General features: G+C 33.7%; 15 protein-coding genes and 1 long non-coding RNA gene across 17 annotated transcripts; 8 read left to right on the forward strand and 8 right to left on the reverse strand.

Annotated features, from left to right (window-relative positions):
- The first annotated feature begins 6265 nt into the window (after window positions 1-6265).
- On the forward strand, window positions 6266-9233 carry LOC122599692. Its single transcript, XM_043772243.1, has 4 exons — window positions 6266-6843; window positions 7324-7773; window positions 8156-8435; window positions 8842-9233. The coding sequence occupies exons 1-4, from the start codon at window positions 6334-6336 to the stop codon at window positions 8976-8978; spliced, it is 1377 nt and encodes a 458-aa protein (XP_043628178.1). The 5' UTR covers window positions 6266-6333; the 3' UTR covers window positions 8979-9233.
- A 3119-nt stretch (window positions 9234-12352) lies between these two features.
- On the forward strand, window positions 12353-20293 carry LOC122599490 (EH domain-containing protein 1). Of its 2 annotated transcripts, none has more exons than XM_043772013.1 (16): window positions 12353-12558; window positions 12654-12733; window positions 13404-13472; window positions 13553-13610; window positions 13714-13769; window positions 13881-13917; window positions 14023-14090; window positions 15349-15462; window positions 15897-15999; window positions 16652-16701; window positions 17496-17624; window positions 17735-17986; window positions 18080-18159; window positions 18532-18658; window positions 19707-19850; window positions 19931-20293. In XM_043772013.1, the coding sequence occupies exons 1-16, from the start codon at window positions 12474-12476 to the stop codon at window positions 20114-20116; spliced, it is 1638 nt and encodes a 545-aa protein (XP_043627948.1). In that variant the 5' UTR covers window positions 12353-12473; the 3' UTR covers window positions 20117-20293. The 2 variants fall into 2 exon arrangements, with proteins under 2 accessions (XP_043627948.1, XP_043627949.1); XM_043772014.1 differs by having other exon boundaries at window positions 13884-13917.
- A 1137-nt stretch (window positions 20294-21430) lies between these two features.
- Window positions 21431-23406, forward strand: LOC122601914 (upstream activation factor subunit UAF30). The gene is made up of 3 exons (XM_043774646.1): window positions 21431-21542; window positions 21780-21968; window positions 23127-23406. Exons 2-3 carry the CDS (start codon window positions 21795-21797, stop codon window positions 23253-23255), a joined length of 303 nt encoding a protein of 100 aa, XP_043630581.1. The 5' UTR covers window positions 21431-21542; window positions 21780-21794; the 3' UTR covers window positions 23256-23406.
- A 797-nt stretch (window positions 23407-24203) lies between these two features.
- LOC122601607 lies at window positions 24204-28320 on the reverse strand. The gene is made up of 7 exons (XM_043774355.1): window positions 27915-28320; window positions 26395-26994; window positions 26153-26275; window positions 25766-25921; window positions 25555-25671; window positions 24993-25436; window positions 24204-24917 (listed from the first exon to the last, which is right to left on the reverse strand). Exons 1-6 carry the CDS (start codon window positions 28318-28320, stop codon window positions 25123-25125), a joined length of 1716 nt encoding a protein of 571 aa, XP_043630290.1. The 3' UTR covers window positions 24204-24917; window positions 24993-25122.
- Window positions 24267-24902, reverse strand: LOC122601606 (ankyrin repeat-containing protein NPR4-like). Its single transcript, XM_043774354.1, has one exon. It carries the CDS (start codon window positions 24900-24902, stop codon window positions 24267-24269), a length of 636 nt encoding a protein of 211 aa, XP_043630289.1.
- Window positions 28321-33716: 5396 nt separating the features above from the next.
- LOC122599927 (zinc finger protein VAR3, chloroplastic-like) lies at window positions 33717-37769 on the reverse strand. The gene is made up of 5 exons (XM_043772544.1): window positions 37314-37769; window positions 35776-35878; window positions 35426-35667; window positions 35044-35142; window positions 33717-34962 (listed from the first exon to the last, which is right to left on the reverse strand). The coding sequence occupies exons 1-5, from the start codon at window positions 37748-37750 to the stop codon at window positions 33798-33800; spliced, it is 2046 nt and encodes a 681-aa protein (XP_043628479.1). The 5' UTR covers window positions 37751-37769; the 3' UTR covers window positions 33717-33797.
- A 1665-nt stretch (window positions 37770-39434) lies between these two features.
- On the reverse strand, window positions 39435-41709 carry LOC122599601 (GDSL esterase/lipase At4g26790). Its single transcript, XM_043772133.1, has 3 exons — window positions 41341-41709; window positions 40003-40492; window positions 39435-39628 (listed from the first exon to the last, which is right to left on the reverse strand). Exons 1-3 carry the CDS (start codon window positions 41707-41709, stop codon window positions 39435-39437), a joined length of 1053 nt encoding a protein of 350 aa, XP_043628068.1.
- A 4271-nt stretch (window positions 41710-45980) lies between these two features.
- LOC122599602 (grpE protein homolog 2, mitochondrial) lies at window positions 45981-50425 on the forward strand. The gene is made up of 6 exons (XM_043772134.1): window positions 45981-46276; window positions 48448-48628; window positions 49000-49184; window positions 49277-49444; window positions 49805-49933; window positions 50077-50425. Exons 1-6 carry the CDS (start codon window positions 46130-46132, stop codon window positions 50143-50145), a joined length of 879 nt encoding a protein of 292 aa, XP_043628069.1. The 5' UTR covers window positions 45981-46129; the 3' UTR covers window positions 50146-50425.
- A 534-nt stretch (window positions 50426-50959) lies between these two features.
- LOC122600328 lies at window positions 50960-54276 on the reverse strand. Its single transcript, XM_043773036.1, has 3 exons — window positions 53924-54276; window positions 52181-52315; window positions 50960-51426 (listed from the first exon to the last, which is right to left on the reverse strand). Exons 1-3 carry the CDS (start codon window positions 54191-54193, stop codon window positions 51274-51276), a joined length of 558 nt encoding a protein of 185 aa, XP_043628971.1. The 5' UTR covers window positions 54194-54276; the 3' UTR covers window positions 50960-51273.
- Window positions 54277-57131: 2855 nt separating this feature from the next.
- Window positions 57132-62299, forward strand: LOC122600138 (trigger factor-like protein TIG, Chloroplastic). The gene is made up of 13 exons (XM_043772802.1): window positions 57132-57477; window positions 58322-58405; window positions 58564-58692; window positions 58923-59011; window positions 59110-59293; window positions 59772-59862; window positions 59943-60097; window positions 60181-60273; window positions 60355-60447; window positions 60713-60793; window positions 61034-61183; window positions 61275-61370; window positions 61947-62299. The coding sequence occupies exons 1-13, from the start codon at window positions 57208-57210 to the stop codon at window positions 62022-62024; spliced, it is 1593 nt and encodes a 530-aa protein (XP_043628737.1). The 5' UTR covers window positions 57132-57207; the 3' UTR covers window positions 62025-62299.
- A 1748-nt stretch (window positions 62300-64047) lies between these two features.
- Window positions 64048-70238, forward strand: LOC122600057 (65-kDa microtubule-associated protein 1-like). Its single transcript, XM_043772707.1, has 10 exons — window positions 64048-64138; window positions 65329-65416; window positions 65529-65732; window positions 65835-66083; window positions 66440-66655; window positions 67159-67314; window positions 67757-68068; window positions 68694-68781; window positions 69482-69630; window positions 69709-70238. Exons 2-10 carry the CDS (start codon window positions 65345-65347, stop codon window positions 69967-69969), a joined length of 1707 nt encoding a protein of 568 aa, XP_043628642.1. The 5' UTR covers window positions 64048-64138; window positions 65329-65344; the 3' UTR covers window positions 69970-70238.
- A 3728-nt stretch (window positions 70239-73966) lies between these two features.
- LOC122602310 lies at window positions 73967-75535 on the reverse strand. The gene is made up of 3 exons (XR_006324209.1): window positions 75310-75535; window positions 74737-74793; window positions 73967-74269 (listed from the first exon to the last, which is right to left on the reverse strand). It is a non-coding gene; the product is annotated as an uncharacterized LOC122602310 (long non-coding RNA).
- Window positions 75536-76996: 1461 nt separating this feature from the next.
- Window positions 76997-81755, forward strand: LOC122599656 (protein HOMOLOG OF MAMMALIAN LYST-INTERACTING PROTEIN 5). Its single transcript, XM_043772201.1, has 6 exons — window positions 76997-77185; window positions 77314-77414; window positions 79048-79157; window positions 79796-79871; window positions 80025-80156; window positions 80772-81755. The coding sequence occupies exons 1-6, from the start codon at window positions 77092-77094 to the stop codon at window positions 81552-81554; spliced, it is 1296 nt and encodes a 431-aa protein (XP_043628136.1). The 5' UTR covers window positions 76997-77091; the 3' UTR covers window positions 81555-81755.
- Window positions 81756-82716: 961 nt separating this feature from the next.
- Window positions 82717-88826, reverse strand: LOC122602179. The gene is made up of 8 exons (XM_043774897.1): window positions 88686-88826; window positions 88144-88557; window positions 87117-87375; window positions 85671-86788; window positions 85466-85579; window positions 84620-84768; window positions 84007-84127; window positions 82717-82916 (listed from the first exon to the last, which is right to left on the reverse strand). The coding sequence occupies exons 2-7, from the start codon at window positions 88507-88509 to the stop codon at window positions 84079-84081; spliced, it is 2055 nt and encodes a 684-aa protein (XP_043630832.1). The 5' UTR covers window positions 88510-88557; window positions 88686-88826; the 3' UTR covers window positions 82717-82916; window positions 84007-84078.
- A 2300-nt stretch (window positions 88827-91126) lies between these two features.
- On the reverse strand, window positions 91127-95491 carry LOC122599625 (serine/threonine-protein phosphatase PP-X isozyme 2-like). Its single transcript, XM_043772162.1, has 8 exons — window positions 95216-95491; window positions 93877-94029; window positions 93387-93449; window positions 93220-93305; window positions 92518-92593; window positions 92168-92436; window positions 92001-92079; window positions 91127-91542 (listed from the first exon to the last, which is right to left on the reverse strand). The coding sequence occupies exons 1-8, from the start codon at window positions 95354-95356 to the stop codon at window positions 91492-91494; spliced, it is 918 nt and encodes a 305-aa protein (XP_043628097.1). The 5' UTR covers window positions 95357-95491; the 3' UTR covers window positions 91127-91491.
- A 1673-nt stretch (window positions 95492-97164) lies between these two features.
- LOC122600847 (syntaxin-52-like) lies at window positions 97165-99964 on the forward strand. The gene is made up of 6 exons (XM_043773622.1): window positions 97165-97328; window positions 97609-97828; window positions 98927-99132; window positions 99274-99374; window positions 99504-99548; window positions 99729-99964. Exons 2-6 carry the CDS (start codon window positions 97617-97619, stop codon window positions 99858-99860), a joined length of 696 nt encoding a protein of 231 aa, XP_043629557.1. The 5' UTR covers window positions 97165-97328; window positions 97609-97616; the 3' UTR covers window positions 99861-99964.
- Window positions 99965-103479: the final 3515 nt, after the last annotated feature.

Consider the following 103479-nt stretch of genomic DNA (forward strand, 5'->3'; position numbering starts at 1 on the left):
CAATTGTCACTCAAATCAAGAATTTTAATTATTATAAAAAAAATATGAAAACAATCTTAATTGTTATCTAATTATCATAGGACATGTAATTAAAAATAAACCTATTCGTGTTATGAGTCCGCATCATGATCAAATACATATACTTGAATGTCAAGTACAATATCACAAGTATGGTTTTTTTTATTCCTAATTATCTTTAATAATAATATTAAATTACGAGTACAACTGGTTTCAAAAATTCTATAATAAAGAAATTATTGTAGTATGTGCCTTTTGGAATGACTACGACAAACAATTCTTTCAATATATCTCAGCTAATAATGACAGTGACGAACTTGTGACTATTGTACTAAAACTTGCAAAGTATAATATTTAGAACCGTATACGTTCAGAATTATAAGCTTTTATAAATTAAATGTATGAACATCTAATATTGATAATATCGTAAACTCCGTATCTAGTGTTGGATAGTGGTCTAAAATCTAGTTGAATACTATTTATGTTCGTAAAATATCGATATTTAATACTAACAAGCATTGAGTTGGACAATGTTAAATTGTTAACAATACATTGTATCCATAAAAATAGTTATATGTATTGATATTAGGTAGATTAAAAACATTACATTAGGGCAGTTCATAAAATAACATCAAATAGGATTTAATATAAGGTTCTAAACAATAGTTGTAAGTGTATAAAAGAAAAGGAAAAAAAAAATTAAACTAATAGGTCAACAGTTTATTTCATAGGGGTGGGGTAATATATCATAGGGTTTTACTAAAAAAAGCTCTAAGGGTTTTCGTTAAGGTGCATTAAATAGTTGTATACTTACCATAAAAATCAGCGGATGAGCTTTTGATATGAAAATATACAACCTTTTTATGCACGTTAAATGTTTCATTTAACATTTTCCTATATAATATCATCCGGTCATGTTTATTTCATATGGAGGTTCACGGTATCCCCGATCCCAAATCGAGCAGCCATCCAACATTCGCCCGCTCCCTACAATCATTTCTTACATTTAACCTATTGTATGGGTTATATAATGGGCAGGTGCTAGTATACTAGTGATTGTATAATTCTTTCACTTTTATGGGAGTTGATATTTATACCACAGTAATCAATAAATATATAACAACTATGCATCACATACTTGGACAGTACGCTGTAAAGCTTGTATATTGTGATATATCAATCAATTTCTGTGATACATTTATCACTTCCCCCAAAATTTAACAATGACATGTCATTATCAATATACCTTATAAAGCAAATCCACTACTTTTTCTCTTTAAATTTTCTACTTTAAAAAGACAAAAATACTCTTATTTCTATAATTATCCTTATAACTCACACCATGAGATACCTACATTACCCTTTCATAACACCCACCTTTTTTTTTACGCTCTCTCCTCATCCCTCCCTCCTTCCACAATCAAAACAAAATCCAAACAGTGTGAAAAAGATACGCTCTCTTCTCTCCCTCCCTCCTTCCACAATCAAAACAAAATCCAAACAATGTGAAAAAGGTCTTGCCCCTTAAATCTATATATATATATCCATATACATACCCTTTTACATACGTTACCGCCTCTATCACTTGTCGTTGTATTGTGCGGGTACCCTTCTAGTAAGGAAATAATTTTAACATACATTCAATCATTTATGATTATTTTTCCTATTGAAGAAACAATTTGATAAAATATATAAATTGACTCACATAAAAACCGGCCAACTGCTTCAAAAAATTAAATAAATGAAGTGCAAATTGAAAACTATTTGGTAAAATTTCATTTAACTTAATAAGTAAGGATACTCAAAACTTCGCTTCTATTTAAAACTACTAAAACAACTCAAAGAAGTTTAACTAATGTTGAGCTAACCAGATACATCACATTGATTAGTGTGTTGGTACATTTTAGGCATTATGGATAATTTAAACATCTCCAAACGTTTCCATTGTTTTGATAATGAGTAACAATACATATAATGATTGTAAAATGATATAAAAGCTAATTTAGGCATGCATACTCTATTTTTGAACCTAAAACAATGAAAACGTCAAGTTTGAGTTTATGTAGCACTTTATCATAAAAACCTGACACGACACTTGTTGTGAAAGACGACCGTTGGGGACGGCCTCAGTGCCCTGTTGCGGTCGTGCCCTTCTATCCCAAATGGTTGTTTTTTCACTGAGCCTTCGTTGACTCCAAACTTGTTCCATAACCTTATATTGATGTTCTAAGATGATTACAAGTGACAACTTTCAAAAATAACAACTTTCGTTTTTCGTCAAATTTGAGGGTCGAAAATTTTCTAACTATAAAAAGAGCACGACTCTTGTTCAGGGGACGACTCTTGCAGGATTAAAGATCGTCCCTCCTCTGTCCAGATCGATGAGATTTACTGAGCGCTCGTTACATAAGTTCATGACCCGAAACTTGTTCCTAAGTGTTATATTATCATCCTAAAGTGTCTGCAATTGTCAAATTCCAAACCTAAATACTTTGATTTTTCACAAAAGTCTTAGGCTAAATTTTTTTTAAGTATTGAAGGTCAACAAAAGTCAAAACTAGTTAAGTTGTCAAAATTGGTCAACATATGGATAAATTCAGATTTATATTTGAAATGATAGTGGGTTATCTTCTGATCACTTCCATAACATATCTCGTGACTTTCTCAATCCCCAAACATCCTCACTCGGTAAGCATCTTCTTATCTTTTTTTCTCTATATTTTGTGTTAAAGTTGGTTTGGGAAAGTTATTGTTGTAGTGGAGACTTCATGGGAGATATACATGGCTTTTTGTGAAGTTCCAGGTAAGGCAGGGCTCTTGTTTATGGCAAGGCTCTTGTGCCCTGGAGGACGGCCTCTGTTAAGAGTCGTCCGGGTCAAGCGGTCACAAAACACTTTTTGACTATAAATTGAAGACTTGGTGACTTTGGTAACTCATCTCTTGCATCTACAACTCCTGAAAAAATACATACTTATTTTTCTCATCTCATATCATTGATAAATTTGGCAAGAGTGATAAGATTGTAGTGAGGAAAATATTTGTGTAATATTTGGGAGCCTACATCTTATATATTTCAATCATACTAGTGAGTGTGATTGTGGGTTGAAGTTTTAGTGGTTAGATTTTCAATTTTATAGATATCTCTAGTGGTTAGAGATTGTGTGTTCATCTCTTGAAGTGTCAAGAGCTTGGTGTATTCTAGTGGTTAGAATACTTGGTGTAATTTCAGATTTTCCACCGGGTTTGAAGAGACTAGTGCTACAAACTATCGATTCCTGAATTGGGGAGTGGATTATGGCGAATTTGTTAACATTCGTCCGAACCACTATATATCGTGGTGTCTCTTGATTTGGTGATATATTTCTTACTCTAGCTTTTCAATTTGATCATATTTATTACATAATTGTTATAGTGATTATAACTTGCACAAACAAAGGATTAAATTGTTATTTCACAAATAATCTTTCAAAAAGAAATTAAAAATTGGTATAATCTATTCACCCCACTAGATTACACGTACAGTGTGGACATGATTTAAAAGTCCTTGGATAGACACATATTCATTTTATATTGAACTAATAGATTACTTATATAATCCAACGGATGATGGTTTGTTGCGAAATATGATAGGTGAGTGATGATTGTCAGTGATGGTGGTAGTGGAGATATGTTGGAGGTAGGTAACGACTGGTATTGATGATGGTGGCGACGAGATGTGGGAGATGAATGACGACTGATAGTGGTGCTATTTTAAGGCTTTTTGTAGTTTTGATAAAGGTTTGTTCATTGAAAAGATATTATAGGTATTTAAGTAATGAAGTTAGATGGTGAATGTTAAAGGAGTCTTTCGGACATTTTAAACTTTTAATATATTTGAAAAAAAGTGAGTGGTTGAGAAAGAAGTAAAATGCTTTATAAGGTACCATAAGCAGACTTTTGTCAGGGTAAATATATCTAATACACTGTCAACTCAGCGCCACATCAGCAAAACTCCCTTCTAATACATTTTCCCTCGATTTACACGCAATACATTCAATAATATCAATACTGATCTAATTACCACTATTTAAAATGTAATGAATATTAAAGCATGTGAGAGAAAAAGAAAAAAATAGAAAACAAAACGAACATTTTTTCCGTATTCATTGTCATTATCTTTTAATACACTCTTCAATAGTAACATAATACATAACACTCTTAATGGTGTTCATCTGTATTGAAATTTAATCCTAACTCAATACATGACCACTGAGAATCCTCAAAATGTAATCATGCTATTTTTGCTAATATTTTACATCTTTTGATAGGATTAAGGAAAAGAAAGTTGTCATTTACTCAAAATAGAGAAATAACTTGAAACAATCCTCTCCTAAATGTGTAACCTATTTATCTATATACTTACTATTATATACATATAATTTACTTTTGTTAAGAAGTTAAAAAAAAAAAAAAGAGACAAACAAAATGATCATTTATCTTTTAATATATTTCCATTGCCCTTTATATCAATTATCTTTAAATCAGTTATCACCATCACTCGCCGCTACCGCCATCACCCCTTGCCGCCATCACCACTGGTCGCAGCCAGCACCATATCACCGCTCCATTGCGCGGGTATCTTTTTATCTTTTGAAATACTTTCACCACCTTCATATTAACGACCTACATCACTTGACCCCGCAACATCACCAATAGTCGCCACTATCACTATCTGTCGCCGACACCACCCAACGTTCGTTGCAGCCACCACCAGTGCATTGCACAGGTACCGTGTTATTAAACTTGATAAAACTATATGCATTACAAAAGTTATAGTACAAATTGTATGAAATAATAAAATGATGATCTCGTTAAACTTTAGAAAGTTGTATGCATTATTGTTGGTATTAACACTAAAAAAAAACACATGTTAAGAGATACATCAGCTTAAATTCGAATGAGGTCCCTCTTCGTTTTGTTGTGTAGCTAATATCTTAATTATGGGTCATAACTTATTATTGTGATGTGTGGTCTCTATGTTAATAAAAGTGTCGGCTTTATGATATTTATATATATAAAAGAAAGAGAAACCTTAAAACGCACATTCATATATAATTAATTAGCGTTCAATTTTAAAAATGTAAAGTACTAATCATACTGGGAGTGTCTTAGTATGTTTATCAATTATCATCAATTATCAACTTTGTAATTGAGTATATTATTGATTAATTGAGTATATTAATATCAAAATTGCATGATCATATATATATATGCAGAGATATAACATGCGAGAGGAAGGAGCTAAGCTGTCTATGAAAGTGACGCGAACGACGCAACCAAATCAGACAGTTGTTGTAGGCATAGGCGGACCTACATATAACCTAGGGGTAGCCCGGCCTATGAGTCCGCTAGATTCATGTAGTGTAATTTTTTTTGGAAAACGATATATTATTTATTGGTGTTACGTGTCAAACAAATATGGAATACCCGTCAATGCAACTAATTAAAAACTTTGAAAAGATTATCCTAATAATAAATTCATAAAGATGTACTTGTGCAATTAAATGATAAATGAAAACCACCCAAAGTGCCAAAAACTCTTAACAATCATAAAAAATTGTCAAAAATCCTAAAAAATTGTAACAATTTAGTCATTGTCGTTATTTTACGTCGATATAAGGCCAACAATAAAAAAATTGTGTTGTCCGTCTTTACAAATCTTGGGTCCTCCATTAGTTGTAGGTATAAATGAAATAATAATAATAATAATTTGTGATGTCTAACAAAGTGACTTGTACGTTTGGATATGAGATATATATACGATCTATATGCTAGTTAAATTTTTGCACGTAATTTCTTTACACTTGACTTATATGAAGATTTCGTACGTATGTGATAAATTAATCTTTTAAGTTTGTGTAACTTAAAATGTGTAATTTGTTCGTTTTTTGTTCTACAAATTAATAACATGTGTCTAGACTTTTTCTTATATAAAAGGGTTTTTGTAATTTTCATCCAAAGCATATTTACTTAACTTAAACTTTCTTTTGAAAATGGAAGTTGATCTTGGTTCAATAAGCAGTGTTCATTTATGTAGCAAAATTTCTATATGAAAAACATGAAAATTAAAGCTCATTAATTAATTTTATACCTTTAAAACATAGCTTGAGACTTAAATACACAAATTAAATACAAAATATCTAAGGGAAAAAATAGTTAAAGACCACACACAATATGAATGGTTCGACGTACACTCAACAAACTTAATCATGATCATGATCATAAATATCAATAATAGTACGTGATCAACTGTCAACAAAAAAACATGAACAAAGCATGAAAGAAATAATACTTTCTAACCTTACCATTTCACTACTTCAAATATATAGATACATCGATATAGATATTATTGATCAGTCTCCTCTTAACGTCTTCGCTGCCAATATGGAAGATGAAAGCGTAGCCTTGATATCGAAAAGGCAAATTTACTCGCGTAGTAAGTCACATGCCTACGATGAACTCCAGAATTTCCGATCATGGCTTTTATTAATGTGTGTTGATCAATCTAACGTTTGGACCGCATCTTTGTCATGGGCAGTGTTCGTTATATTTACTTTTATAGTTCCTAGCTTGTCTCATTTCTATCTAGCGTGTAGTAATTGTGACAATCAACACGCTAGACCTTTCGATATGCTGGTTCAGTTGTCTCTGAGTTGTGTTGCTACGCTTTCGTTTGTTTCTCTTTCGCAGTTTATGAGGATTTATGGACTTCGTAAGTTTTTGTTCTTTGATAGGCTTTGTGATGAAAGCCAAAACGTCCGTAAAGGGTATACTGAACAAGTCAACGTAAGCTCTCGATCGTCCTATATGTTTCACTTTTTTTTTTTAACTGATCATTTTCTGAAAGTTATCATTGAAACAGTAAATTTGATATTTTTCTAGTGTCTGGAAAAAGTAAATATGATAATATGAAGTTTTCAAACATATATAGGTATTAGATCTTGAACATTTTGAAGGATATATCAAACTCACTTGTTAAGAAACTAGTCTGCTAACAAATTATACAGATCTTAATTAATCAAACTAAATAAATATGAATTTGGGCTTATTTGTCTGCAAGTTACTGTTTTAACATCTGATTACATATTTAAGAATTAAAAGATAAGTATCCTGAAAACTTGAAAATTTTTAGTCCTATTGATTTCGTTTCCTGTAGTGTGATCCTTAATTAAATTGGCCCAAAACTGTGAACATTATTGTTTACTGAATGTAAAAATTTTAAACTTAAATGAATATTTGACAAGTACTATTCGTGTGTTAATGCAGAGATCGCTTAAAATTCTCTCCATTTTCGTGATCCCATGTTTCGTTCTCGAGTGTGCATACAAAATTTGGTGGTACAGTTCTGTTGCCACAGCCATAACTTTTCTCGGAAATGTTATGTTGAGCGACGCAGTAGCATGTACCCTGGAACTCTTCTCTTGGCTATACAGAATCGTGGTGTATTTTCTTGTGTGTGTCCTTTTCCGCCTAGTTTGTTCCCTGCAAATCCTGCGTCTACAAGATTTTGCCAAAGTTTTCCATATAGACTCTGATGTAAAAAGTGTAATGAGGGAACATCTCAGGATCAGAAGACACCTGAATACTATAAGCTATCGTTATCGTGTTTTCATGTTGTTGGTCCTTATAGTGGTCACGGTCAGTCAGCTTGTATCACTTCTTGTAACTACTCGCAGCACTGCAGACCTCAACATTTTCGAAACCGGTGAACTTGCAGTAAGTGTTTGTATCTATGGCTTTCTTGACAAAAGTTGGGTAAAAATGGGTTCGGGTCAAGTTGAGTTGCTTGAAACACTTTATGTCCATACTTTATATTTACGGTCAAAGTTGAAAGAAAAAAAATTAAAAAATCAAATTATGATATTTAAAATGGGACGGAGGGAGTACATTTTAACACTTGGGTCAACTTTCAACCCATTTGACCCGCTCTTTTTAGCTACCTTTTAGTAGTACGAGTATTTTTTTTATTATACCCGGCCAGATTGACCTATGCATAAAAGTAACTGGCTCAAAATTACCATTACTAATTTCTAATGATATTTTATATGGGAATTTGGATTTAATTTACAAGATGGTGTCTGTATGTCTTGTATTGTAGTTGGTTTCCGTAAGCCTGCTTGCTGGTTTAATGATTTTGATGAGGAGTGCGACTGGGATCACTCACAAGGCACAAGGCGTGACATGCCTGGCTGCCAAGTGGCATGTATGTGCAACAATTGATATCTTCGAGTCACCAGAAGGTGAACGAGAAGCCATCCCATCTGAAGAATCGACATCAGACTGTGATGTTGGCAATGAAGAAGATGAGTTGGTAAATACTAAGCTTATACCATCCTACGCTTACAGCACAATTTCATTCCAGAAAAGGCAAGCCTTATGTAAGTCAGCTAAACTTTCTTTATCATGATCATAGTAGCAAATAATTACCACCCTGAGATCCGTAAAAAAAGGACGGTTATGGAGTGGGATGGATAAGAGGTCAAAAGGGGGTTGGGGCAAAACAATACTAGCGCTAGGCGGGTTGACCTGCAAACACTTTTTGCTGACATTTTCTATGAATATTGAAAGCATTTAATATGAATTAAAAAATCATATTACGAATAATTACAACACTAATCTGAATAAGTTTCTAATAGTAAGCAAAATAACAAACTTTGGGCCACTTTTCGACCCATTTCATCTTTACCTAAAGTCTAAACAAAGGTTACTTGATCTGATTAAGATAATTGATACCAAAATCAGTCACTCATATAATTAACGATTTCGGTTTGAAATTTGTTGTAGTGTCTTATTTTGAGAACAACAGAGCTGGGATAGCGGTGTTTGGGTATGTCCTAGACAGAACTACACTACACACCATAGTGACAATAGAGTTGACGCTGGTCCTATGGTTGCTTGGAAAGACCATCGGCATTTCGTGATAAATACAATGTCAGACCAAGAAGATTCAATATACTTGTGTAAAAAGTACTACCACCATTTGGTTACATGAATTGTTACACCAAGACAGCCACCTACAGCAACGTATGTATGATACCGTGAATGCCCCGTGAGAGTGTGCAATGAAAAAGATTGAACAGGATTCGCAGAAATTTTGAACGAGTGTGCAAAAATGAGGACATGAATATTTTTGTGTGTTGTATGTCTGTTGATGGTTATATATGTTATTTGTTCAATTCGTTTATTATGTCGATTGTAACTTCAATTTATTTGTTTGAGTCGTTCACTCATTATACACGAATGTAAGTAGCGCATTTACAATTGGAATTATATATGTGTGCCAAAATATATAGCTCATGTGGTACTCATGAGTTTGTTTTTGAAGCCGATATCTATGCTCAGTCGATACCATCATCATATATGAAAAAGTAGTCAAATCGGAAAGATGTGAGTTAGGGGTTCAAAAGAGTTTTAGTTTGAAGTATTTATGGTTAGTCGATATTGTCATCAATTGTGAACTTCTTTGTAAACGAGGCGAATCAAGGTTCATTTGATAAATTGACTAATATAACCTTTTCTTGTGTGGATAGCTTTCATACCACTGGTTTAAGTGGGAGCGGACCGGGTTTTAAGTGCTAGCATGTCCAAGTCCAACAATGAACAAGTGGATCGTTGCTAAAGAACCATCAATATTTGTAGGGCAAATTAGTTTTAAAGGTATATTGCTTGTCATTTTTATCTATTAAAGGTATTAACCAAAAAAACCCTCTAATATAATATAAGGGTGTGTAAATTTCGTCTAAACTAGGTAATAAAACCACTATCTGGTTTTCCAAAACTAATGTAGGAGCTGTTTTGTGTGTGTTATCACCATGTCATTAGTTTGACCGTTTACTTTAGCTCCATGTCACTTCGCCACATAGACTCGTTGACCGTTTATATTTCTAGATCATGAATTTTTATGTAATGTGTACATACACTGCAAAATCAACCACCACCACATCTGTACACAGCACAAATACAAAAGTATCTGAGCCATAATAATACAAGTTTCTCATACTATTTGTCTATTTCCACAAAAATCACCACTGCGTGTGAATGTAAAGTAGAAAATGACCACCATTCAAATCTAAAACAACTGCAAAATCATATCTTTAAATTTCTAGCACCACAACCACATGCTCGTTTTTCCGGTGACGAAGGTATAGTCGTAGAAGAAAGTATCGCCGGCGAGTGGCGTGTGGTTAGGACGATGGATTATGTGGGGTTTGCTATCACTTTTTTCTTCTTTTGAATCATCGTCTCCTATTACAGTTATAATTTCAGATTGAAGGAAATTGATGATGATGCTAATGATTTATGGGTTTTGGTGACAAACCCTAACCCCCAAATCTCACACCTCAAAAAAAAAAAAAAGTAACATTGAGATTATAATTATGATTGTCATACGGTCACCCCATCACCTCCACCCTAGAGATCCGACCATCTGATCCCCACCACCATAGAGATCCGGCCATTTCATCCTCACCACCATCAAGATTTCGGTGACGGCAAAATCAGTGGCGGCGGAAGGAGCAGCGACGGTGGCAGATGGTAATGTGCTTTTTTTCATTCAAAAGTCTTTATCATCAAAATTAAGCATTATCCTCGCCACCCTATCCCATCGAGATTCCGGTGGATATCCAGCACTACCGCATCACCTCCAGGCTCCAAGTTACGATGATATATTGCTATTATTTATATATACTTGTTTGAGTGTATGTATGTTTTCCTAGTGTGTGTAACACATCTGGGTATAATGATGTTGATTATCCGAGTATTAGTTCCTTTCTCTTTTTACCTACAAATGATGATGTTGATTGTGATGGAGAATTTTTTTTCTCAAATTTCGTAAATATGAATCTGGGTGAATACATATTATATGTATCCATAAACTGATTTTTGGTCTATTCATGTGGCAAGCCACTTAGGACAAAACAGCTACACGTGGGGGTGGTATTTTTAATCACTAATTTAAGGTAAATTTACACCATTAGGTATTATAATAGGAGGTGTTTTTGGTTTATACTTATTTTAGTAAAAATAGACAACTTAAATACCTTTAAAACTAATTTGCCCATATTTGTATGAACCGCTTGACGTTTAGGTCTAACCGAAGCGGATTTAAACTGGTTTTGATTGTTTTTGACTATGTTTTTACTATCATGATTCACGTTTATTTTTCATGACCTCCTATCTTGACGTAACTTTTATTTTATTTTTTGAAGTAGCGAATGTAGACAAAACCTTTTTCTGAATTAAAGTTTTTCATAGAGTAGATACTAGCTTAAAGTTAGTAGATTAATGAGATGACAAAATAAAATATGTTTTAAAAAAATGTTTCCATTTAAAATGCTTTAATAAATAAATGTAACTAATAAAAATATGAAAATATCATGTCTCATGAAATTAAGGAGTAAGTATATAATATAAATACAAAGACAATACAAACTATTTTTTTTTAAGGTTCGAATGGTCCGAACCTGTTCATCCCACTTATCGGCACATACATCCTTCGAGCAGAATGTCATTCGAATTTTTTAAGAAATCAACCTCCTATTAATTTGTTAAACGACACGACTAGTAATATGAATAGCTGATGGTGCTTTAGACCATTGGCATAGGCATAGTCCTCCCATGAAGTAGACCCGGGTTCGAGTCTATGGAAGGGGCAAGGTTTTTCTCTTAATTAGCGTCGTGTCTTCGGGCGGCTAGATTAAGAGGTTTTTCCTCCTACCGAGTATTGTGGGATGGTGAGGTGGTCACCTACATCATTGTGTTCGACTTGGGTCGTCCATTAGCCTTTCAAAAAAAAAAAAAAAGTAATATGAGTAAATCTTACCCTTAGGTTACCTAGGTCTTCCCAAACCTAAAACCCTCATGTTGCCTCAACGATAATACAAACTATTTTACATGTAAACAAAATCTTTCTGTCATTCCCAATTCCCATTTATTAAATTTTCAAATTAAGGAGTTAAATATGAGTAATAAAGGTGGCTGGTATCCCGACCAAATTTTTGGTAAATAAATCAGACTATTTGCAGCGATTACTAACAGGGGGCTTGCTATTTTTTTTTCCAGATTTGTCATTGCAGAAAGGAAGCCCACACTATTTGCAGCGACTATCACTGCAAATAGTAGATGTGGACTGCAAATAGTAGATGCGGTTGAGATAAAAAAAACTTTGGGGAAAAAATAAAAAAAGTAGAATTTAGACACACTCAAAGGTTTGGCGCCTTTGCACGGCAAAAGAGGGAAACATAGAAATAAAAGTATCTTTTTGACTACTATTTTAATACTGTACTTATAATTACCGTCGGCAAGATCTCAAGAAACAAAATTAGGGCTTTTTTGCTTTAAACCGTCAAATCAAATGCTGGATTTATACTGATTTTTCGTTTTATTTTATTTTTGACTTACAATAACAATAAAGTAAAATGGAAATCGATTCAGCAGCAATTAGTCGGTGCTCAGTTGAACATCAAATGATTTATAAGCAATGGTTTACTGCTGCTGATTCAGGTATCCTTCTCCTCTCATTTATATATATAGATAGATATAGATTATATAATTTTAATATCTTAATATTAATATATATATATATTTTTTACTTGCAGATGGAGATGGTAGAATAACTGGTGCCGATGCTTTAAATTTTTTTGTCATGTCAAATTTAGGCAGACAAGAGCTCAAGCAGGTCTATTTTACTAAAAATTCTATACAATTTTATTCTTTATTTTATTCTAATTTTTTTTGTGTGAATAAAACTGAACTGTATTATTGATATATAATGTAATATTTGTTTGACACATATTAATAGATCCTATAGTAATAGTTTGTTGTAACTAACTACTACAACATGTTAGAGTTTTAATGCGACTCCGGTGTTGCCACATGATTCTTATTCGTTTGCGAGAAAGTTTCGTATTGTTAGGGATAAGTTATTGGAAATGTATTCAACTTTAGACTAAAGTCTACTGCATGTATTGAACATAAAATAAGCAGTATTCGACTTTTGAATATTGCTATTGTATGTGTTCGGTGTTGCTTGTTTGACGTGTGGCATTCATATATAAGTATATAACTATATACGTTGCCATGTCAGCAAAGTGCTACTGGATAGATACAATAGTGTTAGTTGGATTTTTGATCCACACCGTAGTAAAGTTCAAACTTGGATAGGTACAATAGATTTCGCGCTATAATATTTAATGCCTCAAGTTTTAGGATTAATGTGATACTACATTACCTCTATCCTCTCGTTTTCTGTTATATACTATTTTTTAATCATATTTGGTTTGTTTGTTTTCTACTTTAAAGCTGATATGTTTAAGTGTACATTTGCACCAATTCATTTGGCTTTTTAGGTGTGGGCAATTGCAGATTCTAGACGACAAGGCTTCCTTGGCTTGAAAGAGTTCATTACTGCAATGCAGGTAGTTTGTAATTTAGTTATACCTTTTCTTTTGGCACTTCTATTATTTTGCTCATGTGAACTTTTTGGGCATAATTGCAGTTGATTTCTATGGCACAAGCTGGGCATGCTATAAGCAATGACGTCTTAAATTCTGATGGTAAGCAGTGCAATCACTTTCTTTTTCTTGTTATACGACATTAAAATGTAGTTTTTGAAGTTTTTTATGACTTTTCTTGGGTACATGTTATTTTACATTGCAGTTGATTTTGAAAATCTGAAACCACCAGTGATGGATGGTCTGGATATCTTACTAGCTGTATGTATACCTATCTCTCACTTAAGAAGATTTGAGACACAACACGGTTCTTATTGTCTGAGACGTCAAACTTCTTTAATGTAATCATAACTTGTTTATTAATGTATGCAGAAGAAACAACGCCGGCAAAGTGATTCTGAAACAAATGGTAATGGTTTTAAATTTTAAATATGTTCGGATTATAATGACAAAAATAGAGATTTCCATTGTTTATTGTCTTTCTTTCTGATGCTTGCTTCTAACATTGATTTAGGTACTTCACAGCCACAACCACAATCAGCATCAGCTGGTTGGTTTACTTCTTCAAAATCTGCAAAGAAGGTATATGATATGGATGTAGTCCTAATTATTCACCTAGTAAGATGAGATACTTAAATATAAGTAGCAGATTACTATGTGCATATGAAAGATCTAGGATACTTTTACTAGCAATCTCTAGGAAAATAGGATGTCTGAAACTTCCATCTTCATACATAAAGTACACGAATATCATGCTTATAGAAGGGCTGAACGGGACATTGCCCCAGTCTTAGATTGGTCGATTGGAGCAGAGTTGTCTTATATAAAATCCAACCTGCAAAGTAGAGCGTGCATGATTCAGCTGTTAAGATTTTGCATTATTGTGCTGCTTTCTGTGCATATTATACAAGAGTAAATTACGATTGTATTGACCACCATGGTTTAAAAAAGCGTTCTCGAGGCGCGTTTTGAGGCGAAGCGGGCATGGAGCGCGTATGAGGCGGCGCCTCAGGGTAGTCTTTTGGTGCGTGCGCCTCAGGTTGATGAGGCGGTAGAGAAGCGCATGAGGCGGAGAAACCAAAAAGGGACGAACTTTCTTTGATCTGCATCTCTGATGATGATGATAATGATGATCGAGATCTGGGATCGAAGTTAAGGATGATGATGCGATATGAGTTAATCGAGATCAGATGATGATGATCGAATGTATAATTATATGATTCAAGAAAGTAGAATGATGATGATGCCGATCGGAGTTAACATATAGGACCTGAATATTCTGTAAATGAAATTGTTAGAGATGAAGGTCAATTGGTGAATTGGAATAGATAGAAGAGACGAAGACTATAGAGTAAAGATTAAGTGGTGGGAAAGATAATGATGGAGTGACTGGAAATCCATTTTGCTGCCACGTATAGAACAATATAGTATATGCGTATTTAATTTAATTTAATATATTGTCATATAAAGTTACTAAGGATTACATGTTTACAGCTCTAGTCCCTCAATTTTTTTACATTTTAAATTATATTGTGAATATTTTATATTAACATATATATAAAATATTAATATTTTATTATCGCCTTGACCTTACGCCTCGGTTCGCCTCGAGGCTTACGCCTCTTGAGGCGAAGGGAAAACGCCTCGAGGCTCGTTTCCGCCTTTTTAAACCTTGTTGACCACCAAGATATTTTTGAGCTTCTTTGTATTATAACACTGTTTACTATTACTGATTGGCTTACCTCTTGAATTGTGAATTTACGTTTCTACCGGAGAATTCATAGCTTTGGTTGCATTTTACGTATCATTCTTTCATCTCATTTTATCTATATATACCCAGGTTCCCTTGACTGCTGTTACATCAATCATTGATGGCCTAAAGAAGCTTTATATTCAGAAACTGAAGCCTTTAGAAGTCACATATCAATTTAATGATTTTGTTTCTCCTTTATTGGTAAGTAGTCTTAATCTATGTGTTTCGATGCTATAGCAGGTATTGTGTGTACTATAAACCTTTTTCACATTTTTTCATTACATGGTTTACTGATTTAGCACATGACCAATGCTAATCCATTTACTTATAAATGGGTCGGTTTGATTTTTATTATATATTATACAGTAAGATTATATTCAAATTTCAAAAGTTTAGCTAAAAGGGGAACGTTGCAAAAGTGTATTTTCAGAGATTAGGTCAAATTTATATTAGTGTTGTGTCTTTGTAATCATAATTAACGCATTAATACAAAATGTAAAATGGAAGAAGAAGTACTTGTATATGTTTGTAAATCCAAACCTGACTTAACCCATTACCCTACCAGCACTTCTTTTTGTCACCTTTATCACCTATGGTTGGTTACTATGTTAATTTTTCTTGATGTCCTGTTTTAGACCAACAGCGATTTTGATGCCAAACCCATGGTAATGCTTTTGGGTCAATACTCAACTGGGAAAACAACATTCATCAAGCATTTGCTTAGAAGTAGTTATCCAGGCTAGTTTTTTTATCATCCCTTCTCTTTTCTTTGTTTCTATTTTTATGTTTTTGTTTTCATAAATGTTGTATCTTCTATCAAATTTAACCTTAACTATCATGAAATGTAAAATGTTTCCAAGTATTGTTCACGGAGTTTGTAACTATGATATTAGAGTTTGATTAACCCACTGATGTTAACTAACAATTTAGGGAGTCCACAAATTGACAAAATAAAAAAGTTGTATTCATTGTTGCTAAGTGCGGACTCAAAGAGCCCACATGATTAAAGCAAGCTGAATTTGCTGTTTCTAAGTGTGTATATGGAAAAATGAATTTGTAGCTCCCAAACCTTGTTTCCCAAACCTCTTAACAAGGTGACTAGTGTTTAACAAAACCTAGAAGTATTGCTCCTTTATTTCGCTCTACCAATCTCATTTACGCACCTGATTGAACAAACCAACAGTCAACCTCCAATCACATCATTTATGAATCCACACTTGCCAATGCTGAAATTGACCAAGGCTTGACTTCGTGATTAGCATCAGTCGAAATGAATGTGTTGAAAGATGACAACTAATTGCTATAATTATGTTATTTTTTTGGGATAACAAATATTTCTGTTAGAACTTCATATATGTTGTAATTATAATTATATACATCCTTGTAACAGGAGCTCATATTGGACCGGAGCCCACCACAGATAGATTTGTTGTTGTCATGGTATGTATCAAATCTCTCTTTTTTCTTTCCGTGGTCCTTTAAAATTTTAAATTTATCGTGTACATACCGTGGGTGTGTAGACATTTGGTTTGAAATTTATTAAGCGAATCCAAGGGACATGCTACAATCCAAAGTATGAAAGAAGACATGTAAACCTTCACTTCATAATCGTCTTTTTCATCAAGTTTGCATTTAGCGAGTTTAAATTCAAAAGGAGACCATTAAGAGCCATAAACTATGAAATAAGCAAGTTAATGGAATCCATTTGACAAAGTCAAATGTTGTGGAATGGATGCAAATCCCTTAAGGTTATAGCCATAGTTCTTTCTTACACTCCTTAGTATTAAGAGTATTAAAGTATTATTGTAATGCTTCTCTTCTTAATATAAGAGCATTATTGTATTTATTGGTTTCTACCCAGGCAAAAAATGGTGAAAGATCTTGATTTTTTGGTCGGAAATCTTTTAACTGTTTACAAAGGGTCAAAAGCTACGGATGTGTTTTTGTCCAAAGATTGTGTGCTTGAATATTCATAATCCTGATCGAAGTATGATATTGTAATATGGAGAGGCTGAAACGCCAAAGTTTGATGGATCTATACATGTTATTTATTCTTAATTATAAATATCATTAAAAGTGAGATGGGGTTTGATGTAAGGGTAGCCTACAAAAGTCTTTTAGTGTGTTAGTTTATTATACATTAAGGCTTGAATTGCAGGAAAAAGGAAATTATATAATTGTATATGAAGTACTGAAACATTTAAACCTCCCATAATTTTTGCTTTTATTCACAGAATGGACCAGATGAGAGAAGTATCCCAGGAAATACTGTTGCTGTTCAAGCAGACATGCCATACAGTGGTTTAACTAATTTTGGAACCGCATTCTTGTCAAAGTTCGAGTGTTCTCAAATGCCACATCCTGTTAGTTATCGTGAAAAATCTTATGTGTGCTTTATATGTTATGATTATGTGTAAGCGTATATGTTTATGCTTTAACTAATATGTTTATGTTTTTCTATTATTATAAATAGCTGCTGGAGCATATTACATTTGTGGACACTCCTGGAGTTTTGTCAGGAGAAAAGCAGAGAACTCAAAGAAGCTATGACTTTACTGGTGTCACATCCTGGTTTGCCTCAAAGTGTGATCTCATATTGCTTCTATTTGATCCACACAAACTTGATATCAGTGACGAGTTCAAACGTGTCATAGCATCCTTACGAGGAAATGATGACAAGATACGTGTTGTCTTGAACAAGGCTGATCAAGTTGATACCCAACAAGTATGACATAATTTGCAATACAATATATTACTTTCCTATCTATGCTTAAGTTGTGGCCAACCTTGTTGCTTACTAGCGGTTATTGTTTTGTAGCTGATGAGGGTGTATGGGGCCCTCATGTGGTCCCTCGGTAAAGTCCTAAACACTCCGGAGGTTATGCGTGTTTACATTGGGTATGCTCATCTTATATATTGTCTTACCTTGTTTCTCTGAAAACAATATTTTTAGCTGTGGTTTATTAAGAATTAGTATAATATAATATGTGATATATGATTACAGAACTGATCTTTATACAGTAATTGTAATAATCTAAAATTATGACCAGATTTTTTTGGAGCTTTTATACATTTAAATACACTTGGGATGACGTTTCACCCATTATTATTTTAACTAAGTTAGTCAGATTTACTGAACAGTTTCAAACTCAACTCTTACCTGTGAATGGGACAAAATTGCGACTTCTAAATTTTATGATATTTGGATTTGGGCAGATTGTCTAGTATATATTTTACCTTCACTAAACTTACACCTCTTTTGATATGTAGTTCCTTCAATGACAAGCCTATTGATTCGGTCAAAGCTGGGCCACTTGGGACAGAGCTATTTGAGAAGGAGCAGGATGATCTTCTTAGTGACTTGAAAGACATACCTAAAAAGGCTTGTGATCGCAGAGTGAGTTTAACTATCTTAAGCTTCTAATTTTTATCAGGGTTATGTTTTTTCGTATATGTATTTTTAAAGTCCCAACTCCTGCATACTAGAGATGGGTTCGTAGGACGCACATAGAGGGTACACAAATAAACACTGGTTTGTTAATGGACCAACTTCGTTACCAATGTGTGCTTGCATCATAATTTATAAAGAATTGGGACATTTTGTTTTGGAGCTAAATGACAGATCACAAGTAGCGGTATCAAAAATTGGTGGTATGGACGGTTTGTATAATTGATTAAATGAGTCAGTTTGACCCGCAACTTTTTTTGTCCAAAAGTTCTAGATTTGTTAAAAAAATTAATTTGCATGTAAAGTTTGATTGATATTATCCTAGGCAAGGTTGGGGAACTTGGTCTCGATTCGGAGAGGGGGCGAATCTCGAGTTTTTGGCGACTAGGACTAGGCGGTGGGAACCTGGATTGTGATATTTATATATAAAAACAATAATTTCTGAATTTATATGTAATATAAAATTAGAAATACGCTAGAAACTTCAAACTTAACATAGTCGTTTAGAAACATTAACATGATACTTCAAAGTTTAAACTTAATTGCTCGGAAACATAAACATAATACTTCACAGTTCACAAAATATAAATATTATTTGATAGATTAACAGAATTATTAGTGACTAACACGAACAATAACTTAGTAATAAAAGAAGAGTTCAAAGATAAAGTCATAACTTTGATTCTTGTTGCCCGAGTCTGACCAGTGCTGAACTGAGTTTGACCGAGTTTTAGTACGAGTTGAATTCCAGGCACCTTACTGGGTTGCTTGGGTTTTGCAAGCCTGGTCTTAGGTAATAATTCAAATTTTTTGAATAAAAAAGATTGAGGTTTTATTTTAAAAAATTAACTTTGGGTGACTTTTGTCTTGGTTGACCTGTTACTTTTCAAGCTGATTGTTTATTTACAACTTTTTAGTGATGAAACACAACCCAAATCAACCACCATGCTTATAACGTTTGTCGGTTTAAGTCTTTCTAATCTGATCTTCGTGTCAGATCAATGAATTTGTGAAACGTGCCAGAGCAGCCAAGATCCATGCTTTCATTATTAGTCATCTTAGAAAAGAGATGCCTGCCATGATGGGGAAGGCTAAAACTCAGCAGAAATTAATCGATAACCTTGATGATGTATTTGCAAAGGTTCTTTCTATTTTCTTTTCTATCTGTTTCAGGTTAAAATATTGTGACAACTATGTATACTCACGAGCCTGTCAACACAGGTTCAAAGGGAGCATCACTTGCCGGCTGGAGATTTCCCATATGTAGAAAGCTTCAGAGAGAGATTGACTGGTTACAATCTAGACAAATTTGAAAAGTTGAAACCTAAGTTGATTCAAACTGTTGATGATATGCTTGGTTATGACATTCCAGATCTTTTAAAGAATTTCAGCAATCCATATGGTTAAAGCTATGCGAGGAAAAGTGATGTTTTTGAACTATGTAATGATGTATGTATACATTCGTATCATTGTATGTAGTCTATTATGCAGTGTGTACTATGAGACTAGGAAAAGTGAGTATGAATATGCTGCTGAAAACGTTCTGAAATATCAGCTTTTTTTACACAGTTTTTGAGAACGAAACTGTATGCATCATGTTGTTTTGCTTTCCATGAGAACCAAACCCTATACGAAGACAGACTGGTAAAATGTCGTGCATGGTGTGACTTCAGAGCTTTAGTGCAGACCCTTCCGCATTGGCGGCGAGTGGAGTGCCACACTCCCATTCATCATTTTTGATCTAGCGTGCATTGGCTTTTTGGTTAAGGCTTCATATAGGAGGTTTTAGGATTGTAAGGTTTAATTACCATGATTAACATAAACGGTATAGAGGATCCTTTGAAAGCATAAAATTTGTGTAGGCTCTCAATTTTGACTATGTGATCTCTGGATCTTTGTCAGACCTGATTTTGTTTGACTTGAAATACTGATACGAAAACCTGTAATTAGCTAAATTGGCTACAAAACGCTAGTGTGCTACCCAATAAAAAACTTTTAACATTAAAGTTCATTAATCTTACTCTCTAAGGTTATGAGTAATTAGAAATTTAAATTCATATTTGAATGACTACTGAATCTATCATTTGCCATCACAATTAGAAATTCTATTAAGTTTTTATTATATTTAACCCATAGCGTTTCCATTTATACAAAAAGAGTTAACGAAATATGCAACAGAGTGCAGCCAAGAACAAATTAATTTTTTTTTTTTTACACACTAACCCTTTTAGTTTATAAATAACACAATGCCTCCCTTAATTTTCATGCTGCTGTAGGCAACATCTCTGCCGCATTTAATGACTAGCCCATACAAAAAATACACCTCCTTCCTGATATTTTTGGCTTTTCTACATGTATGGAAAGGTTCATCATACTACATTTTATATCAAATCATTAGTGTCCACAATACACTATAAAACTAATCCAGATTTTAGCCCCCTCTTCGTACCGCCCTTGCATATAACCACATTGCATAACTCATTTATATAAAATCTGAACATGAACTTCAAGTAAAGGAGATTTTACATCATCTAAATATACTAAAGATTTTACATTACTTATAAACGATTTGATTTGAAGCCGAATCAACCCATTTACATAATGTCAACCTGAAAATAGTCAAATACGAAACATTTTACATTGTGAATTGTGATAAACAAAGAGTTGGTTCACATAAGAAAGATAGTCATAAGTAGGGTCAAGAAAGTAAACATAATAAAGTTTGTCTAATTTGAAACATTAACATAGTGAAAAATTGGAAACAGTCTAAGAGGCCCTTTCCTGCTCTGAAAAAAATCCATCGGAGACCAACTTAATTGGCATAAATATTCCGGTATGATTAATTAAATTTAAAAATGTTAATCTTTTCAGCTTCTCAACACGTTTTACTGCTGTAAATTTAGCTTCTCAATATATATAATATGTATGTATATGGAACTGATATAAACGCAATTCTCAAATGCACACCAAGTGTTTGATAAAATTCCCCAATAAAAGATTATCATTTTAAAAAAAGAAGTTATTGTTTTGTGTTCATTGATATCATACACAACAATGATGTTTTTTCCAGGTTTAAGAAGTGAAAATGTTACCACATAGGATGAAGAAAGCTGTCACGGATAACCCGAAGAAGCTTGCACCGTTGATCGATCTTGTTAACTTACCTTCAACACTTAGAGAGTTTATCGGACAGTCGAGAAGCTCTCGATTAGGTTGCTTTCGACGTGTTTGGTCCTACATTAAAGACAACAATCTCCAGGTACTTATAAATTTCTGTCATTATGCTTTTGCAACGTAATGCTTGTAGCCACAGTTAAAGTGCATATTCTCGAGAAATAAGAATAGACTCCCTTGACCAAAGCTTTTGGCCCAGTGGTATTCGAGGTGACCCATCAATCCATTGTAACCGAATTCTAGATACGTGTGGATGGTTATGGATATTTGTCTTATAAAATACACTCTTTTGGGAAAGGGTGGGAAATGTTGCTTGACCGATGAAGCTGGATGGTTTTTTGGTTCTAAAAGTTGATCCTCTATACATACGTAGAGTTCTGCCCCATTAATTGCATGGAAATAGCCAGTAATGTGCTTCCAGATCTTAAACGGTTAAACCTGCAACTAGAAAATATGGAGATACCAAAACCCTTTGTTTTCATGTTTCTAAGCGAGCAACTGCTAAAATGCCCGAAATAGAGATTTCTCTTTCAATCCATTTACTTGTGAACAAGTAGATTTGGGTTAGGTATTATCCCAAACAGGTATCAAAGTTTTTTTTGAAATGGAATATGGTTATATTGGTCAAACGGGTTGAAACCCCTAAGTTGGTTTTTGATGCATACAAGCCACTAAATTGTGTTAAAGATTTGGACCTTATTAATGTAATACTATTGTTTCTAGAATTAGATTTAACTCATTTGTCATATATAAACACTTTCAAAAATGGACTAAAAGGTGTAGCATCAAGTCAGGACAGCGTCACTTGGCCTATTTTCACTCGCACTAAGAATGAGTCGTTTCAACCTGGACTTTTATTGACCCGTTGGTTGTTACCCATGTCGACCTTCTTTACCTTTAGCCTTAAAGATTGAAAATTTCCTGCTAGGAGTTTCGAATATATATGGTGTTATATACCAGAACATTCGTTTCTGTAGTTTATTAGTTAATGGTCAAGGCTAACTAGATTTTTTGCATTGTCACCCACATGCTGCATGTTGGATGCTGATATACTTAAATTGAGTAGGTTGTTATTATTATAAGTTCATCAGATATGGCACTAGTTAAACTTAAAGATCGCGACTTCTCATTTGTCCAGTCTAATTTCTATTAAACAAGGTTTAAATGTTTGCTACCAACATATAACATACTTTGTTAGTTTGTTACTGATAATGATGCATATGCTGCTGTTGCTATTATTCAGGATCCAAACAACAAGAACATAGTCCTTTGTGATGAAAAACTGAAGAGTATTCTGTTGGGCAAAACTAAGGTGGATCTAACTGAACTTCCTATGCTGATCAAGCTTCATTTTCCCAAGCAGCAAAAATGATTATAACTGCGACGAGTTCATGTGTAAGTCCACATTATGACATGAATTTATACTTGTACTTTATCGTTTTGATCATTGTATGATGTTAAACAACCGGTTCTACTATCTCTGAAGACCTTTTTGAAACCAATATACGTCAGATTGCATATCATTAGTAACTGCTTGTCACCTTAAACTGCTTCTACTTGAGTTGTTAGATTAAGAGGTCAAGTCAACTTAGATTTAGCAGTTCAGTGGGCACATCATCCAATTTCAATGGTTTATCCGTAACAAAATAAACCTTTCACGTCGTCTTAAAATGTCCAAGTATATTTCATCTCCTTATATTCATCGTGGTCATGTGTCTAGCTTGTTATCCAGAGTCTAGCTTATTCCTGACCAATACTCACAAAGGGGACTCTACTTTTCAAGAGAGCATCTGAGTAATATCTAGTACGAGTTGAAATGATTCATGGCGTGGCGCTAAATATAACATTATAACTCCCATGAAATTTCAAAGCCAAAAACAAAATTCCAAAGATGACAGATGTATAGTTCAATCTTCATTGTCTTGTTATAATCATCACCTTCCTTTTTCACCAGGTCAGAGCTCATAATTCTAAGATTTCTTTCTGTATTGAGATGTTTATCTCCTTCTCAGTAGCGTTTTCCCCTTGCTTGCAACATAGTTGGTGGGAAATCTTCATCAGGGATTTGGCTTAGAGTGGTACTTAATGCCTTGATTTGTGTTGGTTATGTATTACAAGATGGACACACTCAACTCTCGACTTGAAGATATACAGTTCATAAATAATTAGTTGTGGGGAAACCACCTTGACCAATTATTCAATCAAACTAAACTATCAGAAAAGTGGGAATAAGACACGTGGGTGTGTACGCGAACATTATCTGAGTTAGCTTCATGTAATTAACAACTTAAGTACTTAACCCCATGAGCCTCTATGCTTATGACAGTCTGAGTCACATTTCATCATTCACACAACAATTAGTTGAACAAAACAAAGTGCTGAGTTATAGTTCATATGCCCAGGTAGTGTGGTTTGAAATAAATTTACCACTGGCTATGTCACTTTGCTTACCAAAGATGGGGATGTATGTTGATTTGAACAAATCAACCAGGAGGGGCAATTGCAGAGTAACAATAACTGCAATTGGCATGCAAGCTAACCCACCTATTGGTGCCAACATCCATGGTCTTTGATCACAAAACGCTAGGAACAAGATTGCGCAAAATGCTACCATCATGGAAGCTGTAGAGAGGAATAACGCACAAAGACCGATAATCAACCGTCTCGGTAAACTAACCAGAAAATCCATTTCAGCGAAACGTGTAGTGAGGATTGATAAGAACACTAATAGTGCGCTAGCACCTGAAAATAGAGATATTGCATCACATACTGCAAAGACAGTGAAAGCAATTTCTTTTTTGAACAATGGGATGCCCTTTTCTTGATTGTTTCCACCAGGTACAGTTATAGCTGCTGCAAATACGATTGTTACAATTAATGCAGCAGTTATGCTACATGCTTCTGAAGTTGTTTTCATCCATTGTTCCCCTTCCTTCACCAAATGCGCGTGCTCCTTTGTAAATACCATAGCTGGTGTCTCCATTTCCGCGTTCTTCTTCACAAGATCTTCAGGTGACATGAGCTTCTCCACTTCCTGTAGAATTTTAACTTCTTGTTTATGAAACTTGAGAGAAAAATAACATAACACATTTTCTTATTTGTACCATACCTGAAACCATTGAAGCTCTCGTTGTAGTTGCAATGCTGCACCTGTTGTACGACTAAGTATATGTTCAGATGCCAACCTTCCGGCCAAGTGTAACGTGTTCTCAAAGGAATCTTTAACAAGTTCTCTATAATCACCTATTCCAACATTCAAGTGATAGATAATGTTGTATATTTTTTTCTGAACGATTTATTATAGCTAGTTCAATAAAAGCATGTCCCTTTTCACTCCAATCACATTCTAGTATCAACTTTGGTGACCTGTATAGAATCTCATCAGCCACCTCGTAAGCACCTTGACGTACTGCCTCTAGAAAAGGTTTGCTGTAACGGGGATGACCCATATCAAAGGTGCCTAACTTATCGATATGATTACATATTATACTCAGAAATTTTTTAGCTTCTTGGTATTTCTTTCTCTTCTTCTCTATACACTTGATTGGCGTCACTGATGAAATTTGGACAATTAGGAAACAATATAATCATTAAACACTGCGTGGAAATTATAGGTTTTAGCTATATTTATCTCTAAGACAGGTTAATTAGATTGGTAATTTCTTACGTACCTGCAATTGCTAAAACCGTCCACAGGAGGAAATACAACATAAAGAAAGGGTAAAGAATCACTAAAATGAGGAGACGAATCAACTGATATAATGGATACACTATAGCTATCGGGACTACTGCACATTATGAAGAAAGATAATTAATTAGATGCTAATTAACCTCGTCTAATTAATATCGAAGTTGCATAAACGTGTGTTATCGGTAGCTTACCAAGTAATATCAACACAGTTTCCTGCAACAACCACATGGCCTCTTTCAAGCTTCTTGTTGCCCATAAAACATGGTCAGCCCAGGTGTACAAAACTCTAGGTGCATTATAAAGTGAAAAACTCCTCTTTATAATTCTTTGATGGAAATTGTTTAAAGCTGCAAGATATAAAGTAGGTGCATTTTAGAGTAGGGATTACAATTATATATGGGCATTTTAGAGTAGGGATTACAATTATATATGACAACCTCATATTCCATATATATGTGTGTGTATTTCTAATTATCTAACTATTATGTTTAACAACTTATTTCATAACATAACAATGGATCTTTTCTAAAAGAATTTAAAATATACTAGTAGGTAATATACTAAGTATAGGTACATACATGGACATATCAATGCTTCCCCGAAGCCAAGGTCACTCGGAAAGGTTGTAGCCATAGCCATCAAGAGTCGATCATCTTGTATAGCCACTTTAGGAAATGCGTTAACCAATCTCGATGCTATATCTGCAAGTGTATGACATATTAACCATTAAGCATTCATTTATTCGGGTTAACTGAATAACCCAAACCGGATTCAAGTCCGTAAGGTTATTCCGGGTCATGCATAGCAACTACTTACTTACCGTATTGTTTTATGGAAATAGCATCTTCGAGAATATCAAAATTAATATTTCTCTGAATTTCGACTTCAATACGATTTATAGTCTCAGGTTTGCCTTGTTGCCCATCATTAACAGCTTCCCACAAGTATAAAAAAGTATCGAGTTTATTGAGACGATAAGCTTTCTCTAATGGTGTTTGGTTTCCACTTCCAACAGAGAATAACAAACTTTCACATTTTTTAACCAAAAATTCTGCAGCACGTTTGTTGTTGCAGATTGCCGCCTCGTGTAAGGCAGTATTTCCACTAAAGTCTTTTACTTTGATTTCGTTTTCATCATCTATGAAGTCAAGCAATCTTTCGAGGAAATCATTGCGGCCTTCTTTCACGGCTATGTGAAGCGCTGTGTCAAGATTTGTAAGCGTTGATGTGGCAGCATCTTTATTATTGATTTTTTTAAGAATGAGTTCTGCTTCCAACCATCGCCCATCAATAATAGCTTTGACGAAATTCTTCTTGTGAATGGAGTTGTCTGGTGGTGTCTTTGTTTCAGTGGTGGTGGTTACTTCCACTTGCTCGGCCGGAAAAAGCACATCGTGCATCCGTTTCTTAAGATCGTCATCTAGCACAAATTTGTAAAGCTAAATAAGTTTTTATTTATGTGAAAAGAGTGTTCAGGTTTAATTGCCCTTGTGAGTTTACAAATTTATTACTCTTGGGCGTGTGATATATGAAACTTTTTTAGGTTAATAGCCCGGTGCCCGCACATTGTGGCGGCTTTACGGCGATCACATACGAAACATGCAAGAAAAAAAAAAAAAAACACCGGTGGGGATTTAATTCCGGCGCCGGCGGCATCAAAATTAAAATAAAGAAAGACATCGGTGAGTTTTTTGTTTGTGTAGATATGTGTTTCTAGGATGCGTGAGTTTTTTCTTGTGTGGAAGGGTAAATTTGAAACTTTAGAAATAAAGTGGGGTTATTTTGGGAACAAAAGTTATGCTGAATTTTTTAAAATCAATACTCTTTATAAGAGATTATAGATATAGATATAGATAGATAGTTTATCCATATCAAGAAATATCTCATAATACAATAGTGAGGACCTATCAAACACCTTATAGTATAATTATTTTATCAAATTGGATATATATGTGATATATCTAAACTTCAAAGCAGGTTATAGATGATATTATTTAGTTAAGTTGAATATATTTGATATTTATATAGTTTAGGGAAAGGAGATATTTGTTTCAAAGGTATATGTTTAAAATACTCCTAGGAAGGAATTCAAGATTTCTTTTCTAGCTAACTATGACCAACTTTGCAATCAAATTAATTTAGAATTGAAGTGGCCGCGTTGGGGTTGCGAGGAGTTGAATCTCAACAATTTTCAAACTAAAGTTAACTTTGATACACCTCACTATATATATAACTAATTAAAGGGTGCAAGTTATGTTCCAAATTTTAAGTTCATTGTTTGTTTGCTACATATGCTAATAGATACTTACACATTGGAATTGAAAATGAAAATGTGCGTACCGTCTTCGTCTGTAGGATCTTGTTTGGAACCATATAAGCTTTCTAGTCTTTCCCAAATAAATTTATGCTCTTTATCATGCCAAACGTTTTCAGTTTGCAAATATTTGTCTAGCGAACGGTGTGTAGATTCATTTAACGAACGAAAAATCCAACCTTTGACAAGACCTTCGTATTGTTCCATGATTGTAGAGCTCTTAATCTGTGGTAGTTTATATTTAGTATCAACAAAGCCACGCATATTCTGACTGGCTAAGAGGCAAAGCATCTGATCCTTCCAGAGATCATAGTTCCTTTCGTCCACTAGACTTACTGAAACGAAGTTGGAGATGTTAACATTTGATGCATATAGATATCTCAACTCCTCATCGTTTATTATTGACGACTCAGTTGAGGAACTACTTGACATTTTATTATCGATGAATGGATCACGACAAATTTCACTTGTTGATCGACAGAGACAAAGAGTTATTTTCAGAATTATATATATATATCGTGTAGATGAATATCTATATATAGTAGTACAGCTTCTTTTTTTCGCAAGTTGACTTTTTTCTAGTTATTACACGGTAGCACAAATCATTGACTCGCTGTAGGTGGGGAGCCAGAAAGGAAAATTAGCACCTTGCCCACATAGATATCAGAAATCAGCAGACCTTCCCCCAATAATTCAGTAGCATAAATCTATATCTATATTAATATATATATTAAAAATAAAGGTACAGAATACGTGCAAAGAATAGTAACGGGTCATTTTATTTCTGTGAGCCGTTTTCATTTTTTTAATGGGCCAACTTCATTTTCTTTTGGACCCATCTTATATTATTAATTTTGGACTTGACAAATTATGTTTTGATCTTTTAAATTACTTACAATTTGTTTATAAAGATCACTTATTATAATTGCATATTATTAATTTTTAAGTTTGTAACATTTTAAGATTATCTCATCTTATTACAACTGAACTATTACATAGTATATATACACATAACAGTAGGGTTTATGTTTTAAATATATACACCTAACCTTCTCTGAAATTTTTTTTTGCAATACTTATTAGTTTCAATGTTATTTCGGTTGACATTTTATTATTATGGATTATTTTTGTTTCACTTTCTATGGGAAATTAGCTTTAATTATGTTTGTATTATTATTTTATATTTTTATTTTAAATATTCTACTTTCATACTTATTACTCCATCCGTCCCATATTAAGTGTCCTAGTTTGACTTTTTGAGTCTTTTTCTTTCAACTTTGACTGTAAATATCTTTATTTGTGTTATATAACACTTAATATAATACACAAATTGATTAAATTTTAAATGTACTTTTTATTGATATAACTTTCATTAACCAATATATAACACAAATAAAGATATTTACGGTCAAAGTCGGAAGAAAAAGACTTGACCAGTCAAAATAGGACAATTAAAATGGAACGGAGGGAGTATCGTTTAGAATTTATATAATATATTAATCTGTTATAAAATAATACTGTCGATTTTTTTTAATTTATAATTGCTTACTCATTAAAAAATCAATATCAACTCTGGTTTTGAGCTATATAATGTTTCTAAAAGCATGTAATAATTTTTACATAGTACGGAACACAATAAATATAATGTCTCCCGGGGCAACGCCTGTGTAACATATTTCGTTCTATATTATCTTATAAAGCATTTTACCATTTTTTTCAAATCTCAATTAAGTAATTGAACTACCTAATTTACCTTTCTTCTTTATTCACTAATTTAAACATCTCTACCTAGTATACCTATAATACCCTTAAATCTCAATCATTCATTTTTCTCTCCCCTCAAATCTCAACCATTAATTTTTTTCTCTCTCCTCCATAAATTATTTTATTCATCTAATGCATTCAAAATCTTTTATCTCAAAAACCGTAAATCGATAAATTATAAAAAAAAAAATTATATAGGTATTCTTAAAATTTCATGCTCTTTCATTAGATATGTCATTCGATATACTTTCGACGACTTTTTAAATCTGAGTATGGAGCCTGTATGACTAAGACATTTGACTATCACACTCTATAACTTATCACCTCTTATGACCTATCACCCTCACCATCTCACCGCCGCATTGCGCGGGTACTATTGCTTGTATAATTAAAAGACTTTAAAATGTAGTCATTGATTTTTTTTTCTCTCTATATAACTAAGAGAGGATATAAAATATCCTATGTGTCACATTCTTTTAGATGACAAATGAGATTTTTGCTTACTTGTCACAACCATAAAGTTTTTGTTTTATTTTTGGTTATTTAAAAAAAATTAATTTAGTTTGATATCTAATACTTAACTAGCTTAGTAACCCGCGTATTACGCGGGCAGATAAAAAAAATTTACTTTAATTTATCGAAAAATGTTCGTAAAAAAATGTATATATATAAAATTTAAAAGAAAGCATGTAATCCATTCACATGTAGCAATTTAAAATATTTAAAAGTGAAAATATTTATTGAAGGAATAGAAAATCAAAATTTAATTAGATTTGATGTCATAAATTAATTAAATAAAAACAAATAATTAGTAAGAAAATATCTTACAATGACCATTAGGTTTTCCTTTAATAAAGATGGCATTATCACAATTTTCTTTTATTTATATAAGAGATTTAATATTTAGCATTAATAATTTGTAATTAATATTTAATGTTAAAAACGTGATCTAATGAAGTTTTTAAATACTCGGTTGATTTATCTATTTCTATCCATTCTTATAGATATACTAAGCAAAATAAAGATATTTTATTTTTGATGTATAATTAATTATATATTTATCTTTACACAAAACATTACTTTTAAATTATATATATATATATATATATATATATATAAATTATATTTATATTTATTTATTATTATCTTTATATAATTAAGAGATGACATGTTTTTTTTCTTATGTGATATTTTTAGTTTTTTGTCACATTGGAACTTTAATGATCTTAATCATCAAATTTTTATATTTAGGTTGTCATTTATAATCTTAATCTTCAAATCTAATCCTAATTATCAATTATAATCCTAACCATTAATATTAAAAAATTTTTTTTTATATGTGTACAAAGATGTTTTTATATATTATACTAACAAATATATATCATTAAAAATATTTTATGATTTAAAAATATTTATGTTTCATTAGTCAAGCTTTAACATATTCGACGTATATCATATATTCATAACTTCTAATTTTATTGTTTGTATCAGTCATAACTTGACAATTTTTTTATATTATTATAGCTTATAAATGTAATTATCAGTTATTGTATTTTTTTTATTTATATTCTCAGTAAGCCGTACACAACGTGTGGGTTTAATCTAGTTATTTTATAAAATAAGACATTCGTAATATTATATTTATTACATCATAGATTTGTGTCAACTTATCTATCTTGGATCTCGAAGCCAGTGGCGGATCCAGACATTGATCGAGTATGGGGCCTAAAATATATATATATATATATTGTAACGCCAAAATTTTTAAGTAAATCCATATTAAACCATTAAACAATGATTAAGTATAAGTATCTAAAGTAGATTACATAAGTACATAAAGGGAAAGAGTCATAATTATGAAAATTTCAAGCTTTCTAAGACTTGACAATAAATTTTTGTCAATTCATTTTATACTTTCAACTTTTCCGACCAATTCTTTTAACCATATTTACTGACGCTAATGACTTTTCAACAGTCACAAATTTTTTTATAATATTTAAACTAAACAATTTTAATAAAAACATAACAAAACAACAAACTATAATTGATCAAATTGTTAAAATACGAAACACATAAAACTAAAAAACAAATTATGCATTTGACGTACTCCGTAACTATATATATAAGGGTAGATTTTGAATTATACATGAAAGTTTAAGGTCTAAATTATAATTTATAAGATTTATTATACTCGTAATAAACACTAAGAAACAAAATAGATATACGTGGACATGTCTTCGTCTTCCTATCTGCAGATTAAAGATATATATGTTATGCTTCATCTTTAAACAAGGTTTTGAAGCTTCAACATAGACAAGAACTTGATAACTTTTGGTCTTCAAATATCAGATTTGTTTGTAAGATTAAAAATTACTATGTTTTGAGTTGGGGCTAATTCATATATAAAAAAAATATTTACTTGAACTTTTTGTTTGAGGGTGGTCCTTTCCCCACCCTGATTACATGGTGGATCCGCCACTGCTCGAAGCTGCATCCAACATTACAACTTGTGATTGTGATGGGGAAAAAAAATTAGATTTGATATAAACGCATACGTTTAGAAAATATCTATTAAGAAAAAAAAAAAAAAACCTTTAGGCCTTAGGGTGTCGTAATATCTATGAAAATTGCAACATATTTGATAATGTACAATAAAAAAAAAGTGTATACGGGATCACCTTTATTAACTCGCTCTTAAAAAAAACACTTTTTGAAATTGCAACATAAATGTCTATCGAGTATGGAGACCATTGTATAACCATACATGAATGTCAATGATGACCAAACTTTATCTCTTTCGAGTCTTATACATTTGGTCTTTTACTAGAATGAAATTGTCGGATATCTGGTTTGCATCCATTTCCAGTACTTGAGTTATTTTAGACTTCAGTGTTGTGATTGATCACCGCAAACAAAGAAATCACACATTATACATGTATAATCGACTACCACAAACTCTCGAAAGATTTATGTATTACAAGATGAAGACACTCAATTCTCGACATTCTTGAGTCTCTCACACAAACGCGATATATGAATTTGATTTGGTAGAAGGTGTAGATTGGGGGAGCACCCCAATCCCTCATCATGCCACGTTGGTACCAGCATTCGTAGGCCGCACAACATTTCCTCATACCACCAAAGGCTTTGTACAGTCAATGACACGGATCATTTTCCCATAATAAAGACTACCCACATTCTATTCTAAAAAAAAAAAATTCGTATTTTTTGTGACATTGTAGAAACGGTGTTCTTATGCTAATTGAGTTTGACGAAGTTCTTTTGTGGAATTACATTACATTGACAGATGTATAAAATGAATAAATCAAAATTTCAGTAGATACTTGATGTTGAAAGTTGGTGCATAATAAGGTCGAAACGTAAGACATTACAAAACAGTCAAGAGAGTATCAAAGTGTCCCACACTCACACGATCTTGCTACCCATATTTATTCAAAATGCCTATCATAGCAGGAAAAGTACTAGTTGAAACAGCTATAAAAACCCTCGGTACGTTGGGTTCGTGGGGGTTAATGGTACAAGTCAAACCTACAGCTTAACAGAAGATTCAATTTCAATCTTTTGGTGGGAATGCTGATCAGATTTCCCAAATCATTATATCGTTCCAATTTGACTTGGAGTGATACAGTGTATAAATAACTAGCTGTCATTAAAATGCTTGAGGATCTAGCAAGAAAAGGAGACTCGATTTTGCAAAGAAATGAAAAGAGAAAGCTCGGGTGCTCTTGCCCTTCCAATTGCTATATTTGATAGACAACTTTAATATAACCATTTACCGTAACTATGGGCGGATACATAATTCTAAAATGACTGTTGAAAATACAACATCAAGTCCAAGTCATCAGTCTAATTAACAAGTTGAAGGCTATTTTAAGGTGACTAAGTCAATGCAGAATGGAATTCTTGTAGTTCATGTCCTGATTTTCAGCTTTTCTTTGTTAGTGTCACTTAGTGGGTTAGTGTTTCCTATTTCTTAGCTAGTTTTCAGGTTATTTTTGCCTATATATTTCTATGTATTTTCGGTGTAGAAATCAATCAGAAACTTGGTAAGATACCCTGTGTTCAAGTGTGTGTTTATATATTTCTGATTCAACAAAAACAGCATACAGTTCACCCTTCAATGTTCAGTTATCATCTTCGCCTTCCTTTTTCATTGGGTCAGAGCTCATTATCCTAAGATTCTTTCTGTACTGAGAAGACGTTAATCTCCTTTCTAGTGGTGTTTTCCTCTTGCTCACAACAAACCGATTCACCCCTTTACGCATTGGCATGATGGATGGGAAGTCTTCATCAGGAATTTGGCTTAACTCGGAAATGTCCTTGATCTGTGCAACACGTCTGAACCACCTTTCTGCCTTTGCCTCTTCTGACATGTCCAGTGGATCAGATTCTGTCACTGCTGATCCCTCCAGACTCTTTCCTGTCCACCCACTTCTAACATTCATACTCTCTGGAGTCCGTTGACCAACATGTGTAGTTTCAAGTCTAGGATCGTTTTTCCTGTACCGGTAACTAAACGAATTGGCATTAGTATCTCTATTAGATTGGGTTTGGTAGCCTTCAGGTTTATGCTCGTTTACTTTGAAATGGTTACTGGATGAACTGGTATTCATATCTCCATCAAATAGGGTTCTGTTGTCTTCAGGATCATGCTCGTGTCTTCTTATCTGATTACTAGATGAATAGGCATTCGTTTCTCCACTAGATTGGGTTATGTTGCTAAAAGATGACGTTGAATCCAAGTTATTGGTGCTTCTTGTCTGCAGGTTTCCCGTTCCTTGCACATAATTTTTATCGAATGTGGCATTATTTGGATAACAAAATTCATTGCTGTTGGGCAGCTGCTGGTCATCTTTCCTAGCAAAAAAGCCAGGTGGAAATGGAACGAAAGGAGCAAAGCTGCTATTACTTCCTTTCTCCATGGCCTGGTGTCTTTGCTTTAAAGAAAACCTTTCATCTTTCTTGTTATTCTCAACAAAATGGTCTTCCTCTTTACGGATGGGAATAATCCGAGAAAGATCATGATGCGAAATATCGCTTGTCGGGCCTGTGACAGCATGCAACTCCTTTATTTTCTTGAACCAATTTTCTGTTTTAGCTTCTTTATCAGCATTTTGAATCTGCCTGCTCGGAACATACATGGTTTCAAAGGATTGTTCAGGAGTGCCATTATCACCATATGGTGTATTTGCCTGCCCAGGTGAAGCTTCATATAACAGAGCATCGTTTGGTCGACTATACTCACACTTTATGCACACCATATTTTTTCGGTAGTTAAAGAAATTACATCTGAAACGAAAAGAATCAATGTTGTATTATTTGCAATAAGGGCTTCAACACTATTGACGGTGAGGTTAAAGTAATGCTTACCGAGGACAAGCCCACTCCCCACTGGTCAACTGTGTTTGTGGTCTCGGCCCCTCACATTCAAGGCACTTAGAATTCCTTGCAAAGTTCATAAAACTGCATCTGCTTGAAACACACAAATTATAAGGGTTTAAGCTTACGATAAACAAGTTTCTTAGATACATGACTAAAGCTTGCAAGTTCTTTCATCCTATCTACTCTCAACCTCCTATTGCAGAGTACACCAAGACCGATCAATATCCGAACGGAACGGATTCGAACTTCTCCTAGAATAGTTTTCGGTGCAACTAAGATATAAAAAAGACCAAATTTAAGCCGAAGACTTTACCCAAAATATATACTCAAAACAACTACAGAAAAGAAAATCATAGCAGGGGCGACTTACTTTGTGCATATCCAATCACCTCTCTTCATTGTAATATTTGGTCCAAGATTTCTTGGCATTTGTTTATATTGCTCAGATGGTCGGCCAATATAGCTCACATCAGTCAGCTCTTGTAACAAGCTTCTGACAGATGATTCAATAGCCTCTTCAATGCGTCTTTCAGGGTAAATGATACGACCACTTACATAACTTAATATGTACTTCATCAATTCCATTAATGTTGTTTGATTTGATTCCTCTCCCTTCAATTAGTTAAAACAAATGAGATCACATGCAATTTTTCACTTTAGTAACTCAATCGAATCATGGTTATGTCAATAAAACATATAAAAATTATATAAACTAAAAACCTGTAAGAAAGCCCTCATTCTTCTCTCAGTCTCATGAGCACTTTTAAATAAAAAAGGAAATCCATTGTTGATTACAACCTCAATATCCTTCCTTGGAAGTAAACTGACAAAAACAGAAATATTTTTTAACCAAAACACGTAATTTAAAATGATATAAACTTTTCTTTTTAATCTATTGACATTTGTATTTCGTAACCAATGTATATAAGTGGCCTGTAACACCTAAAATGGTGACCCCAAAACACGCTTAACACAAAGTTCCCAAAAGATATGTAGTGCTTGTGGCCCCATAACACATTGTTTCATCTAACAACGATATATTACTTATAATCCAGCACTCCAGCAGTTCCTTAGAGTGTTACCGATGTATGGATGAGTTTTTCTATAAGATACACCCATTCTTGTCACATTCCTCAACAAAATTCAAAATCCTCGTTGAGTGGTGACACACTGCCCCCAACAAACCACTCGTAAAATTATAAGGGTTTATGCTACGATAAACAAGTTTCTTAAGTACACAACTAAAGCTTGCAAGTTCTTTCATCCTATTTACTCTTAACCTCCTATTGCAGAGTACACCAGTCAAGTAGCATATAGAAAAGACTAAATTAAAGACGAAGGCTTTACCTTAAAATATATATGTTGTGTATCAGATAGACAAACAGCGAACACACGACAAATACACGAGCAATAAACACGAACACAGCCAACAGAAGATGACTGTGACAATTGACAGATAGTCTGGATGGGCTCCAGTAGCCTGATTCTGGATTAATGCCCCAACGGCCCTAGTTCCTAAGAACAATGATAATACAATTCTCCACACCTAACCCTAATGGCTGGCAGCCTTGTTTGTAGACAGACTTGACCTAATCTTGGAGAACAAGTAGTTACCAAGAATAAGAAACACTTATTAAAAAACACAGTTAACACCCGTATACTTTTATTTCATATCATTCCAGCAGATTCATACCAATATACTTAAAACAACCATGGAGCAAAAAATCATACTAACAGGGACGACTTACTTTGTGCATATCCAATCACCTCTCTTCCATGTAGACTGGCCAATACTTTCTAGCAAACCCTAATAAAACCAATGTGGAAGGTATTGATAGAGCTTAAAAGGTCCTAAAACTAATGTCGGACTACCTATTACATTGATAATCCGAAAAATCCAACCAACTCATGCAAGACCGCCAATATGTGAAATTTAAATCAAACACACATGAATTTCTACTACAACTGTGACCCAACTAAAAATGATTTACTTCACCAAGGAACTCTTCTTATAACTTAGATTCCTCCACACAATTCGGGATTAATAGCGATAGTCGAGATTATACTATATAACTAGGCTACGTACTAAGGACTTACCGAAATAAAAGCTGGATACTTGAAAGACTAAACTAGTTAGCTACATACAACAATAACATAACAGTAACAACTTAATTTAAAGTTTGTAACTTTATGGTGTACTAAATTAAAAGGATATTATAGATATAGATTGTTATATATATATATATATATATGCAGACCTTATAAGATTAAATCGATCACGAGCGAAAGCCAAACACGAATTCACATCCTTAATGAATTCTACTGGTAAGTTCTCATTCAACAAAATTTCAACTTCAAAGTTCCCACCAAGATTGAAGTAACTTGACCCGTATAAAGATTCAAGTAACCGGGACCATTCGGGCCAAGGATGACCCCGAAACACGTGGCAGCTGTTGGACGGACCACGACTGTTACCTTGAAATGCATAGTTATTATTATTGGAATTTGAATGATAATAAATTTGAGTTAATTTGATTGGAGAAAATGATTTGTGGGGAGTGAGATTGATGAGGAGGTGGCGGTGGTCGTTGGTGGTGGTGAGAGAACGGCGGCCGGTTAATCGGAAAAGATAGAAACGGAGGCGGTGGTGGTGGTGGGGGATGAGGGAGAGTAGTCGTGATGAAGCTCCGGCCATTTGGACCGGTCCGGAAATGGGGTGTGATTTGCCGGAGCAAAATACTACAGGGTTTTAAGAAGTCTTGGGCCGGATTTGGGCGAGGGAAAAAAGCCACATCGGTTTTGGGCTCTGGGTTTTGGGCCGGATTTGTAAAAACAATTAAATTTAAATTTAGGGAAAATATCCGTACTGCAGACTTTAGGTACTGCCACATTAAAAAAAAATTACATATTAAACTTTTGAATTTAATAAACATACGTAACCCCTAAATTTTACATAAACTCCCCTTAAATTTAAATATTTAATAGAAAAACCTTTTCAGTCTCGTGACGTCACTTTCATCTATACACCTCTTGTTTCTGTTCAAATGTGTTCTCTCACAATTTTTATGTTAGTAAGAAATTCATATTGCTCTCTTTGTACATTCACTTTTTTTACTTTTATTCATGTATTTAATTTAATTTTTGTCACATTGTGGCTCTTTATTAATTTAATAGTTGATGTGGTATTTAAACTTATGTTTTGAGTTCATCAATGTTAATATTTTGTTTAAGTTTAATTGCGATATGTTTTTAGAATTTTATGTTGGGTTTGTTGGCTTATGATTCCATTTCTATATCAAATAATTATCAACATCATGATTAGCAATCCTGTTTGTTCTGTTCCTATAAATCAATAGCTTCCGTTAGTTGATTTGTATAGTTTTGTTGTTGCCCAAACGAATTTTTTGAATATGCTTTTGTTTTTGTTACTTTGGTCCTTGCGACATGATTCCGTTGGTTGGTGTTTGTAAATTTTTATCTGGATAGGATATCGGTAGGAGTAATGAACGAGTTACCAGAGTTAGTGATTATATATTGTCACTATACTTCTGATTTTAGCAAAATAATGGACCTTTATTGATTCAAACTGACGGCATGCTCTTCGAAACTCATGAAACTATGTATATAATGATTGATTTTGCTTAATATGTGGCCCCATCGACGCATCTAATTCATTAGGTAAACGTGAAAATGATACTCTTTTGGGCAAAATGAATCATTGTAACTGACACTCTTTTAGACTGTTTGATTAAACATATTGAAGTTTACATTATAGGAGAGATGTTGTTGATTTCTTGGCTTCTTGCTACTACTTCTGATGTAACCAAACTACTATTTCGTGACTCAAACTGACAGTATGTTTTCTGACCCGGACCCTGTCAAACCATGTATCGTTCTGTTTCTAGATATATACTCGATGCCATGCTGAAATAAGTATGCTTCTATAATATATAGTACCATGAGCTGGTAAACTGGACATACTTTGTTTAACTGATGGTATTGGATGATTGAAAATGTAACACTGATATGGACGTGGATTTTCTCGAGTCTTGACTCATTGAATGCAAGTGTCTGATATTTCATTTTGCCGAAGATGTGGCCAACGATGCATCTAATTCTTCATAAAACTATGAATCTGTTTTAGGTAAATGAATTAGTACACGTATCGCTCTCTTTAGACTGCTTTAACCATATTGAGATTGACGACCTGTAATGAAAGTACCTCCTATGTCTTTCTTATGTCTTACGTGCAATACAAGATGACATATTTCTGATTGTTAATATATTCAGATCTCTAAATGTACATACAATGGTAAATTTCGGGTAAATTTCACCGTTTTCAGCAAAACATGACCATATACTAGACCATGTAATAGTAACTACAGAAATACACCCAAAGAGTTATTAATTGCATGTTCAGCAACAATGAAATTGGTCTTTTCAGTTGGGTGAAATGAGTCCCAAAATACATATTTATTCGGAGCGTCACACGTGAATGGGTTGAGTTTGTTGCACATGTAACTCATCTCATATCTTCCAGTTGCACAACATCCTCTCTCTCCAATCTCAAACCCTGCAAGCAGCAGCATTGTATTCAGCAAGAACACAAGGTTAGTTTGCAATTTAGTAAATATATAGTTAAGTACCAGTATCTTTATTCCAGATTACAGTTATATTATTCCAGATTATGTATATTATTATGAAACGGACAAACTGCAAGAAAATGTAAATAGGTAATGTGACATTCTTTTCAACCAATAAGTGCAACATACATCTAAATCATTTAATGACAAAATCTTACCATTTGAATTAGTGCATGTAATCTGTTGCATTAAATGGTAAAAAGGCAAGTATGTTTCCATAAACGATTACAAGTTGCTTATTTTGGTAGGGAATTGCAAGATTGCATAGCTTGGGGTTAACCCATATAACACATCACAAACTTACCAAATGATTGTGGATTCTTGATGATATCCAAGAGAATAGTGTATATGTCTGAATAGACCAACTGTATGCCACCCAACTCCTGGTTTAGCCTCATGACCAATTGCTGCAACTTCAGATTATACTCCTTAGCCACACGATTGTATTTCTGTATGCAAATCTTTCCTAATAAGTAATTTTTGGTTCTTTCTAAAGGCAAGCAACCCATTGGAGGAAGCCCACCTATAGATATTTTACGAGCTCCTAGAATATACAGATTTGTGATGAAGTTTCTTGCTATCCCTAAAAGGAAATCCTCATATTCTTCGACAGAATAGACTGTTGATCTTACTGGGAGTGCGTAATAATTCTCTAGGAAATCATTTGTCCCTATACTAATCAGATAAAGTGCTTCACTTAGCACTTTGCTAGCTTTTATAGGTCCAAAATAAGCTCTCAATCTGTTTTGGTAATCCTTGAAGTATTCCAGCTCCTTCCACAGCGGTATCACTGACTGCAGTTATATTGGAAATAGTATTGAAAAGCTAGTCGTGTAAACGGGTAAATAGGTTCTTTCAGGATATAAAAAGTTGCGATTATTATGGGATGGACAAAGTATAGGTAAAGGTGTAAAAATGAGCGGGTTTGGTAGCTGGTCAAATTAGTTTTGGGTTGAAGTTTCTCCCATTTGGAAAACAGTCAAACGGATCTGTGTTGGTTGGGTTGACTCACTACTTTTTCATTTTCTTTTGGATATCATAATCACTAATATACAAAATGAAGTTTTAAATCTTGTTTTGTAAGATACTAATACAATATGGCATCGGAAGTTTTAAACTAATTTCAGTGACGATATCTGTAAGCCCTTATAATATATAATTTCACGTATACAATCATCGTTGTATTTATATAGCTTCCATAATCTTATTTAAGATCTTAAATATTTAAAATATCCCAAGAAAAGTGACAAAAAGCATCAGTGGTTCAACACAACATTATCTGACCCGTGAATTCTTACCCAGTCTTTTAGTGTTAGTCCATTTAGGGCCATTTGGAGTTTTGGACCATTTGGACATGTTCTCCCTTACAAAGCCTAAAACAAAAGGCCTATATAAAGTCCATCCAACTTAATTTATTTAAACACAAGAAAGGGAAAGTTGAAGTGTGGAGCCGAAGTACCCGACTACCGGACTGTTATTTCGTTGGTCCTTCAAAGGGTTGACAAAGATTTCCTGACCTTTGACTGTAGCCAGTTGATCCATTACCCAACCCACTCATTTACTCATCTGGCCTGTTACCCAGCCCATCCTTTTGTCATCTTTAAAGTCAAGGAATTTGAGCACATAAAAGTTAGGAACTTGCCAGTATATCAGAGGTATAATTATCATAACCTGTTCCAGCTGAGGCAAAGCTAACTCCTTTTGCAAAATCTGATATGTTATAATAGGAGTCCAGATATGCAGGTATTATAGGCCTTATGCCAAGAGCCTCAGAGATAAAATCCGTAGCAATCCGCCCATTAGAGAAACGCCCTGTGGGGCGGCTATTGTAGAAATCACAGCCATAAGGCTGAAAATTACTCTTGGCAACAGTAGCTACATAGTTATTATTGCCCGCATCTACAGAAGAGTCTCCAAATACAATGATTGAGGGTATTTCCGCTTGGATTAGAACCAGTTGCACTATAAATTGACCAAGTAACAGCAAATGTATAGCCTTTATCCTTGCCATTGTTGTAAATCTCTTTGTTAAAAAGTTTGTAGGTAGTTGATTGAAAAGATCAATTGGTGTGTTAAAATGATAAAGTTTATGATTTGTTGAGAAAAAGGATGAACGGATGTTGTTTTTGGATAGTCAATAATTGAAGTTTCAATGGAGATAGAACAAGACTATAAGGGAGTAAGTTGCATTTTGACAGTATGAACCATTAGAAGCTTATTTTGAATAGTATATGTCTCATCTCGCTAGGGGGTATTATGGTCATTTTGTCATTGGTATAAATGCATGATTCGTGTGACCATAAACGATATGTGGCTTTGATCACTGATTTTCTGGCTTTTTATGGTTAGTCCTTTTTGTGTTTCACATGTTTCATCTTATTCTTCTAGTAGAACTTACAGAGGAATCAATATTGTGGTAACAGAAAATATCTGCTTCATTAAATCTGCTGATATTATGTTTTTATATGGAGTTTATGTAAAGCTGAACTGTATATCTTTTATAACAAACAAGTAACTTTTTCATTAGAATGTTGTCGATTTTAGAATGAACAAGTAACTTTTTCATTAGAACGAACAAGTAACACTTTTTAGGTGATTGATTATGAATGAGTATGTAACCTTGACCTAAATTACCATAATAATGACTGCATATATGTCTGTGCAACATTAACTACCTAAATCTTGCCAAAAAGGTGTTGCTTGCATGTTCTGCAACTATTAATTTGGTCTTCTCATACGACTGATATGAAACCTAAAACACATACTCATAGTCAATTGCCCGCATTACATGTGAATGGGTTGAATTTGTTGCATAGGTAAATCTCCAGTTGCACAACATGCTAATACTGCAACCTCAAACCTTGCAAGCAGAAAAATCAAACTCGGCAGCAATGTCAGGTTAGTTTTCAGTTTTATGATATTATAGTTAATTTCATGCTATGTGTTTCCAAATAGAGTCCATGTTGTTTGTTTTTAAGCAGACAGACCGCTTAAAAAGATAACTACCTTTGGCCAAAATTTTGATATAACCAGCCAAGTTTTGAATTTGGATGAATGGTGTTTTTTGGATGGATTTGTAGAACAGTTGTGGTCACAAAAAAAAGAAGAGTTGTAGAATAACAACGCCGGGTTTTGCCAAATAATCATAAACGTGGAAGACCCAGCATTCCCAACGCCGGGTTTTGGTACTTTATGTGCAGTATGTGTCGGAGATTCTGACAAGCATTTTTTTTAACCGTCTTACAAGCATTTATGAAGGACATAGTTAGCAACTCTGGTCTTTGACCACCTTTTCACCACGTTTAATTCCCAACCACACACTCCTTATTCCAAACACGCTCGCCCAAGAATATATGACAAAAGTACCCAAGTCCTACATTGAGAATGCTGGGTCTTCTGCTTTTATTATTCTCTGGCAAAGTCAACGCCAGGTATACAGTATACTTGTTGTCAACAACGCCAAGTTTTATGACCACCCTTGTTATACAAATCTATCCCGAAAAAAACACCAGTCATCCAAATAATTTCCAAGTTTTCTGAAGGTTGTTACTAAAGCAAAAAGATACTGGTTACCTAAAAAAAATAGAAATTTGTACGAAGTTGGTAATATTTTTTAGCAAAAAGCCCTGCCTAACTTCTGGTAATGCAGGTTTGTGTTTGTTACATTATTGTTTCGTTATGAAAAGATGAGTAGCTTACCAAGAGAGTGAGGATTCTTGATTATATCTGACAGAATTTGTGGTTTACCTTATTGAATGGGTCATTTATTATACGGTCTGGTTGGTTGTGGCATGAAATTGGCACTGCACAACTTTCTTTGTTGGCATTTTCTTAAGCTGGGCTACACGGAACGGAAATGTTATTATTATGTTCTTTAATCAAGGTTTGGCCATGCCCGTTACTGGTAAGAATGAGATTGGTAATGATACTGTATTGAATCGATGTCATATATACCGGTAATTGGTATTGATGTCACCTGTGAGCATCTCCACAACAAATGCAATGTAAAGAAAACATCCAAAACTACTGGAGTAACAACTTCCAATGATGCAAAGGGATATACAAGGATTTGTTATCGCTAAGACATTTAATTTGTCCATTTTTTCCTTTTAGTACCAATTTTAATGGTGACAGTTTTGGTCCATAGAAGCTAGACAAATCTTATACATTTGATGTAGATATATAATAATCGGTCAAGTAGGTTATATATGTCAAAAACATTAATTAAAAGGTACAACAACATTGAAATTTCTATATTTGGATGAGTAATCATATTTCTCGTATTATAGTCACAACAATTTTAGTATATTAGTTATGACAATTAATATAGTTATCATCATCTTTAGTACATTAGCTATCTACAAAATCTTAGAAATAAACGCAAAAAGGAAAATTTTAGTGGGAAATTAAGTCTTGTGATCAACGAAAACTTGAAAAGAACGAATTTATGGCTAGAAAAAGAGATTGAATGTAGAGACATTGCGGTTATCAACTCTCTTTCACAAATTGAACTAAGAACCCAAATTTTTTAAAGAAGAAAACAATAAAATCAAACCAAGATACAGAACCAAGAAAACATCCATTGGATTCAGTTTTGGTGTTCTAATAATCAAACGGATGAGTTTGATATTTGGTTTTGTATCAAAAAACGAACCAGACAAAAACTATATATATTTAAGTTTATCTTATCTAATAACCGAATGGATGAGTTTAATTTTCAATTTCAATTTATCTTATGAAAAACCAATGACACTCCGTCCAATGGTTAAGGTAAGACACTCGGTGACTTGGAAGTCATGGGTTCACCTCCCACATGAAACAAAAAATTTGGTTTTCATGTTGGGTCAGGAGGTTTTAGTAGTCACAAGTCACAATTGAGCCTATATCGACCTAGACCATTGAGCCTATATCGACCTTTTTGAAACATAAGACTTCCTCGTCAAAAGAATTCCATATAAGCCTAACAACCATTTAGCTTATTGCACTAATAACCTTCCTTCTACTCTGGGAGCCAATCACATACTCATGATAGTTTAAAATATCTTAATGAGAAAAAACATACACCTACATGATGTGAGACCATGACAAGTTGATTTTGATACCTATTTTCGTCATTTTTAATATATTCAAACCATCTCCATAAAACAATTCCATTTTTTTTGAAACTCGACCATTAAATTATAGGCATATCTGGTTAGTTAATGAGGTCATCGAAGCAGTTAGCAAGCTCTTAACTAACTCAGATAAGAAAACCACATCCATGGCACCAACCTATCATCAAGAAGTGAGGTAAGCTAGTTATCCTAACCGAGTATATGGAAAGAGACATTCAAACAGTGCCACAACCTCCACTTGTTCCACCTTCTATCTTGACCATTAAAGAGACACTCAAACAGTGTTGCAACCTCCACTTGTTCCACCTTCTATCTCGACCATTCCCAATTGTAGGTCATGCTATTAGCCTCTTACCATTCGATACAACTTTGTCTTTTACAAGACATGCCTCTTTCTTTTAATTTTCCAAAGAGAAATCAAGTTTTCCAAAACTAAGCAGGAAACTAATCTGTGAGACATTCATCATCCAACTATATATCTATCCAACCAAAAACGTATCTGGGACCATCATCAATCACATCCTAAATGAGATTACTTGTGAATATTAACTGGAGTAAACATTTACCATATCTTCATAATGTTACACCATACACCATACATCCAGTTTTAGGAGTTTCATTTTTTTTGTTTTTAGAAATAAAAAAGAAAGCCTTTAAATATATAAGTTTTTTATTTTTGATTTAAAATACATTGTTTATGTAATACTAAAGTTATATAAAAGTTAAAAACATGAAACTTGGAACCTAAAGGTAATATATTAGGGTTTGTTAATTACAGTCTTCAAAAACTAACTTTATACATTAATATTTATACCTTGAGATTAGGATATATAAGGGTGGTTTTTAACATACAATGTATAAGTTTTTAAGTATGAAATAAATTGTTAACTGTTGTTATTATCATTTTTTATATTTTTAAAAGAAAAATGAATATTTTTTTATAAAAATCTTCATAATAAGATTGTAACAAATGAATTCTATTAAATGTTGTTTTTTAATTTTATTCTTTAATTTTATTATTTGTCATTATCTTATAGTCAAAAAGATTTTTTAGACTTTTCAGTTTTAATCACGTATCATTTTCCTTTTAAAGAGATGATAATATACTACTCCTATAAGATTTGATGATTATTACAATCTCATTTTTTTTATAGACTTTGGAAGCCTTTACCCGCCCCAATTATTAATTTTCTTTTCTTTCTTTCCAAGCACACACAAAAACCCTAAACCCCAAATAAATAGTCTTATTGGCTTATTGCCACTACTATCCTTTTCTCCAAAACTCATCAAAAATCGATTGTAATTATAATCGGCAGGATGACATCACGAGTTGCAAGAACAATCCTTAATCGTTCTTCTTTAATCTTCAATACTCGATCTCTTAATCATAATCATAATCTTTTATCGATTTCTGCAATACCCAGAAATCATTTTCACTCTCTTACTGGATTTCATAATCATAAAGTAAGTAAAGTTTCAAACTTTTTATTGTTTTATTAATGATTTTATATTTGTATTTGCATTTATATATTTCTATGTAGCTTAGGGTTTTATTAGGGTTTTAGCTGTGATGTATTCAGTATAACTTTTTTTATATCTGGAATGAGGTGATTTTATGTGGGTTTGATTTCTGTTGAGTTTTAGATTGAAGTTACTGGATAAAAATTGAAACTTTTATTTCTGTTTTTGCCTAATGTGGCGTGGTGAATGGGTTTCAGTATTTTTTTCGGGTGTTTTCTCTGAACTCAATTGAACTTAAATATAAAATTTAAGAAATCCTGACCACTGATTTCGGCGATATGTCGTTGCGGCTTGGGTGAGAAAAAGGGTGACATCACTTTGTGATTGGTGTTGCGTTATCTTAAAAGTGGATAGATTACTGGTCGCAACTCACAAAATGACTGGCGAGTGTCGACACAATAATTGTATTTAATGTATGCTGCTCGGGTTTTAGCGTTCTTTGTAGATAATGTTGATTTATATATAAAATAGCGGGATTTTATGTTTTTGCAGTTGTATTGAATCTTTGATGCAAGTTATTGAGTAAAATTTGAAACTTATTTTTTGAATCAATGTCTTATATTTTTGAGTAGCTTCTCGATATCATTTCTAATCTCAAAATTAAACTATAATACTAACTTTAAAAAGGGAGATGTGGTGCTTTATGTTTTTTCTTTTAATGATAGTACTAGTTTGCTAGAATAGTATTTGCAAGATGCGATGGTGACAAAAAGCTTTAAATAGGTAATAAGTGAAGATTTTTTAAAGGTCTAAACTTTTAAAAAGAAAATAGGGTTTAGTATCTGGGGGTGTAAGTAACTTTTACACTTTTTCAATTGTGTGAATGTAACTTTCATTTGGTTCATTGTATGTAACTAACTCCCTAAATTGAACGATTAATGTAAAAGTGTATACGTGGCACACCATATGAGCTGCTACGTAGAAGTTTTTGATTGGTCAACGTAAAAATTTTACATTAATCGTTCAAATTTAGCAGGTTAGTTACATACAATGAACCAAATGAAAGTTACATTCACACAATAGGAAAAATGTAAAAGTTACTTACACTTCCAGATACTTAACCCAAGAAAATAATACTCGCTCTGTTTGCAGTGGCTATGGCCGGTGGAAGGGTGTGGTGGTAGTGTAAGACATGAGTGATGTCTCACTTTTTGTTGGGTTGGGAAGAGGAGAGTGATACTAATTTAGTATTGGTGGACACTTCTACATGCTTTTTTTTGTTTGTTTGTGGTCTCCCCAAAGTTGTGTTTTATCATTCTGCATTTCTGTTGGATTACATATGTAATCTGGTGACTTAAAAAAATGGGTCTTTTGTCTACTTATTAAAATGCACTTTTTATGTGCCATATATATGTATTGCTCGAGGTCTAACTTTTTAATAGGACTTCTAGGAGGTTGTTTACCTGAAGAGACATAGCCACTTGTGATTTATTAAGTGGATATTCTTTTTTAGTTTTTGGTTTCTACTCGATCTTTTCACCAACGTCTATACTTTTAAATAATATAGGTTTTAACATTGATGATCAATTTTATCTAAATCCATAAAAGCACTTTTCAGTCAATCCAAGTTCACAATCAGAAAATCAAGTATTATTTGTTAAATAAATGAAACCTGACTTTGGAGTTCTTAATAATTGATGATTAAGCAAAAGTGATTTCATTTTGTTGGATTCAACACTTTCGAACAATTTTCTATGAAGCAACTGTAGAATTTAGGCTACAAGATAGTGTTCACTGAGTGCACGTTGTTATTGTAGCAGTTTGGATTTCACACGGTTTTGAGAGCATAGTAGTGTCATCAATCTGTCTTGTTTTCCAATACCTTCTGGGTTCTGATATTAAAAAGCAAACTTCTTATAATGCCAAGTTGCAAGTGATATTGAGAAATCATTATTTTCTGTTTTGGGTTGAAGTACCACGGATGTTGACATTGCTGTCGAACAATCAATTTTTCAATAATGACACATATGTACTGGCTATATGATTCGCGGGATGCAATGCACCCTCTGCTGCTGTGCCTTCTAGCATATGTGCATCACCTTGGTGATGATTAAGGGGCATTAAAATATTTGTTTAGTGCTTTGTAGCCATTAAGTGCACTTTATCTGTTGCAGCTGACAGCAGGCCAAATATCTGCGTTACATGGCTCTTCTCTTATTAGTTCACCTGCTTTTCAAAGATTTGGGTTCTCTTCATCAGCATCTCCAGAATCCGAGGAGAAGAAAACTTCTGAAAATGGAGGAACAGCTTCCAATGATATAAAAGAAAATGCAAGGTCTGATGCTGATGGACAAGGTTGGTTATTGAGAACCTAAGTTAATATGTCCAGTTTTTTAGGCCCAATACTAAAGGTAGTAATCCATTTATATTATTCGCATTGTATTTGAGTGGTAACAGCCAAATGTAAAATAATAAAATGTTAAAAATGAAATGGATTGTATGAGTTAAACAGCTCAAATGATCCTCCAAAATACTTTCACCTGAAAGGATAATTTGGTGTGATGATCTTTATTACATTAACTATCTATGGAGTTCAATAAATGTAGAAATAATTGTCAATGGGTTGGCCTAACCTGATCCTGTATTGATCTTTGCTTGACCTACCTGGCCTGCTCTGTTCCAACTGTAAGTATTATCTGAATCATTTTGTTCCGCATCATGTGAAGGTGAGGATGATTTGACAATGGAGGATCTGATTAAACTTGTGAGTGAGAAGGAGGAACTTTTGAAGATGAAACAAGAGGAGGTTGACAAAATGAAAGACAAAGTTCTTCGGTCGTATGCAGATACACAAAACATCATGGACAGAACTAAAAGAGAGGCAGAGAACTCAAAAAAGTTTGCAATACAGGTTAAATATTAGAGATATATATTTTTGTTCTTTTTGACATGGTTGGATATATTCCATGCACTTACATTGGTGATATGCGTTTTATGCTGCAGAATTTTGCGAAGAGCTTACTGGATGTTGCAGATAATCTAGATAGGGCCTCTTCTGTTGTGAAGGAGAGTTTTGCGAAGATTGATACATCTATCGACAGTGCTGGAGCTGTCCCACTTTTGAAAACACTGCTCGAAGGTGTTGAAATGACCGAGAAACAGCTAGCAGAGGTAACATATTACCGAAACTTCTAGTTGGCGAAATGGGCAGCTTGGGTAACATATTAAAACTAAAATATTTTGAGTTTGGTTCATAGCTGGTCAGGTTGACCTGGCAACATTTTTCTTTTTTGGTCAAACTGTTAATAGTTAATATACCATGTATGAAGCAAGAAGTGTATAATAATAGAACTCCAGATTTTGTGTACGGAGCAGTTTAACCCGTTTCAGCTATAGCTAATTGTAGTGTTACTCGGCCCATTAGCTGTAAAGTATAACCTAAGCTGCACTTCCATATAATTTTTATTATCATGCGCACCCTGAAAGCATTATCATGTGAGATTCGGTTGATGATACTTGTTGCTTTTTCAGGTTTTCAAGAAATATGGAGTGGAAAAATATGATCCTACAAATGAGGAGTTCGATCCAAACAGACATAATGCAGTATTTCAAGTACCAGATCCTGCCAAGGCCCCTGATACTGTTGCAGTTGTGCTTAAGGTATGCTACCGAAGCGCTTTTGATATACGACCATGTTGTTCATTATCTTGTACTCTTCAAAAGCTTTCAACACTTGCAGTTTTTTGACATGAAATAAATTTTATTTTGTATATGCTGAAGCATGTTTTATGTTGTTTTTGCAGGCTGGATACACACTGCATGATCGGATTATACGACCTGCTGAAGTTGGTGTGACCATAAAGGTGGACTGAAATAGCAGCCATATTGGATTTCAATATGTCGCTTATGGAAATATTAAGATTTTGAATATTTTGTTATGTTAGGACAGGGGTTAACCCTCCCCACCCACCACCTCAGAGTTTTCTAATCTATTTTTCATCTATTTACTTTATTTTTTGTATCAGCTGTAATAAATTGGTAACATCGAGGCTACTGAAACTTACAAATCCTAAGGGGGGTTAGTTATACACATACATGTATGGATGCAATGCCTTGATTGGATTTGAGGTGTAATTTATATTCCTTCCATTATGGCTGTTTGCAAGTCGGCTCATACAAGCAACTTAATCCCGAACCCTTTCAAGCAATTTGGCTGTGTTTTTTTTTTTTTTTTTAATTTCGGCTCTTAAGTGAAATCTGTCCGTTATGATACTATCGTTGATTTTAAATCTTATTTGATCATCCGGATATGGTTACAATTGATTTTCAATCAATCTAATATCTAAATAACCTAAATTTTGTAATGTCCCTCTGGTGTGATTAATCTAGAAAAGCTTCTTTATTAATTGAATGGTTGGGCACTTGGGTTACATTCTAGTTTGATTCTTCGGCAAGAAGCCAAAGCCTAAATGAGACTCTTAAGTGATGGCATGTATATTTCGTGTCAAGCTTACATGGTCACTTACTTTTAAGGTGGTGATTTATAAGTTAGGTTGGTGTTGATGAAATTTGATCGATATAAAAGGCCACCTTGCAATTTCTCTACCATCACACTAATGAATTTAACAGAGAACACATGGTTATTAGACCTAAATCGCTGATAAGATGCCATCCACACAACCGGAAAAAACTAATTACATGAGTCGAGGATTGTACCATGAGTGCATAAACCTACAAGTTTGGTTGATGATGATCAAGTAAGTTGGATCATGGAAGACTAAAACCAGCCCTGCATTATCCACCATTACACATGAACATAATGACAGAGACAAAGAACACAGGGTTATGAGACCTAAAACGCCGATAAGATACTATCTACACAACAGGGAACGATTAATTACATGTGTCAAGGTTGCACTAAAAGCATACAGACCTACAAATTGCAAACTTCATGGTTAACTTCATCTTTTTCACATATTCATAAGATAATGGTTGTAGCTTCAGCGTGCGAAACCCCTCTGTGCAGCCTTCACCCAGTCAGCCACTTTGTCCGCACCACCTAAATCATGGTCTTCATCATGGTCTTTCGAATCTGTATCCAAGTCCATAGGGTGGTCGTTCAAGTCTTTGGTTACTGCACTCTTCTCTGATTTCTGCAAGACAAACCAATTGACATTTTAATGTGTAAAATTAGAGGTGGTGTCTAAATCTACTGAATAAACTAATTTTGGAAGTTTTCTATAAATCAATATATACTTTGGACAGCTATCAACCAATTTGACCCCTTCCCTCTTTAGCTATTCTATTGTCCTCCTTAACAATTAGAAAAAAGAGGAGCAAAAATCGTCAACCCATTTATTAATAGACGGGCTAAAAATTGCCACCTCTCGGTTACCACTGGGTATTGCCTTTCAAGAAAACTGTAGATGCTGAGCTATAGAGGTACCAAGATAAGTGGATTAGATAACGGGTCACTTATAATAAAACTATATAAAGAACTGACATGTTAAAAATGTTTATAAAGTTGAACCTTGCTACAACTATAATTTATATTTAAACATAATGCAGGCTGTAAGCATCAAGAAATCACTTTAAGATACTTTTCAGATTGTCCGACCCATTTGATCTGTTTCAATTTTAGCTATGTTGTTCATTTGACCTGTTCGGGATAGAACATAAGCAAAATCAACCCACCCACAAGTAAATGGGTCAAATTGCCACCTATAACTGATCTGCAGTGCTTCTAATAGGAAGCAAGGAGCTACAATGAAATAGACTTGAAAAGCAGAAAACATAGATTATGGCCACAAATGGTATGCTATAAATCACAAGAACAAAGGCGTCGCTTGGAAGGAGAAAGGAACTTAATAAGTAGAAACCAACAAAAAGTTTGCTTTGCTTTATCACCTGAGCTTTTGCTGCAACAAGGTCATCCTCATTTTCTGAAATTTCTTGAGCGGGAGATTGATTTGTCTTGCTTTCTTCTTTAACATCATCCTCATCCTTTTCAGCTTCCTTTTTCTTACCTTCTAGCACAACAATCTGCACAAGTAATTACCATTTTTGAACGCATGTTATGCAAAGACTTGTTGACCATTTCCAGAATCATAATATATGTTCACGATTATTAAAAATTAATATAATGTAGCCTAAGTTAGCATCACCCACCAACAACCCCACTAAAAAACATGTAGACTATTTGTTGCTTCTTGCTTGACACCATCTGCTTTACTTTTAAGTATATTCCCCACCAAAAATTACACCCCTTACTCCACACAGACACAAAATAAAATAAAAAGTGACTGTTCACTTGGATCATTCTGCAATTTTGTAGTATTGGTGGCATGTAGTTAAATGCTTACAAAACGCAAGTCTCAATAGAGCTCAATATATTTTGACATTAAAGGAAAGACTTGCAAAAGCTACGAAACATAGGAAGCATGTATTTTTATTATAAACATCAGAAATCCACCATTACTTATAAGGAATATAATCAGATAAACAAAAGAATTTGACACTGTCACACTGCACACATGAAGTTCTATGCATGTTTAATTCATAGTACTTGTCCAAAAAATCAAAATTCAAATCACAATTTTATGTCACTACAACAATAAAAAAAAATAAAAATCAAAAAACAAAAGGAGGGGGGGGAAAGGGGAGGGGGTAACTGCTTAAATGTATCCAGCTTTACACAAATTAGTAGAGTATATTTAATTCATTGCTTGTATAATTCAACCTTTTATGTTTTTCTTTCGCTAATGAAGAAGCCATGTATGCCAAAAACATCATCAAAAAAGTAAAAGATTGAACATTTTGATACATACAAGAAACAAGAGCTAGAATACTTTATATATGATGGCGTTTGTGAAGTTTAATACGTTTAAACATACTTAAAACCACCAGTTTACAATCCCATTAAAGTAATACATATGTATCTCACACAATCATATACGCATAAATGTGTTGTCATTATTCATTAATAATACTCCCAGAGTCTCAAATTTAATATAGTTCATTTTACCATTTTAGTTTGCCTCAAGACTATTGTTAGATAAAATAGGTTTGAGTTTCTAACTTTCTATGTTATCACTAGTTGACATTAATATCTCAAAACTCAAATAATCATTACATAAATAGTTAACGATAAACCGTCATTTAGGTAAAAAGTAAGTTGGAAAAAAAAAAAAAAAAGAGGATAACCAACTCATTATCGGCCCCTCACTTATTGGTTCCACATCCAACACGAGAAAAGGTAACCGTAACTAACACTATGATTAAAGAGACATGGTGTAGGATTTAAACCCCTTACCTAGGCCTTTTTGCTACATGTCCCAGTAAAAAGTAAGTTACGATTACACATTTCTTAAAACTCCGGACAATAACCGAAGTAGATAACTTTCCATCATGCCTAATTATACAAGCTTAATTCCCCAAAAGTAAGTCATCAACTAAACACACACACACTAAAAAATAGTAACTAAACAATAATTTAGCTCACACATAACACAAATAAAAATATATACCATATTATATATATATATATATATATAATATCTATACTAAACCCTAATATAACTTCAATAAACCCTAGAAACCTCAAAAAACAGTAATAAAAATTAAAAAAAGAAGAGTTCAAGTTAATTTTACCGGAGCATAACGTAGCTTCCGGCGAGGTCGTTCTTCCGGCGAGCCAGTATCGGTAGTCGGTGCCGGAACAGGAGTCCACCGGCGAATACGTATAGCAGAAACATTATTGTTATTTGAGTTTGAGTTGTTTTTGTTATAAATAAGTGATGAAGATGATGATGAAGAAAGATGAACCCACTGTTTTTGCCAACGGCGAACCGGTCCAGTGAAAACCGGAGCTGAGCCGTACCGAGATGATGGTCTGCCGGTTCGTGACCCGATTCCTTCCATTAAAGAGATTGTTGGTGTATGTGTGTAGTAGAGAGTACAAGTGTAGAGTTGAGTGCTTTTTTTTTCTGAGAATGAAGGCTAGTGGAAGTAAATAGATGAAACAACGTCGTTTGTTGGGACCAAATTGTACATTTTTGTGCCCCGTAGTTTTCCAACAGTTGTAGATTCGCATCCCCCTTTTTTTTTTTTATCTCTTTCTATAGTGTTTGAGTTTCTTAAAACATAACTATTAATCGTATCGCAAGTATTGATGTACGTTTCATATGCGTACATTACTGGTTTATACATTGTATTTCAAAACTTGCACTATGTGGTAAACTTATCAAAAGTGATACCAATATCACTTCCCTTCTTACAAAATGTTATATTTGACTCGATTTAACTAGTATTATTCGAGTATAAATAACTTGAACTGGCTAGAATGATAGATGGCTAGAGATATATTTATAGTTATAATTGGCTCTAAAAGAATAAAAAGAAACTAGTTAGACCTAGTGAAAAAAAGATTTGTTATTTTGCATAACTCAAATTGAAAAAACATTTTCTATTTATTCATTTCACTCATCCATATAATCTATTTTCCATTGTTACTCTTTGTAAAACATCAAAATGGATGGATCCATTATTAGTCTTTAATCAATTAGTCTCACAATCTGCCACTTGGGTTATTGGTGGGAGGGTCTCCGTCTCTTCTTGCTGATATAGGGTTCAAATCCCACTTGATGTAAAATTGATGTATAATTTAGATGGTTATAGAATGTAGGGTTTAACTATTCAAAAAACACACACATACATATGTGAGATTTCTAAAATATGTTTTGTAATGTATCTTTTAATACTATGTTAAGCATGTTAATAGGCATATGCAGATAATCACATGACATTTCATAATAAACTAATTTAACCTGGGTGATCATCAATCTTACGGGATTGACACTACATCTTTCCATATAGCCCCAAATACTCATTCCAACAATTTTAATAGATCGGGGTATAACGTGGTTGGAATTAAAAGTCAACCAAAATGAATGATCTCAATATCAAGTTAAAAACTGTCCAAATAGACTTAACATAGTCATCGTGCAAAGAATAAAGTTAATAATAGTAAAAAAAAAAAAGGATTAAACTAAACATCAAGTCACTAATTACTAAAAAGTGGGCACATTTTATCATAGATTTTTAAATTCTAAATTATCTTCTTTTAAATTTTTTACATAAATATTTTAGAATTTATTACACCGTGATCTTAGTCATCTTACCATCCACATATCAATGCAGTGGCAGAGCCAGTAGGGGGGCTAGCCGGTGCTTAGCCCCCGCCAACCATCCAAGCTTCCGTTAGAGGTTATGTCCATGGCCGGCATATTGAAAAGATTTTCTGAAATTGAGTCACCTCCATCATCCATAACCAACAGATCTCCATGTTTTTGTTTAACTTTGTAGGTGAAAATGAGTTTATAAAATCATTATTCACCACTATTTTTCTGTATTAGTAATTGGGTGGGGTAGAAAAAAACTTGCAGAGTTGTAGGCGGTTACATCGAGGAAGAAGGACAAAGTCTTTATGACTACTTAAGTAATTTTCACTTTACCACCTTAACTATTATAAGGTTTACAAATATTATGTTAGTTATTAAAAGGTAACAATATGTACGTTATACTTTTCTTCTCATGATTTACTTTTTTTATAAAATGTCAAATTTGATGCTAATAATATTTTAATTTTAGTTTTTATCCTCCGAATATTTTGTAAAATCATTAGAAAACACAATTATTATAGGTATAGTGAATGATATAGATTTTTTCACATCTCTCTTTTTTGATCCCATTTATAACCTTGTTTATAGGTTCACAAATGATGTGTTCATAAATCACAATCGAAACATAACTTCATCGTATTATTGAAAAATTTTATTACCAGCCCCCCCCCCCCCGCCTAACACAAGATCTGGCTTCGCCTTTGTATCCATGCCATGGTTCTATGCTCATTGTGGCATGGTGAACTAGGAGTGTTGATGGGTCGGGTTAAATGGGTTTCGGGTTATTCGGGTTTCGAAGAATTATAAATTAACCTGTAACCCAAACCGAATAAGATTTGGGTTATCCGGGTTTGGGTTGTTCAGGTTCGGGTTTTTTGGATCGAGTTTTGGGTAACCCAAATTAAATGTGATTGAATTTACGTGCATTAGTTACACAACATTACAACAATATAATTTCAAAAACTTGAATAACAGTGATACTTATATTGATTAAGTTCTTTATTTTGATTGTGCGTTTTTGGAATTCTCGCATGAAATGATGATAAAGTCATAGACAAAACAAAAAAATTATAAAATATAAAAATTAATGATATTAAATAAACAAATTTTGACAATATATGACTCTTCTTATATTCATATTGTTATCAACTTTTATTAGTGTATTTTTAAACATCTATTATTATTTAACTTTGCATGATCCTGATTTTGTTTATGAATCAAAATTTAATATTCAAATAATATATACTTTAAATAAATTTAATGTGTTATATTAGTGTATATATATAAACGTATCTTATTTGGGTTATTCAGGTTGACCTAAATTATAAAATTTTCACCTGCAACCCAAACCGATTAAGCTTTGGGTTATTCGGGTTGACCCAAATGATGACCACAAACCAAATAACCCAACCCGTTTTATCCAAACGCATTCGGTTGAGTCGGGTTATTTGGATTTGGTTATTTTCAACACCCCTATGGTGAACAACTACGACAAATGCTCTAACCATTGTAAATGCTCACTTTTTTTTTGTGTGTGATAAGATGGGTTAAAGGGTTCATATAACGGGGGAAAAATGGGAAAAGAATTAGTGGAAGAGTGAAAAAACTAATGAAGTAAAAGGGTCTGTTAAAACTTTAGCCAAAACATATAGAAACAGTTAAATTACATCCTATCCATTCCATTTCATTGAGCTGCATATCTTCATTCTTCAAAAACAGAGCTTCAAACAAACAATCTGAGCATAAAAATCACCAATGAAGCTCTGTAGCACAACTTCATTCTATCCAAAATCTTGTCTTATTTCCCCACAAGTTTCTTCAATTTCACTTTCAAATTCCTTCATACCCACCACCACCAATAAGTTCAATTCTCTTAAAATCTCTCATTCTTGTTCCCAGTTTTCAAGAAAGTTGTCAATTTGTGCCAGGGCTTCGGCTCCAGCGGCCGTTACCGAAACCGATACCGTTAAAGAACCTCTCCCTGCTGATCTTCTTGTTGAAGAAACCCAAGAACCCAATTGCAGGGTGAGTTGCTTTAGTCAACATTTTATGTGTTTTTTACAACTTTTTTTTATGCTTTAAAATTGTTTGATAAAAGTCCCCAATGAAATTGTGATACTGTTATTATTGTAACTTTAAGAATTATAAGTAGAATGATTGATAGTGTTGAATGTGAGACAAAAAAATCACGTTATTGTACAATATGAATGCATCAAAGGTTGTAGCTTTTATTATATGGATAACTAACCCATTATCCGTCTCTCATCAAAAACCGGTCCTGTGGCAAACATGAGAGGTAAAACAAGTAACGCTATGGTTAAAGGGACTTGGGGTCTGGATTTGAGCCCCATTCTCTCCTTTTAATTGTTGCATGACCCGACAACGTGTATCATATAATGCACGGACTACTGTATATGGTTAGGAAATTCATTCAGCGATAAATGCCAACGGACTTTTTTATTCCTCATGATGCATATCAAACTTTCAAATGTTGTTCAGTTGTTCCAATATTCAGCGTATACTTTTTTATTAAACGTGATACACATTAGACTTACAACTGTTCTAGTATGGTCATAATTTTTGTTAAGTTCCCACTTATCGTATTCGAACAAATGAAAGTTTGTTGTGTGCTTGTGGATAAAAAAGTACTACGTACGATGATAGAATAACATTTGAAAGTTTGGTGGGTATAAAGTTGAATAAAAAAGTATGTGGTGCATCAGGATACATTTAGGAAAGTGTGCTGACATTTTGTGGATTAAATCCTTTGTTTGTTGCTTTTATCACTTATGGTTTTCCAAGTTGAGTATTTTGTTTGTTTGTTTGTGTGATAGCCAATATTTCTGCATTTTAACCTTTGAAGTTGCAGATTCGGTTGAGCATAGAAGTTCCGTCTGTTGTATGTGATGATTGTTACAAATGGGTCATAGCTCAGTTTACAAAGAAGGCAAAGGTACATGTTTTTTTCTATTATATTATGTATTATCTTATTAGTCCATTGTCTTTGTGTTCTTGTATCTGGATCTGTGTTGCTGAGAATATGGCTAGCAAAATGCTCACTGTCAATACTAATGGTGGATTGTGCTATGTTTCTTTCTATATGTTCTACAGGTTCCTGGATTTCGCCCTGGAAAGAAAGTTCCAGAAAGTATTCTCATAAGTTATGTCGGGAAGGACGCTTTCAGAAAGTCGGTTGTTGAATCCATATTAAAGAAAACTCTTCCACATGCCATGTCTTCGGTATGTAGTGTTTTTAATTTGAGCCTTCAAATGCATGAATTTTGAACTGGAAAAAGGGGGCTTGAGAGCAGTTAATAATGCAAGTGATGAGCTATTGAGCTAGAAACAAAAAAAAAAAAAAAGAAAAAGAAAAAAACCGAGTCTATTCTTATGCATGTACCATTATGAAGAAATCATAAACTTCTTTCAGTGAACTTTTTGGCAATAAATTTGAGCATCTTACATTGCAGGTAGATGGGCGAGCTTTGAAGGACTCAATCCGCATTACAACAACATTTTCTGACATGGAAAAAACTTATTCTTCTTTAAACATCCTAAGGTGGGTTAAAGGTCTTATCGTTCTAGTTAAATAAAGATAAACATCTTTTTATAACTATTTATACAGGATTTAGATCTTGATACAACTTGTGGATACAGATACGAAATTGTTGTGGATACAGCACCCGAAGTAAAATGGGTTCCGGAAGATGCTTACAAGAATTTGAAGATAGTTGTTGAGCTTGACAGTGAAATAGATGCAAAAATAGCTTCTGAGCGAGAAATAAAACGTCGTTACAAGTCTTTAAGTACAATGAGGATTGTCACAAACAGAGGACTACAGGTACTTAATGTTCTAAAACCCCCATTTTTTAAGTTTTCAAACTAGTGTTCCCTGATTTCTGTAGATAGTATTTGATATCTCTCTACTGGGCTTATGTTTAAGGTGGCAATCTCAATCCTTTTACATATGTATAGATGGTCCAAAGTCTAATTTTAACACTTACAACCTCATATAGTGGTTTAATCAAAGATTTGTATATTTAATGTAGTAATATTGTTTGTACTCCTCATTGATGCAAATATATATCTAAAAGAATAAAACTTTAGAAAATGGAGTAATTGACTAATTAATTGTCCGAGATTCTACCCAACCAGACCTAGTCTGTTTCGAACCTAATTAAAAATAAGCCTGTTTCAACCCATTAACAAACCCGTCCAACCACCAATCTTGTCACCTCTGGTATCTTTAACTGTGATAATGTAGCTTTCACAATAAAATAAAAAATGAGACGAAGTGGATTGAATGACAACTTTGGCAGATTGGTGATGTTGCCGTGCTGGATATATCAGCAACAACAGTGGAACAAGACGGATCAGAAGTAAAAAACGTTCCAGCTGCAGAGAGTAAAGGTATCCATCTGCTTTCTCAAGGCAAACTTTATATCTTTAACTTTTTAACTCAAACACTGTCTTGTTCTTTGGATTTCTAGGTTTTCATTTTGATACAGAAGATGGAGATAGAGTTATTCCTGGTTTCCTTGACGCAATTATTGGAATTCAAGGTGGTGAAACAAAATCTTTTCCATTAGTATTTCCAGATTCGTGGAAACAGGAAGACTTGCGTGGTCTCCCATGTCAGTTTACAGTAAGTTTCCGCTTGTAAATCTCGGTTGAAAATTTACAGAGACATTTAAGGAGAAACTTGTTTATCAGTATATTTATTGTTAGGTTGAATGTAAAGAACTCTTTTATAGAGAATTACCAGAGATGAATGATGACATTGCTGATAAGCTAATTCCTGGATGCACCACTATCGAGCAGGTTAGACACAAATCGGCATGTGTTGGTACCATTTGGTTTATTTATTAGATTAAAAAGCTTTTTTGGTGTATCGATCTGCAGGTTAAGGAGTCAATGCTGGAGAAATGTCAAGAACTGGAGCAAACAGCTAAAGATCAAGCAACAGACAATGCCATTCTTGACCAGCTTCGAAAGGTACCTGATTTTCTGCAAGATGTCAAAGAGGTCCGCTGGGTTTAAAGCATCCCAAAGTGTATTAAATACAGTGCTTTCTTAAAAAAAGTTAATGAATACTTTTAGATAGCATTTTAGGTCAATTGCATATGACTCGGAATATTCCTCGTCTGGAGTCTGGACCCAAACCCCGTATAACTGTTACCTTACCTACCCAATTCACCACCTCAAGAATTTAGTATTCATCTCTTTTTATATCATTGAAGTTTTTGAAACTCTATTTCAGATGGTTGAAGTTGAAATTCCGCAATCGTTGTTTGAAGAACAAGGAAGGCAGCTTTATGGAGCCAGACTGCTTCAAATACAGGTCCAATAAAATACCATTGTTATTCTATCTGTCCCACAAAAGAGTCCTGGTTTATATAAAAACTAAACCTTTCCAAATACAAATTTTGAGACTATTTTCTTTGGTCATTATATATCCACAGTGATTCTCTTTCAATAATTTTTATGTAACGAAACGTGGTTGTAACTTATAAGAAAGCTCCTTGACCCTAAAGTCAGATGTGTGATCATGTGTGTTGTCTTCAATTTCATTTACATGCAGGCAAACATGAAGCTAAATGAAGAACAAATAGCAACACTTTCAAGCCAAAAGGCAGTACGAGAGTACTTGGAAAACCAGAGGGAGAACATTGAAAATATAATCAAGCAGAATCTTGCAGTTGGAGACATCTTCAAACGCGAAAATCTGCAGGTTAGCATTTTCTTCAAAAATTTCATCTATACAAAAAAAGTGCCATTTATAAAACTTATATCGAGTTCCCAAAAACTTTGTTTTTTTACAGTTCTCAACAGAAGATCTCGTGAAAGAGGTCGAGAACTCTGTTGCCGAATTTAAAAAACACCAGCAGGAGTATGATGAGGAGAGCATTCAGGAGCAGGTATACTCATTTCCTGAATTTTGGTTTTGTTTTTAGGACCTTCATAACAGTATTTTTACAGTCACTGCACAATAGTTTCAATTACAGACAACTAATGTGAATCTTTACAAATACAGCTGGCTAGATGAGCAAGTTGTGTAAGGGGATTGGTTGAAACAGGATGGGTCGAGTTGACCCATAAAAAGTTTTTTGGACGAACTTTTAACCCTTTTGACTTGTTCCCCTTTAGCTAATAGTATCAATCTAACTTTCTTTACCCATATGAGATAAAAATCAGTCCATACTGACCCATTCATAAATTTGTGGCCTGGAATTCTACCTTCATTCACAAAAAAGACATTTTTTCTGGATCCCAACCCCCCACCAAAGATACAGAACATTCTCATATTTTTTGTTTGATTCATTACGAAAAATAACTATGCAATAATCGGACAAATTTCCAACAGCAAACATCTAATTTGCACGTGAGCATAATTATCTACATATAAGTCATAAACATATGATATAGGACATAAATTAATAAGAAATACCTTTCTTTGTTGGTAAATTTATACAAGCTGTTTTGTTGAATTTTAGGTGCAAGAGGTATTAGAGGGAGCAAAAGTGCTTGAATGGTTGAGAGAACATGCAGATATTCAGTATATAACCAAATAATAAGGATGAAGCAGCAACTACAGATCACTTTCTGCATCATTCAGAAGCCATACACACATTTTTGTTCTCGGGTACATGTGTTTTATATTGTGTTAATTTGTCAAAAAAGAAAAAGAAAAAAAGAAGGTTGGAGATTGTAGCAGGAGTGTTAGCTATTTACTGGACAAAACTCTGGTTCTTAAGTGCTTGTAAGTTTTGGCTGTAATTGAACATGAACCTTGGTAGCAAAGAAGAGAATTTAATAAAGATCTGGCAATCCCTTAATTATCTCAAAATATATTCCACGTAATGATAATGTAATATCTAGAGATGATTAGAAATCAAAATCTCATATTGTTTAGTTTTATATCTTTGGTCTCCATTTATTAAGATGTAAAAGTAAACAATATGACATTCATATCTTCGGTCCAGTTATTCAGATATAAAAGTAAATGGAAATGCTAAATACAGCCCTATTTTAACGTGTATAAAAAAACTTGTACCTTTCATATTAAAATCTCGCCCCCTGATTTTAATGGTAAATGTACAAACAATTTATGCACCTTAAAAACAACCCTAAGGTCTGTATTTAGCGAACCCCAAGAGTAAACGATATGACATAAATGAACAAGTACTCTCAAACCGTCTAAGGTTATGGTAGAAGTGACAGATAGATGGAGCATGTTGGTTAAGTGACAGGCGAACCAAGTTAAGTGACAGATAGACTTAAGATGAGTATTTTTGCACACGTTGGGTGAAATTGACTTTGAACACTTCGTTGGGTGAAAAGCTACTACAGCATTGATTTATTTGTTTTGAAGATAGTGTTTGGGTTTTTATTTTCCGTTTGAAAATGATGAGTGTTACTAGTAGCGATGTGTGTTAGGTGTTTTTAAATCTATATAGAGAATTATATGTGTGTTAATCTTCTAGGGAGTCCGATGGACGTGAAATTTCAAAATAAATAATTTATAAGTTTTGTTCTAATATTTGGTACATGTATTGATAGTTAATAGAGTAGTTTCATAGAATATTTCACGACAACTTTATTGTACACAAATAAACAACTATATAAAATAAGAAAAGACATAAAGTAGAACGAAAGTCTAATAGAATGTTTAAAATTTCAAGAACATCAATTCATGGAAAATCGAGGGGGAATAATGTTTGAAACACCTAATACATAACTAACTTTGAAAAATCTATAGAAATTTATAAAAGAAACGTTAATTTAAGATAAAATATAGCCACAGCTAGAAAACGCTAAATAGTAGTGGAATAAGACTGTAATTAACTCTTGAGTCCAAACCAATGCAATCTGATTTCGGCACTTGATGAAACCAAATGATGTTGAAGTCTACACACGATAACATTCCCACTGAAATTAACTAGAAAAGTAACAACTAACAAATAAAATCTATAGTTTATAAAGTTTTTCCTCTCAAACATAGAGTATACATGAAATTACCAGTGCTAATATACTATTGTGAGTATGAACAACTCCTTTAGGCATGTACAACAGATACCAATTGGGTTGGATCAGGTGGTTAAAGCTCGCCTTTGAAAAATAGAGGTCAAGGGTTCAATCATCGTGTCCAACATAACTAGAGGTCTTTTTCAACCTTTGTTTAACCTGAAAGGAGTCTCTATATCTTTGGTAAGGGTAAGACTGTCTATATCTCAACCTCCCCAAACATCGTTGAAGACGCATCGAGAATTACTTTATTAGGCACATAGATTGTTTTAAACATTTAATAAGTGAATTTTTAATAATAGTAATAGTAATAATTAATAAAAGTTGAAAGTTTATTTATTTATTTTTGACAAGTTTGAAAATTATTTTCTTTTGAAAAGAGGAATTTGAAAATTACTTGACCAAATTTATTAACCGCAAAAGACCACAAATTTAATGCTAATTAAAATATTCTAATTCAAAAAAGGAAAACCAATAAATTAGGAGGACAAATATTTAATTGCGCAAACGACTAGTATCCTATTATATTAAACCTCCCTCCTAAACACTCTCCATTTCCCTTTTCTTCATTCTCTCTCTACTCATTCAAAAACACCCTCTAAAAAAAAAAAATTCACTCTCGCAACACAACAAAAACCCTAATTTCACTCTCCTGATCACTGTAAGTACTTTCTTTTTACTTCATCATTACTTCAAAATCTACATTATATATATACATATATATATGTGTGTGTGTGTGTGTGTATAATTATATATATAATTTCACTCTCCGATCACTGTAAGTACTTCCATTTTACTTCCTAATCACTTCACAATCGACATATATGTGTGTGTGTGTGTATTGTTTGTATATATATATATATATATATATGTATATGATTTTGTATATTTTTGTGCAGTAGTTCATTATGTTATAAATTTTCCGGCTTGAATTTGATGTTCATTTTGAGATCTATGACGGTGTATGTTACTTTTTAGGGATAAGTTAGGGTTTAGAAAAGTCGGTTGTCATATGTATATGTTTTGTATAATAATAGTAGTAGTAGTAATGTTTTAATTATATTGTTTGATTTCAATTGTCCAAGGCAGAGGTTTTACTTTTTTGTAGATTCGGTGTGTAAACCGATAAAGTTAGATTTTGATCGTATTTATTCGACTTGATAGTTGATACTTCTATATCGTATTCATTGAACGAACTAAGTTAAGCTTTTAGTGTCTGTTAAGAGATGTTTCTTGTTAAGCTTGTTTTCGTTTAAGACAAAACAAATGTGCAGTTTTGTAGTTGCTAAAAAGTAGAAACTTTTACATTTTGAAGTACTTTGAAGAATGGAAGATTATCTGTTTATCATATCATGAATTAAGATTTGATAAAAGTATAGAATAAACAAAAGAAGGAAACTAGAGACTAAAAACTTAACTTTGTCAAATAATATGAACGATTTTTGACCGTTCTCATATTTGACATTTGTGGTCACAGGATCCTGACCCTATATATATATATGTAACTGGTTTTGAATATTAGCGTATTGAATTTGTATCGTGATATATGTGCTTTGTAAATTTCAGTTTTAGTGGTATGTTGAATAAATAGTTTGAATTTTGGTGCATTTAATGTTTAACTAAATGCTAGTTGGTATATACTAGTTTATGCCTTTGGCTTTTTGTACACTGAAATATATTCCTTTTTTGTAAATTGTGGGGCCTTTATTAGTCAATTACAAGTTAGGTTGTCTGATTGTAACATAGTACTTGGAGGCTGTATATGTATTAAATAGCGAGCAACAGCTAGAATGTTAGAAGTCGTGTACAAATATGTTTGATGTCTTATGATTAGTGTATGTGTCATGCCAGGCTGCGGGGATAGCAGATGGTGGGGGTTGATGTTCAGGATCCTCTTCTTGGAGAAACTACTTGTAATTCTTTGCTGTTTCAGTTGCAGGTGAAGTATATCTTACACTAGTTTGCTGCTATATCATTTTTCACATTGTGGGTTCAGGGTTCCTTTTGTTTGTGAATTTGTTGCATGATGTGAGTTTATTGTGTAAATGCAGAAAATATGGGACGAGGTTGGTGAAAGTGACGAGGAAAGAGATAAGATGCTTCTTCAGTTAGAGCAGGAGTGCTTGAATGTGTATAAGAGGAAAGTGGAACAGGCTGCAAAGTCAAGGGCACGCCTTCTTCATTCACTTGCTGATGCCAAACTTGAATTATCCTCTCTTCTTGCATCACTTGGAGAAAAATCATTTGTTAGCATTGTGAGTCATGGCTTGTATACCCTTTTTCGAACTTATTGCTGTTGTAACTGTGAAAATCAGCAAATGTTATAATGTGATATATCTGTTGTGGTTTAATTGCAGCCTGAGAAGACTTCAGGAACTATCAAGGAACAACTTGCTGCTATTGCACCAGCTCTGGAACAGTTGTTGAAACAAAAGGAGGAGAGGGTAAAGGAGTTTTCAAAAGTGCAGGCACAAATAGAAAAGATTTGTGGAGATATTGCTGGGAGTAATGAGCATGAAAGAAGTCTTGTAGTTGACGAGTCTGATCTAACGTTGAAGAAGCTAGAAGAAGTTCAAGATCATTTACAAGAACTTCAGAAAGAAAAGGTAAAATGTGTAAATATCATCTTTAAACTATTTCTTCAAGACTCTATTTTTCTTCCTTTTTTGCTGGAATCAAAGAATAGTTAATGTATCAGACAGGATTATAAAAGTATGTTGCTAAACCTATAATCCAATTGTTGATAAAATGATATGAGGTTTTAAGTAATGGATAACAGTTTGGGTGACTTCATTCCGCTTGACCTAGTTGGCCCATTTTCCACTAAGTTTCTTTTTTCTAACGAAAAGCCCAAATGGAGATTAGAAAGAATCCATGTCAACTCTTTTTAGGTAAATGGTACAGAATTGTGACCTCTAGTTATATGCCCTGAGATTAATAATGTTAAAACTGTGTTTTGCAGAGCCAGAGACTGAACAAGGTTCATGAATTTGTGACCATCGTACATGATATATGCTCTGTCCTTGGGACTGATTTCCACAGTACAATCATGGATGTCCATCCCAGCCTGAATGATGCCACTGGTGTACAATCTAAAAGTATAAGCAATGACACACTTGCCGGACTGGCAAAGACTCTCATTGCTTTAAAAGAAGCTAAGAAGCAAAGGCTACAGAAGGTAGAGTTTCCTAAATCCATGAAATTTCATCTTCCATAATTTCTAGTTACCTTAACATTGCATCATATTCGATTAAGTCTGTATTATCACTCTTACATTAAAATTCAAGAAGGTCAAACATCCTGAGCTAAGTAATAGATGGAAGATTCCATTGAATATGGATGCAAATTACATTGACACCTATGATTATTTCTAACAGCAATTTGTAAGTTGTTTGGTAGTATCATGTCATCCTTCTGGTTAGTTTTTGGTTGTTTTGTAGCTCATATATCATGCATATATGTCAGAGGCCTGTCTTGACAACTGCTCTTTAGAAATAGAAGTCCCGTTTTTTTATTTGTAACTTTCTGGAGTTTATAAAATTAAACCGAGTGTAACCTGTTATCCAGAAATAAACATTGTGTTGGTTAATAGATATGCTTGCAATATGATGGTTTATCACTTTATCATGATCAAAAAGATACACACAACCTTCTTTGTGACAAGTTTCTTTCCTTTCTCAGCTTCAAGAATTAGCAGCTCAACTAATTGAACTTTGGGATTTGATGGATGCATCTAAAGAAGAGAGGAGCTTGTTTGATCATGTTATATGTTACAAATCAGCTTCAGTTGATGAAATGACTGTCCAGGGGGCACTTGCTCTGGATCTAATTAAGCAGGTAGCCAATATTCAAATTTTTAAATGTACAAGTTAGAGGAGGCAATTTCAACCCATATGCTTATGATGGGTTAATTTGGGTTATATATAATCAAACGAGTCATATACATTGAAAGTCTCTATATGTATATAAATTGTGTACACATCTTAAATTGCTTTATCAAATAATTAGGTAATAATTGTAGCAATATTGCTTTTGTAATCAATTGATGTAGAATGCATCAACATTAATTGACTTTGCTATTCCAAAAAAGCGTCAGTTGCTTATTTAAGCTAGTTATGAAATGGACAAAGGTGTTCTCGAATCAACCGAATTTGACAAGTTTCAACTAGATGTTGACCTGTTATAATTATTTGCCTGCCATTTTGCTACCTTAGACTTAGTGTATCATAAATTTGTACAAAATATTATATTAATGTATTGATGTTATCCATTTTGTTAGGCTGAGGTGGAAGTTGAAAGGCTCGATCAGTTGAAAGCTAGCAGAATGAAAGAGATTGCTCTTAAGAGGCAATCAGAGCTTGAAGAGATCTTTGCACGTGCACATATAGAGATAGACACAAAGGCTGCCAGGGAGAAAATTTTGGCTTTGATCGATTCGGGGAATTTGGAGCCTTCTGAGTTACTCGCGGACATGGATGCTCAAATCAGTAAAGCAAAAGAAGAAGCTTTGAGTAGAAAAGACATACTGGATAAGATCGAGAAGTGGATGTCAGCTTGTGAAGAAGAGAGTTGGCTTGAGGATTACAACAGGGTCTGTTTCTAATTCATTCCTCTAAAGATCTGTCTTTTAGCCACAATTTTAAACCCACAGGGCCACAACCACTAGTTTAGGACTCTTAGAGCTTTAGACACACAAATAGCCCTATATTCTTCTTGAGCTGAAAAGGCCGGTCTCCTAAGGCCCACTCCTACACCCTGTGAGACCTTAAAGTTGCACTGAGTAACATCTTAACTAAAAGACCTGATTAGGCTGAATGACTTGTCCTACCATGAAGCCCTATACATATTGTTAAGACAAAATTGTATATTGGTATGCTTTTTATAATTGATTTGGGGCATTTCTGTTTGGAATTTTCAGTATCTTATTTATTCTTTAAACGTGTCCTAACAACATAATATAAAATTATAAATATGTGCAATAAATAATTACATACTTATTAGAAGAAATTGAAAGAAATTTAGGGCTTTGCCGTGCCATGTTAGGACCATTGGCCAATAGCGACCCCCTTTTCCAGGAAAGCATCACGTTTAGGACCAACCTTTGGACAATTCTAGTTTCATCAGTTGTGCAAAAGACCACTGGTGTGTCCAAGTTAGTGTTACTTCCCACCTTACCAGACTACATTTCTAATTCATTGGTTTGCCATGTTTGACAGGATGACAATAGGTACAGCGGAAGCAGAGGTGCACACTTAAATCTCAAACGAGCAGAGAAGGCCAGAATTTTGGTCAGTAAAATCCCAGGTAACTAATAGGAAAATTCTATGTACTTGGATTTTAGGAGCATTTTTTGGTACAGCCTAGTCAAAAATTTCTCAAGGGTCGTTATTAGATGACAAACTGAGGGGTTGGATAAATGGGGCAAAATAGGTTACTTTTACTCAGTGCAAACCTGGTTGATTTGTTGAATGATTACAAAAACTATGTTCACTCATAATTTTGCAATAAAAAAGCATTTTAGAATTTTCACCAGTATGGCCTATTGGCCTTACTCGTATTAATTGCATAATCCAAATTGACCCATTCATAAGTAAATAGGTTAAAAATGCCTTCTCTAGGTCATATATCACAGTCTATCCTGTTTGCTTTCAACTATTTTTTCTTATTAATTTGACCTGCCAGTGATCACACATGACCTGAATCGAACGATTACATTTGTAGATGGAACTAACTTGTCATCTCTACTTAGTGGATGATATTGATAATTACTAGTTTGGCCTCTCTCCTTTTAACCCTCAGGGTCTAATTAATCTGTTTTACCTGTTTAACCCGTCAGAGAGATTGAACAGAATCTGAATCGACCCATTCGTAATTCAATGGGCCAGTCTTGATTTGGTGATGACGATGTCATGCCTTATTCAGTTAGTCAGCATAATCCTACATATGATGTTGATAGAGGTACTACATTATGCCTTTTTATGGTTGGTTGAATCTGTGTATGTAGGTCTTGTGGACACGCTGGTTGCTAAAACTCGAGCATGGGAAGAGGAACATGTACTGAGTTTCACTTATGACGGTGTTCCACTACTTGCTATGCTAGACGAATATGCAGTACTGAGGCATGCCAAAGAAGAAGAAAAGAGAAGGATGAGGGTGAGTCTGGTATTTCACCCACCCACTGTTTTTTATCCTTACGACGGTATCTCACTTAGCTTTTGAAAACCGTAACAGGATCAGAAGAAATTCCAGGAACAGATGAACTCAGAGCAAGAAGCCATATTCGGTGCAAAACCAAGCCCAGCTCGGCCTCTTAGTAGCTCAAAGAAAGTGATGGGCCCACGTGTAAATGGGGGATGGAGTGGAGCTGTTAATAAACGGCTATCCATGAATCCGGGTGCTGCTAAATCGGTGAGCAAAGATGGAAAGAGGGAGAAAACGAGGCCTGTAGCTCCTGTGAACTATGTGGCTATAATGAAAGACGATACAGCATAGAAGAGTTTAGTGAAATATATAATATGTTCTCATGCTTGGCTCTGTGGTTCCGTGCAAATATCAGCAGCTTTGAAAAGGGGAAATACATGAATAACTTTTGGTGGGTAATATTTGGTATCTAGTAGTTTAGTTACTGCCTGCCTGCATAGTGTTTTTTTTTTAATTCTAACAGTTGACGAATTTTCACCGTAGAGACGAGTAACGGTTTGAAGTCATGATTACATGACAATATAATATAATATAATGGGTAACTTACTACTAGTTTTATACATGGTGGTGTCTCAGACAAATTAGAAAAGAGTTCACGTTGCAACCACTTTACAGCGGTTTTACTTTTATTAAGCCAATCCGAAATAGTCAAAGGTTAAGTTAATATAAACATATAGAGTTCGTTACTGTTTATTGTTTTCTTAAATCATAGAGTAAATCTATCAATCATCACCGTTCAATCAATTTTTTCATGAATCAAAATTAATTAAATACACCGTCCATTCTTGTGGTTTTATTCTTGCTAAACTTAATCCTTCAACCAGCTAAAATGATGAGTATACTTTAGACCATCCCGATCGCATATACTTTAGACCATCCCGATAGCATGATATATTGTGCGTTCAGTTGGATAAAAAATAGAAAATGAAATCTAATGTAAGGTCAGTAAAATAAAAAACGAACATTAAATAATTTGGGTTATGGTTTAGTCTTTAGCCGGGATAACACTTTGTATTTTTGGGAGAATGATCTAAGAAAAAGTTTCGAATATAAAAGGAGGATAATACCGGTGTTTTCATTATACAGATATATTGAATATTAGTAAAGAAAATAAAAATAAATTAAAGTATGGAAAAGAGAAATATAGGAAGAGTGTAAAAATGGTTATGATGATTTATACATCATTCAAATTTAATTATGCATCATGAATTCGCAAGTATTATAGAAAATTAAAAACTACATAAATATTGTTATGACTAGTTAGTCTCATCTAAGAATTAAAAGTGTTGCAAGTGCCAAGTGAGATTGCATGTTTAGCTATGTTTATAAGGAACTGAGTTTAAATAAGAATTCAATATTGCCTTTTAAAAAAAAAAGAGTAAGAATTCAATAAACTAAGACATACCAAGTGATTACACCAAACTATTATTCGTAGCATTGCAATTTTGATGTGGCTACATTTGTACTCAACAACACATATCAGGTATGTTTGTCTTTATTTTTATACTAGATTAGTCCCGTGCATTGCACGTTCATATCTTATTTTTTATCGATTCTCCAAAATAATATATAGTATAAACAACAGTATAAGTTGAGGTAAATGATTATAGAATAAAGTAAATAAACACTCAATACTGTCTTCTACGGGTTTGTGTCCCAATACCCCAACGATTTAACGGTGTATGAGAAAAGTTGAGATATAAACAGTCTTACTTTTAGCAAGACGAGCATGGTACCCGCACGTTGTGACGAATACCATTGACATAGAATACATGTGTCCCTATTTTCACTGGTGATTTGGGTCTCATGGAGACATTCCGCGGCGGTGGTGGTGATGAAGGACGGTTGAGGTGATTGTTGGGTTTTAAGGACAGCGGTGGAGGTGTGTGTGTAATTTTGTGACGGAAATAAAACAATAGGGAGAATAAATGTAGGGAATAAGGGAAGGAATAAGGAGGGGTAATAGGGTAAAATTGCATGTCCTAAATCTTGTAAACTTTCAACAGGGGTTAATAATTTTTAATAGAGAGTATATATATAAATAGTTTGCTTTCAAGTTCTATCTAAATAATAGATTATGACCTCCATTTACATTTATTTGCAAAGCCATATAAATTATAATATAATGTAGACTACATAAATTGTTGTATCTATAGACTACAATTTTTTTTTTTTTATCATCATATTTTTTAGAGTTAATTATAAAAATCGTCCTTGTCGTGATACCTAGCTTGCACGTTTCATTCCTAACTTTCAAGAATTACAGTTTTAGTCCAAAAAAGTTTGCTCCGTCAACAGTTTTAGTCCTGACCATAAACGTTGGTTTCAGCCTCGTATTTTAAGTCAACATTTCAATTTTTAATTTGGCATCGTAATTTAGTTTTGGCATCGTATTTGGAGTTAGCCTCGTATTTGGAGATAGCCTCGTATTTGGAGTTAGCCTCGTATTTGAGTTGGCCTCGTATTTAGATGTCCGCATCGTATTTGGGACAACATAGTATTAAGGCCTTGTATGGAATCTTCTATCTTACCCTATATATAAATACTCTTTTTCTTTCTCAATTCCTCATTTCCACCAACTTAGCCTCCAAGCAACACACATGCCCCTACTACCCCCCCCCCCCCCTTTTTTTTTGCTACCCCATATTCCTTTACTACCTCACCGTTACTAACCCATTTTACAAAAAGTTTTAATGAAATCCAACCTAACTTTTGTTTAGATTTAATGTCAAAAACAATGTTTCTACCTTCTAAGCATCATTACAAACATTTATTTTAGTCAGATTTGATGTAAGATTCAAAACCCTTTTTATGCTCTTCTTTTGAATATTTTCGGTTTATCTTTCAATACACACACTACACCCGCCAAGTATCAAACTATTTAAGTCCAAAACGTTTAGAATCATATACTACAGCTTTTGTAAAAGTTTCGTGAACAAAATCTTGAGATATAAGAATTTTTGAACACTTCTTATAAACTTTGTTCAAATGGGTTTTCGGGTTTAAGTCCGTTTTTCGAGTTTCCGACTTTAGTATTGTTTTCCCATCATATTAGGGAGTCTAAAAGTACAATTTGATGATAAAAACACTTTCCAAATCTAAAGAAACAATTAGGGTTTTCTAGAATTAATTTTGGGGAAGAACAGCCCAGTTTGCGATCCTGTCGAAATGTGACCTCGTCTCGTATTTCATTTGCCTCGTATTTCAAATGTGACCTCGTATTTCCAAATGCGACCTCGTATTTCATTTGTGACCTCGTATTTCAAATGTGACCTCGTATTTCCAAATGCAACCTTGTATTTCATTTGTGACCTGGTATATCAAATGTGACCCCAAATTTACTAGCCTCTCAAATTTAGCCTCTTAAATATAGTCTCTCAATTTCAATTTTGTCTTTTAGTGAAATAAGACCCCAAATTCAATTTAATACCTCAAAATCAATTTAAGACCTCGACTTTCAATTGAGACCTCGGATTTCGATTACTACCCCGATTTGGTCAACTTTGGTCAACTTAGTCAAACTTGTCATTTGGTCAACATTGGTCAAACTTGTAAAATTTGGTCAAAGACTAACTAGTATGCTTTTGGACAACATAGTCAACACTTGACGACACGTTATGAGCACGTTTACCCATAATGAACACATTTAATTATGATAATTTGGAACAGATTGTTGTGTGCCGGTTACTTGCTTCTTGATATCTTGTGTAGCTTAATCTTGTTGCTAGCATTCAGGTGAGCTTCGTAGTCCCCTTTTCACATGTTTTCCCGGGGCTGAAAGGATACAAAATGTTTTCTTGTGAAACTGTATTTATTGAATATGATACTGTGATAACCTATTTTGACTACATGATTGATAACACATTTCGGATACTTCTCGATAACTTGTTTTGGATACATATATAGTTTCATGACTTGGATACCTATTGATTTACATTGTGGATACATATGGATGCATTAGATACATGTTTGTGAGCACGGCTGGTTGTTGAACCGTAAGTCCCTTCATAGTCAACCTTAGCCTGGTACCGTTAGTGCTGTCAACCTTGATAAGTCCATGGCAACCTTATGATTATGTCAACCCTGATAAGTCCATGGCAACATTGTGATTATGGCAGCATTGCTGAACCAAAACAACTGATCTCGTCGAGGGACAATAATCCCCTCGCAGAGATCACTGCAAAACCTAAATAAACATCAATTTGACACTTTCACTACATTGCAAAATCACACAATTTGACCTTCACACCTGAAATCAAGTTACCAAACATTTAAAATGGACAACTACTATACAACACAACTTTCAAAAGCTTTCAATTCACCAAATATACGTTCTATAACGAAACGGGTCACCACAAAAACCATAACAATCCTTTGACTTCAAATTTTATCAAAAATAATTACAAACACAACATTGAACTACATATCCACAAGATCAAAATGTCAAGATTGTACCAAGAGCCATATGAGGTAGGATGACTAAGTATCTATACCAAAAGTTCCATTCTTTCGCAACTGGACAATCTATCTTCAAATGCATATCTTCTCTTCAAAGCACTACTAATCAATCAATTACTCCCACTTTCGAGGCCTATAAAAGGTAAACAACTAAAGGATAAGCTTATGCTTAGTGAGTACGTTTACATACAAAGATGCACATATTGAAAACAATACATAAGGATAGGAACTATATTACCACACAAACATCTCCAAATACCTTCAAATCAACACCCAATATGTGAAACCATATAATCAATCAACCAAATGAAACATATTAACCAACAATCAAATTACATTGCCACATACCATATGGTCTTATATCAACTTATCTATATACCCATCATGATACCATGGGTCTCAATTCTTGCAACTTTACACCATTACACAATTTATATACTTCTATGCATTGAAACAACCAACTAAACAACTTTATACACATCTAAATCACATTGTCATACCCCGTATGATCTTTATCCCATCATCTAAATACGTCACATAAATTCTACCATCATTATGTAATTGAACCATATGTGAATAATCATATATAAAGGTACTCACCTCGCCGCAAAAGACAAATATCAAGATGATCACAATACGATGGAGTATGCTTTCAACCTATAAATTCATCATAATACGCAAATAAGGCCATATTTCACATACTAAGCTATCTAGCCATAAACACTAATTTCACTAGCATTATTTTACCCGCAAGTTTCCCGTTATCATGTTGGGTTGGTTCTTTACGAAATCTTATTTTATCAACCACAATGTGGTCATTCCATCTCATTACTTGAAACTACCCAATCTTCATTTTAACTCTAAAGATCACCAACAACTTTTTATCAAAAACATTCATGCAATACTACAACAAAATAACAATTTACAAGTAAGAATTAAAGTGGCTATGAGAAAATCACCATCTCATTCAAAATCCCCAATTTTATCAAAGTTGAAGAACCTTAGCTTCAAAATTAATCAAAAAGACATATTTCTCTAAAATCGCCAAATCAATTGAATTGCATAAACCCAAAAGGAAATGAATCCCCAAAATCCATTTTGCTAGAAATCCCCAATTCAATTGGATTCTATGATTTCTAAATTTCCCAAAGCACATAATAATCAAAACCATACCTTAAAAGATAACAAAAAGGAAAATTTACTAGTCTTCTTCCTCCTTCCTCATCTTGATTTTCGGCCACATACACCACCAACACCAAATCTCCCAAGTTTACTTTCTAGTAAATCGAATGTCATTATTATTGTGATTGTTATTCATTTTCTTGAATTTGTTTAATTAAAAGAGTGAAATTGATTGAATGGAGTCAAAGGAGGTTGAAGAAGATGATATAAGTGTTAATGGAATTATGAGTCACAAAAGGGAAAATGGTTGGCATCTCTCCCTTGATGCCACACCTCATTTATTTTTTTTATTGGTATTTTACCCGCTATCCACTAAAGTTCTAACTAAATTAACCCCATTACTCAAATTTAAATACTAGGAAATCATTTTAAAGACAAAACTATAATAAAAATATTAAATTTATATTTTAAAAATATTTGGGGTGTTACAGTTGATATAGAAAAAATTTGAGATATAGATATATTATTGAATATTTGCTTTTGATTTTTGGGTTTCTTCTTCTTTTTTTTTTATGAATTTTACCTTTTATGTTAATTTATTGGTGATGATGATGATAAAGGTTGAAGAAGGTTGGACCAAATTTGTAATTTTTGAATGCTAGGGATGAAAGTTGCAACTGACGATTCACAACAAGGATGATTTCTGTAATTAACTATGGGCCTTATTAAGCCAGTTTACGAGATTGCCCATCACGTGCGAATCACGTGACCTAGTTTTAAACAGACGATTATGGCCAGGACTAAAATTGTTGACGAAGCAAAGTTTTTTGGACTAAAACTGTAATTTTTATAAGTCAAGGATGAAATCTGCAAGCTAAGTTAAAGGACGATTTATGTAATTAACTCTATTTTTTATTCTCCATTTCAAAAGTGTTTAATTTGATTAATATCAATAATGAATCTAAATTATGTTTTCAATTTTGTAGATTAAAAAAATTAATAGAGTGCTCAATAAATCAAAATTATGCTCAATACTGTGAATAGTTTTTTTTTTCAAATTTAAAATCAAGTTTCGTCACCTAAAACACAAAAAAACTTACAAGCGATTATGTAACTGCTACAAAAAATATACCTCTGGTGTATGGCCGGTGACGATAGTATCTATGGCAAAGGTCAAAGAAGTATGATGCAACTTAGGCAGAAAATTCATAAAAAATTGGTAACAAAAAATGAAGATTAAAGAAGCTCAAATGAATAGATGATTGACCTCTTACATAGTCCGCTGGAAATGATGATCAAACTTTTTTTTTCAAAAAAAAAATTGATGATCAACCTCAATAAACATATTGAGGTCTTCATTTTACGAAGTATCTATGCGATTTTCCAAATGTAATTGAATTTTTTTTTATTGCGATTTTGTTAAGTATTTTATGAAAAACCAAAAAATCTTTAGCTAAATGTTATCTATACTACCTAATAAAGCAAATCCCCCTATTAATTATTTCTGTCTTTGAAATACCTAATTTGTCATTGGACATTTTTTATTCCCATAATACCCTCTCCACCCTTAAATCAGGCACCCTCTAACCATTGTCCCTCTTTTATAACCCACAATTTTGTTAACGCTGATATGGAAATTCCTACAATCAACCGCTTTCACTTTTTTCTTAAAAAAGAGAAAAAAGTTTCATTTTGGAAAAAACTTGGTAAATACCTTGAAAACACGTCGTAGGACTTAAATTTGGAAATTGCGTTGCGTAAACAACCAAACCCAAACCCAAACCCAAACCTGGATCAAAATCCAAAAGCTTTTTAATTTGCAGTTTAATTTTAATGGCGAACGAAAATGAACCAGCCAAGCTCCTGCTTCCTTACCTTCAACGAGCCGATGAGTTACAAAAACACGAGCCACTTGTCGCCTACTACTGTATTCATTTTCTACACTATTAAACCCTAATTTTATTTTGATTTTTTACATTTAGTTACTGTTATTATTATTTCATTTTATTAGAAAATAGTAGTTCATATATGTATATATATTTATATATTTTGTAGGTCGATTGTATGCGATGGAACGCGGTTTGAAGATTCCGGCGAGTGAGCGTACAAAAACCACCAGTGCGCTGCTTGTATCGCTCATGAAACAGCTTGAAAAGGTCTCATTCTTTGTCAACACATCTATATATATGTTTGTTTTAGTGTAAATTATGATTTATTTGCTTAGGTAAAAGTGAGGAAAGTGCCGAGTGCATACGCAATTGCGTTTTTTAGTTAATGCATTTATGGTTTCATTTTTCAAACCAAAAGCTGTAACCTTTTACATATATTTGTTGCTTAAACGCCGACTTCTTTGCTTTGAGTTAGAGCTGGCATCTTTAACTTAATCACAATTAAAGATTTCGTGATACCGTTAGGCAACTTGTAGGGTCGAAATACTTAAGTGCAAAAGTGAACAAACACGATTTTTTTTATCTTTTCTATAGAGTCTTTACGACTAATATACAAAGCATTCACGATTTAGAATGGCAGGACAAACTTCACTGATGAGGATGAGTTTATAGGGTGGAGGTTTTAAATAACACTTTGGGTGGATATTATATATTTCGTGGGCAAGCGAGATGTTGAGGTTTACTATAACTCATTTTCAAAAGTTATGGTATGTTTTAAGTTTTTCTCGATAGTAGAACAGCCAGCCTAAACCCAAGAAACCGACTATGTCTTACTTAATGGGAATGCATATCGGTTTATTGGGAAAAAGTAAGGACTATAAGCTCTCAAACTAGGAGAAAATGTGTTGCTTGATAGTCATTAGAAAACATCTGAAGGTGTTTTGCTGAGCTTGGAGTTTTAAACTGGAAAAACTAAGTTTGGATCATTGGGATACTGGAAATTCATTTCATGCACTTCAATGACTAATTCCCCATTGCTGTAATCTCCTGACTTTCCAAAACAACTTGGTGAGATTCCTTCATGTACAAGGGACATGATACTGAATTAGCTTTATTGACTTTCAACATCAAGTAGTGAGCTGAATGCTTTATAAGTCAACATAGATGACTAATGAGATGTCTGTAGACGTACAATTGTTAGTTTGTGAATGATTATGTTATCTTATATTAGTTCAGATTTAGAGTTGATGTGATGCACAGTACCACCACCTCATATTTTCTGTTTTGTCCCATTTATGGTCGATCAAACCTCGACATGTGCTATTCCAAATGGCGAAACAAACATTGTCGAAGAATATGAGTTTGTGCAGTGGAGGGGTTTGTAACACCGTAGGCGAGACCCGCATTGGCCATTGACTAGAGAGATGTTGAGTTTATAAGCAAGTGTTTGGTTTATTCGACTCAACACATTTTGAGGTCACAAGCATAATATATCTCATTGCTGTTAAGCAAGGTTGGACAAGACTTTTACCATGATGGGTGTCCTCGAGTGGTCGCCGACATCAAAACCATTTCCATTAGATAACATAGTTGTCGTGGTTGGCAAAAACAAAGCTATGAGTCGGTGTGGGGTAATTTGGACAATATGTGGTTGTGGTAGGCGGGTACTACTAATGATTTGTTGCATTTTGTAGAATTATAGTAAGTACTTTACATGCGTATCCGAAATACCGTATTGCTAGTATGTCGATCAAACTTCTGCATTTGCTATGGCAGTTGGTACTGGTTATTCTTGGTAGAAACCTGAAGGAGTGTATTGTCTTGTTATCGTGATTTTGTGTTTATGTGTATCAACTTGTTTGTAATGTGTTCAATCCTTAGGTTAGTTGTTTATATGCAGGATAAGAAGTCACTGCAGTTGGGCACTGATGACCATCTTCATCTGGAAGGATTTGCATCAAATGTCTTTGCAAAAGCTGATAAGCAAGACCGTGCTGGGAGAGCTGATCTGTACGATAAATTTGCTTATTATAATTTAAGTTTTACACTTGTTTCTTTTATATTTTACCCAGAAAGAGTGAGTTTTGTACTTGAAAAGGCTTTGGGATATTTATGCCTAAGGCCCCTACATCTGAGTGGCACATATATTTTATTAGCTATCCTATGGCCTTGGTTGAAAGGAAATATTGGATGAACTTCTCTTCTACTCAATTAATCGGTTATATTATGTTGAGTAGACTTTAACTAGTTTGAAGGTAATGACTACTAGCTGTCTGTTTTGAAACCTATTGATGGATCATATAGTCCTTCCTGAGTTTTGTATGCAGTTTTCAATAGACATCCTCTCTCTTTTAGAATACCTGCTTGTTATGATTTTTTTTAACAGATTAAATTGTGCGTCACATATAGATAGACTGGAGCCCTTATGATTTTAGGTGTATGGATTGTTTGCTTAAGATACTGGTCATACTGCAAAGTGTTCAATTTATCTTTATCTACAGCTTGCATTGTTTCATATACAGGGTTTCTTCATCAATATATAGATTCTCTCAGAGTTTGTTTTTTAGCCCATATGCATAAATTGGTGAGAGTTCAGAGTAGTTGTGATTATTGTTAGCGTGTTAATACTAACTTTAAATATGTCACAGGAATACAGCAAAGACATTCTATGCTGCCAGCATTTTCTTTGAAATCCTTAACCAGTTTGGTGATGTTCAGCCTGACGTGAGTCCGCTTTTCACGTTATTGATTCGATGCTCTCTTACTTCTTTGTTGGCTCATTGATGTTGGCATTGCTTTTGTATATTCTTTTCAGTAATTGAGAGTAAATATATAACACAATAAATGCTGATATGTTATTATTGGTTTGTTACATAGCTTGAGCAGAAACAGAAGTATGCTGCATGGAAAGCAGCTGACATAAGGAAAGCTATAAAAGAAGGCAGAAAACCTGTACCAGGCCCCCCTGGCAGTGATAAAGATCTGGAAGATACATCAAGTGGTGGATATGTAAGATCCCATGACTGACACTTCATCTACAGTTTATCTTCATGGGCAATACTATATATTGTCTTGCTAAATAAATTGTCACATAATAGTCGTACACCTGTGAATTTGTTGATTTGGTTTTGTTTTGTCTCAAGTTCGTTGAAAGCCAGAATGTCCTTTTTAAATACCTGCAACCTGGTAGGCCATTTTTATATAACGTTTTACATTATTTTCGTTGAAGTTTTGTGTTTTTTTTTTTTATCCTAACTAATGGTTAACAGATTCATAGAAGAAATTAACAATTAAAATTAACTTGTCGGTCAGCCAATTCGTTCAGATCCATTTTGGCCCATATTAAAAAATGACCAACATCAACCCAAAGCCATAAAACACTATGCATGAGCTTGATTGGCTATGTGAAGTATTACATGTGTATGAATTTGACAGTACTTATTTCGCCAGTATCTTTGCTCGTATTTTTTAAAACTCTAATGCCTTTGGCCTTCTCAATTCAATTCTCAGAAGTTAGAAAATACCTTAGGCTGGCTAAAGTAGTTGTTTTAAATGTAAAACTTTTATACTTGGGTAGAAACAGGGGGTTAAATAATGTAGTATCTGAACTTTGTGACTTTCCAGGACCTGGAACGGAGCAAGAGTGAACCAACCATCAAGCATGCACCAGAATCCCAGCCTTCATTTCGGTCGTATGATAGAAATGATTCCCAGCGGTTCCCAGATAGTTTTCCATCACCGCCACGGGATACTCCACCTCCACCATCTTCAAACGTCCCTCCACCATCTTCAAGCTTCCAGCAACCACCTTCAAGTTTTCCGCCACCATCTTCAACCACTCCACCACAACCACCACCAACCTATTCTTCTGATGATTACCCATCCAATAACTATCAGCAACATCCATCTGATAACCCGACTTATTCTCAGACATATCACCATCCATCATCTTATCCACAAGAACCTCAACATCACATTCCTCAAAATTACCCTTCTCATGATCCCTCATACAATTATCCCAATTTCCAAACTTACCCTAGTTTCTCAGAAACAACCATTCCAGCAGCTCCAGCTCACTACCCCACATCTTATTATCAAGGCTCTGACCAACAACCCTTCTCCCCTTCCGCTAGTAGACCGACGGACTATCCATCTACAGGTCAGTACAAACCAAGTACAGGAAACGGGACTACTCCAGTTCCAGCATCTGCGTCTGCACCTGCATCAACTGCTGCACAATCATATCAATATGACAGTAATTACCAGCCTGCCCCTGAGAAAATTGCCGAGGCACATAAGGCAGCAAGGTTTGCTGTCGGAGCATTGGCGTTTGATGATGTTTTTGTTGCTGTTGACTACCTCAAAAAATCTCTTGAACTGCTCACTAATCCATCTGCAAGTGTGTAAATTGCTGGTGCATCTATGGAAACTTGCATATCGGCCTTTTGTTTATACGATCTGATGGTCTGATGTTTTTTGCAAAGATTGTTGGAATTTTTTTTATAATGTTCTTGTAAACTAACGCGATTAAGTGAAGTTATATCCCATGCTTGTGAAATAGTTGATTGATGAGGCAATGAAAAGGGAAGTGTGAGCTTAAGTTACTGATGTGATCATGTTTTTGTTCCAGCTTCTGTTTGTGATGCTTTGGTTGATTTTTTTTTTTTTTTCATCCAATTACATTGCTTGGAATCTTGCACATGATACAAACCTGGCAATCTGGCATACTATGATGACATATATTGATTGATGCAATTCAATGTCTAGTAAAACACAAATAATTGATTAATCATGTATGTTGGAGCTTGTTAGTAAATCTGAATAACTCTCCCTGAAATTATGCCGTAAGCAGTAGGCTAACTTACAATCTTATATGTGGCCTACATCCAATAACTTATTGGAAAATCTGTGTTTTAACATGTTACAGTTTCTTTCTAGCTTGTTTGATTGAAAATCCTAATCACATTACCATATGACATCCCTTAATTCAAAAGGTCTTGGGTTCAAGTCTTAAGGTGGACTTAATTGAGCATTAGACTTGGGTATACTAGGTTCAAATCTAAGGAGCATGATTTACCCTTATTAATCGATGTGTCTTCGGACGGATTAGTAGGAGGTTTTTCCCCATCGGGTATTAGAAATAGGCAATTCTACTTCGAGAGAGCTCACTAGCGTGGACCCGGTAAAGACAACGTATGCTATACCTCCCGTTGTTGAATCACGACACGAAGTTTCAAGCGAAGTTCACATTTCAAAAAAAAAGGTTACCACAGGACAGAAAGGAGATATTAAGAGGCAAACCACATGAATGTCTTTTACTAGCATAGAAACATCGCAACAAGGCTAGTAGCCCGCTTGTTTGGTATCACTTCTGACTATTGTTTATTTGATGGATTTACCGAATTCCTGTTTAAATTGTCTCCTCTGTTATAAACTATATTAAATATACTCGCTTATAGATAAAAGAGATGAAGTTACCTTCATCAAATATACTCATTATGATCATTTAGGGTCACAACCTACTAATCTAGTTGATGTGTGGTATCTTGACCATCCAAGCATTGAAATCTTTCAACAAACACTACCTTCTCATACAAATCCAAAAACCATATAGCATTCTATCTCACTAAGAAGCAAACAATCACTACTTTAAAACTTAATACATGTTAAAATCGGGGATACCCGTTAGAAGCAATACAAACATATTCAAGGAAGCAGATCCCTGTACAAGCTACTCGACATCATTACTGAGGACTGCATTCTTGAATCCTGACATGAAACAAAGATATAAAATGTTAACAATACAGTAGATGCAGCAACTGATAACGTGAATATAAACCATGTGAAGGTAGCGATTTTAGCTTAAATACCTATCAATGGAGTTTGGGTTATCTTTTATTGCGGATCATATAGGTCAAGTAAAGGGATTTATGTATTTAACTACAAGTCTACAACCTATAGGTTGTGAGTTGACGTCCCATGGTGGACACGTTGTCAATTTGTTTAGGTGGCTTTTTTTTTTAAAGAAAAAAAAGAAAAGAAAAAAGGTATTATAACTAACAAACGTCTACTCAAATAGTCAAATGAAGAAAAACCTACTAACTGTTTCATAATAAAAAGTTGAATTTTTTTAGAATAATATAATATTTGACACCATATTTAGCACATCAAGTGTTTATAAAATTTTAAGCAATGTTGTAAATATTGGATTTATCGGGCCTTCACCGATACGAAAAATTGATTATCGGGCCAATTTATCGGTTTGGTCAATCTCGGTACTTATCAGTTAATATTGGTACTTATCGGTCGATAGGTCAACAAAAAAAGTTTGACCTTTCCTTTCTAGACAAAAAATTAACAGGTTTTATTTTAGGTTTTGGGATTCACACTTTACGTTCACACGATTGCATTTCATCCAAAGGGGATCTGACTAAAAATAAAAGTTATTTGTTCCTCTATTTCAAAAACCAAGTTCTATGGTGGTTTTGGTGTCCCTTTAAATTTGCTAAAATAAATCAATGAAGTTTTATATATATTTTTAACTTGAATAAAGATAGTATATAAAATAATTTATATTGACTTTCAAAATAATTTATTTTTTGATATAAAAGTAGAAATATATTTAAAGCATATATTCTAAAAAATAACCTTCTTTACAATTTAGGGTATCCGATATATCCCCGATATATCCGATATATCGCTTATCGGTAGTCGACCAATACGATAACGAAAAGCGATATTTACAACCTTGATTCTAAGTAATAAATAAGTGTGTTTGAATTTCGGTCTAGCACAAATCAACCCATTTTGACCATATCCCAATGTGCCCATACTACCACTATAATCATGTAAGCTATACCTGCTACAAGGAGAGCCTTGGGCACCGCTACAAGAGGATAAATAAGATTCCGAATATGAGTGTACCATGCTGCTAACAGGTAACATCTCGAAACAGTTGTTTTTTCTCATCATAAAACCATCTGCAATAATGTTTTGGTTAGATAACTGTAGCCACAGTGAATCTTCATATAGCTGATCTAAACCAAAAGGTGATGTTACTCCCTATCCAGTCTTAAGTTGTCTATATCCATTCCCATTCAGCATGTATATGCAATGATGTTCCCAAAATTTGAAATTATGAAGTAAAAAAAAAAAAGTTAACGATAATAGCCAAGAATAATATAAATTTGGCATTGATCATTCCCAGTAAGTATTTGCAACTTCAAACTTAAACCAAGAAATAGAAACAATTTTAAATGATAGCTATTTATTTGGATGGCCATTGGTACTTGCTCTCAGAACTACATTTCTCCGCTAATGTTTGAAATGCATATATTTATGTAATTTAGAAGTCAGTATCACTTAATGCTGGCTTCTTCAATCATATTGTGCATGTTACTCAACTAGCCTCCTAAATCAAGATGAGAAAAGAAAACAAATTAGAAATGAAAGTAATAAATTGCCAGACATACTTGCAAAGATAAAGTGGTTTTGGCTTGTCAATTGCTGCTGTCGGTGAACAGGTTTGCTTCACCTCGAAAAACTTGCGTGGGGGAAGAACTTCACATGGACCATGTATCAAGCCAGCTGCCAATGTTGTTTCATGGTTGGATTCATATACCTAAGGAAAGATGGAAGATGAAAGTTATCTCAGATTTGGGAAAGAATAAAATGTGGACCACTGGTAACAAAATTGCAGGTGCAAAAATTATGCTGTTGTAGTTTTAAAGAGGCATGTAAAGCTGCAAAAACCCCTTAAGGGAAATATAAAAGGTGAGAACATAGAAAACGGACATGAAATTACACCTTGAAACACTACCAGGAACTTTTAGTTAGTTAACTAATATTATGCCACCGCCCTTTTTTGGATCTCTGTTCAACAATTACATAAAAAGAGGCAAGAATGGGCAGCGTGAGCGGATTGGTAAACAATTCAAACCTGTACCAGGTCCAATCAGGTCAAGTTGACCAGCCCCGTCAACACATTTTTCTTTATATATTTCAGGATTACAAAAACTATGTGGTTGCAATACTAATTTAACATCTTGATAGAGAGCTTTAGAAGAATTTAAGCATGTGAGAACACTTTGGTCAAACTTTGACCGTTTGATCCACTTAGGCACTTGGCACATTTGACCTGTTCCTTTTTGTCTTTTTGGCTAAGTTTTAGAACTTTACCAATTTAATCAGTTGGAGATATAAAGTAACCCACATCGACTGAATGCTAAGTAAAACATTACAGCCTCCAGTTATAAGTTTAAAAGAAACCAATTGATGGTCAACTAGCCCTACTTCTATTTCTAAGATTAAAACTTTACCTCATTGCTTTCTGGAGCACACGGGCGGCCGATACCCTTAGGCAAATCATCAGGAAAGAAGCAGCGAGTCACAGTAACCCACTTTTTATTTGTCGAATTATCTTCCCACATACCCTGCAGCAAATCCTTATGTAAAATACCCCACTAGCATAATAAGCCCTTAGGGTGTCAACAAATTTGATTTAGTAACAAGCCAGCTACTTACCTGTAGTTTATTAGGCATAATGCTGTTGCCATCAGAGCTGAATAAAACATAATCTTGCAATTGATACGTAGTTCCATTGATGGAGCAGGAACGGTAATACATTTTCCCATCAACCTCATTTAGCCTATCTCCCACCCATTCAACATTATGCATACTACTCGAAGAAAGTTCGTTCTCACGAACTGCAGTACAGCTTTCACTTGCTTTGACAAGATTACCCCTTTCGACTTCCTCGTCCTCCTTGATTTCACCTTTTGTGTTGCATTCTGATTTTAATCCGTTATGAGATAACTTAACCCCTTCCTCATCCTTGGACTTCGCGGACTTATGTGATTCTGATGCCTTAATCGGCTTGCTCTCGCAAGCTTGTTCAGCTAAATTACTTTGACATTTTTCTGAAGGGAATTTTCCAGTAGCACTTTCAGGTGCCCCATTAATTTCTGTATCTGTTAATCTAATGCTGTTTTTCATGGATTCACTAGAAACATTTTGTGAACCAGAGCTGCCATTTGCAGTCATGGATTCACTAGTAACATTTTGGGAACCAGAGCTGCCATTTGCAGTCATTAGGCGTTGATTAAAATTCTCATTAGATGATTGCATCTTTTTCTCTACAGGTGGTTGAACTCCTGCAGTGCTGGATGGCACTTTTGGTGTGCTTATGTTTCTCATTACACGACCATACTTAGGAGGTATAGGTTTTCCATTGCTGATTGCCAAACACTTTGCACAATGCCATTCACGCCACTCATCTCCAAGTAGTTCTTTTATATTACATTGCAAACATCTCGTGTGATACCCTCTTTCACAAGCATCACAAATTAGTGCAGTATCGATCTCCTTTATCATATTCTTACACGTTTGACAAGTTAAAGCCTTATTCATGTAGTCCCTTGAAGGAGGAGTCCACGTATGATGCTGTGTCATCTGCGCCAGTAATATTTTCTTAACAAGTTTACCAATTTCATTGTGGGTGTCAATAGCAGAGGATTGAACAGAGTTTATGCGGTGTTGCATATGATGATTTATGTTCGTCAAATGAGCAGGGCCCTTATTTAATCCAGATTGTATAGACCGTGTCGGAGTATTTGATACTTTATTATCTACATTCGAATTTGCTGCAAATGATGAAAATGTTGTTATTAAGCCAGTAAAGTAAGAAACAAAGAAATTTAAGAGCTATGCAACAACAATGACAACACAAAAAGAGCAAACTTAAGTACAAATAGAAGTCATCAGTGAAAGCACCATCATAACTTAAAAACTTATTCAGTAACTTTTATACCACTGAAATTCATAAAACCTGATTACTGCAACCCTAAAATGATAATAACCAGATAATTCTTTCTAAGTGCATATCCAAACACCATCAAAATATATCTTTCATTCTGAGCAGAGAGGCATGTCAACAGAACAAAAAAAAAAGAGTATAAAGTATACACCAACCATTTGATCTTTGATCAGATTTGAGTTGTGGTCTCCCAGCCCGTTCATTAGATGAAGCAGTAGAATGCCTTCCAGACAAGACACCAGACCCCCCAGACCTTATTTCACTTGCAGGCAATTGATATGGTAAAGTTCTCGAATTCGGAATCGGGGAAGCACGGACCCCTGCTGAAGGATGCTGGAAGTTTCCCGCCGATACGGGTGCATTAGCTTGTGATGGTGTACCATGGGGTTCAGAAAACACCTCAGATTTCTCCATCTGATAGGAAACGCAAAAAAAGTAAATAGTGCATCTGTGAGAATCACTTTAAACAATTTACAAAATAAGCGTAGATTAGTAGCTATAAAAAAACTTAAAGTTCAAAGTTCATAATTGTCGTTATTATCACATAGTCCGAAAGTCCACCAATCAGAAAACTAACTAAATAGTAGTCCCAATACAATACTAGCCCTTCTACATGTAATTACAGCACTTGTCACTCTTGCAACAACTTAAAAAGGGCAACAAGAAACAAAAAGGTGTACACTTTTCTTTATATATCTATATCTATACTATTCTTTACAAGCATGTATCCCCCTCCTACAGTTGAAGATTAAGAATCTCCTACAAAAATACGAAACATCAGTCTGAAAGTTACCCCCTTTCTCTCTCTCCCTCTCTTACACCACGACAGCTAGGAAACCGCTAGCAACAATTCTTCACTGCCGCATTGCACAGGTAGCATGCTAGTATAAAACTATACTAAAGACCAAAGCAAATCAAGTAAACATTTTTTCTCATGCCACTAACGGTTAAAATCTAGCAGCATAGCAAAATTCATTCACAATATCCACACATTCTCAAATCTCAATACATACAACAAAAACTTCCTAAACCAAACATACAACACATATACATATACATATACATATACATATACTGATATACATATATATATAAAGCTTTAACAAACTACTTAACAGTTAACACTAAAGCAATTGAAAACAAGCCGAAAAATTCAATAAATTGGCAAACAATAAGCATCACCTTTAGCTTAGTAAACTCTATTCTTTGAGCAATCGATAAATTCTCAATCTTGACCTCTAATTTACTCTCCTTAACTCTATTAAGCCCTAAATCATCAATAACCGTCTCAAAAGAATCCGTCGGAAAAATCTCTCTCGGACTAAATCCTTTACAAATTTCAGCTAAAATTTCCCTAGCTTCACTCATCATCTTAACTTCCGCCGGCGTCGGTTTCCTACCGCCTCTCATTTTCCCCATAGTAGCTAACACTAACACTATCTCCGCCACTTTCTTCACATTCTCCGCCTTCTTCAACTTCTTGTTACTCGCCGGATTCGTTTCATCGCCTTCTTCCAACGGTCTCTTTGATCGAACCGGTTCTTCCATGGATCGGAAATTGGGAGCGGTTGAAGGAAAGTTGCTAATGGCAGGAACCTGTGGAAATTGAAGAAATTAGAAGATGACATGAGAAAAAATTGGGGCAAAAACAAACCCTAGAAATACAAATATAGAGAGAGATTGAAATATAAATATATGTATTTGTGAGATATAAAGAGAGGGACCTGTGTTTGTGTTATTTAAGCGGGTGAATTTGAAGATTGTAACGATTTTTTGTTTTGATGAAGATTAGTATTAAGATAGAACGAACCACAGAGGGCGAGCGAGCGAGCGATTGTCCACCTGTGAAAATTGACTTCTTTTATTCCGTGCCTTTGGTTTGTGAGTTTTAACTCCCTTTGGCTTGTCCTTCTTCACTTTAATAAGTTTTTTTTTTATTTTGATTTTTTATTTTTATTGTATCAACTAACAATCCCCAACCTCATCAAATCAAAGATCAAATATAAAAGAGTCGAGATGTAAACAATTATATTTCTACTCAATGATAGAAATACGACTTTGAAGAAAAACTTTGACAAAAGATATTGCTCGTACTAATTAATAGTTATAGATATCCTTGATCAGGGTGTCATCTTGACACCGACCATTACTTAACCCACAAGGCCACTATAGAACTGCAAACAATTCCCTAGCACACTAACATAGAAGAGTATGCTTCGGTTTGTGTCGGCATTTATATAAAATCAAAACAACCAAAAATGATTAGGCATTTTGAATTGAGTTTCGGCTTTTGAATGGTTCAATTTTTTCGGTGAGTCTAGTCTACTTCAAATTTTTATCGTTGTAGGTTTGGGTCAACTTGGAGTTGAAAATGTTTAAAGTTTATACGCTATAATTATACTACAACTTTAATAACTTTTTCAAACCATAACTATAACATATGAGTAAAACACTACATCAATGACAATTAATTCATCAAAATCAGTAAAACAAACTTCAGGTTTTGAACAAATCTTATATATAGTATCATATATAGGTTTCAAACAAATTTTGTATATACGTATGTATATTTTTTTGTATTGATCATTATACCTAAAACATATGATTGATATTTATAATTTTGGTCCTTTTGGTTTTTATGGATCGTTTAATACTCTAACAAAATTCTCATAAACTCACATAGTCAAAACAAGATAAAATTAATTAAAACAGAGATTCAAGATGTAAAATTAAATTAAAAAGTCAATAAAAAAACTTTTAAAAAAATGTAACTTTGTAGCATTACTTCTTTATAATTCCTTTTCGTTGAGAATTAATACAGATACTAGATGCCACCACCTTGAATCTTTTAGTTGTACGTGTCTCTGATGAACAATCTGAAACATATTCGGCAGATTATTATTATTATTATTATTATTATTATTATTATTATTATTATTATTATTATTATTATTATTATTATTATTATTATTATTGTCTATCGGCTCTTATAATAATTACATCACATATTAGAATTATTTAATATTTGATATGTGAATTAATATTAATTTATTTGTTTTCTTATCTACTTAAAATAAATGTATTTCTTTCCTTATAACACATTAAGTTACATTTTTAATTAATATCTAATGACAAAATACATACAAAATAAATTCTATAAGCTAATTATAACTTAACTTTTTACAAAAAAAGAAGTATAGATTTATTAGAAATAATTATATAGGAAACATTATATTATAGAAAAAGTAAATGATAAATCTTTCTAAAAATCCTCTTAATAATCCACCTAATACTTTAACTACTTGACAAGTGTTTCTACTAATTTTCCCTCCTAATATCATCTTTTGATTTTAATAAATGTCACAATCTTATAATTAAAAAGTTTTTTAGGCTATTTAGTTACGAGGAATAATCATTTCTCTATGGAAAAACAAGTAAATGCATTACGAACTCTCCGGCTTTTCCATAGTAACCGTGAGAGCTATCCCCAAAAACTTGGATCTCTTATAAATTTATGATAATGTATAAATTATTTATATTCAGCCATGTTATGTGAGTATTACTCGTATCATGTATTCATGTTAGTTCTAACTTCAAACATATCAAATCATATACTCATATCCACCTGATCAACTTAAAGAAAAAAAAATTGTTTCGAGATAATTTCTTTTGTCTTGACTTTTATAACTTTACAGTTTTATATTCTAACGTATCTTGGTTATTTCTGAAAATTTATATGCATTTGTACCCTTTGATATTGAATTTGATTCACGCGTTTAAGTGTTTCCTAGTATTTGATAATCAATTGTATGAACATCTATTCATCTTCATTTGTATGCATCAGGTTTTGCTGTAATTCTTAATCGAAAATCCATATTTCAACTGTTACATGCTCTTTTTTTTTTTTTTACCAGAAACCAACCACCAAACATATTTAACCAATCAATCTATTAAATCAGGGTGTGTCCAAGTTGACTACTAATAACCTGCCAATCCGACCTAAATCATCGCCCCTAAGGCCCTAATCAAATATCATGTTTGTTTAGATCACACAAAAACAGTTAATTAAATTTGCCAATTGCAACAGAAAGTACAGGTAAACAACTAATCATGTTCAATGCTCAAAATGTTGCAGCGTTAAAAAAAGTCACGATAAACAAACCAGTGATCAACAGACACTGTTCATTGCTAATGCCTCTGGGTGTCCAATGTTTATACAAAAATGTTTTCAAATCCAAAATATATTGGTAAATCAGATTTCAGCCCCCTGTGAGGACTGAAGTCAGGTATGTGCCCCCTATAGTTCACCAATACAATCACCTTGTACATGCACAATTGATACACACTAATGCTACCGATTCTTGAAAATGAAATCAATTATATGAGCAAAGAGACATAATCCATTGTTGATAATGAGGTTTCCCAAACAATTATTGGAAAAACCACTCTTCTTGCCCAGTCATGAACTCAACATCAGATTGATGCTTTGTTATCATAAGCAAAACCATATTCATCTCACTGAATCTTCCATCACAAAAAGTAATCTGGAGCTGGTTTTTTAGCAGGAGACGCTCTTGATTCCTGCAATTTAATACTAGCTATAATCTCATAAAGAACAAGTTGCAATTTGGTTATAGATTCTCGTTAGCACTATGTCTCAATTCTCAAACCATGTGTTGAAGGGTAAAGTATAACAAGGATATGTGCTGAAGTGTTTGGTGTTAAAAAGGACCCATGTAGCAAAGCGCAATTTTGTAAGAAAACAAAGACTCTGACTGTTAAATGAATATTTTGTGCTATCCATTCTTGTCTAAAATTTTCCTAATTAGATGATCAGAGGGGTAATTATATCCAAGGGGTCGATTTGGGCTCACATGTCCAACCATTTGAGTTGTTCTACAGAAATAACATATCCATAAGGGCAAAACTATGAAAGCACTTAAGAATCTATAAAATAGCAGCAGACTGGATTGTATTAGTATACCAAACTACATGTCATAATGTCTCTATACTTGAATAGGAACTCCTTTAGCACATACCTGTGGGGCCGCTTCAAATACACGAAACCGTTTGTCGAGGTTCTCATCTATCTCAAGAATCGCAGCTACATTGCCACACCTACAGCATGAAGTTTGAAAACCGTGTGTTAGAAGAGTTGGCATTTAAACAAGCAAAACACAGGGATCACCCACATCTATAATATTACCGGTAACAGTAATTTGGAGCCGACCAGACGGTAACTATCTGGTTATTGAACATCCACTTATAACCTTCCATTACCAACTGGTGAGCTCGACAAATGTAATCAATGTTGTTTGTGTGGTTAAAAGAGGTGACAACACTACCACCAAACAAGAAACCAGCACCACGTGGACTCAATCCCCAGCTATCCACAATATCCTCAGGGTCTGACCATAGAAGATCACACATGGCACCTTCATGGGGTACTTCTTGCTTCCGGTCAATAGTCCGGATCTGACAAGTCATTAAGATAACAGAATATTGGGGTTGGAAGGATTGAAAAACTGATAGAAGATACATTATGCATTCTCTAACCTGGTCTAATGTGTGGACAGCAGGAGATAAACCACCATGAACTGAAAATATTTTGTTCTCAATGAGAGCAGATAAACTGTAAAGTTTGGAAATTCAAATGAAGTGATCAAGATATAAAATACAAGTAATGACAACGAGAGTCTGCTTGGGTGGATAGAATAGAATGACATATGAATGGAAGGGCAAGATAACGGAACAAGTCATTACATTCCACTATCATATTTGGTTGACGTATAGGAATAGAATGGCCATTCATGCATATTGTTTGGTATGCTTACATGGTGTATGCAGTAAAATAAATTGGTAAACAAAAGCAAAATGTTCTTAAATGCAAATAACTTTAGACTAAAATTGCCGGATATTGTCAAATAGTAAAGTAATATTACGGTAATACCAAGGAAAAAACTTTAGGGTATACTAAAGAAAAAGATTACACAACATAAACAGGTTATGTTATAATTTCTTATTCCATTACGTGAAATTATGGGAAAATATAGCTCTTATATCGAATGAGAATCAGCAGAATAGAAGGAATCGTATTCCTGCAGGAACAATTTATTTTGTTCTAAAACAGAAAGACAAAGCATATTTTATTGAGCTGAACAAATCATTCCTTCTGTTTATGACTTACGAGTACCTTACATACCTCATAACTAAGACTGTATAATTATGTTGTAAATGCATGAATAGATTTTAGCAAACCTTAAGTAATCAAATATATCGGTGCAGTATCTCCAAACATTTACAGAACCATACTTCCTTAGGCACTCGTCATAAAATCCATACACCTAAAACGAGGAATAACAGTAACTTATTAAGCAATTTAAAGATAGGAGACTACAAAGCAAGTAAGAAAAAAGTTAATATACCTGTGTAATCTGTCTGCTCTCATGGTTGCCTCTAATTAGTGTAATCCGATCTGGATACCTCACCTGCTTACAGTAATATATGAGCTATAAGAGAATCTAGGATAATAGAACGATAACTACAAGCCTAGTGCCCTACACAATATAAAAATAGAATAGAAGGTTCCTGGAAAAATAAACTGAAAGATTGCAAAAGAAGTATTTCATTCTCAGTCTATTCAAGAATCAAGATCTAATAATCAAGACCAATGTACACATGTAGGCTTCAAAAACAGGTTAACTACTAGATAGTTCTCAACTATGCAATACAAACAAACTCTAAATATGGCTGGTTAATTGATTAAATCGTGTGGCAATAACTTGTCATCTTGAGTTAACCTTGTTTATTAATTCACTTCTAAATCAATGAAACAAAACTCATCCATGACATTCACGTTTTTTATGAAAGACAATGCATCTCATCTCATCAGACAAAACTAAAACGAGAATTTACCTTTAAGGCAAGCAATAGCAAAAATGTCTCCACTGAGTAAAACCCTCTGTCCACAAAGTCCCCAAGAAACAAATAGCTAGTTTTTGGGCAATCACCGCCTACTTTAAAAAGCTCTTTCATGTCATAAAACTGCCCATGGATATCGCCACATATCTAGTACAACACAGATAGAACTATTATGATATGCTGCAAAAAAAAGAGTAAATCTAGCCAAGAAAGAGGGACACAGAACTACTAGAATATATGATCATAACAGTTAGAATGTAGCAACCACATCAGCTGTTGGCATCCACTATTTCATTCGATATGGACCTAATTTCAAACTAATCATACGATCTAAGGATGTAATAAATAACAAAAAATTACGGCACAATTTCGCACTGTTTTAATAAGAGGGTTATTATAAAGTATGGCATTATCGTTTTCTTTAATAGATCTCCAGCAACCATAATTTCTTTGGTTTCACATCTTCAAATTTCTCATTTGTGCTAGCTTATAGTCTTACACCTTGGATACAAAATGAATAGCTTCATTCTTAGTCTATTTGTTTTTTACCTCTCAATAGACAATAGCTACCTAATTGTGCCTGCTAAGTTCTTTCTCTGCTAGAACATTAGTTGACCTTTCTATGCTGATCACCATATCTCACAAGTTAGTATGTCTCTTTGAGTTATTTCTTTGTATCTTCCTTAACCTTGGTCCGTGGATTAGACTCTGTAGCACGACTTCTAGGTTTGACAGAATACAGGACCAATCTTTTTCTCCCTACAACTTTCAGGTTTTTTAACGGTTACCGTGAAACTAACATCCATGAATTTCCAATTACATGGATTACATTTACAAAACAAATATCATAAAACCATTACCTGTAGGGATGGTTTTTGGTACCAAAACTGACTACAACCAATAAAGAAAACAACCCAAAGTGAAACCGAATACCATACTGGTTACATAGGTATGGTACTGGTTTGGTACCGGTTTCAGTATTCCGGTTTTGTCCCAATTTAGTACCGAATTTTGACTTATCCCTGTTTGCTTTGCTGCTCCTCCACAGAGGCAGATAATATATCCAGTTCACCATATATCATGCAATCGTATATTACAAGAGCAGTATTGTGTTTATCATATGGCCAGATTCTTAATCTACGTTACATTTCTTAAAGTAAACGAGTTTGTATCGCCGCTGCTGCCTAAATTATCCACTTATAACAAACACTAAACCCTAATTAATATCATAATTATAATCAAATCATAGTCCAATTAACAAACTAGCATAATATACAAAAACCTAAATAGATACAAAATAGATACAGAATCGGATCGAAAAGTTTTCGCTTACGGTGACGGGAGCATCGACACGCTGAACATTGCTTTCTTCGACAAGGATTTCCATTGCTTTTAAGCAAAGAGACTTGACTTCAGCTTCCGAAAGCGGTTCGCAGTTCTTGAGCTGCTCAATTTGCCGGTCTAGGTCTGACATCGCTGGACCGGTTGCTGGATTTAATTAGGGTTTGTAGAAGGCGGGGCCCGACCGCCGATGGGGTTTTAGGCGGACGGAGGGATTATTGATGGGAGTATGACTGACTTCCAGGTGTATGTATCCCTTTTGATGGATGGTGGATTTAATAAGATTATTATTATTATTATTGCGGAGTATTAATTTTAATTAAAATAATGTTGACGAGGGAAATTTAATTCTTAAGTCTACTTTTTTATTTTATTTAATACAACGACTAAAATTAAAGTTTCCTTCCATGTTCGCTTCTTTGTTCTTTCATCTCTCTATATTTCTATTTAAATTCTACAAGTTCATTACTATATTAATTGATGGTGTTGTTAGGTCACTTTGTGAGTTTTAAAAAAAAAATGTGATACATTTTCAATGTTAGAACCCAGGAGTGGACCAAATCGTTACGATAGTATTAAATCAAGATTTTTAGTGATCTTAAATAAGATCAATTTGAGGGGCTTAATTTATCAACATATAAAGTTATGTAAAGAAAATAGGGTACCTGGTACGGTAAAGGAACACAGCTATTACTGCAATTTGTCTTCTACCTTGTGATGGTGTCAATACCTCTTGCTGGTTTCCTACCGCTGGACGCTGGTGGTGCACCGTGGACTTGCCAACGTGGTGCACTAACGACTTGGTGTTGTCGCCGCTGGTTCATGGTTTGTTGTGGTATGTGGATAGTGGTCTACACCAAAACAGAATTTAAAAAAAAAATAAAGAAGTTAAAAAGTTATTAAATTATTTTAAAAGCATAAAAACATAAGTGAAAATTAATAACATTGAAGACTAAGTCTCTTTGATTTCACCATACTCAGAAGAATTGAAATGTTGTCATCATAGATTGAGAGAGAAAATTAACAAGAGATTAGGTTTTTTTTGTGAACGGCTGTTTAATTATGTGACTATGTAAGACGTCCTTTTTTTAAGCAGTAGTTGTTTGTTTCTCTTTAAAAAATTGATATATTATTAGCCCAATAATCAAAAACTTTAAGCATACAATACAAAAGTTGGACGCTTTGTACTTTTGGGGATCCATGATTATATTTTTAAGATTGTTTTCAAGTGATGGTGTTGCTAGGTTTGGTTTAAAAGACATAAGATTACTTGATATCTTAGTTAGTATGAGGGCAACATATGGTTGCATTTTGTAACATGAAAGCCATCCATTATATCATGTTTATATCAAGTTTTCATAGGGGTGGTCTCTGTTTTTATTTAATTTTTGTGGTCCTTGATATTATAGTATAAATGTATGTGTCATATATTCTTTATAACCGTAAAAGCAATTGTATATGTGACTAGTCTGATAGTCTTAAAAGAGCAAATAAAAACGAAGACACTTTCGTTTTTATTTAAGATCTTGAGTTCGATCTTTAGGGATGACAAAACATTGGGGTTTTTCCCTCTGAATACTTGCAACGGCTCATGATCAACATCTCGTTGTCTAGGGGTACGTACAAGGCTTTACTATTATACAGTGAGATTTTTTCAATGCCGTATACCGCATAAATGTTCGGAAAAAAAAAGCATAAAATTTTGATGATGAAATTTTAATCTTGATCTATCATATATGATGGTAAAAATTTTATAAGTATTTTATTACAACACTCGTTATAACTAACTAAGCTGCACAAAAAATTAATATAGAAAAACATAATTTGAAACGTGGACGGCCCGGTCGGCAACCCACACCAAATACAACGACATTCCAAAGTGCTGAAAATGTCATAATCCAACTTGTTGTATAACTCGTCAAATTCAATTCAATTATATTCAATTTTAAAACTTAAATCGTATATTAAAAGGACCACAATAACCCAAACCAAAAGCCAAAAACCCGCCGGTTGACGGTGGTCGCCGTCCATCTCCACCCACCACCACCACCACAATAATTCAATCAATTTGACCCTCCGAAATCCTTACATCTAATCAAATTCAGGTAATTTTCCCCCATTTTTGCATCTTAATTTCATTGTTTTTTTCGATCAATTATCCACCAATTAATTATTCACAATCCAATTATTTTGCCTTAGCGATTCACATAAACACGCAATAGATTAACTTTAATCAAAAACGTAATCTCCGTAAATTCCGGAATTATATACCCGATCGCTGTATCTATATATATATTTTGTAATGATGGATTAATGATATATGTGATCTGATTTAATAGGGTTTTGAATGAATTTGTTATTGAAGTTAAAATAATTTTATTATAGGTACGTGAATGGCGTCTTCATCGGATCCGTGGACTAGGGAATATAATGAGGCTTCTAAACTTGCTGATGACATAACCGGAATGATATCGGAAAGGGCTTCGTTTTCCGGAACGGAAGCGCAGCGGCATTCTTCCGCTATTCGTAGGAAGATTACGATACTAGGAACTAGACTTGATAGCTTACAGTCTCTGCTTACTAAGCTTCCTGCTAAACAGCCGTTGTAAGTCTTTTGTTGTGTTCTCGGCTTTTGGCTTATGTTTTGCTTTTTATTGTGCTGATCATGGCCCTAGATTATGAATCGACGATATGCAGTTTCGTTTATATATTTTGTGAATAGGTTTACAAGGTTGTGTATGTGATATAGGCATATAGTTTTCGTGTAACTTATTTGCTGATTGTTGTGACTGAACAGGAAAGGCATCGACTTTTACTATTTTTAGTGAACGTTAGATGATTGTGTGTTGTGACCATGTTGTTTGCGGCTCATCTCAAGCGTACGGAGGTGTTAAGCAGTATGTGGCTTGCTAACGTTTTGTTTGAAAAGTAGGGGGTATGTGAGAATTAGTCGATTGTTTAATATTTTAACATTGTCGAGCTGATAGTCGGGTGAAACTAGCGATATTTTTCTTATCCAAGGATTTGTTCTTTCGTCCAAGTTGGGTTAGACAGGATCTCCAGGGTTAGACCATAAGTGTTTAACGGGTTATGTTATTATGTTGTACAGAAAGTTAGAAACTAAGCACTTATATGAGTTACTTCGCAAGGTAAAGGTCAACTTTTGAGTCAAATTGATTCGATATGGACATGAAGATTGATTAGAGTTTAAGAGTATGTAGTGTATTGAGAAGAATTGACAAATGCATTTTATATAATAAGATAAGCTTCAAGTTACAATGTTCTTTAGGTCTCGACACTAGATATAGCAATTTACTAATGGTAAAGTTCGTTTTTAGGTCAACTAGTTTGAGGCTAATCCTTTTATAGAAATATTTTGCAAGTTCTCTGTTGGTGCTTTACCAATGACATATGTTGGAACTCATATGTCACTGACCTTATGTAGTGTATATGCTTGCATAGTATAGTATCAAGTATTATTACATATACTATTAGAACAGTACAATCAGGCTTCAAGCCTTCAATTCATATTCCATGCTAAATATCGAGTACTGAGTAGTATCATATTAGGCCACACATCAAATTTTGTTTCCTGACTAAGCTCCGTTAGTTGTTTTTATTTGTCTTTTCAAACTTTCTTCAGAGCTGTAATAAAATGATCTAAACATCAATGAGTCTGTATCTTTCTTTTCCTTTTTTGCAGGACGGAGAAAGAAATGAACCGACGCAAGGATATGCTTGGAAATTTGAGAACAAAGGTAACACAGATGGCCACCACATTGAACATGTCAAACTTTGCTAATAGGGATAGCTTGCTTGGGCCAGACATTAAGCCAGCTGATGCCATGAGCAGAATAGCTGGTTTGGACAACTCTGGTGTTGTTGTCCTTCAGAGACAAGTTATGAGAGGTTAGTTATTTATATTCCCTTTCTGATTCAGTAAATATATTGCACATAAACACATTAATTTTCCAACGTTTGGCTCCAATTTATTTTTATGCGTAATATTCTTGAGAGTTTTAAAAATGGTGTTGAATTTTTTTTATGCAGAACAAGACGAAGGCTTAGAGAAACTGGAGGAAACAGTGATTAGTACCAAACATATTGCTTTGGCAGTCAATGAAGAACTTGACCTGCAAACTAGACTCATTGTAGGCCATTTTTTTAATTGCATTTTTAGTTCCAAAATATTAGCTTTTAGTCTCTTATTAAATTAAATGCCATGAACAAGCATGTCTTAGTGAAACTGATCTAATTATTTACGATCTTCTAATATGCAGGATGACCTTGATGAACATGTAGAAGTTACAGATTCTCGACTTAAGGTTACTCTCTTGCTAATATGCTCGAATAATTGCAACACAAATTATCACGCGAGCATTATTTATTCTAATATACTATCTGGCGATTTACTGATGCTAATTAGTTATCGATGAGTTTTGCCGTTGGTTATGTCCAGTTGGTGTTTAACAATTTCTATGTTGGCTTTCATTTCTGCTGAACAGAGAGTGCAGAAGAACCTAGCTGTTCTCAACAAACGAACCAAGGGTGGTTGCTCCTGCTTGTGCATGCTAATGTCTGTGATTGGAATTGCTGTCCTAGTTATTGCTCTATGGATGATAATAAAGTACTTATGATGCAAGATGTGTCTAGCTCTACTCTGTGTGAAGACTGGCGTCTTATACTGGTGATCCGAGTGCTTTGCTTGTGTAATAATATATGTATTTTGCTTAAAATTAAACTGCTGTCGAGTGCATATATGCCTGTGTCTTGAACATTTAATATTATTATCTACAGTGTTTTGTGCTACCGGAGAACAAAATCAAGTTGCTAAACATTTGTTTGACGGACAATTTGTTAATATCATGGTTTGTTGTGATAATCCCGAGCTGGTAAATATTATCTTAGCCTAAACTTGAATCACAATAAATGTATACAATTGGCATCAAGAATGCAATTGCTTTTTAGTTAAATGGTTCAAACTAAAAACATGGTCGAAAGGTTGATTAAGGTCATGTTATCCAATTTAATGTGCTTAAAATCTCTTGGATCGTTTTTGGAAGTGCATGAAGCACACGTGAGTACCGAGTATAGTGTTCAGATATACTGCATTAATTGTAATCGATTTTTTCTTTAAAAAAAATTAACATTATGATTAAGTGGTTTAGTTTTATGATAGTTACCTCATGTTCTTTTGAGCTACCAATTAGTCTCGATATCCAGCAAGAACATTCGAAGTCACTCGGTGATGACTAATGCAACTAAATATAAAGTAACTTCAACTAACCGTGCTTGATCCATATGGTACTGTAAGATCATCTTCTTTATGTTTTCGCATTGGACGACTAACTGATAATTCTTTCCGATGTCCAAATTCTTATACAAGTGGTGATTTGATGGAACCTTTTCGAATCGCATTTGTAAAATGCGAATTGTGTATGATGCGTCCAACACTTTCTCAATGATTAAATTAATTAAATGAAGTAATAAAGGAAGCTTAAAGGCATGATTCTATGGGCAAACGATTTGAGTTTCAGGTGAATGGAACGACACAGAGCTGCATTTGGTATTGCCACATCCCAAAATTTTCAATTCAAAAATTTCATACCATATTTCTTTACTAAATCATGGACACAAACATCTTTGAAAACAATCACGTATACCCAGTTAAGGGGAAGGGAGCGGAAACACGTAGAGCATTGGTTGGACGGTAGTTACAGCGGCTATACCGCTGCCACTCGTCCGGTTATCACTCGGTTTCACACATCTTGTGGATAGTGTGCGTGGATTTAAATTGGTCATTATATTAAGTTGTTTGCATAACCCATAGGGGTTAGAGGCAAGGTTGAATTTGATTATTAATTTATTTATAACTAGATTATAATAATTAAGTAGAAATAATATATGTTATTTTAATACTTGTAGTCTTGTAGATCATTAAAAACTATAATGTAATAAATCGATTAAAAAAATATTATAGTAGAATGATCTTTTATATAAATAAAAGAGGATTGTTTCTAGAAGTTTTTTTAAACAAAAATCTTATGTGTCAAGTTCATATTATTTCTTAAAAGGGTTTTAAAAAATTATGACATCATAAATCATTTTGACTTTTCTTTTCTTTAGACTTTTGTAGAATTTGATTTAATTTGGAAACCAAATCTTCCTCTTACAAATTCCATGTCAAGATTTTCACTTATAGTTATTAACTATTATCATTATGCTAATATTATTATTAGTAATACAAAGTTATAGTTTATTTTAATTTGTAGCTTAATTATTATTATTTTATAATTGTAGCTTAACTAAAGGAATATAATTATGAATTCGTGTGTATTTTATAAGATTTTTAGCTTTAATAATGATTTTTCTTCTTAAACATCATTGTAATAGTTTTCATAAATTTTGTTTATTATTTCTTGAACTTAAAGGTGTTGAGCAAATGAAAAGTTAATTTATGATATCTATTAAAAGCTTTAAATACATTAATATGTTTATAACTTTTTTTTCCCCATTATTGTGTATTATTTTATCAGTTTCTCTCATATATGTGAAATATATCAATGCGAAACTACTTTATTGCACCGTGTTCAATTATTATTGCATTATTTGATTAAGTATATTTCATATATAAAAATTAAACAAATATGCAATTATTCTTTTACTAAGCATTATTAAATATTGACTAGCAAAAATTATATTAAAATGTCTGGGTTGAACCCGGGTTATTTAACTAGTTACTAAATATATTCGAATTTTATATTACAGTATAACTATATATATAACTTAAAAGAATTTGTTTTAACAACAAAACGTTAGTAAAAATCTTACATGGCAAAAGAAAAGGAGTGTTACATAAGGAAAAATCTTACATGTCAATGTCACAAATTTTTCATCTACATCTAGAATAAATGAATATGTTGTTAGAAACTTTTTTAATAATTTTTGTCTTAATATATATAAATTACTATACAATGGTTTCATTCATCAAATCATTTTTCATATCTCTCCTCATCTACCACCAATGTCTTTTTCTCCTTCTAATTCTTTCTTGTAGCAATGATGATCTTTTAAGTGAATCAATTCTCTTTATAGAAAGAATATGACGGCTTTAAAGAAAAATGGTCATAGTAAGATCTACATAGCTCGAGGTCTACGAGATCGAAAGGTGAGATTATTGATTGAGGTTGTAAGAAAGTTTTTTTTCAAGACTCGCAAGATAAAAGAACTTTCTTGCAACCTCAATTGACAATACTCTTGATCTCGTAGGTCTCGAGTTGTGTAGATGTTACTGTGACTATCTTTCTTTGAGGCCGTCTTTTGCTATCTGTAAAGGAAAAATGACCGAAGCTAAAATATCATCATGGATACCAATTTGCAGGGAAAAAAGACATTGGTGGTGGATGAGGGAAAATGTGAATAAGGATCTAATTATTGAAAACATTGTATTGTAACTTATATTTACGCTAATCTTGATTAAAGATTTGGTTTGTAAGAAGATATGTGTATATAATTTATCTTTTGATGATTATTGATTATTTTCACAAAATCACTAAACCTATGATAGTCATTAAGATATTGTATGGAGGATGGAAAATATATATATAAACTATGAAAGATTTTTTTATGGAATAACACAGTCCAATTCAGATCTTTCATTCACATTCTTTTCACCAAGAACGTTTTATAAAACTTTTTGACTTCCGAATTTGGAGTATCCTACTTTCACATTATATGCAAAGTCCAACAAGCAATTGATACTAATGGGGTTGATGACTCATTGGTAAGGTTTTTAACCTTGGGATTTTCTACCAGAGTTCGAATATATCTTACTTCCTGTGTTGAGTGGATTATGGAAGTCTATTAAAAAAATCAAGTTAATCTAAGGTAAAACCATTACCCAAAATAACAAGTAATCGATATTTCACGCTTAAGGGGTGTAATATTCACGCTTAAGGGTGTAATATTCTTTGCTGCAGCGGTCCCTATATATCGTATTTACAATTGAAACATGACCCAAAAAGTAATCTAATTGTATTAATCAAAAAAAATTCCACATGATTTGTAATATTCTCTCAATATATACGATTTGAATCACACTCAATCAAAGATATATGTTTTATTTGTAAAAGCAAATTAAACAGCAACTTAAGGTTTTAATTTGCGGGAATGAAGGTCATGTCAACCAGCAAATATCATTTGTTAATAATCGAGCTGTACATCGAACAGGTTCTAACGTAGTTTTGGAATAAATGA

Source organism: Erigeron canadensis, chromosome 5 (assembly GCF_010389155.1).
Source record: "Erigeron canadensis isolate Cc75 chromosome 5, C_canadensis_v1, whole genome shotgun sequence".
NCBI lineage: Eukaryota > Viridiplantae > Streptophyta > Magnoliopsida > Asterales > Asteraceae > Erigeron > Erigeron canadensis.

Bases quoted from the DNA above. Each gene is read 5' to 3' on its own strand.
- LOC122599692 (XM_043772243.1), top strand. From the start codon at position 6,334: ATGAAAGAAATAATACTTTCTAACCTTACCATTTCACTACTTCAAATA. The intron at 6,844-7,323 runs GTAAGCTCTCGA...GTGTTAATGCAG, and splicing joins GGTATACTGAACAAGTCAAC to AGATCGCTTAAAATTCTCTC. The intron at 8,436-8,841 runs GTAAGTCAGCTA...AATTTGTTGTAG, and splicing joins CCAGAAAAGGCAAGCCTTAT to TGTCTTATTTTGAGAACAAC.
- LOC122599490 (XM_043772013.1), top strand. From the start codon at position 12,474: ATGGAAATCGATTCAGCAGCAATTAGTCGGTGCTCAGTTGAACATCAA. The intron at 12,559-12,653 runs GTATCCTTCTCC...TTTTACTTGCAG, and splicing joins GTTTACTGCTGCTGATTCAG to ATGGAGATGGTAGAATAACT. The intron at 12,734-13,403 runs GTCTATTTTACT...TTGGCTTTTTAG, and splicing joins GCAGACAAGAGCTCAAGCAG to GTGTGGGCAATTGCAGATTC.
- LOC122601914 (XM_043774646.1), top strand. From the start codon at position 21,795: ATGTTACCACATAGGATGAAGAAAGCTGTCACGGATAACCCGAAGAAG. The intron at 21,969-23,126 runs GTACTTATAAAT...GCTATTATTCAG, and splicing joins TTAAAGACAACAATCTCCAG to GATCCAAACAACAAGAACAT.
- LOC122601606 (XM_043774354.1), bottom strand. From the start codon at position 24,902: ATGTCACCTGAAGATCTTGTGAAGAAGAACGCGGAAATGGAGACACCA.
- LOC122601607 (XM_043774355.1), bottom strand. From the start codon at position 28,320: ATGTCAAGTAGTTCCTCAACTGAGTCGTCAATAATAAACGATGAGGAG. The intron at 26,995-27,914 runs GTACGCACATTT...AATTTGTGCTAG, and splicing joins AGATCCTACAGACGAAGACG to ATGACGATCTTAAGAAACGG. The intron at 26,276-26,394 runs GTAAGTAAGTAG...ATACACTTGCAG, and splicing joins TATTTCCATAAAACAATACG to ATATAGCATCGAGATTGGTT.
- LOC122599927 (XM_043772544.1), bottom strand. From the start codon at position 37,750: ATGGCCGGAGCTTCATCACGACTACTCTCCCTCATCCCCCACCACCAC. The intron at 35,668-35,775 runs GTTTTTAGTTTA...AACTAATTGAAG, and splicing joins GAATGAGGGCTTTCTTACAG to GGAGAGGAATCAAATCAAAC. The intron at 35,143-35,425 runs GTAAGTCGCCCC...TGTTTCAAGCAG, and splicing joins GGTGATTGGATATGCACAAA to ATGCAGTTTTATGAACTTTG.
- LOC122599601 (XM_043772133.1), bottom strand. From the start codon at position 41,709: ATGGCAAGGATAAAGGCTATACATTTGCTGTTACTTGGTCAATTTATA. The intron at 40,493-41,340 runs GCAAGTTCCTAA...ATATAACTGCAG, and splicing joins ATTATACCTCTGATATACTG to TCAGTGATACCGCTGTGGAA. The intron at 39,629-40,002 runs GTAAGTTTGTGA...TGCTGCTTGCAG, and splicing joins CAAGAATCCACAATCATTTG to GGTTTGAGATTGGAGAGAGA.
- LOC122599602 (XM_043772134.1), top strand. From the start codon at position 46,130: ATGACATCACGAGTTGCAAGAACAATCCTTAATCGTTCTTCTTTAATC. The intron at 46,277-48,447 runs GTAAGTAAAGTT...TATCTGTTGCAG, and splicing joins CTGGATTTCATAATCATAAA to CTGACAGCAGGCCAAATATC. The intron at 49,185-49,276 runs GTTAAATATTAG...TTTATGCTGCAG, and splicing joins CAAAAAAGTTTGCAATACAG to AATTTTGCGAAGAGCTTACT.
- LOC122600328 (XM_043773036.1), bottom strand. From the start codon at position 54,193: ATGGAAGGAATCGGGTCACGAACCGGCAGACCATCATCTCGGTACGGC. The intron at 52,316-53,923 runs GTAAAATTAACT...TTACTTGTGCAG, and splicing joins GGAAGCTACGTTATGCTCCG to ATTGTTGTGCTAGAAGGTAA. The intron at 51,427-52,180 runs GTGATAAAGCAA...TTTGTCTTGCAG, and splicing joins TTGTTGCAGCAAAAGCTCAG to AAATCAGAGAAGAGTGCAGT.
- LOC122600138 (XM_043772802.1), top strand. From the start codon at position 57,208: ATGAAGCTCTGTAGCACAACTTCATTCTATCCAAAATCTTGTCTTATT. The intron at 58,406-58,563 runs GTACATGTTTTT...TATGTTCTACAG, and splicing joins AGTTTACAAAGAAGGCAAAG to GTTCCTGGATTTCGCCCTGG. The intron at 60,448-60,712 runs GTACCTGATTTT...ACTCTATTTCAG, and splicing joins TTCTTGACCAGCTTCGAAAG to ATGGTTGAAGTTGAAATTCC.
- LOC122600057 (XM_043772707.1), top strand. From the start codon at position 65,345: ATGGTGGGGGTTGATGTTCAGGATCCTCTTCTTGGAGAAACTACTTGT. The intron at 68,782-69,481 runs GTAACTAATAGG...CTGTGTATGTAG, and splicing joins TTTGGTCAGTAAAATCCCAG to GTCTTGTGGACACGCTGGTT. The intron at 69,631-69,708 runs GTGAGTCTGGTA...AAACCGTAACAG, and splicing joins AAGAAAAGAGAAGGATGAGG to GATCAGAAGAAATTCCAGGA.
- LOC122599656 (XM_043772201.1), top strand. From the start codon at position 77,092: ATGGCGAACGAAAATGAACCAGCCAAGCTCCTGCTTCCTTACCTTCAA. The intron at 79,158-79,795 runs GTACGATAAATT...AATATGTCACAG, and splicing joins CGTGCTGGGAGAGCTGATCT to GAATACAGCAAAGACATTCT. The intron at 79,872-80,024 runs GTGAGTCCGCTT...TTTGTTACATAG, and splicing joins TTGGTGATGTTCAGCCTGAC to CTTGAGCAGAAACAGAAGTA.
- LOC122602179 (XM_043774897.1), bottom strand. From the start codon at position 88,509: ATGGAAGAACCGGTTCGATCAAAGAGACCGTTGGAAGAAGGCGATGAA. The intron at 86,789-87,116 runs GTTGGTGTATAC...CATCATTTGCAG, and splicing joins ATCTGATCAAAGATCAAATG to CAAATTCGAATGTAGATAAT. The intron at 85,580-85,670 runs GTAAGTAGCTGG...GATTTGCTGCAG, and splicing joins TTATGCCTAATAAACTACAG to GGTATGTGGGAAGATAATTC.
- LOC122599625 (XM_043772162.1), bottom strand. From the start codon at position 95,356: ATGTCAGACCTAGACCGGCAAATTGAGCAGCTCAAGAACTGCGAACCG. The intron at 92,594-93,219 runs GTTTGCTAAAAT...CAAACTTTACAG, and splicing joins GATATATTTGATTACTTAAG to TTTATCTGCTCTCATTGAGA. The intron at 92,437-92,517 runs GTTAGAGAATGC...ATGACTTGTCAG, and splicing joins CTGTCCACACATTAGACCAG to ATCCGGACTATTGACCGGAA.
- LOC122600847 (XM_043773622.1), top strand. From the start codon at position 97,617: ATGGCGTCTTCATCGGATCCGTGGACTAGGGAATATAATGAGGCTTCT. The intron at 97,829-98,926 runs GTAAGTCTTTTG...CCTTTTTTGCAG, and splicing joins CTTCCTGCTAAACAGCCGTT to GACGGAGAAAGAAATGAACC. The intron at 99,375-99,503 runs GTAGGCCATTTT...TCTAATATGCAG, and splicing joins ACCTGCAAACTAGACTCATT to GATGACCTTGATGAACATGT.